Raw genomic sequence first — 144,179 nt, forward strand, 5'->3', positions numbered from 1 at the left:
ATTAATTAGCATTTTTTCTATTTTGTTCAATAAAATTTTTGAATATCTATCCCAAAACAAGATGTAAAAATAACACCATGATAATACAAGTTTTAGGAAGATTTGTACAATTTTAAACTATGCATATTTGTAATTTTTCTCTCTTTTATTCCCTTAAAAGTTGAGTGTTTAATATGATGTCATTTTGGCTTATTATTATTTAAAGAATCTTGGCCAAAGATATAATAGACTGAATTGAGTCTATACCTCAAATTATAAAGCATAGAACACTTAAAGACTGACAGACGAGGAACGGGCAGATAAATGTCAGCCCAGAATTGATATGCTTTTCACTTCCTTTACAACAGATAAATGGATATGTTAATTTCAGTCTAGGACAGTACTCTTTGCATGGTATAAACTCAAACATCTTTATGTTTTCAGTAACTTCCTTTCTGAGAGATAGGAATGCAGCAAACTTGTAGAGGAGGTCATTTCAAGCAGGGATGAACTGATGTGCATTTACTCCAGGTGGTTATAATTCCTTCAGTTCCTACTCCGATAGGAAACCAATTAGCCAATTTTAATTTTTTCCTCTTCTTTTCAGATGTTATCTAACTTCGAAGAAAACGTGAAAGGTACCTGAACAGTCATAAGTTCAGTCTCTAAACTGTCCCACTAACAATCCTAGAATAACTACTTAAGCATTTGCTATATAAAATGTGTAAAAATAAATATATTATTATGCATAAAATATATGAATTTATGTTTCTCATTTCACTTAGACGTTGACTCCTAAATAAATTTCCATTTCTATAGATTCCAGGTGCCTCACCTATATATGCTCCAGGATTGAGCTATTTCCATTTACTTTAGGAAATTATTTAAGAAGCCTCTTTAAATTAGTGTCCAAATTCAACTAGAGAGATTAAGAGATTTAGAGATATTGAAATTTTCAAGCCTGGCTTAATTTATAAAGCCAATTTTTTTTAACCTTACAACCTTATTTACACTTTCTTGTTATGCTGTGCTATCTAAGCACAGTTTGTTAATACACAGAGGTTTTCTTGCCTGTTACTTCGGCTTAATTTTTTTGTTCATGATGGCATAGGTGTATACCATCTAGTAAGAATCCTAGATATTGTGCTCAGAGTACTATTTATAGCTACTTTCCTAAAATTCCAGCAGATCCAGTTGGTTAAATCAATTTCTGGTGAAGAAAAGAAATGGTGTGAGTTACTGGTGCCCATCACCAGCACACATATGACCCATGTGCTAGCTGCTGATAACAGCGACTAACCAGGTGAAACAGTTTTTTTTTTTTTTTTTTTTTTTTAATCTTCAGGTCAGTGGTCACTAAAACAACCCTGAAGCAAAAGCAAGTGTGATTCCAGAGTATTAGCTCCAGACTACCATTAAACTAAACAGGTTCCCACACTGATTAATTTAATGTCATCTTTTCAAGATTAATGCTATGCACTTCTTTGTGAGTGTTCTTCTTAAAGATTTATTTATTTATTTATTCATAGAGAGAGAGAGAGAGAGAGAGAGAGGCAGAGACACAGGCAGAGGGAGAAGTAGGCTCCATGCAGGGAGCCTGACGTGGGACTTAATCCCAGGTCTCTGGGATCATACCCTGGGCTGAAGGCAGCGCTAAACTGCGGAGCCACTGGGGCTGCCCTGTGAGTGTTCTTCTAATCACTTATATGACCCTTACTAAAAGTAGAAGTTAAAATTAAATTTTATTACAGATCCTAATAATGCTCAGAGAAATCTAATCTACTATGTTGGTGAATGCTTCCTGGTATTTCAGTAAGTACATAATTTGTTTTTTTGGAAATTCTATAGCATATATCGAATACTCCAATACAAAATGCAAAACTCCATCTGGTGGCATAATATTCAAACCTAGGTTATAAAAGATTTATTCAAATTGTCTAATATAATTTAATGATGATGATGACACATTTGGAAGCCCCCCTACCTAAACATCACTATTTAATCCTGGACTCTGAAATATTAATACTTCTCACAAATATCATTGGCTTTTAAAAACCATGAAAATAAGACTGATCTTTAAAAGAATATTGTCTATGATAAAAGAATGCTATTAAGGTTAACAATTTGGAGAATCAGAACAGGCGTGTAGATGACTATATTTCACAACATGAAAAAATTAACCAGAGGAAGGTTTATGGGATTTTTATTATGCTTGTGCAGTTTTCAAGTTTTAGAGAAAGCAGTCAAAAAATATCTTATTGGCTTGGATTAAAATTAGCTCTGAATGTAAGTATTTTCACTCAAAGACACATCCTTCCTAACACCCAACCCCCTGATTAACTCTGAGTATGGTTAATTCAAATCCATCCAATAATGGATTTTAAGAAGTGACAATGTTAGAAATGTGCAAATTTCCAGATACCTCTGGCATAAGAAATATCATACACATGTTAGTTTACTAAAGTACCTATTAAGTTTGAACACTGGACACACTATTTTCACAGCGGCTGATAATTACTTTTTAGTGTCATACTAACTAGTAAAAAATGCTTTAGAATAGTACTGAGTTATTGAAATTGTTTACTCCACTTTTGACATGGTGTGCAATATCATTATACTGCTTTACAATCAGATAATAAATGAAAAGTGATCCTCTAAATTGATTTTCGAGACTGCATTCTCTATATTTGCTGTCAATCCTCATTATATGAGCAATTTTTCTGGTACACTGGCAAAATGACAAAAATGACGAAAATAATACTTCCTACCTGCTAATGACAACTTTCTTCCATCTCGAGGAAGAACAAATACATATAAACCAAAATTAGCATGTTAAAAGAAGATGCAGGATAATAAATGACAGTAAAATAAAAGGAGAAAGAAGTAAGAACAATGTGGATGGGAAAAGTGCGATTTAATATTATGCTCTAATACCTGACACATCAAATTGCAAACATGAAAACAAATATTAAAATGTCTTCACTCTAATATGAAATGACAAGACCCCGTCTTATGAAAAACAGCAATTTTAATCATTAAATCGAACTCATAATAGCTCTTCTAAATTCCTGTTATTTTTTTAAAAATGTTCAATGTAACAGTTATTACTAATAGAGCCAGGCTAAGGTATACTGATGCTAACCTGGGCAGCCTGGATGGCTCAGTGGTTTAGCGCTGCCTTCAGCCCAGGGCATGATCCTGGAGACCCGGGATCGAGTCCCACATTGGGCTCCCTGCATGGAACCTGCTTCTCTCTCTGCCTATGTCTCTGTCTCTGTCTCTCTCTCTCTCTCTCTCTGTCTCTCATGAATAAATAAAATCTTTTAAAAAATGCTAACCTGTTAGTTTCTACATATTAGGAAAAATTGAGGATATCTTTCGTAATTCTCCTGACAGATATTTTGGTTTTAAGCAATTATTGGTATTTTAGTATGTTTTCAATACATGTTTACATATTAATTTCTTTTATGAATTGTTCATTTACTTTGCATATCTATAGAGTATTTTACATACAAGTACTCATACTTCATTTTCGGACATGTTCTATAATTTTAGGATGGTAATTTTAATATTATTGAAAATTCTCATTTTTACTTTTCTTTTGACTTTTTTTCAAGTCACATAAAATATATTCTCTCTATGAATTAGTCAAGACTTGGTCAATTTGCTCCCTTACTGATTTCATGTTTTTATATGAAATTTTTATTTTAAAAACTAATTTAAATTAATCATGGGTGAAAAAAAGTAATAATTTATCACACTAAAAAATAGTTGGGCAAATATTTGACTTACAACCACCACTAGATCACTGAATAAACCTACCAGACAGAATCCTGAAAATTATTTAGTGTTTTGTTGTCAAACTGTTGCTTAGTGACATGAACTGTCACTTTCTAATCAATATCCTAAAGCTATGACAAAATGAATTTTGTGATCATGAAGCTACACTTACCTTAATTGTTTTTTACTACTCTGTTTCTAACTCTTACTTGAAAAAAAATTTCTCAAGGCCTGAATGCTTTAACAGCTTTTGAAATATATGTCCTAGAAGTTGAATCATTCTTCCCATATTTATATTTTGACACCCTAACTCCCAATATGGTGGTCAGAGATGGGTCTTTTGAGATCATGGGGTATAGATGAGGTCATGAGACCTTCCTGATGGGATTAGTGCCCTTCCAGGAAGGGGCATCAGAAAGCTTATTTTCGCTCTCTGTCTCCACCTGCATGCACTAAGAAAAGGTCATGTGAGAACACAAATGACTTCAACCCAAGGAAAGAGCCCTCAACAGACAATGATGCTGATGCCATCTTGATTTTGGCCTTTCAGTCTCCAGAACTGTGAGAAATAAATTTCTGTTTCTTCAGCTATCCAGCCTATGATATTTTGTTATGGCAGCATGAGCTGACCAATACAATATACATTTATTCTAAAATCGTGGAAGCACCATTCATATACTACTGCATCTATTATAAGGACATTTTTAAAAATGTCTCATTGAAGTTATCTCTTAACTAACAACTCTAGAACTAATGAGATATGCAGTAGTTTGAAAGATCTTATGGGAATTATGAGAATGGGTTGTAATTGTCAACTTATATAGCAACCAGTGAGAAAAACTATATTTATATAAATTCTGATCAAAGTTTCAATTCTTTTTACTCTATCTTCATTTGGAAGTCAAATAAGATAGATAATATACATATGAGTATGTACATACTCCCATGTGCATATACTCACTTTAGATTTTAATTCCACAGAAGTCATTATTTCTTGTAGATTTGTTTGGATTATTGATGCAATTATTCTACAGCTCTTAACAAAAGTTTTTTTTTTTTCTTTTTTCCTAGTTTTTATGTCAACCAGTCTTAGTTATTTTAACTCCTATTATAATCTCTATTTCATATAACTATTAGAAAATTGAGTAAAACAGATGAGAAATTATTGGCCAATATTCCCATATACCTGCATATTATTTAAAAAAAATACATGAGTTTGTGCTTACATCATAATCAGAACATATCCTTTATGTGTCCACCCTTGTGCTTACAACTGCAAAAGATACTACATAATGATAATGCTTAACTGCTACAGTTAAAGATCTTACAATTTATTTGAAAAAATAAGGCTACATAATAATTAAATTCTAAACTTCCATCTAACAAAAATTATAATAGTGACATAGGGAATGGAGAGTTATTAGATGCCTGGGCTATAGTAATTGGAAAAAATTTATGTGGAAGAGATATAACACTGAAAATGCAATGTTTGAGGAAGATAAAAGGCAGTATTTATGGTTTATAACCTCTCACACTTTTAGGGAAGCTGTGATCAATCAGATATTTAACAATCACATATCACAGGCACAAACAATAAAGAGTAGAAAAGGAATCTTGCTGTGCTAGGTTTTATTTCTTTGGTTCCTCAATCAATTACTTGATAATGTTAACAAATTTTATACAACTCTGGCTAATCTCAAGCAATGTACAAATTTGAACACATGTCCTGTGTCAAAACCAACATAAAATACTAATTTATTTCTTGTAACAATAGACATGGTTTGAATCATTGCTCATGGTTCCATAAAATTGATTGGATTGAATAGGTTAAGTCATATTTTATATGTAGGACTTGCCATTTCATTATCTATTTAAGAGCAAGAAAATTATATTTGATGGAATATTACTCAGCCATATAAAATAATGAGATCTTGCCATTCATGACAATATGGATAGATCTAGAGGGTATTATACTAAGTGAAATAACTCAGACTAAGAAAGACAAATAGCATATGATTTTAAAAAGTACAAATGAATAAAACAAACAAAAAGCAGAAATAGACTCATAAATACAGAGAACAAACTTATGGTTGCCAGAGGAAGAGGTGGAGAAGATGAGCAAAATAAGGGGAGCATGGAGATACTGGCTTCGAGTTATGGAATAATAAGTCATTGGGATAAAAGGGACATCATAGAGACTGTAGTCAAGATGGTATCATATCAGCATTGTATGGTAACAGATGAAAGCCACATTTGTACTGTGCATAGCATAATGCAGAGACTTGAATCAGTAAGCTGTACACCCAAAACTAATGTAACATCATGTGTCAACTATAGTTCAATTAAAAAAAAAACAAAAATAAATGAAAGCCATCGTTCAGAGATCAGGACAAAGTGCCACTAAATCAGTCACTAGTTTTATAAATTGGTCATTTTGCCAGGCATCATACATACTTTACCCTATTTTGTTCTCAACACAAACATCAAATTGGAAATTGTCATATCTGTTTAAAAATAGGGGAACAGTTTCAAAGTAAAGACCTTGACTTGTTAATATAGAGGCATGGTTTATATCCTATTTTCTGGACTCCAAAGTCATATACAATAAAGAAAAACAATACAATTTGATTAAGGGAACTTTCACTTTTTGTTATTCAGACCCATTTAACTTGGAATATCACCTTGGAAATACTTACATCACCTTGGAAATATTACATCACGTAATACATCTCTCATTGAAATTAACTGCTGTTCTCCCAGACTTGCTTATTCTGTCTTAAGACAGCATTTGATAATTCTACCTCCCACCAATGCCCAAGGAAAAACACTTGGTATCAAAATTGATATCTCTTTGTCCACCATTTTTTACTATGTTTGCTTAATTCTAACTCCTATCTTTCTCATCCTTAAAGTAAAAATAAACAGAGACCAACCTTGAAAGTTCCCTGAGCAGACAAAATCAGTTAAATTACATGAGCAAAACTTAATTTAACTATTTTGCAAGACTAACTTCACCCGGGTCATTTCTTGTTTATGCCTCTGGAAATCATAAGCAAAACTGAAACTGTTGCCCCAAAATAATATGAAGTAACCTCTAACTAATTCCCTATCATTTAAAGAAAACTTAACATTATAACCAATCGCTATGAAGAACAAACAGCCACTGCCTCCTCAATGTATAAACTGCCTGAGAACAACATACCCGGGAGCCTCACTCCATGTTCAAGTATTTCCTGTTCTCCCAGCTGTCTTTTTGGTGTGTGCACAATAAACTTTTACTAATTACTACTTCGGTGATTCACTGGTTTTACTTCTATTATTTCTGAACTTTTGACAGTTCAAATAAAGCATTTCTTAGTGATAGTCAATAGCTCTTTAAAAGCTCTTGTGCAGATGCTTGGAAATCAATTCCCTTTTCTGTTTTTCCAAATGTAGTACACCTGTACCAGGCTGATACACTTAGCTGACTAGAGAGATTCCAATTTGCAATTCTTTTATCTTTGTTCCTCTAACAGTCTATTACTTCTATCTAATATTATCACGTGGCTATAAAATTTCTATTCTAGTTTCTATATGAGTATCTACTGCAAAATATCATAAATAGTTCAACAGCAGAAACACAATATGAAATTTATTTCAATTTAGCCATAAATATTTATGCCCCAAATAGTAGAGAAAAATATGGAACTTACTTGTCACAGGTTGGTTTTCTTGAGAAGTAGACTCTGGGAAAGAGGAGCAGGAGATTTATTAATGGATTTTCCTGGGGTCAACAGCCTTGGATGAGGGGAAAGGAAGTTGAACCAGAGGAAGAAGTCAAGCTGCAAAACAGCTTCAATGAAATGGCTCAGCCATCTTTTCAAGGAATGCTGAAGACAGGAAGATTCATCAGAGACATCCAGATTCATCCAGACATCCAGAAATGAGATGAAAACAGGAAAGCAGGATATCTTTACCTATTGTTGAGCAATCACTGGATGTGAATCAATCAAGGATGAGGTGTCATGAGCTTTGGTGATGATTTGCAACTGAGGCAATCACACAACATCAAGAAAGTAATCCCTGATAAGGGCTGACAGCTGATGCTGGATGCCAGCAGCACTCATAGCAGCTGGGCTAGTAAAAACTTTATTTCTGGAGAGGAAGGAATAAAGGCATTACAGCTCAAGATTATCACACTGCTAAAAGAAGTATTTATTGCTCAAAATAACATGGTAATGTAAATAACACTTAATAAACTATTTCTAAATTAAATATATAAAGTCCACATACAGATATTTCTTTTGAAAATTCATCTGTCAACCTTATGATCACCTATTTGAAGATAGGATTGAGATTTCTCTGCTTTTCAATTTTTTTTCTTTTTTTTAGCAATTTACAAGAATTTTCCTAGGTGTTTTCTTTGCACTCATCATGTTTGAGTATTGTAGCTTCCTCTGAATCTTTGATTTTTTGTTTTTGTTTTTATTGTTTTTTCCTGCTTCACTCCACTTGGCGTTTTCTCCTAGTACTTTAATCAGGATAGTTGGCACTTTCATTTTTCTCCCAAATGTTTCTTATGCTCTTTTCTCCATTTTCCATCATTTTTCTTCCTGGCTGTGCTAACCTATCTTATAGTTTATTAATTCTCTCTTTTTGTGTTTCCGATTTGCTGTTAAAACCATTTATTGAGTTATTAATCACTGTATTTTCCTATTTCTAGATTATTCAATTTATTATTTTCCGTGTTCTGCTTCTCTAAAGAAAGTTTTCATCTTGTTCTGTACAGTGAGTTACAGCTATTTTAACATTTTTAATAACTCCCAAGTCTTGATCATATGTGGGTCTGTTTCTGTTGAATGTACTTTTGTTGGTTTTAGATAACTTAGTACTGCATTTAGATGTTTAGTAGTTTTTCATGTAGTGATGGTCACTGTATATAAATAATTTTATAGTTTCTGACTGTTGTATTCCTCTAGAAAGTGTTTAATTTTTATCTGACAATTGTAATAGTTAGCTAGAACCTGAAATTCAGACTTCATGAGTCTGGTCGATTTATGTTTCTTTACTAGTAGTACATAGTTTTTAGGGGGCTCAACTAGAGGCCCAGAATACAGATTAGAAGTACTCATACTGAGCATCTTCAGTACCTTTTAACCCCAAATTCTATAAGACAACCAAAGATTCTGCTTAATTCCCAAGGATCTTAGCTTTCACTTTGTCTGCCATCTTGGCCTTTTATTCCATGCAGATACAAAATATGAAAATGCCACAAAAGGATAAATGGAATTGAGTATTGAACTGTCCTTTCTGTTCTCTTTTCTTTAGAACCTTGGTCTTTAAGTTTCTACCTATTTTCGATGCCCTGGCATTCAATGTTTGTACCCCTATGATGGTACAAAAAGCTCTAGGCTTCTATTTCTTCTTGGTCTGCCAGCTCTCTGTTGTTTATAGATAAGCAAATTTGCCGGGGGGGGGGGCAGGGATTGACAGAAAATGTCTGGTGTATCTTAATGAACCTCCCACTAAAGAAAATAAATATTCACTTTTGAGCTCTTCATGAGATGAGCATGAGGGTTTGTGACCTATCTGGCTTTGAATCAGGAACAAGTAATACAAAACAGCAGTGAATACTGAAAGAGTGAGAGTTAGAGCAACAACCAAACTATAGAGCAAGATTATATCCATCAATTTTGGCAGCACTGTCATAATTCCAGCAGAGATGATGAGTGTCTAGTGCCTCTAATATTGGGTCAGCTGAATCTAGTGCTCAGAGTTCTGAGCAGTGATGTGCTCAATAGACTCATTCTATGACACATTTTGCTTGTGGTTCTGATGATGAGTAGCCTCCAAACTACTCTAAAAATTTCCAGCAATTTGGTGTGATATCCAGTAAACTCTCAATAAATTACTTTCTGCTATTTGTGCAGAATGAATTTTATTGCATTCAACTAACTTGTATACTCGCTAATAATATATGACTACTTCCCAATACTCTATTATTGGACATTTAGACTATTGTCCAATGAATAGGTGGAAGACTACATTATTGTGTTAATTTTTATCCAGTTAAAAATTGAAATGTGAGTTAACTCAATTGCATTTATGTATTTTATAAAAAGTCACCATTTATTGATTGCTTATTATGTGTAAGGAGTCAGTGAAATATTTTACATTAATCTTCCCATTTAACATTCATTAAAATCTTTTGATGCAGCATAATCTAACATCATCTCTGTTCTACAACTGAGAAAACAAATGTTTGGAAATATGAAGTGTTTTGCCCAGTATACTATAGCAAATGAGTGGGGAACTAGGATTTCAACCCAGGTAACCTGACTACATAGTTTAGGTACTAAGCTTCAGTGGTTCATTTAATATAAAATAACTTTATTTATTCTTTGTACTGATGGGTTATTTTTTATTTTATTGATTTATAATGATCATATTTTAAAAATAAGAACACATAATAAAGATAATTTTGTTTTATGATTATAATGGAGACAATAAAATTGAATTATTATTATAGAACCTTAAGTATATGATTAATGGATAACAATTATATAATATAAAAAAGTTCAAATTAATTAGAAAACTAAAGGAACATATAAATAAATACAATAATAGATAAATTTGGTCTAATATTTTAATATTAGAATATTTAATATTTAATATTTTTGGAGTGCCAAACTAGTAAAATGTATAAAACAAATAACATAACTGCTAAACACCAATGTTTTCTAAACCAATTTTTCTTTATATATATTTAGAAAATGTACTTGTGTATATATTCACCCAAATATATTTGATGTATGCATGCATATATGTATATTTATATGTATTTTGGCAAATCTTTTGAACTATAATCTTGTAATCATACAATTAGAGTATGTTTTTAAAACACTAGAAACAAAAAAACGAATGAATGAATGAATAAATAAAATTACCTTAGCCTGAAAGGATTTCTTGTGGACTAGGCTTGAAAGCAATGATCTACTCTGCTAGAGAAACAAATCACAACAGTAATTTTTTGGTAAATGAATCAAGACTATAGATCCTCTATGTCGGAACCAAATAAGAATATGTTCTCTGAAGATATCTCCAATCTCTAGTGAATTATAGATGCTATTCATCTGTATATGTTTTATGTATGCCCTAAAGCCATTTTGGGGTTACACTGATGCAATGTAACTCATTATTTTTTCTCAACTTAATGTTTGTCCATTGTTAAAATTCTGAGCATAACATCCAGAACAAGATCTCAGTCTTATCATTCCATTGTTTTCCTTTCCTTGAACATTTCTTATCACATTAAAACTTTATATTATGACAAGCACCAAAGCTATGTAATGTTTGCAAATGGCTTATTCTTTTGAAAATATGACCATTCTTATTGCCATGAACTATGTTCTTACTCAGACTGCTCCTTCATATCCACCATATGTGAAGAAACAAAATAACCTGCCAACTAGCAGCAAACTAGCCCTTCTTCTCAATTCATACATTACATCCATCTTTACTTTTTACCAGAATTCTACCAATGTTTTAGTTTTTAATGAAAAGAGAAAGTGGTGAGAAAACATGATTCTAACACACTACTGGATGTGGAAGGAAACATGTTTTCTATTTCTTTTGAGAATAACACATTTCTGTCTTCCTAAGAAAAGACTGATTGCTTTTGGCCATAGCAATAAGTAACAACCTGAGTCAGTTTTAAGCCCATCAAATTTGATCAATGATAACTTCCTTCAGTAGTACATTTCTTAGTAATCAGCCAAGCAGCAATAGCCTTTTTCCACAGTCCAGCCTTTTAAAGCGTCAGCCAATTAGAAAGACACTCCACTTGATAATATACTTTCATAGCTAGGGTTCGACCAATCCCTAAACATTCCCACTTCTCAAGGTCTGCCAATCTTTGAGAGCCTCACTTCCTTGAAGTCTATGTAAGATTAGCTCTTGGGTTTTCCTTTTCTTTCTAGGAAAGGAAACAAAATAATACAGCTTTTCTTTCAGGCAGTGAGTCTCTTCCCTTCTGTACTCTTCAATTAAATTGTAACTAAATATTCTCTACTTTCAATGTCATACTGTGCAAGAAAAGGTTATGGGTTCCTTGATTGAAGATATCCACTCCTATACCTAGATTTCTTCCTATATCGTTTGGCATAACTTATCGTACATTGTGGGCTGTAGGTAATTCAACTTGTTGAAAAATGTTTGAGTCTCAAGGTATCTTAGGTATCATATAATCCAGTGGTGTCCAAATTTTGGATTTTAGCAAAAGTTTTCTTAGAAGAAAATTTCATACCAAAGTAACTTCTAACTTAGAAGGCATAATGTCTCTAGGAGAACTATGGAAGAGGAAGCTAACCCTCTCCCATATGTTCTGTTATGTATTCCACCTCTGTGGGCTCTAAGAGACTTTGCTGAATAGAGTTTTAACCATTGATAGGTTTCTGTCCCCTCAATTTACAAATATAGAATTTCAGGCCTCAGTGACTTCCTCACAACCACATTAATTACATACAAATAAAAATATTTCTCTCTTGTGCCTGATAGAATATCCATTTCAGGCAACTCTTTTGATGATGCCTTTCTAAAATATGTGATCATTTTTATTCATATGGATTCATTGATGTATATGATGTTAGGTATATTTTGCTTAATGTTATCCTTTGAAACCATATTTTAAAAACCATAATAATCAAAACAGTATGGTAGTTGCATGAAGATAGATCAATAGAATAGAATGAAGATCACGGAAATAAACATAGACATATATGATCAACTAATATCTGACAAGGGAGTCAAGAATACTCAATGGATAAGAGATAGTTAAAAATATAGTGCTGAAAAAAAATATAGTGCTGAGAAAAGATAGTTAAATAAATAGTGTTGGGAAATGTTTACATAATAAGAAATAAAACTAGACTCCTACTTTACACCACTCATAAAAATTAACTCAAAATAGATTATAGAGTAAAAGGTAAGACCTGAAACTGTAAACCTCTTATAAGAAAACATATGGGGGAAAGCTCCTTGACATTGAATAAGGGCCAGGTGGCACTAGATAGGAAGAGCTAGACAGGTGGTTATTGATCAGGCTCGCAGAAATCCAAAAATGGAGAGATGTAAGGAAACCAGAGAAAGGAATAGACCACACCACCTGGCCCCATATGTTAGGGAGTATTTTCCTTTGGTGGCTACAGTGTAATCGCAGAAAATAACCAGACTACAAAGAAGTAAGTCATTATGGGTGTTATCAATAGTCCTTGCTCAAACTAAGATGACACAAGAATCTCAAGGCCACAAGCTCCCTGGTCAAGTTTTCAATAAAAGACCAGCCTAAAAAACCTTAAGTAGCAACCTTGTCAGGACCCCACTCACTTCTGAGAGGTTTCTCTCTATTCACTTAATAAACATCTACTGCTTTATTCACTTTCCTTAGTCCGTGAGATTCATTCTTTAACTCTGTGAGAAAAGAATGTGGCTCTTCTGATTCAACATTGGCCTTGACCTTTGTGGACATGACACCTAAAGCAGATACAACAAAATAAAAAATAAGAGAGAGACTATATTGAACTAAAAATCTTCTACAATGAAAAAGAAATAATCAACAAAATGAAAAGACAACTTAGGAAATGGAAGAAAAATTTTGCAAAGTACATATCTGACAAGATGTTAATATCCAAAATATGTAAAGAACTTAACAACTCAATCACAAAAAAAAACAAAAAGACAATTTAAAAATTGACAAAGGACCAAAGAGAAGCTTTCTCAAAGAAGATATATGAATGGTAAAACAGGTACATGAAAAGGTGCTTAATATCACTAATCATCAGAGAAATGAAAATATGAACCATCATGAGGTATTAGAATGGCTGTCATCAAAAAGACAAGAGAGAATTGTTGGCAAGGATGTAGAGGAAAGGAGATTCTTTTGCACTGTCAGTGAGTATGTAAATTGGCACAGCCACTGTGGAAAATAGTATGGTATTTCCTCAAAAAGTTAAAAATAGAACTACCATATGATCCAGCAATTCCACTTCTGGGAATATAGCCAAAAGAAATGAACACATTGGCTAATGTATATTATTATCCTACATATTACATATATATTATTACATATAATGGAATACTGTTCAACCATAAAAAAGAAGGAAATACTACCTGCTATTTGTGACAACATAGATGAATGCTGACGGCATTATGCTAAGTAAAATTAGTTAGAGAGAGAAAGACAAATACTGTATGATCTCACTTTTATGTGGAATCTAGAAAAAAATGAATCCATAGAAACAATAGATTGATGGTTTCCAGAGGCAAGGCCTGAGGTGTGAGGAAAATGAGTGAAAGTGGTCAAGAAGTACCAATTTCCACTGATAAGTAAGTTCTGAAGATGTAATGTATACTAAGAGACTGCAATCAACAACACTGCATTGCATATTTTAAATTGCTAAGGGAGTATATCTTAAAAGTTCTCATCACAAGAAACAAATTTCTAACTATGTGAGGTGATAGAGGTAACTAAAATTATTGTGGTGATCATTTCACAAAATATACATCTATCAAATCATATGGTCTACCCCTTAAATGCATACAATGTTATATGTTAATTATATCTCAATAAAACTGGAAAAAATGGAAAAATGGAATACATCCTAGAATATTTATTTACTTCCTCTATTTACTCACATATTTTTTTTTATTTTTTTTACTCACATATTTTAAGTAAGTTTATTGTGATTTTCAAATCTTCATTCATATTATCTAAAATTAAAATTGATAATAATTTTGCATTGTATCTCTGTTAAATCTCATTGTATTGAGGAAAACATCACAATATTAATAACAATGAAAGTTGAAAAAAATTGAATCACATTTTGTTTGTAATTCCAGTAAGAAGTATATCATTTGTTATATATATTTTCATTATTTTGAAAAAAATCTGTATTTTTCTCTTAGGAGATTTTATTAAGTACTAAATAAATTAATGAATAAATTTTAACTTATGTATTCAACAAATACATATTGACCATATCTCATGTACTAGGAACTGTTATAAGCACTTGAAACATGTCATTGAGCCAGACAGAGGAAACCAGTATGGCTGTGGAGAGTATACAAGGGGGAGAAAATAAGACGTGAGTTGGAAATGGTGAAATGAGGCCAGACTATGTAGCGCCAGTCCTATATGCAGGTTTTTAATCTGGGTAAAATGGTAAATGAGTGCAGGGTATAGGGCTCTGAGCTAAAGAGTGATCTGATATGCTCAAAACTATTAGGAAGTTATTAAACTAGTTGAAAGAGAAGAGATCATTGTAGTATGGATCAGAATGGTCAATAAGGTTTATACATGGGTTGGGTGTAGGGTGTGATGGGGAAACTGTCCAGAGAGACAGAGAGAGGTCAAAGATGGCTTGAGGTTTGTGGTTTGATGGAGTTACTAACATGTGAAGAGAAGGAATGTACAGGTGGATCAGGCTTATGGTGACAAGATTAGGAGACCAGCTAGATATGCTGAGTTAGAGGTATTAATTAGGCACACAAAAGGAGATGTTAGTTGACAAACCTGTGTTAATTTCAGGCTGGAGATAACATAAAATGTATGGACAATCAACAGTTAAATAGAATTTTTAGTGATAATAATAGACAACAGTAAAAGACCAAATGAATCCTAAGTAACTCTGACTCCAAGAGGTCTGTGACATCTGGAACTACTAAGGAGACTGAGAGGCAACCAGGGAAAGAAGAAAACCAGAGAGTGAGTGGGTCCAAGAAGCCAAGTGAGGGACTTTTTTTTTTTTTAAGTGAGTGACTGTATAAGGATTAGATGTCATAGAAGGGTATACTTGAGAAATATTCACTAAATCTAATAACTTGAAGGTCATTGATAATTTTGACAAAAAAAAAAAAGATTTGAGGGTCTCATTAGAGAGAATGGGCATACAAATGGTTCTTTCAAGGAGTTAAAGATGATAAGATACAAATGGAAAAATATTAATTTGTCAAGTGAGTTTGAGCAATGCTGTGTTAAATAATATTGAGCACATCTCTTTTGAATAATGCTAAACAGACTTTCCAATATATGAATGTTGTGAATTTCCCTGGAGCTTCTAGTAAACAGTTTTGGTGACACTTACTCAATGGCAAAATTTTTTTGGATTCCAAAACATATGTAGAAATAGCGTTCAATACATTTTGAAATCATAATCTTGTAGTCACTCATGTCTTTGGATTTTAAGAGAATCATATTAAATGAATGATTGGCAAAGCAAAGCCAGTTTAAATACTTACAGTTTTCTAATTATGTTCAATTGGCTATATAAATTATATGTTTTTAAATTACTTGCCAAGTCTTTCGTTCATACCATGGTGTAGGTTTAATTCACCTAATCAATTATACTTATGTCCGTAAATTTCTGAATTTAAATAATACCTCTAGGTATTGCTAAGTAACGGTACATAAGCAAAACAGCAACAACCTGGTTCCTCAGGTGGGAGGATAACTAATCAAATGTCTGACATAATGACATTCCAATGATCTCTTAATTCCATCAGTTCTTCACAAAATCCCTTAAGTTTCATGCTCTCAAGGTCATAGATTTTTTTCCATCTTGAATTAAATATACACAATGTATCACTTCTCATCAGATGTACTAGTTTTAAAATGGAAATTCTATTATTCAAGGCAGGAACTCATAATTGTGTTTCTAATAGCAACACTAGTCACTTTCTGATGTTGGCACTGATCTCTTTTCAGTTCATCTCCCACTCAGTATATGATGGAGCATTTACTATGCATTCTCCTGGGTGTACATAAGTATCAGACTACCTGTTCTCATAGATAATAATAAAACTATGCTCAAGTGAACTTTTGCAGCAAGGCAGCAATCTGTGTTTTCAAGTCACAGATGTTAAAGGGGAAAGTAAAGGATGTGAACAGGATTTCACATGTAGATAAATTTGCCTTTTAGTTATATTTAAGATCCTAGGGAGGGGTTATGCAAATAAAAGAAAATGCAAATTGAGAAAATGAATTCAGAAAACTACCATATACTTTGTTATGCCCAAATATCTCCAATAGAATCAAATTTTTCCAATTTAGGACAATGGAAGGGAAAGCCAGTCTCCATTAATAAAAGAAAGCAGAAATTCACATATTCATTTATCCACATATACATGCATTATGTATGTATGAATTCATCTACACATATAGATTGTCCTGAGGCATAGTAAAAAGCATACTAACTTATGTAATAATCACAATGGCCCTTTCAGGCAGACATTATTCTCACTTAAAATGAAGAAAGGGAATATTTAAATTGTGTAATATTCAACATCAATATTTCAACAGACATTGGTTGCTTAATCTGTAAATTCATGTCACCAAATTCCTTTTTTTAAAAAATACAACTCTAATTTTGATGAGTTATTGGAATATGTATGTTTCCTGGTCCCTCCCCAGACCAAGGGGTTAAATGTTACTGGAAACCAGTCTTGGTAATTCTATTCCTCTGATCATAGAGATGACATAGCCTAAACTAATGAGATAGAAAGGAGAGTTTTAGGAATATTTTCTTTGCTTTTATAAGCAACACAAAATAAAGGCTATCTTTTAGGCTTTGCACATATTTTTGTTCAGATATGATGTTGAGAGCTGGTATATCCAAGGAGCAACCATACAACACATGTCAAGAGAATTACATAGAAGTTGATCAGACTCTTGTATCATTAACTTACTTTATATTAATTGTATTAACTTATCCTATAACAGATTATCTCTGGACATCTGATTATTTGAGATTATAGGTATCTTTAATATATCATCAGAATTTCTTTTACTTTCCAGTAGAAGCACCTAACATAGACACTAAATGTTGGAAAAATAACTTAAAACAATGACTTGTGATTCAAATTAGTGGGTTCTTGACTTTGCAAAATGTTAACTTATTTTGACATTTAACATCTACATATATATTGAAATGGCATATTGATTAAAATAGGGTTTTTTTCTGATTTTCAGTTCATATACTACAATTAATGAATTTTGGTGCTTATAAAGAACATACATATGAATAACCCCAGGCACCTCTATTTAACTAAAAGAAAACTTATACCCAAATCTAGTTAGTTGAAAAGCCACTTCTTTTGTCCCTATGTCACTAAGTAAAACTTGGGTTTAAACCACAGTGCTTGAAAAAAATAACTATGGTTTATCAGGTAAAAAATACTTTTATCTTTTATCCATATCATTATTAAGTTCTAAGTGGGTTAAATAATATATTATTTGATGAGATTAAATGATATTACACATATAAAATTACTGGCACATATTAGCTGCCAATAAATATTATTTTTATATATACTCTTTTTTATGCAAAGAATGTTCTACAAAATTATAATTCCAAGAAATGGGCTTGAGGAATGGGTACTACGGTTAAATATATTTGCACTAGACAATGCATTGTAGGTCTTTCCTTTAGAATTAAAAATCAACATGTTAGGAGAACCTGGGTAGCTCAGTTGGTTAAGTGTCTAACTCTTGATCTCTGCTCAGGCCTTGATCTCAAGCTCTTGATCTCAAAGTCCTGAGTTCAAGTTTCCCATTGGGCTCCACATTGGGTGTAGAACCTCCTTAAAACAACAACACACCAATATTAAAGTCTCTGAGAAGTTTCAGAGTACCAGTATCTGTATTTATTATCTATTGCTGCATATTTTTGTTACTTCAAAACTTAGCATTGAAAAACAATAAACGTAATATCTCCCACAGGTTCTCTGGATCAGAAATCTGGGAACAGTTTGGTTAACTGGTTCTGGATCAGTCCCTGGTGAGATTGTCACCTGAAGGCTTGACTGAAGCTGGAGGATCTGATTTCAAGATCGTTCATTCACTCATCTGGCAAATCTGTGCAGATCATTGGCATAAGGACTCAGTTGTTACATGGATCTCTCCACAGAGTTGCTTAAGTTTTCACAACATTATAGTTAAATTCTTTGAAAGCAAGCAATCTATAGAGTGAAGCAAGGAGAGAGCTACAATGTCTTTTATAAACTAATCTGGGAATTTACACATTTTTGTCATATGCTATTCATTAGAAGCCAGTGAACTCAGTACAATCCATTTTGATGAAAGCGAGTTTTAGCCCCACCTCTTAAAGGGAATAATAGAAAAGGATTATGGAGATTAGATAGATAGATGATGATAGATAGATAGATAGATAGATAGATAGATAGATAGATAGATAGATTTACTGAGAGGAAAAACACATTAGTGGAGGGAGGGGCAGAGGGCTAGAGACTCTTAGCAGGCTCCACTCCCAGCATGGAGTCGCCTCTAGGGCTCCATTTCATGACCAATAGATCATGACTTGAGCCAAAATCGAGAGTCAGATGCTTAAACAACTGAGCCACCCAGGCACCTCTAGAACTCTATTTTATTTTTATTTTATTTTTTTTTTAGAACTCTATTTTAAAATGACATGGTTCTAAGAATTCCCTCTAGGTACTATTGACCTAACATAATTCTTTTTTTTTTTTTCACTTTTAAATTGTGTTTTACATTTTATTATTTTATTTATTTATTTATTTATTTATTTATTTATTTATTTATTTATTATTGGAGTTCAATTTGCCAACATATAGCATAACACCCAGTGCTCATCCCATCAAGTGCCCCCCTCAGTGCCCGTCACCCAGTCACCCCCACCCCCTGCCCACCTCCCTTTTCACCACCCCTTGTTCGTTTCCCAGAGTTAGGAGTCTCTCATGTTCTGTCTCCCTTTCTGATATTTCCCGCTCATTTTTTTTCCTTCCCCCTTTATTCCCGTGAACTATTTTCTATATTCCCCAAATGAATTGGACCATATAATGTTTGCCCTTCTATGATTGACTTATTTCACTCAGCATAATACCTGCCAGTTCCATCCACGTGGAAGCAAATGGTGGGTATTTGTCGTTTCTAATGGCTGAGTAATATTCCATTGTATACATAGACCACAGCTTCTTTATCCATTCATCTTTCGATGGACACCGAGGCTCCTTCCACAGTTTGGCTATTGTGGACATTGCTGCTAGAAACATCGGGGTGCAGGTGTCCCGGCGTTTCACTGCATCTGTATCTTTGGGGTAAATCCCCAGCAGTGCAATTGCTGGGTCATAGGACAGATCTATTTTTAACTCTGAGGAACCTCCACACAGTTTTCCAGAGTGGCTGGACCAGTGCACATTCCCACCAACAGTGCAAAACGGTCCCCTTTCTCCACATCCTCTCCAACATTTGTGGTTTCCTGCCTTGTTAATTTTCCCCATTCTCACTGGTGTGAGGTGGTATCTCATTGTGGTTTTGATTTGTATTTCCCTGATGGACAGTGATGTGGAGCATTTTCTCATGTGCTTGTTGGCCATGTCTATGTCTTCCTCTGTGAGATTTCTCTTCATGTCTTTTGCTCATTTCATGATTGGATTGTTTGTTTCTTTGCTGTTGAGTTTAATAAGTTCTTTATAGATCTTGGATACTAGCCCTTTATCTGATAGGTCATTTGCAAATATCTTCTCCCATTCTGTAGGTTGACTTTTAGTTTTGTTGACTGTTTCTTTTGCTGTGCAGAAGCTTTTATCTTGATGAAGTCCCAATAATTTTTGCTTTTGTTTTCCTTGCCTTCATAGCTGTATCTTATAAGAAGTTACTGTGGCCAAGTTCAAAAAGGGTGTTACCTGTGTTCTCCTCTAGGATTTTGATGGATTCTTGTCTCACATTTAGATCTTTCATCCATTTTGAGTTTATCCTTTGTGTGTGGTATAAGAGAATGGTCTAGTTTCATTCTTCTGCACATGGCTGTCCAATTTTCCCAGCACCATTTATTGAAGAGACTGTCCTTTTTCCATTGGATAGTCTTTCCTGCTTTGTCCAATATGAGTTGACCAGAGAGTTGATTCTCCATTCTGTTCTATTGATCTATGTGTCTGCTTTTGTGCCAGTACCACACTGTCTTGATGATCACAGCTTTTTAGTATAACCTGAAATCCGGCATTGTGATGCCCCCAGCTATGGTTTTCTTTTTTAATATTCCCCTGGCTATTTGGGGTCTTTTCTGATCCCACACAAATCTTAAAATAATTTGTTCCAACTCTCTGAAGAAAGTCCATGTTATTTTGATAGGGATTGCATTAAACGTGTAAATTGCCCTGGGTAGCATAGACATTTTCACAATATAAATTCTGCCAATCCATGAGCATGGAATATTTTTCCATCTCTTTGTGTCTTCCTCAATTTATTTCAGAAGTGTTCTATAGTTTTTAGGGTATAGATCCTTTACCTCTTTGGTTAGGTTTATTCTTAGGTCCCTTATGCTTTTGGGTGCAATTGTAAATGGGATTGATTCCTCAATTTCTCTTTCTTCAGTCTCATTGTTAGTGTATAGAAATGCCACCTATTTCTGGCATTGATTTTGTATCCTGCCTCACTATCGAATTGCTGTATGAGTTCTAGCAATCTTGGGGTGGAGGCTTTTTGGGTTTTCTATGTAGAGTATCATGTCATCTGCGAAGAGGGAGAGTCTGACTTCTTCTTTGCCAATTTGAATGCCTTTTATTTCTTTGTGTTGCCTGATTGTTGAGGCTAGGACTTCTAGTACTATGTTGAATAGTAGTGGTGAGAGTGGACATCCCTGTTGTGTTCCTGATCTTAGGGGAAAGGCTCCCAGTGTTTCCTCATTGAGAATATTTGCTGTGGTTTTTTGTAGATGGTTTTTAAGATGCTGAGGAATGTCCCCTCTATCCCTACACTCTGAAGAGTTTTGATCAGGAATGGATGCTGTATTTTGTCAAATGCTTTCTCTGCACCTATTGAGAGGATCATATGGTTCTTGTTTTTTCTCTTGCTGATATGATCAATCACATTGATTGCTTTACAAGTGTTGAACCAGCCTTGCATCCCAGGGATAAATCCCTCTTGGTCATGATGAATAATCTTCTTAATGTATTGTTGGATCCTATTGGCTAGTATCTTGTTAAGAAGTTTTGCATTCATATTCATCATGGATATTGGTCTATAATTCTCCTTTTTGGTGGGGTCTTTGTCTGGTTTTGGAATTAAGGTGATGCTGGCCTCATAGAATGAATTTGGAAGTATTCCATCTCTTTCTATCTTTCCAAACAGTTTTAGGAGAATAGGTATGGTTTCTTCTAAATGTTTGATAGAATTCCCCTGGGAAGCCATCTGGCCCTGGACTTTTGTGTCTTGGGAGGTTTTTTTTTTTTCTTCCAGTTTTATTGATATAATTAACATATAACATTGTAGAAGTTTAAGATGTACAACATAATGACCCTATATATATATATATATATATATATATTACCAAATTTTTACCACAATAAGTTAATATCCATCGCTTCACCTAGTTACAATTTTTCCCCTTGTCATAAGAACATTTAAGACCTACTCTCAGGATCCCTGGGTGGCGCAGCGGTTTAGCGCCTGCCTTTGGCCCAGGTCGCAATCCTGGAGACCCAGGATCAAATCCCACTTTGGGCTCCGGGAGACCCAGGATCGAATCCCACGTTGGGCTCCCAGTGCATGGAGCCTGCTTCTCCCTCTGCCTATGTCTCTGCCTCTCTCTCTCTCTCTGTGACTATCATAAATAAATAAATAAAAATTTTAAAAAATTATTAAAAAAAAAGACCTACTCTCTTAGCAACTTTCAAATATACAATACAATATTGTTAACCAGAGTCATCATGTTGTACATCTCCAGGACTTAATTTATCTTAAAACTGGAAGTTTGTAGCTTTTGTTTGCCTTCACCAAATTCTCGCCCCACACCCCACATCTGGCAACCACCAATCTGATCTGTTTCTATGAATTTGGGTTTCTTAAGATTCCATATGTAAGTGAGATCACACAGTATTTGTCTTTTTCTGTCTGACTCATCTCACTTAGCATAACACCCTCAAGGTCCATCCATGTTGTCACAAGTGGTAGGATTTCCTTGCTTTTGTGTGGCTGAATAATAGTCCATTGTATATGTATATATGTATACACACACACACACACACACACACCATATTTTCTTTATCCATTCATCTGTTGCTGGACACTTAGGTAGTTTCCATACTTTGGCTATTGTGAATGATACTGCAATGAACATGGGAGTGCAGGTAGTCCTATTTTTAATGTTCTAAGGAACCTCTATACTATTTTCCATAGTGTCTGCACTAAATTACATTTCTGCTAATAGTGTACAAGGATTTAGATTTGGATCATCTTAAAGGACAGAGGTTTAGAAGCATTTCATTGTTGTAGTAATCCAAACCCATGCCCCTCATTTCTTCATCAAAATCCCACTTACGGCTCTTGCCTGTCAATGAATATTGATGGTGGGGATGGGAGGTATCGGTAAAGAGAAAGGGGTCTTCCTGAGGTGAATGGAATGTGGTGGAAGCAGCTGCTAAAATCCACATGCAGTCTTTACGTTCTGTCTCCCTTTCTGAACTCTGGGAAATGAACTAGGGGTGGTGGAAGGGGAGAAGGGCAGGGAAGGGGAGTGAATGGGTGACGGGCACTGGGGGTTATTCTGTATGTTAGTAAATTGAACACCAATAAAAAATAAATTAAAAAAAATAAAATCCACATGTACCTTCTCTACCTAAAGCTCCCCCCCTGGATTTGGCCATAATGGACAATAGCTACTTTCAGCTGCAGGTGGTTCCACTGGAATCTGCTGGGTAAAGGGTTCTGAAGAGTTCCAGGAGGGGGAAAGTCATAAGGCCAGCTGGTCAGAGGAAAAGGATAATTGGGACAACAGTTGTCATTAAGAGAATTTCTCCCCAAAGCAGTGTTTTTATTCCACGTTTGCCAATCATCGTAGAGAAGACTCCAGAAACAGGATGAAGCAGGTCCCCACTCTTATAGATCCAACTACTGGATAGTTTGCATTTCTCATAGAGCTTAGTGGGGCCCAAGGTGGAAGTGGGGTCTGCCAAATGAGTGGTTCCCCCCAAACAATAAGTCTTGGAGAAGAATAAGCAATCATTCAGTGACTTCTGCTGGGGAGGCTTAGCTATTAAAGGTCCACTGTAACTACCAGGCAATTGGACGCCTTCCTGGAAAGACCAAGTTAAAGGTAAACTTCCCCAACTTTGAGTTTCACCTGAAAGAGACTTTGTCTCTGGGCGCCCCTTCAGCTTTAAGGAGACAGAGGAAGATGCTGTGTGTGCTTTCTTCGTTGTTCTTCTTGCCTCGGCTTCCAATTTAGTTTCTGGTTTTGGATGATCGTGCTCTCCTTTTGACTGGAAGAATATGAAGCATCCCTCGTGCCTCCAGAAGTTGGTGACCGGGAAGCCCCCATGGCCTCGGCAAGGAATCAGCTTCAGAGGCCCATCACAATTAGGGCAGCGTTTCCTCTGCTGCTTCTGCCGGGCTTTGTCACAGATGGCAGGTCTCAGGTACGTCTTGCGGCCCTCCTCGGCGGAGCAGTCGCGGCTGCACACCACCACACCCAGGCAGGACTTCTTGAGGACGCGGGAGTTGTGGTTGTTGGTGTTGCACATGGCCCAGCTGCTCAGATGCCGTTGTGCAGTCCTGTCCTCAGAGCTGTAGATGTGCTTCTCATAAGAATCTGGCCATTCCTGGAACCAGTCGGTCTTTTTGACATTCCACAGGTTTCCGTCTATTCAACCTCTGGCAGAAGTGGTGGAGAATTTTCCTTTCAAAGGTGTTTCATACAGTGGGATCAATCCACTCTTGAGTCGAGCAGCTTAGACCTGGAGACTGTATTCTGACATTGTTGCAGGGTGGGTAGGTGGGTGGGTGGGAGTTCTTCAAGTATTTTCTAAATTACTTTCATTTTAGGGATGCTTGGGTGGCTCAGTGGTTCAGAGTCTGCCTTTGGCTCAGGGCGTGATCCTGGGGTCCTGGTATTGAGTCCCACATCAGGTTCCCCGGCACGGAGCCTGCTTCTCCATCGGCCTTCTTTCTGTGTCTCTCATGAATAAATAAATAAAATTTTTGTCAGGTTTCAAGGTTTCCTTGATGAAGTTGTCCTTGAAGAGACTCGAGGTGAACTTGATGAGGCTTGCTTGGAGATTTGGGGCAAAGCAAAGTGCTGGAAAATAAAAATAAAAAAAAAAATAGGGAGGAAGGGAGATGGAAAAACTAGAGAAAAAAAGTGTTACTTAAATAATTTGGTCAGTTCACATTGCCTAGACCACAAGAGGCTGACGATCTCAGCGAACCTTTCTTTGTTTTAGAAAAATTATTTAGAGCATGTGCTGTCTCTTGCCTTCAGGAGAACCAAAGGCTGTAGTCTAGATCAAGTTATCTTACCTGGAAGGCCTGTCTTGGGAGGTTTTTGATGACTGCTTCAATTTCCTCCCAGATGTTTGGCACATTCATGTTTTCTATTTCTTCCTGTTCCAGTTTTGGTAGTTTGTGGTTTTCCAGAAATGCATCTATTTCTTCTAGATTGCCTAATTTATTGGCGTATATCTGCTCATAATAAGTTTTTAAAATTGTTTGTATTTCCTTGTGTTGGTGGTGATCTCTCCTTTTTCATTCATGATTTTATTAATTTGAGTCTTTTCTCTCCTTTTTAATAAGGCTGGCTAATGGTTTATCTATCTTATTAATTCTTTCAAAGAACCAACTCCTGGTTTTGTTAATCTGTTCCACAGTTCTTCTGGTCTCGATTTCATTGAGTTCTGCTAGAATCTTTATTAACTCTTCTTCTGCTGGGTGTAGGATCTATTTGCTGTTTTTTCTACAGCTCCTTTAGGTGCAAGGTTAGATTTGTATTTGAGTTCTTTCCAGTTTTTGGATGGATGCTTGTATTGCGATGTATTTCCCCCTCAGGACTGCTTTTGTTGTATCCCAAAGATTTTGAACAGTTGTATCTTCATTCTCATCAGTTTCCATGAATCTTTTTAGTTCTTCACTAATTTCCTGGTTTACCCTTTTATCTTTTAGCAGGATGGTCCTTAACATCCACATGTTTGAAATCTTTCCAAACTTCTTCTTGTGATTTAGTTGTAATTTCAAAGCATCTGGTCTTAAAATATTCAGGGGACGATCCCAATCTTTTGGTATAGGTTAAGACCTGATTTGTGACCCAGTAGGTGGTCTATTCTGGAGAAAGTTCCATGTGCACTTGAGAAGAATGTGTATTCAGTTGCATTTGGATGTAAAGTTCTGTAAATATCTGTGAAATCCATCTGGTCCAGTGTATCATTTAAAGCTCTTGTTTCTTTGGAAATGTTGTGCTTAGAAAACCTGTCGATTGTGGAAAGCGCTACATTCAAGTCACCAAGTATAAGTGAATTATTATCTAAGTATGTCTTAAATTTGGTTATTAATTGATTGATATACTTGGCAGTTCCCACATTCAGGGCATAAATATTGATGATTTTTAGGTCCTTTTGTTGGATAGATCCTTTAAGTATGATATAGTGTCCCTCTTCATCTCTTACTACAGTCTTCGGGAGAAACTTTAGTTTATCTGATATAAGGATGGCTACCCCTGCTTTCTTTTGAGGACCATTTGAATGGTACATGGTTCTCCAATTTTTTATTTTCAGGCTGTAGGTGTCCTTATGTCTAAGATGAGTCTCTTGTAGACAGCAAATGGATGGGTCTTGCTTTTTTATCCAGTCTGAAACCCTGTGCCTTTTGATGGAGTCATTAAGCCTATTCACGTTCAGAGTTACTATTGAAAGATATGAATATAGTGTCATCGTGATACCTATTCAGTCCCTGTTTTTGTGGATTGTTCCCTTGGACTTCCTCTTTCTATTACAGAAGCCCCCTTAGTATTTCTTGCAGAGCTGGCTTGGTGGTCACATATTCTTTCAGTTTCTGTCTATCTTGGAAGCTCTTTGTCTCTCCTTCTATTCTGAATGAGAGCCTTGCTGGATAAAGTATTCTTGGCTGCATGTTCTTCTCATTTAGGACCCTGAATATATCCTGCCAGCCCTTTCTGGCCTGCCAAGTCTCTGTGCAGAGGTCTGCTGTTAATCTAATATTTCTCCCCATAAAAGTTAGGGATCTCTTGTCTCTTGATGCTTTAAGGATCTTCTTTATCTTTGGAATTTGCAAGTGTCACTATTAAATGTCGAAGTGTTGAGTGGTTTTTATTGATTTTAGGGGGGGGATCTCTCTATTTCCTGGATCTGAATGCCTGTTTCCCTCCCCAAATTAGGGAAGTTCTCAGCTATGATTTTTTCAAATACATATTCTGGACCTCTATCCCTTTCGGCACTCTTGGGAACCCCAATTAAACATAGATTTTTCCTTCTGAGGCTGTCATTTATTTCCCTTAACCTATCCTCATGATCTTTTAATTGTTTTTCTCTTTTTTCTTGTTTCCCTCCTTGCCATCAACTTGTCTTCTACGTCACTCACTTGTTCTTCCACCTGGTTAACCCTTGTCATTAGGACCTCTAGTTTGGATTGCATCTCATTTCATTGATTTTTAATTTCAGCCTGATTCGATCTAAATTCTGCAGTCCTGAAGTCTCTTGAATCCTTTATGCTTTTTTCTAGAGCTACCAGTAGCTGTATAATAGTGCTTCTGAATTGGCTTTCTGACATTGAATTGTAATCCAAATTTTGTAACTCTGTGGGAGAGAGGACTGTTTCGGATTCTTTATTTTGACTTGAATTTTCCCTTCTAGTCATTTTGCTCAGTGCAGAGTGGCCAAAAACAAGTTGTACTGGGAAAAGGAGAAAAAGAAGAGAAAATATAAAAGAAAAAAAAAAAAAGAGAGAGAGAGAAAAGAAAAAAAAAGGACGGGGGGGGAGCAAATAAAAAAAAAAAAAAACAAGGGGGAGAATTGTCTGATTCTATATACTGTAAATCCCTCGACTTCCCCTGGAACCTTCCAGTGCTGCTTGGTCAATAACTTGTTTTTCCCCTGTCCTTCTAACTGGTCTTCTGGGGGAGGGGCCTGCTGTGCTGATTCTCAGTTGTGAGCACTTGGGGGAGCTGCTCAGCCCCTGCCTGGTGCAGGGCTCAGTGGGAGTTGCTTATCCTGTTTATCCTGTGAGGCCACTGTGAGGCTCAATGGGGTTATTTATCCTGTGAGGCCCCAGGAGGAACAGCAAAAGTAGGTGGCCAGCTCTCCAGCCCTGGAGTCAGCTCCCGCAGTAACTACCGCAGCTCGCAGGGGCCTGGATGCTCCGGGGGCGGGGGCGATCTGCACAGCTCCGGGCCGCCCAGCGGCAGGAGCGGTCCTGGGTCCCGGCCTCTGCCTGTCCCGCGGGGAGCACGGGATCCTGGGCTGTGTTCCCCGTGCCCTGAGCTCCCGGGCCTGCGCTGCTGGAATCGCACTCCCGGGCCACGCAGCCCCCTCCGCGCGGAGCTGCCGCCGGAGCCCCCTCGAGCAGCTCCTGGGTCCAGCCCTGCACGGGCTGCAGCCCTTTAGGGAGCTCGGCTGCGGGGTGTGGGGCGCTCTCCCCAGGCTCAGGTGTCTGTTAGTGCCCCCCAGGAGCCTGAGGGCATCCCCGCCCTCCTGGGTCCTGCTCCAACTCCCTGCGGGCCCCTTTCCTCCCGGGAAGGTTGGTGCAGCTCCTGCTCCTCCGGGACGGGGCTCTCCTGTCCTGGGGACACTCGCCCCGGCCTCAGCCCGGCTCCTCGTGGGGCCCCTCCCCCTTGGAGGCCTTTTGTTTCTTTATTCCTCCCACCTCCCAGTCTTCCTACCTTGATAGAAGCATGAACTCTTCTCTCTGTAGCATTCCAGCTGTTCTCTTTAAATCTCAGGCTGAATTCCTAGGTTTTCAGGATGATTTGAAGGTTATCTAGATAATTTGGTGGGGACAGGTGACTTGGGGACCCTACTCTTCCGCCATCTTGCCCCCTCCCCCACTCTTCTATTTGGTTTAATTAAAAGAAATAAATGAGGAAATTGGTCATGAGAAAATAAAGAGACTGAATATTTCTAAGTTATTTAAGCAGTTTGATTATTTGTTTTTAAATACTTCTTGCAATTATGTTTGTACTTCACTTGCTTCTACTAATTTGTAAGCATTATCATGATCTGAATTATCCATCATGATTTTGAACTATACAAATGGGCATAAAAAGACACATTTTGGGGGCCACTTTCTAACTACAATTTGGCATATATTGTTAATATTTTTAAGTTTTAAATGGTATTATTAAGAACACTGACTAGGGCCATTATTCTGGAATGTGATGGCATTATAGGAGGAGGAAATAAATAGTTATTATAGCAGAGTGATTTTGTTTTCTCATAAGCTATTAGATTAGTAAAATGTGATATTTGTTAATAAAATACACTCCTTACTGCAAGGCCAAGGAATACCCAGATTAACAGAATCCTAAAGATCCCTTACTCCTGTCTGTTACCTAGAATGTATAGCCTGAAGAGTTTCCTTGAAGACTTTATATGTCTACTTCCTGGTGGGGAAGTGCTTAGGAACTTAAATAAATGTTCCTGTCTTGAATAATGAGTTTCAAGCAGCTTGAGTTCCTCATATCTCTCTCTCTCTACAATGTACATATTGACAAAGTCATAGTCACTTGAGATCCAGGATCATTAGGAGATTTTTAATATCTGCTATCATCAGAGGATAATAACTAGAAAAACAGCAAGATGTATCACACAAACATAAACACACACAAACACAGGATGCACTCACAGGAATATAGGGAAAAAATAAAACACAGCTTCACATTCTCTGTTTTTTAGAGAAGACAGAACATAAGAAAACCAATTATTAGACTTTAACTATCCTGAGATTTCAGTTGCTTTCTTTATCTACTGTTTTCTTCCTTACTCAGGTTTTAGCTATTCTGTGCCCCATGTAGCCCCATCACCAAGAACTATACCTCTGGGAAATGACAATTTTCCACAAGAGCAATTTTTATGTCCAAAAGACGAGGGGAATATGAGAAGAATGGCTGTTGCTGTTAAAGTATGTCCTCAGGATTATAAACTGCATTATGCAGTCATGAACTTCAGTATTAATGTCATTTAACCTTTGGCAATATTAGTCTAGAGAGGATCTTGTGAAGGATGGTACATTAACTTTTAGAAGTGATGGGCTGTGATATTCCTGCTGTGATACTGAATGGCAAAGGCTGAACTTCAGCACAGCCTTCTAAAGACATAAGATATTTTCTCTCCACAGGGCAAAGCTTACATACAAGAGGGCAGAGCTGTGAATTCAGATAGTTCGACCTGTCTTTTGAACAGTAGGACATAATGGTGCCATTTTAAAATGGATTCTATAAAATATCCCACTTTCCTGGTTACTGGCCACCATATTTTTAACTCTTTCATCAATCAATTTTTTTATGAACCTGAGAACCCACAGTGTTTATATAAAATAAATATTATTACTGCAAAATTCTAGACATTTCCAAACTATTTAGAAAAAAAAAAAACACTAAGCAAACAGTTGAAACATAATGAGATTAAAGCTTTAGTAACAGTTTATACAAATTACTGAGAGAATAGAAAAAGTAATTATGTGGTTGGACCAAGGGGTGAAGAAAGCATTTCTTCTAGGGAGATTAATGACCAAACTGACCGGTAAGGCAAAGAACAAGGCAATGAATATGGACCCAGAGTCAGATCAAAATTAAATTACTGCTCTTCTATTTTCTGAATGACTTTTGACCTATTATTTAACCTCATGGAATTTCAGTCAACTCAGACTTCTAACAAATACTCCATTTCTTCGTTTTTATGTCCTGGCAGCAACTTAAAACAGAAATTCTATGTAATTCCAAGAACTGTAAAGTATGTGTCCTAAAATTTCTCTGCATATAATCTTTTTGTCTACATGACCTATAACTTAGGGCAGACTGTCAGCACCTCACATCTGAGTTAGCACAGATTTCTAACCAGGCAGTTTGATAAAAGCCCTCCTTCTGCCATGTAACATTCTCCACCACGTCTTTCACATGATTTTTCTGAGAAATCTGTCTCATTATATAAATTTTGCATAGAAACTATGAATGACTATTAGGTTTTTTTTCATGATTAAGTCAATACTAACATAGCAAACACAACCATTCCTACTTGATCCTAGTTTTACCTTTTCTCTCTTTTTAAAAGATTTAATAGCTATTATGGTTTAGTTTACTTTATACTTATATATCTGCCTTATTAATTATACGTTAGTCTTCTATTTTTGAAGGCATAATTAAAAAATAAAACACGGCATATATATATAATATACAATTTAATGAATTTGGACATATGCATACACTTGTGGTAACCATCACCACCCTCATCAAAGTAATAAACATATCCATCATCTCCAAAAGTTGCCTTGTGTCACTTTCCCTCCTCCTTTCAACCACTTCTTTAAACCATCTGCTACAAACATTCCTCACTGTACCAGCCATAATAATAAATTATACTACCATTTATTGTTTTCTCTATGTCAAGTACTCTACTAAATATTTTACCAATTTTTCATTCTTAAAAGGAGTTTTAGGTTAGTGAATATATTTATTCTAATTCCACTGATGAAACCAAAGTGTATCCTTAGCTGTACATCACTGTAAATACACTGATTTGAGGTCCTTTGAATGTCCTTATTTCCACATCCATATAAATTTCATGTGCTCTTCTTGATAAGTATTTACTCAATTCTACAAATATAAACACTTCATAATTGGGCTCAAGTGCCTTCTCTTCCAAAGAGGTTTTCTTTATTCCCTGATTGTGTCCACATTGAGATCTATGCAGATATCTATTGCAGGCTCCTTCATCAGCATGTAATTATCCTGAGGGTAGGGGTGCTAAAGCTTTATCTCTTTATTACATGGAAAAATATCTCTAAATATTTGCTGAATTAATTTAGTAAATGATTATAAAACTTTTATAGAATCATGTTAATTCGTCTGTCCCACATACTTCTTAACCATCTTCTCATGTGTTCTCCAACACCCTATTCAGTCCCTTTTCCATACATATGACTAGATGATCCTTATAAAGCATAAGTCAAATTAAATTTATATTTTTCTCTTGCTCAAAAATTTGCTATGGTTTACTGTTACATTTATAAAAAAAAAAAATCTACTCAGTCCTTCAAGAGTTAAAACATGCAGCCTCTACCACTCCCTGACCTACTCTTCCCAACTTTTACTCACCTATCTTGAAGACATTCCATTATCCTCAAGACATCCTATTCTCTCTCTGTTCTCTGAACATGCCAAAGTTATCGTTTTTCTGACAACTGCAAAATAAGTTGTAATGTGAGTACGAGATTATCCTTGAAGAATAACTGGAATAGGACAAGTGAGGATAACACACATGGAACATGTTAAAAGTGTGCAAATATAATGGTTAGAATTTAATCACCTATTGATATGGAGAAGGGAGTATTAATATCAATGATTTGTTTGCCTTGAATGACTAAATTAATAGCATTAATACTGAGTCTTACAGAATTTCAAGAAAAGAAGCATATTTAAGGGCTAGAGTTTCAGGGAGGATACTATTTTAGAACTATTGTGTTCCAAGTGTCTATGAAGCATCCTATTAAAGATAGACAATCTGGACTTGGCTACAGTTTCCTGGAACTAAGAAGATATGGTAAAAGGGAAATGTATCTGAAGCATTTGAAATGGATGTGATTATCCAAAATATTTTTAAAATAAGAACGAAGTTAACAGTAGACATGGGAGAAGTAATAGGAACAACAGAATGAGTGAGAGGTCCCTTTTGAGATATCTTCTGCAATGGTGATCATTCACTCCAAAAGGCAAGTACAAGCAGTGTTCAGAATGGGCAAGAGATAGAGATCAGGACAGATGCTGCCTATGAATGAATGCACACTACTGCTCCTTTGTGCCCAACTCTATGATTTTAAGTCTCAAAGAACAAAGGATCCTGGAATACAGGCAGGATATTGGAGAGCCACTTCTCTCCATCTACTATGCAGGATCCCTGTCTCCTTTCTCAATGTAATTTCATAAACACTTGAAAATTTTCCACATGCCAACCGCAGAACTACATAGTCATCTTTTGCCTTTGTGTAGGCATAGCTCTTATGGCTCCAATGTTCTTTCTCTGTGATAGTTGATTTTTACCATGTATTTTCCAAGTGCCATTGAACTCAAAAATATTTTGGCCCTGGGCAAATGTGTATAATATTGGGCATCTGCATATAGCCTCTCTTGAAGAAGCCACAGTTTGTAAAATGTTACCAATGAATTTTACTGTATTATTGTACAATTAGGGATGGGGATGACAGGATATATACAATATATATACAATCATGTGTGGGGTGTTTTTTTTGGCAAAGGATAAATTTAAAAGAGGTTAACAATTACTAGTACTATAAAATGCACAGGAAGCTCTAGCTTTGTGAGGTTTAAAAAATAAAAAATAAAGATCATCTTGAGAAGAAATATATTCTTTTACTTCTATGTGTTCAAATGTAATCCTCACTGCTTATGAACAACTTTTGCCAAAAAATAAAAAAATAAAATATCCATTGTCATTCCTAGCAATTGTTACAAATATGGTTTTAAGGTTTCTAAATTCAAGTTGAAAAAAAAATGAAAAATACTTTTATTAAAAAAGACAAAAATATTTTCAAGTAATTATTTGAAATGAAAGTAGAAATATGTATTATCTGGACAGTATCTGTAGTCCATTACAGAAGTGAAAGCCCAACTTGCTAAACTGCCTTGAATTATTTGAGAGGTTAATATTATTAACTAATTAATATTAACACTATCCTTGGGACCAAAGCTGATGTGCAATAGCTTAATTTGTGACTAACTGGTTCTATACCTTGAGAATAGTTGAACATTTAAAGGGACCAACCAATGCCTTCAGTAGGTAGTGTTTTTAAAGAGTTTCCTGGGACTCAGGGTTCTAAGGGTACAGGAATGTCCTGTCACTCATCCTTTGAATGCCACAGAAGATGAAAAGCCAATATTGACAATACAAATATCATTTAATTTTAAGTCATGCCTTCTTTAACAGATATTATATCTGATCTGTAATGAACCCAGCATTTTAGACTGAGTGGAATTGGACCTAGAGACGAAATTTCAAGCAAATATTTTGGATCATTTGCAGAAATACATAGGAAGTTCTGAAGTATACCCTCACTAATCACTTGATATAATACCTGGAATAGTGAAAAATGCGATTTATAGAAGTGAAGTTCAGTTATGTTAGAGCACTCCCAAATAAATGATATAAACCTTCAAGAAAAAAAAAATAAGTAAGGATAATGATAATACATTTTCAGTTTAAGCACTTCATTTTATGACACAACGAAAACTTATTAAATTTCAATGGAAACACCTTAAAAAGTTCCTATGTCCTTTTCCTTGTTATATTGAAAATATGAATTCAGACACACATGTTCAAAAACTAGGTGTACAAAAAATTTTTCATGGCAGTGAATGATTCACTAATTGGTTTTCTGTTAGAAACAACATGAAAATCAGCTTCCTTAAAGTTTAAGGTTCTTTTCCATAAGAAAATTTGACTCGTTCTTCTCCAATAATTTAAAAGCTGGAAAAAATCTTTCAAGACCTAAAGGAGACAGGTAGGGCAATAACATCAACTGCAACTGAAAAATAAAAGTGTCAGGTTGAGAATAGACTGTAAGAAAAAATGCATTATTCTTTGTAATGGAGATCAGCATTTCCTAAATCTAGATTCAACCCATATGAAATGCTCTGACAAAAAAGAGCAGTAAGGGGTTAGTTTAATGTAACCAAATAGTTTTAATAGTAAGAAGAAAAACTGTACTAATTTCCTAGACTATCAGTGATAGTGATCACTGAGTTAAGAAATCAGCTTTATTTTTTAAATTGTGAATTTCTAAGCTTATTTGACCACGGATCTCTCTTTTGTTCATATAACAACTGTATTACCACCCTAAAATTGTATTTGGCAGACATATGTGAGAAACATTAGGCCGCCACATTCAGAAATCATTGAATTCACGATGAAATTTGCTAATGGATTTCCATTTGGATAGAAGTATATTTCTAGCTTTTTGGACTTATTTCATCAACTCTTTCTGTGTCTTCACTTCATTACCTCCTGTGTCTATGCTTCCCTTTGTGTTTTCAGTATTATCATCTAAGCCTAGACTTGTATTTCCACAAATACAGAATTTTAGTAGGAGCTTAAATGGTCCTAGGTCCCCAAATTATTTCCTTCTCCATCTGTCTTAACCAAAGCTGAAATAGTTACACACACACACACAATCTTCATGGCAAACTCTTGCTCAAAAGACACCAATAGATAACTATTAGTAACATGGTCAAACTTGATCAGTTTCCATTTCAACCTCATCTCCCCATTCGTGCCCAAATAGATAGTGTTAGGAAGCCACAGCAGTCTACTCCTTACACTACGAATATGTCATAGTTAGTCTTCCTGAGAAGTTTTGATATACACTTCCTCCCTGTCTTGTATCACTCTTTCAGATCTTGGGGTCCTACTTGCTGAGCTTTTTTTCAAATCTAATTCTGACTCATAACAATGACTTCCTTCTTTGAATCCATCATACTTCTCTCTATGCCAGCTGTGCAGCATTTAAATAGGCTTTGCCTTGCTCTATGTAATTGTTTCTTTACAGTATTTCTTGAATTTTAAAGCACTATCTTTCACTAAATCTATTTCCTGGATTTTACCAATCCAGAGTTTACTTCTTTGTATTTATTCACTAAACAAACATTGAGGACATAATATATTCTAAAAGTCTGCCAAAAGTCCCCTGAAAATTCACACATAAAACCACCTTTTTCCTACTTTCCGAGAGCTCCTAGTCAAGTAGTGAAGATATAAAAAAACAGATAATTGTATTACATTGTATTCCCTTGTCACAGAGCCACACATAGATGAGGTAATCTATGACTTTATACAGAGAGTGACAAAAATGTATTAAGAAGTCCTTATTTTCAGGCACTGTATAAGGCATTTATAGATAAATAAAGTGATATGCTCAATTAATAAGCATAGTGCCAAGAACATAATGAACACTTCTAAAAGATCTATTTTAATTTGCATTTTAGTTAACATTAATGCTACTTTAGTTATTTCATTCAGCATACCTGTAAGATAGTAGGTGCTTGCATCTTTTAAGATAAGGAAATTTGGCACAGATCTATTTAAATAAAATTACTTAGCCTAAGATCATCCAGCTAGCATTTAACAGATGTAGAATTTAAACTCCTCAGCTTAACTTTAGAATCTGTATTTTTTTCCTGTAAGAACTTTGACAATTGACATTTCCCTCAGTGCCATTCTTAATGTGTTTGAGTAAACACCATCTAATGTTCATATGAGGTAAACTTCTTATAATTTTCTCGGTCTCTCATTTCTTTTTTCATGCTCTGAAAGAAATGTTTCAACCAAGAGGCAGAGAATGAAAATATTGGTATTAGAGTATGGCTACCTTTTTTTCCCCCTTAGAATTTAACCTAACTATAGGGTTCAATCATATAGAGATCCATTTAGTTTGCTCTGAAAATAGTAGGTATCATTTGAGGAAATTTAACAGAGAGGTAAAAGACAAGATTGATTTGAACAGTAAGAGTATCATCCACCTACAACATTTTAAATCAAAACCGTTTATTTGAAACTGGTAGTTTGGCTTTTTAAATGCTGAGATAATCAGCTAATTTTCTTCACATTTTAGAGAATATGTGGATCACATGACAACTAAGGAGATTCCTTGTCCACTTTTTAATAGTGCAACATTCAGAGTCTCTCCAATTAGACCTAAAATGGCAAAAAGCTTTTGCATCCCACATCCTAGCCAATCATTAGTTCCTTAAATATTCAGTATAATCCTCATCAACCACAAAATAAGTAAAATCTGTTTATTAGAGCCACCCAAAAGTGGGTACATATGTCTTTTTATAATTAATATTATCAAATATATATAATTATTATTTTTAAAAGATTCATTTATTTATTTAAGAGAGAGAGTGAGCAAAAGAGAGCAAGCATGAGTAAAGGAGAGCAGAGGGAGAGGGAGAAGCAGGCTCCCCACCAAGCAGGGAGCCCAAAGTGGGGCTCTATCTAGGGATTCCAGGATCATGACCCAAGCCGAAGGCAGACACTTAACTCACTGAGACACTCAGGTGCCCTTATTAATAACATTTACCAACGATGTACTTCATGTCATGCCATGCATTAAACTATATTAATAAGCACTAGAAACGTGGTCTCAATTTTATTAACTCTATGAGGTAGCGATTGTTATTTTTTGTCATTTTATATATACAGAAATTGAGCCTTCATTTAAGATACCTAACCTAATAAGGGCAGCACCTCTTTATGGGCCATGTGTGTTGATACCAGAACCTGAACTTTTATTTATTTATTTTAGATTTTTATTTATTTATTCATGAAAGACAGAGAGAGCGAGAGAGGCAGAGACACAGGCAGAAGGAGAAGCAGGCTCCAAGCAGGGACTCAATCCCAGGTCTACAAGATCAGGCCCTGGGGTGAAGACCGTGCTAAACTGCTGAGCCACCCGGGTTGCCAGAACCTGAACTTTTAACCAGTTGTACATACTACTTACATAGTTGAGAATGTAGGCAGAAAGAATACATAAAAGAGGTTGTTGAAGAAGAAAAACACCTTTTGAAAATGTAGTCTCAGCTAAAGTTTTAGTTCTTACTTATTCCATTATGTTTCTGAGTTACTCAACTGAAATCACCCAGGTAAGCTCGGCTTGCTTTCAGATCCACACTTCTCTTCAGAGCACTGATATACCAGTGAGTGCTAGAGAGCTTTTCCCTAGCTATCTGATCTTTAGGATTTCAGAATCTCTGGTGTGGAGTCAGCTGTAGTTTCATTAGAAATATGGGAAATTTAAGATTTGTTTTTTATCAAATCGGATCAAAGGTATTGAGAAGCATGTCATGTTATTATGTCTGCCTTATAAGATTTGAGTCATTGTATCCAGCAGGAAAAAAAGTACATTCATTCTCTAGCAAGATCTTTTGGGCTTTACACCACACAAATCCAAAACAAACTAAGAAATAAAGTTCTGACTTTTTTTTTTTTTATCCACCATTATGAGACTTAAACCTTTATCTTTAGAGAAAAGTACCAATATATATTTTTCACTTCTGATGCTTACTCATGATAGAAGTATGTGCCCAGGCTTTCCTCACAGCCAATCTTTAGTTCAAAATAGCTCTAAAGCAAAATGAGTTTCACATGGCACACTGAAAGAGTTGTAGTATTAATATTATTGGAAGTTTAAAATAGGCAAATGACATCTGATTTTTATGTATAAAAAATGAATAGTTACTTTTTCTAAACCACTCAATCTACAAGACTCTGATTTCTGTTAGCCCTATCCCCAACTAAAATATTAAACAATGGAACATGCTGTTCCCAGTGTTTTTATCCTAGTAAGAATTTAAAAAGCACTACCCTTAAATTCCACTCTTATGAAACATAAGTCTGGAAAACTTGGTTTGCTGAAAAAAATATGAATGCATACATTTTCATAGTTTCATGGTTATAAATTCTTTTTATCCCTTTTATATCATTTACTTCTCACAAAGGCTTGTGAGTCAGACAAACATGAATCAGAACCATTGTATAGTCATTACTTAGGCTCAGAGAAGCTAAGGGACTTCCCTAGTGTTTACTAGGTTATAAAAGCAAAGACTAGAATCTACCCTAGGTCTTCTCAGTGCACTTGTTCATCTATTATTCAATATTACTCTTCAAAAGAGTAAATTTTTTGTGTAATGAATCCGTAATACTTACATAATTTGAAATATCAAAATGTTTATTTTAAGCCAAAACTACCTCATAACTTTTGCATACAATCTATACAGAGTCAAAAGGGTAATTTTTTGTAGCTCTTTTTAAATTTGAGAAAAATAAGGTCTAGGGACATCTGGGTGATTCAGTGGTTGGGCATCTGCCTTCAGCTCAGGGCATGATCCTGGGGTCCTGGGATTGAGTCCTAGGTTGGGCTCTTGCAAGGAGCCTGTTTCTTCCTCTGCCTATGTGTCTGCCTCTCTGTCTGTGTCTGTCATGAATAAATAAATAAAATCTTAAAAAAAAGAAGGTCTATTTATTTATTTTTCATTATTATTATTTTTTTAAAGATTTTAATTTATTTATTCATGAAAGACAGAGAGAGGGAGAGAGAGAAAGAGAGAGAAGCAGAGACAGAGGCAGAGAGAGAAGCAGGCTCCATGCAGGGAGCCCGACATGGGACTCGACCCCGGGTCTCCAGGATCACGCCCTGGGCAGAAGGCAGGCGCTAAACCACTGAGCCACCCAGGGATCCCAAGAAGGTCTATTTAATACCATAGGGAGAGATAGAATTGGCTGGTTAATTTTTCTATGATGTGGTCACGAACCATGGTTTATTTATTTAAAAAATCATCTACTTATGTTCTACTCAGGAGAAATACATAGCTATTTTGAAGCTTCAGATCCATAATAAATGTACATATTCTTTTTTTAAAGATTTTATTTATTTATTTTAGAGAGAGAGAGAAAGAGAGCGTGTGCACAGTAAGGGGAGAGGCAGAGGGAGAGAGAGAAGCAGGCTCCCCACTCAGCAGGGAGTCTGATGCAGGGCTGGATCCCAGGCCCCAGAGATCCTGACCTGAGCCCAAGGCAGCCACTTAAACAACTGAGCCAGGCATCCCTATACATTTTCTGTATGCTAATTATGCCACAACTGTACCAGTACAACTCTTATATTTTTTTAGTTTTAGAATTTTCTTGATTACTAATGATACTGATTTTTTTTCACATATGGTTTATACAGAGTATTAGAAGTTTAAAGTAAAATAAAAATTAACCTATCATAATGGTTGTGTTATTTTTAAAATGAAGAGGATATGAGTAAAATAGTCATCCATGTAGGTTGCATTATTTTTTGAGTAATGACGGCTTCCTTGGTTATTTAAATCATATTTTCACTTCAAAATTATTTGTGACCATTGCCATATTCCTAAATAGACTGTATTTTGCAAAATCCATAAATCCATTGACTTGTTAGAAGAGTTTTGAGAGCAATATTGCTATATAAATGTCTTTAAAATACCTATGTATTAAGATATAAAAATATGCATGACATTAACATGATCTTATCTTTGCAGACCTCTTACATATTTTTCTCTTCTATCCACCTCAAAATGTCACATGATTGCTTTTTAGTAAAACTATATATATGATTTTTTCTACTTTCTATTAATTTCTTTTTTTTTTCATTTAGTCTCCGATCTTACATAATTCTGACTCTCCATCTTCTACAGTTATACTTGTATCATATATCCAAAAGCAGGTTATTGGGGTGCCTGGGTGGCTCAGATGGTTAAGTGTCTGACTGTTGGTTTCAGCTCAGGTCATGGCCGTGTGGTTTTGGGATTGAGCTCCATATCAGGCTCTGTGCTCAGTACAGAGTCTGCTTTAGATTCTCCTTCCCTCTCACTCACCTTCTTTTCTCTCTCTCCCAAATAAATGAAGTAAAACCTTTAAAAAATGGAATCATAAAAACAAAACAAAACAAAAGCAAGTTATTTATCTGATAATTAACCATTTAAACTCATTTGCTACACTCTTAAGTTGCAATTCTTCCAAAACTATCTTATCTCTATAATCCTCTGTACAGTGCCAACAGGATGCCAAACAACTGAGATCTGTCTCTTGAGAAAACAAAATATTGAGTAAATCTATAAATGTAGGAACTGAAAAATAAATCTTATTCAACTTAGAAGACTTGATATACAAATTTTAGTGAAAGTAGAATTCTCCCCCCAAATCTGATCAGTCTTCTCCTTGAATGTTCTTCAACTCCTTTACTTGTATAGACTTGCTATTTTCTTAAGAAAGTATAAATATCACTGGGGAAACATGAAAAAGTTGTATGTAAATTATAATAGTAAAGTTTTAAAAATCAGGAACAATTTAGGTTTATAATCCCAGTGTTAGACACAATGATATGGGGAAAAGGAAATTAATGTTTTATTCCCATATAATTTCCCCCTAACCTTTCATCATTAAAGCCCTTTGAACTAAATGTGGTGGACGAACTAAAGAAGCTGTATGGCTGTGAATTCTTCCAAGCTAGTGAAGAAAAGTAGAAAAAAAAGCCTGTGCCTATCTTTATGGAGTCATAACTATAGAGCTGAGTAATGGATATAGCATATGATTTTGGCACTCAGAAGATCTGCTCTTGAGTTTCACCTCTGACACTTTAGTCCCATATGGCCTTCAATAAGCCCTTACAATTCCCAACCTAAACTGACAGAGTTTAGGGACACATGGGTGACTCACTTGATTAAGCTTCTGTGTCTTGATTTTGGCTTAGGTCATGATCTCAGGGTCCTGAGATTGAGCTCTGTGTCAAGCTCTACTTCAGGCTCCACACTCAATGAGGAGTCTGCTTGAGGTTTCTCTTTCCCTTCCCTCCTCCTATCCCCCAACTTTCCCTCTCTTTCTCTCTCTCTCTCTCTCAAAAATGAATAAACAAATCATAAAAATACAAAATAAAATTATTGTCTAATATCAAGATTCGATAATATAACATTTTTAAAACATGTAGTTCTCTAACACACAGCAGGGATTCATGACAGTATTTTATTTGCTTTGGGATCAGAAAGACCTGAGTCCAAATTTTTGCCATTACATATTAGCTCAATAAAAGTTGATATAAACTACGTTAGCCATGGTTTCATCTGTAAATTGGAAGTAGCGGTAGTTCCTAATTCAACCAAATTCCTGTAAGAAATGAATACTATAGTGATAGAAAGCACTTAGCACAATAGAAGAGAGTATGTGCATCAAGCGCTAAATGAATCTTAAATTTTAGTGAAAGTAGAATTATAACTTTATAACTTTGTTATAACTTTACCTCTCATTAAAATGCAGAAAGTACAAAACAGTTCAGTTATTATTTTATAGGAAAAAATTAAGTGGATAGCATTTATTCCAGCGGAGTTGTTATAACTTTACCTCTCATTAAAATGCAGAAAGTACAAAACAGTTCAGTTATTATTTTATAGGAAAAAATTAAGTGGATAGCATTTATTCCAGTGGAGCCTTTTTAAAGAATGGATTCTCAACTCACTGATACTAGTCAACCTTTTTGGATCATAATTCCCCCTTTACCATTAAGATGGTTGGATTATAACAAGTAATTTTTAAGAGAAGTTGTCTAAAATACACCACTAAGACAAAGCCTATTATATCTCATAATATAGAGATATAACATCTCCTAATATAGATATAATAGGCTTTGAAAGGAAGGCTAAGCGTATTAATATTTACTTAGCAGACTAAAAAAACTTGAGTGGCTTTTTAAAAATCATAAATAGGGATCCCTGGGTGGTGCAGCGGTTTAGTGCCTGCCTTTGGCCCAGGGTGCGATCCTGGATACCCGGGATCGAGTCCCACGTCGGGCTCTCAGTGCATGGAGCCTGCTTCTCCCTCTGCCTGTGTCTCTGCCTCTCTCTCTCTCTCTCTCTCTCTCTCTGTGACTATCATAAATAAATAACAATTTTTAAAAAATCATAAATAATCAAGCAGAATTTTTAAATACATTGAAGATAAAATAATTTTGAGGAAGAGAAGAGACAAATTTGAAGAGACAATTATGAGTCTAGATAAGCAATCCTGACTGATCACCTTATATTATGTGGTACTGGAAATAGAGATATGGAGATGCATATCAATAATGTAGAGGGATTAGAACCAATAAAACTTACTATAAAAATAAAAGTATAATTCACAAGGGACAAAAAATACCTAATGAATTTCCAGATTCTTGCTTTTGGGGAGTTGAGTGGGGTAGGAAAAATGAAGTAGTATAATGGGCAATGAATAACAATAAGAAAAAAGTATTTCAAAAGTAAAATACAATTTTAGTTCAAGTCTTTGAGTTTTTAAGTGTTTAATTTTGGTTCAACTTGCAGGACATAGAACTTATGATAGATTGCAAGACTTGGAACATAATTTTGGATGTTGTCTATATAAGAGGCATGTACTCTTTTAACCACTGGTGAGAAAATTTTAAATTATGATAGAGAAGTTTAAATAAGAGCAAAAGATTTTAGAAATACTTCCCAAATCTACATTGCTCCTAAATTTTCAGGAATCACTTAGTGCAAAGTTAGCACTGTCAAATAAAACAACAGATATCATTATGAAAGAACTTCTGTCTAGTTTAAATATTATTAAAAATCAATACACAACTGGAAAGTATGGCTTAGGTATCTGTAAAAAAATAAGTCATCAGACTTGTCTTAAAAGATAAGTTTGATGAACATATGACATTGGCATATGAATAACTTTCAATGCAATCTATATTGCAAAATACCCAACTATTTCTGATATGGTGTGTGTACTTATTTCTCACATCTGGCCTATTTGTGTTTTCCTCTGAGAATCTGCGCAGTATAAATAGACACAACAGATACAATAAAGTACGATAGGGAATACTTAACAGCTCTAAGCATATGGGATTACAAAAAGCTATGTCAAGGGTAACAGGAACAAAAGCTATACCACATGTTACTTGGTCTTTTAAATTAATCTTTATGATGAACCGTTCTATAGGAAAGTTATTTTCTTCAAGATCATCCCTGGCTCTGATGAAACAAGAGGATAGACAATTAGAATTCCAAAAATTACGGGGTTTATCTTACCGAAACAGGTAATAGATATTTGTCAGTGGTCTACTATGCATGGAAAACTATTCAAGACTCTGTAGTCTTTTTTTTTTTTTAAGATTTTATTTATTTATTCATGAGAGACACACAGAGAGACAGAGACACACAGAGAGAGAGAGAGAGGCAGAGACACAGACAGAGGGAGAAGCAGACTCCATGCAAGGAGCCCGATGTGGGACTCAATCCTGGGACTCCAGGAGCATGCTCTGGGCTAAACGCAAGTGCTAAAATGCTGAACCACCCAGGGATCCCCAAGACTCTGTAGACTTAACGTTGAGCAAGATGTAATTGATCCCAATTCTCAAGATGCTTGCTTTGGGAGAACAAGGAAGTGCTCACATAAAAAGAAGTACAATTATTAGAAATCATTTTCTAAAGAAAACAAACTGCTATGGACTTAAAGTGTCTTACAGCTTTTAGGATGATATTTAAACTAAGAATTAAGATTAAATGTTGTAATCAATAAAGGAGTTTTAAACTTGAAGAATGAATTTTTGAGAGAACATGTACAATGGCATATTTGAAGACCACAGGTAGGACAATATATTAGAGCTGAATGAGTGAGAATAAAAAAAGGTTAAAAGGGCCAGGGGGAGAGCTAGGAGAGAAAAGCATAAGAAAAATCTCTCAGAACCATGGTAACAAGATTGAATTTTGTGCTAAGCACAATGGGAATTCACTGGTTGATTGTAAATGGACATGCCATGATATCATTTATGCTTTTAAGACACAAATCTGGGATTTCCTCTTACACCTATTATGTAGAAAGCTAGGCAGTGCATTGCTCCTGAAAAAAAACAAAACAAAACAAAAAGATGATTTACAAATTAGAATTTTCTAGAGCTCATCACAGAGTTTAGAACACTGGCTACTCAATTAGTCTGAAGCCCAAGGGCAATGTGATGGTTAATTTTATGTGTCCATTTGACCAGGACACAAAGCATCCCAATCTTTGTCCAAACATTATTTTTGGGTGTGTCTGAGAATATCCTCCTGGATGAGATTAGCATTTGAATCTGCAGGCTGAGTAAAGCAGATTGTCCTTCCTAAAGTGGGTGCGCATCATCTAATCTGTTGAGGGTGGAATAAACACAAAGAGTAAAGAAGTATTTGTTCTCTGACTGGATGAGCTAGGGCATTGGTCTTCTGCATTTAGACTGACATTTACGCCATCATCTCTCTTGGCTCGCAGGGATTGAACTCAAACTACCCAGCAGGTTTCCTGGACCTCCAGCTTTCAGATGGCAGATCATGAGATGTCAGCCTTTATAATTCATGAGGCAATTCCCTATATATTGAATGACATATCAAAAAATATATATCAAACTATATGACTATAACTGAATGTAACTATAACTGAATGGATGTATGAGTGGATTTGTAGATTTTAGAAAGCAAGGGAAACTGCACTATAATAAGGTAGTATATAATAAGGTAAAATATTAATGAACCCTTTGGGGTCACGTGTGGACTGATGTGTCACTTGGGGTAAGCAGGTATCCAAACACAAGAGGACTTTGCATGAATTCACAGTCTCTTTTCCACAGGCTGTCATTAGGTGATCATAAGAAAAATCTACAAGGAAGAATTAGAGAGTGCCTTTCTGTGGTTCAGGTATGAAAATGAATGGCTACCACTTTATAAAAAGCCTGTAAACCCAAACCATCACCTTAACTTCTCTGTCATGTGAAACACAAGCCTCAGTTAGTAGAGAAGTAGAAGGGAACCCTGTAGTTGCTACAACATTGTTGGAATCATTGTGGCTTAAAAAGGGAGGGGAAGAAAAACTTAATCCTGGGAAGAGGAGCAGAAAAGTCTCCTGGGCCAGTCAGAAATCTAATAACATTGGGAGAATAGTAGGAAGGCCCATGCCAGAAACAAACACAGACACAGGAATGGTTTGGCTGCTACTGGGAGATAGTCAGGAACAAAGTCCCATCCTGAGATCCAAGCACAAAGAACCTACTTAAGGCTGAGGCTCTGCTGGCAACACATAGCCCACTTCCATTGCTATAGCTGGAACCTAGCACCAGGTTACGAAGCAGTGGTGAGTGGCTTACCACGAGACATGGAGAGAGACCTACAGAAGGCACAGGCATGCAGAGACAGGTAAAGCCGATGCTGAAGAACTAACTTTATTTTATTTTTATTTTTAAAGATTTTATTTATTTATTCATGAAAGACACGGAGAGAGAGAGAGAGAGCAAAGACATAGGCAGAGGGAGAAGCAGGCTCCCTGTGGGGAGTTTGAAGGGAGACTCGATCCCAGGACCTGAGGATCATGCCCTGAACCAAAGGCAGATGCTCCACCACTGAGCCACCCAGACATCCCAAGAAGAACTAATTTTAAGTTAAATCCTTCAGCAAGCCAGCTCTACGATACATGCAAGAAAATGGTAGCATACTGCCATAAACATGTTAAGGCTATCAAATGTAACCATAAAAATGAAAAAAGTAAAAATCCGTTACTATTTAGTTGACTGAATTCTCCCTAACTACCTTAGAAAAAAGAATGAGGATCCTGAAAGTTGGGATGATGTGTGGGGAAGACGCTGGTGAAGCTGGGGCATTGAGCTCCTAAATTCTGATAAGTGTTTGCCAGTGAAAGAGGCCTCTCTACTCCCATCCAGTGAGGTACCCTCTCCACCCACAGTAGAAGTGGTCTCTCTGCTCCATTGAGGGGATAAATTCTGAAACCTAGCCATACCTCATCTCTTTGCTTCTACCTCTTACTAGACTGAAGTCCCAGCAGGCTCCTAAAAGTGGATACAAAGTATGACACATAAGGAGGTACACTATACTCCAAAAGAACTGCTTGAGTTTCTTAATTTACCAAAGTCATAACAGTACCCCATGTAGATGCTTATCAAAGAGTGACCTCAGCAGAGGAAGATTTTAATAATCAAATGAACAAGATGACCCACTCTGTGGATACCAGTCAGCCTCGGTCCCCAGCTACCTCTGTCATTGCCTAGTGGGTTCATGAAGTGGCCATGTTGGCAGATATGGAGATTAGGCATGCACTCAGTAACCTGGAAATCTACTCACCAAGGCAAATCTAATTATAAACACTAGTGGGTGCCCAACTGGCCAGCATAGTACCCTACACAATGACACCATTCCCCAGTGTGATCAGCTAGCTACCTGATGGCAAGTTGATTACATCAGGCCACTTCTATCATGGAAGGGGACAATGTTTTGCTTTGCTCTTACTGCAATAGATGTTTACTCTGGATACACATTTGTCTTCCTTGCACAAATGTCTCTGCCAAAACCATCAGTCACAGACTTACAAAATGCCTTATTCACCATTATGTTATTCCACATAGCACTGCTTCTGATCAAGGAACTCATCAATGTTTTATAAGTTTTATGAGTATTTTATATACAGATGGATTACATAAACTCATTTCATTCCTAATAAAGCTGCATGAAATGAGACCTTTTACTATTATAATATTACAATGAGGAAAAACTATGGCAGTAAGTGGTTAACTGATTTGCCCCAACTCACACTTAATATTAAGTATCAGCTGGGTTGGATGCAGAATCCATGCTCTTATAAACTACATCATACTTTTTAAGTAATGTGTTGGCTATATGAATCTTGCATTCCACAGATAAGACTGGAAAGATACTTTGAACCACTTCCATAAACTGGTATTTTGGTCCATAAGTATGAATGAGATATTGTCAGGCCAGAGTGTTTGTAGAAAGTATAAGGAAGCCAACCTCTAAGCTCTGGGCTTAAAATTTAGGTAGAAAAGTGGAGGTAGAAAAGAAGATTAAGAAACAATGGATCCTGACACAAGGGGAAATTGGAAAGTATAGTGTCATGAAATCAAATTAGAGGTATTTCAGGTAGAGGATATTCAACTGGGTCATAACATTGAAAGGCTAAAATAGGTGGTATTACAGCATTATACTAAGCCAGGGGACTAGCACAAAAAGACCCAATGAAAGATTGTTTTGTTGTTCTTGTTGCTTGTTTGGTTTTTTTTCCTGCTCTTATGTCCAACTCTGAGTATGAGTATCCTAAGTTTGCAAGCAGCCCTGTCATCACCCAGGGCACTGCATGGTTCATAAGGGCATTCCATTATGTTTAGGTTGTAGCCAATGGAAATGGGAGAAAGAATGAAGATGCCATACCAATAGCTTTGGGGCCTATATTCTACTTCCACTGGAGCTAAATTACTTATTTAGCTATTTGTAACTACAAGAAAAATACAAAAATAAAGCCTAATCATGTTGCCTTAGAAATAAGGGAGGAAAGATTGTGGTTAACAGATAATCTTAAGACATAGTAACCTGAGAGTGTAGTTTGGTAGAAATATTCAGATATCTAGTCATTAACTTAATCATTATTCACTCATTCATTTAATTGTATTAATAAACATTATCTTCCACCCATTATGTTTCAGGCACCTTAGCAATTTGATTATTTGAACAAATAATATTTGAGGCACTTTCTCCCAAACCCCTTTTTAAAATAAATTGAGATTTCAATAACTGTATTCCCACTTCTCTTCCCTCCAAAACCCCTAATCTATATATATATATATTTAGCAATTTTATATCATCAAAAGATAAATTAAAAATTGAAAAAACTACTTCTGTCTAAAATTACATGGGCAATAATATTTAAAGTATACCAGTTGTAACTGCATTTATGATAACATGAAATACCCATAGCAGAGTTCAGCATATCATAAAAAACACAGCAATGCAATTTTAAAGTAATTTATAATAAGCCAAAAAGATATTTATAAGAAAACTAATAAAGATTTCTGTAGGACATGGAGAATATATGAAGAAACAAATGATTATCTGGATGAGACAATTTAATTTTAAAGGCACCAGGTTGTTTTTTTTTTCCAAATTGTATGTATTCAATATAATCTCAGCCAATAGTAGTATAAACTTCACATATAATTTGGTGCTGCTACTATGTTTCCAGGAACCTATATAATAGAGATTCTTATAAAGAACATTTATGTGTGGTGTGTGATGTGTGTGCTTGTGTGTGTGTGTGTGTGTGTGTGTGTGTGTGTGTATCCTGTAGCAGTTTATATATTTATCACAGTGGCTTATTACAGAAACAGCCAAACTCATATCATTGCCACAGCATTGAATAACTTACAGCTATTTAAATAACTGAATATAAAATATGTACAATATTATACGTGTATATATAAATATAAAAAAAAGATGCATAGTAAAAAGTCATCAATTATATAAACGAAACTGGTAGGTGTTAGGTTGTCTCTGAAGAGGGCAGTAAAGTTGCCCAGAGCCACGTGAAGAGAAATTTAACTTTTAAATTCACATGGCTGGAATCTTTTAAACAACACATATTGCTCTTGAAAATTTTTTAAAAACAGATTTTCTGAAAAGAGACAGATAATGTCATTCTTCTTGTGCAGCTATTTGTGGAACTATTTTTTTAGCTTCTTCCAAACTAATGCTGTGGATAAGAAGTTATGACAGTTTAAAACATAAGATGACATATTTTATGACAACAAATATAAAGAATTAGATAACTTCTTTATTTGATCTATAGAACTTATTTGAGGAAGCTTATGGAAGATGAAAAAATATAACCCAGGGCAGTTCATGCCATTTTTTCACTTTGTCTCTTTGTTTATTATATGCTTAGTCAGCCAAGGATGAGAGCCTGTGATCTTATTTTATTTTATTTTTTGGTTTTTATTTGTTTATTCAAGAGACACAAAAAGAGAGGGAGAGACAGAAGCAAAGACAGAAGCAAAGACAGAAGCAGGTTCCCTGTGGGGAGCCCAATATGGGACTTGATCCCAGGACACTGGGATCACACCTGAGCCAAAGGCAGATGCTCAACCACTGAGCCACCCAAGTACCCTACGCCTGTGATCTTAAATTGCATCAATCCTATAGATCACTGGATCATGCACCAAAATTAAAAATCAAGAATAATCAAGAGGACCTGCCTTTATTGAGTAGTAAGGAGCTTTTTGTACTCTTCATAGACAACAGCTGGATTTCACAATAAGATTACAACCGAGCTTTATTTCAGAAGAAGCTTCTGCTTGCTCCCCAAAGGCTTCATTTCTACAGCCTCTGCAGCATTTCAGGCCTCTTGCAAAACTTCACTCTATCTATGTACTTCTATAACAAGCATTCTAAATGCAAATTGAGGCTGGAAAGGGAGAACAAATAATAATAAAATAAAATTATGGTGAAAGAAAAGAAACTTATCTACAAATAAAGGTCAAATAATTAAAATATTGTTAAATAGGCCAAACATGTAGCTTACAATATGGACTCAATATTATTAAAATAGTTGATACTAAAAGTTGTCAAACAAAATTATATTCTTCAGTGGATAGCTTTAATTTTAGATTCTGGAAGTATAATGCACTACATTTAAGTTTGTGGGCCAAGCAAAAGTACTCTCTCAGAAAGTCTGTTTTCTTCAAGATCTGTTGTCTTGTTAAGGTTATCATTATATAACCTCTTCAAGACCTGTTGTCTATGTTCAGGTTATCATTACAGGTAATTAAAACAATATTTTGCCGCCAATGTGATGATATCAGGAAGAAGCACGTGTGACAGACTCTTCTGGGTTTTGGAACTATAGAGGGAATTAGAAACTCAGCTTAGTAATTCAAATATTTTCCAATATAGGTGTTTGATGCACTAAGTTTTTAAGAATTGTTTTGTTTGTTGGCTGCATCCCAACTATTTTCATTTAGTTTGAAATGGTTTTTAACTTAACTTGAGACTTCATTGATCCATGTGTCATGTGACAGCGTGTTGCATAATTTCCAAATGTTTTGGAATTTTCCAGCTATCTTTCAGGTATCGATTCCTAGTTTAATTTCATTGCTGTCTGAGAACATACACTGTATGATTTCTATTCTTTTAAATTTATTAAGGTGTATTTTATGGCCTGGTAAATGGTCTCCCCTGGTGAATGACTGTTTTTTGTGAGAGCTTGAGAAGAACGTATATTCTTTTGTTGTTGAACGGTACATTCTATAAACGTCAATTAGATCACATTGATTGATATTGCTGTTCAGGTCAACTGTATACTTACTGATTTTCTGTCTGCTGGATATACCAGTTACTGATGGGGGACAGTTCTGAGGTCCTCAACCATGATTGGAGATTTATCTATTTCTTCTTATTAAACTGTGTTGCCTTACATATTTTGATGTTCTGCTGATTAGTGTGTTCCCATTTAAGATAGTTATGTCTTTGGAGAGAATTGACCCCTTGATCATTATATATTTCCTCTCTTTATTTTCAATAAATGTCCGTGTTATAAAGACTGTATTGTATGAATTATTATAGCTATTTTATTTTGTTTAGAAAGTTTTTGGATGGTGTATCTTCCTTCATCCTTTGAATTTTAGTTTTTCAGAATAGTATTTAAAGTGAGTTTTGTCTTAGGCAGCATATACTTGGAGATATTTTACATATATACATATATATTTGCACACACATATCCATTCTAATATATATCCATTCTAATAATCTCTTTCAATTAGTATACTTAAGTAACTCATATTTAAAGTAAGATTTAATATACTTCATATACCATATTTTTACCTGTTTCTTACTCATTCCCAGAGGTTTTCTGCCTTCTTTTGTTTTCATTGAGTATTTTATGATTCACTTTTATCTCTTCTCTAAGTGGATTAGTGATACTTCCTTTAAAAAAAAAATAGTGGCTGCCCTAGAGTTTACAGTATACAGTTTTAACTAATTTAAGTCTGTCTTCAATTAACACTATTTTGCTTCATGTGTAGTCCAGATACCAAATAACAAAATATTCCCAATTCATCTGTCCTGTCTTTTATGATGTTGACACCATTTATTTCAGGTATTCATACACTATAATCATTCAATAAATTGCCACTCTTATTAGTTTAAAAGAATCAATTGTGTTTTAAATCAATTAAAAATAAGAAGACTTGGGCAGCCCTGGTGGCCCAGCGGTTTAGCGCCACCTTCAGCCGGGGTGTGATCCTGGAGACCCAGGATTGAGTCCCACATTGGGCTCCCTGTGTGGAGCCTGCTTCTCCCTCTGCCTGTGTCTCTCTCTCTCTGTGTCTCTCATGAATAAATAAAATCTTAAAAAAAAAGAATAAGAAGACTCAAGTATTCTATTTCACCTTCGTTTATTCCTCCTGCAGTACTCTTTCTTTCTTTATGCAGAATCACATTTCTTTCTATCCAAAGAAACTTGTAACACTCCTTAAAAGGCAAGTGTTCTAGCAATGAGCTACCTTGTTTACTGTCTAAGTTTTTATTTCTCCTTCAATTTTTAAGGAGAATTTCACACATATTCTGGGCTGGTGTACTTTTTCTTCTTTTATCACTATCAGTATTTCACTCTTCTCTCTTGCTCTCAAAGTTTTTGATGTAATTTTGATGAAAAGTCTGATGTAATTCCTATTCTTGTTCCCCTATAGATAAGGTTTCCCCATCTACCTACCAATCCCAGCTCTTATCAAGGTTTCATTTTTATATTTCCTGCACTTTCTCTATGATATGACTTGGTGTAGTTAGTGTTGTATTTATTTTCTGAGCTTCCCAGATATGTGGTGTGGTGTCTGTCATTAATTTTGATAGTTCTCGGCCTAGAGAGTTCAAATATTTTTCTGTTCCATTTTTTCTTTCTCCTCCTTTGGGTATTCCAATGATATACATCACATATTTTGAAACTGATCTACAATTCTTAGATGTTCTCATCATTTTTGGAAGTTTCTATCTTCAAGCTCACTGCTTATTTCTTCAGTCATATTTCATGTTCTGATGAGCTCATCAAAGGCAGTCTACATTTCTGTTTCAGTGTTTTTGATTTCTAATGCTTCCTTTGATTATTTCCTAGAATTTCATTCTCTGATTATATATCCATTTATTCTTGCATGTCATCTATATTTTTCCAATTATAGCTCTTAACATATTAATCATATTTATTTTAAATTCCATGTTTGATGACTCCAACATGTATGTCATAACTAAGACTTGTCTTGATGCTTGCTGTATCTCTTTAGATTGTGTTTTGCTTGTTTTCAGCATGCCTTATAATGTTTTGTTGAAAGCTAGACTTACATTGGATAATAGGAACTGAGGTAAATAGGCCTCTAATGGGGAAATTTATGTTGATCTCACTGGAATTTAGACTGTGTTTAATATTTGCTGTAGCTGTAGATGATAGAGGCTTAAAATTCCTTTAGTGTCTTTGTTTTGGTCTCCTCTCCTTTGTGTGGGTTTCACCAAATACTCTTGCCCCCCCCACCCCCGCCCCAGTGTCTGCCCTGTAGCAATTTTAGATGTAACACACTTTCAATATATTAGAACCTTGTTGATGTGGTTGTCAGGTGAGAGTGAGGGGCCCTGGCTCTGGTCTGTGAACTTTACAAGAGTTTTTTTTCCATAGAGCTTTCTCTTCTCCTTCATTTAGTTCAGTCAGGAAGATGTGAGAGGACTGTAGGGAAAAGAGTGCTCTTCCCCTACCACTCTGGGACAAGATTCTGATCAAGTCTTTCTCCTAGAGTAGTAGGCTTTCTATTGGGGAAAAATGTGGGTATACTTCACTAGGGTTACTTTTTTTCCCTCTCACTGTCATAGCAGGGGTCTTTTCCAAATTTTCTCTTTAAGAACATGGTGGCATTCAAGGAGATAAAGTGTGACCTCCCCCACCTATGACTGCAGCCTCCAGGAGTTTCCCACTCTCTCACTAGTTCACACTAAGCCTCTAGCAATTTTTTCCAAATTTACTATTTAATTTTTCCACTAATTTATTTCTCTAGCAGTATTTACTGTAGGCAAATGGATCTTTGCTCTCTCTAGATTTGCCTGTTTCTCCAGATTTTGGGATACATTTTTGCGTTGCAAAATCAGTTCTTTGGTAGGCCCCCCAAATTACCCAATTTTTGGTTTGTCCTCCTTTTTCTTGTTTTAAGGATGAGAATGACAACTTTCAAACTCTATGTTTTAAAGCTCATTAAAAGTCTAATTTGCTTTTGATGTTAGGAAAGGCCTCGCTAAGTAGGTTCTATTTAATTTCAAACCTTTATGACAAAGCAATTCTAGTCTAGTGACAATAAAGGGGAGGAGTGTTCTATGCAAAGCAAACGTTATACCCAATGCCTATAAGAAGGAAGAGCTTAGCAAGTTCCAAGTCAGTGTGCCTTAGACACAACAAGTGAGTGGGAGAGTATCAGAAAAATAAGTTAATGATGTAGAAGGGGGCAAAAAGAGATAGGTTACTCTAGGTCATGATACAAAATAGATTCTCCTCTAAATATATTGGAAAATTACTGGAAGTTTTATGCAGGGGAATGACATAGTCTGGCTCATCTTTTAAAAAGTGGCTTTGGCTACTTTGTGGAATAATAAATGTTCTAGGGTAAGAGCAGGTGAAGGAAGACTAATTGAGAATCTTTTAGAATAACTTAATGAAGATGAGAATTGAATTAAAGCTATAGCAGTGAAAAAGGAAAGAAAGAGATACATTGAGAACTTTTTTAGAGATAGAAGGAGAATGACTTCCTGACATAACTGACTGGGGAAATTAGGGAGAGGGGGAAGCTAACTGATGAACATTATTTTATGAGAAAAGACCTGAGAGGGCTCCTAGATTAATTAACTCATTGCCACGTTAATCAAACAAATAAATAAAGTGGCCCAGAGAGATTATAAAAATTGCCCAAAGATACAAAGTTAGCATTATCACTGCTCAAAATTTGATGATCTTCGTAACAGTCAGGCCCTTCAGTCATCATTATACTTTGTTTCACTCTATTATTTCTGAGCATTTTTATTTATGCATGAAAATAAGATATTTCCACCTCAAGCTTATCTATATATAGCATTCCCTTTCCTCATCACTTTTAAAATGAGCTGCAAGCTAGACTCTAGTTTCTTTAGAAGTTTGCAAGTGTTAGATAATCCTTTCATAACTCATACAATAGCATTTTTGCAAAAATTAAACTGAAAATAAGACACTCAACCAGATATAACTTATTAAATGTGATGTCACTGTTATAATGACTCAGCAAGAAAGAGAAATTTTATACTGCACCAGGTAACTGTCTTAAACATACATCACAGTGAACCTTGCCAATTAGTTCATAAAGAACATATCCATAGATCAACGTAAATTCAAAGGCACCTACTAATTATAATTGAATCAATCAAATGCATATGCAAAAGTGAAGGTTTAAGATATAATTGGAATTTGTAATGCTTTGAAAAGTATCTGCCTTTAACTTCTTCTCAATCTTCACACTCAAAAAATAAAAATAAAAATAAAAATCTTCACACTCATTTTGTGGTTTGACCCTATCTATATTACAGTGTTTTAAATAATAAGGTACTAGAAAAAAAATACGTGAATAAATAAAGTCCTAGCATAGTTTTGCCAATGGTAAAGGTCTCCAAGAATAGTCTTTAGTTGTATAAAGAGATATATTTATTCTGTTGGATTGGTGAATAGGCTAGCATAATTTTGCCAATGGAAAAGCCTCTAGAAATATTCCTTAGTTGTATAAACAGAAATGTTGATTCAATAGGATTCTATAGGATAGGTATGCAAGTTACCTCATAACCTGTGAACCTCGTTATCTTAACTTTGAACATAACTGAAGTTTTTGAAGAGTAAGCATTAATATATCAGTTGTAAAAATAGCTATTATGTATTGTGTGCTATTGGCCAGGCATTCTCTTAGGCATTTTACATGAATTATTTAAATCTAACCTATAAGTGGAATTTCTTTTCCACCCTCAATTTATAAATGAAAAATCTGAGACACTAACAGATTATATTACTTATATAATATCACACTTCCAGTAATTTTAGAAGTCAGGATTGAAACCAAAATAATCTGACTCCAGAATCTGTGCTCTCAATCAACTGCCTGCCATACTGCCTTTCTGTTGCATCATACTGTCTTCTCGTTCTATACTGGATTTTCCTCACTTTGTCTTACTATTTTTCACAAAGGAATTGAAAAAAAAAAAGGAACTAATTTTTTGTTACAATTATTAAATAAGATCAGAACAAAGAAAATATATTTTCACTTATAATTAACCTGTTTCTTCTTTCAACTATTATCCAATCAAAATTTCTTGACTAGCTCTTAGGCATTGTGACAAGATAGGAAAACACCAAGAATAAAGAGAAAATCACTATATTCAAGTAGTTTAAAGTCCATGAGATGTCTACAGAAATTAGCATAATATTGGTCCTTGGACAAACAGTATTAATATCACCTGGAGGTTTGGTGGAAATGCACAATCTTGGGTTCCATCCCAGATCTACTGAATCAGAATTTGCATTTTAATAAGAGCCCTGGGTAATTTGCATGCCCACTAAAGTTTGAGAATAAGTGTCATAAAGATATGTACCCTGAATGTCTATGGTATCACAGACACACTTGCACATAATGCTCATTAAAGCTCCCTTTTGTATTCATCAAGAGATAAGTAATATCTCCTTGGGGACGCATGCGTCCCACTCATATTGGGAATAGCTGATATTGCTTGAGTGGAGAGTATTAGAGCCAGGATAATTTTTGCCACACATCTGTTCTGTTTATATTTGGCTTTAGTGGTCAGCATTTTCCATTATGCAAGATAAGAAGAAAGAAATTAAATGAAAGAGATGTCTACTTCTAAATAAGAAGGTATTTGGATTGTTCAGAAAGCCAGCAGAAGACTAATATTAACATTAACAGGGCGCAGAAAATTATACCCAATGATAAGTTAGGATAATAATGACAGATACATAATTAAAATGCAGACTCCAGCACCCCCGGAAATTCATCTCACTCCAAAATAATATGAAATGACTGAGCATGTGTGAAGTCATGCAATGAGCCATTTTAATTACTAGATCTGGTCATTACAGAGTATAGGTTGCTATCTGATGAAAGATAATAAGAATGGATTTTAATGTTGGAAAGGCTTAGATACACAAATTTCTGCAAAAGTTTGCTACTAATACTTTTAGATGTCTTTGGTTGATTTGTTACAAATAGCTATGCTATATGTGTGGTCAAAGTCAATACAACCGATTTTCCAAATTAATCTGGCCACTACTGAATGCTACAACCTTTAAACTAGGACAAAATCTTGAAAGGCAAAACCATCAAGCCTATTCAGGATATTTATTGACAAACTAAACTCTGGAGATATGAATAAACGAAAGTCCCCTCTATGACTCTCAGTCCCCAGATAAGCTTCCACTACTTCTCAGGTATTTCCATAAGATACCCTATCCTCTAACTATGCAAAATTTCTAGATATATATTGTAGATTTATTAGAGTTGAAAAGCCAGAAGCTAAGAGAGAGGGGGAATGAAGCACAGTCATGGACATGGGATTTGTTAGAAAATATTTACAGCATGCAGAATGTGACACAAAGTAGAGTTAACAAGAATTTATCTTTTTGTGTGAAATCTGATAATCAAAAACAAATAAAGCTTCACTGCCCCACTAAAGTAAATAAAATTATTTCTGTTAAAGCATTAATAACTTAAAATTCAAACATGTGGGCAGCCCAGGTGGCTCAGTGGTTTAGTGCTGTCTTCCACCTAGGGTGTGATCCTGGAGACCTGGGATCAAATCCCATGTCGGGCTCCCTGCATGGAGCCTTGCTTTCTCTCTCTGCCTGTGTCTGTGCCTCTCTCTCTCTCTCTCTCTCTCTCTCTCTGTGTGTGTGTGTGTGTCTCATGAATAAATAAATAAAATCTTTAAAAAAAATTCAAACATGTAGTAACATGTATTTACTTAGCATTTGTCATACCTTGCAGAATGTCTTTACATGCACCACAGATTATTAACTGGGAAGAATAAATCATTAGTTTGTTGTACTGTATTAGCAATTTACCTCAACTATGGAATTTATCAGTATTTTACCTGAAATTTAACTCCTCATTCTGCCATTTTCAGGGTGTGAGATCTTAATTAACTTAGTTTCCTCCTCTATTATCTAAGGTCATAATATCTACCTCTGAGAGTAGGTATTCAAAATATAAACCGCTTCAAAAAGGTTGAGAGACCAGTATATAATGTTCTCTCAGTTGCTCACTCTCACATGTCAATAAAATTATTCATATTCTGAGCTGCCATCTGAATTTTCTCTATCGATTACAATTGAATCCATCAGTTTATTTTCTAGTTTACCTCGGCATGCATGACTACTGCCCTTACTACTTCCTTTTTTTGTTTGTTTTTGTTTTGTTTTGTTTTGTTTTGTTTTTTTCTTCCTTTTGTTTCTTCCAAAATAGCAACTGTTTTTCTTCATCACGTAAGTGAACACTGACCTTTGGACCAAGGAAATAATGCTCACTAGAACAACAATTAGTCTGAGTAGCAGTTTCAAAGAATCCAAAGTATACCTATCTGTCTGCCACTAAGAAAGTGGATTACTGCAAGGATTCTTATTATTATGAGTCATGTCAGAAAGAGTTACTGATTTTTTGTAAACAGAAACAAACTCATGTTGACAGCACCTGGAAATCCATTTCATCATTCTTAAATATAACTTTTCCAAATGAAATGTGTAATTGATACAGACCTCACAAATCAGAGAGGTGATGTATGCATCCTAATTTGAGAAAAAACTGTCCTAAATGCTTTCATATTCACCAGTACCATGTTCCTTGCTTTGTAATGTTCTATCCCATGGATAAAATATAGTGACAAGGAGAACTTTTGGTTTAGCTATGACATGTGAATGTGTATACATACACATGCATACATACATATACACACATCAACAAATATACATATATGCATACACAGCCATATGTACATTATATTTATAAAACAAAAGTGTATTCATATATTCATTCTCTAATTATAGTATATTTTATAAAATTAGAACCACAAAGATTAAAACAGAAAAGAAATAAAAGAAATTTTATTACAAAAATATGGGCTCATCTTTTCTGTTCCCCCATCCGAAGAATAAGATCTAGCCTACATTGAGCTCCCTATTCTGCTATTTTGCTGCTACCATCCAAGTATATATGTTTGATTATAACGTAGTCTTTAGAATAATACATTGTATACCTGGCCCTGTGATTCGGGGAAAATAACATTGGTGAATATATATACATTCCCTCCATTTTAAGAATTTCAGAATTAACTGAATCTTTTTAAAGTAAATTAACTGAATCTCCTTAAAGAAAATGTCCTATATTGGTATATGTGTGTTCTTATTATTATTGCTAGTTTTCTATTCTAATTATTTTATGTTATCTCATTATTTCATGTTCCTAGAAAGTAATGTAACAATCCTTATAAATATATCTAAGATAAAAATTAATACAGAAGAACAGGTCAGATATATAATTAAGCTCAACTGAGAGTGGTAAATATTTGCTAATTACCTGGAATAAAGTAATCCCCCAAATCTGTTCACACTCCTTGTGGAGTCCTAAGAATTAAAAAAAAAAAACAATTTATGAGAAATTATTATTAAAAGCTCTATTTTGAAGAGCAAAAAGGTCAACCACAACATTAATAAAATCTTTAGCTACCTTCAAATTGTATCTGATGTACATAACACTCTTTGAAACTCTTTGTGCTATTTATCAAATTAGACAAAGCCCCTTCTCTCAAAGAGTACTGAAGTTTAAGCAAGTCCAAAGTATTTAAAATATTGCTAAGAATATTTTCATAATTCATAAATGAGTTTCTTCAACTTTGTGCTTGTTAGTCACAGTGGGTATTCCTAGAATGATCACACTAGCACAGCATGTCCTCTGGGTTTATCTAGCACTAATTACTTAAGTGACCTTCTAACTCACAAAGTCAAAATGTCACATTAACACTCGTACTTCCTTTGATGAGTTTGCCAGACTTGGAAATGCACAGTGTTATAAATTGTGCACAAACGTGCTGCTACGTACCCTCCTCCCAGTGGCAGAGTGGGGACAATTTTCTGACACATTTGCAAAATTAACTAATAAAAGCATTCACACAAGTCTTCCAGATGTAAGACAATGAAAGGAAATGAGAACAACACATTTTAAAACATCTCCTTTTCCTGAAGAACAGCTTTCCAGAGCATATACCAGAAATAATCTTAAACAGGAGTATGATAGCTAAGAAAATTGTTAAATCCTAACCTTAGGAAATAGGCATTGATTTCTGTATAGAGATTGAGACTATAGCTTGCAATGCAACCCCTTTTCCTTTCTGGGGGGCAAACATGGCTCGGAGCATGGTACCATTTTTAGTGCCAGTAGACATCTATATAGGACATTTTGCCAAAAGAACAAAAGATGTATTCTGCAGTTGGAGTGAATTTGCTATTTCACTCTAATTGTAAGGTGATGACTAAATATATCTCCCCCATTACAAGTCAGAATAGTTGAAGAATTCACAGGAAATTTCATTTCAAAGACTTCATGGAGGATGGGTAACAGTGAGGTGGGTGAGGAATTGTAGTCATCACGGCATTCAAAATGCGACAAGATCTCCCAGTGGGATTCTAAGACGTGATGGCTCTAATTTTACAGCAAGTCATTTTAAAGTTAAAGTCTTCATTATTCATTAGAACTTTGGAGTTTCAAAATGTGAACTTTGTGCTTCTAATCACCTATTTACCAGAAAAGTACTTGCAGATAGATTTTTTAAATTTAAATCTTTATTTTTTTTAAATTTAAATCTTTAGAGCTATAAAATAGATACCCCAAATGTTACCCCCAAATATACGCAGTTCATATTATATATATAGGATCCAAATATTAAGGCAGGATTTCTCTCTCTCTCTTTCTATAACAATGGAACAAACTATATTACCATCAGCTTTTAGAAAATCACTCCAATTACAGTTTATAAAAGAAAATTGTGGAAAGGTGGAAGAATCAAAGGTGAAAAGATTAATATTGAACCCCTCCCCCCTTTTTAAAGATTTTATTTACTTATTCATGAGAGACACACAAAGAGGCGGAGAGACAGGCAGAGACAGGAGAAGCAGGCTCAATGCAAGAAGCGCGATATGGCCTTGATCCCCGGACTGCGAGATCACGCCCTGAGCAGAAGGCAGATACTCAACCTCTGAGTCACCCCGGCATCCCTGAACCCCTTTTTTAAGTGGAACCTCCAGGCCTAACATTTTGCATTCAGAGGAAAGATCAGAGTAGGATGAAATAGTTTTGGGAATAGAACATGTGTCTTTTGGAATTTGGGGGACATATATGACCACAGAGACCGACACCTTCTTCTTGTGTAAAGATTTATGAAAATGAAAGACCGCCAAGCAGAGTACCTGACAGTAAAGCAAGCATCATGCATAGCATAGATGGCCTAGGTCCATGGCTGTTCCAATCTGCCTCATTCTTAGGCTCTAATGCTATTTCAGAAAATATGGATTTCTTTGGTAGTTCTTATAATTCCACGTGTAGTATCTTAGAAGAATGTGGGAGCATATGTAAGACTGGTCAGTTAACTGCTGATAGTATACATAGTAAGCTATCCACTGATTCATTTTTCTAAAAGTTCAAACAATAATATTACATGTGAATGCATATTTTTATAATAGAAGTATGAAATCACCAGCTCTATACATAATTCATCATAGCGATTGCCTCTAGGGAGAAAAAGAGAGCTCTGTGAAGAAAAAGGTAACATAAAGAACCTAACATTTATACCCAATGTTTTATTTTTTAATAAATAGTATCTGCATCAATTACAATACAATGATAACATTTATTTGGGGTGGTTGCAGAATGATTGTTTGCAAGTTTATTCTTGATACACATTGACTTATTAAAATATAAATGATAGGGTATGCTTTTGGTTCTGGAACAAAATGATAAAGACTCACAGTTCTTCCACTTTAAATACAAATTAATACTCTAGGACTAATCCAACAATCACAGAAAATAGAAAGGAAGAAGTAATCTAAAAGCTGGAAAGAAGACAGTGGACTGATTAGGAACATTGACACTTAAAGAATAATACTGTGGTGAGTTCCATAGGGTTTTAAAATCTTCCATATAGTACAGACTGAGCATCAGAGAGATCTGCAACCATGAATGGCCAGCAGGCATAGGAGAAAAAAAAAGAGGGAGAGAGATGGAGAGGGAGCAGGAAAGAGTGGGAAGGGGAGAGAAAGAGAGAGAAAAAAGAAGAAAGGAAGAGTAAAGGAAAGGAGGGAGGAAAGATGGAAGGAGGGGAAAGAAAGGAAAAAAATGAGAAGAAAAAGCCTTTACTCTCTAGCCAAAATAATAGGAAAGAGGAATTGAGGAGGTGCCTAATGGGAAGATCTATAGCTAGTATCAGCAGTACCCTGAATTTGCCAGAAGAACAAGGGCTAATATTTGTCCCAAGATGTTCCCACAATAGAACAACAGTGGAATTGGTCAGGCTGATTCAACCCATGCCTCACATCGATAGACAGAAGACAAGCTCTTCTTATAGAACTGGAGATGACAACAGGCCCAATACCTCCTGAACCTCTATCCGCTTGCCAAAAGCAACCTTACACTGGTGTCTGCCAATCCTCTATGTTAGAGTAGTAGTCAGACACGGTAATGTCTGCATTCTAGCAGAAGCAAATGATGATTCAGGTCAAGCACCACCAACACTCCACTCAATGGCAGAAGCAATTCCTTCCATAATCTCCTGAACTTCCACCCAGTAACAGAGAACCACCCAACTCCACAGCTCCTGGTCCTCCATCTGGTGTCAGGCTTTTCATGTGCATGCTTTCTTCCCTAGTACTACTGGTAAAGATAGAGTAGAAAGACCATCAGCGCTGGATGGCCAGGGAAAGGTCAAACACTCTCAGTCATGAATTTCTGCAATCTATCAGCACCTTCCTATAGCCTAAGGATGCTGTGGTTCAGGAAAATACCTTCTTTCCCACAGGATGCACCAGCAGAATCTCATCTGAGCTCCAGTGAAACTAGATGATAATAGCATTGTAAGGGCCCAATAAACTAAATTGCCATCAGAACTATAGCCCACAAATTAAGTCAAAACCAACATATTAAATAGGCAAATGCCTGCTAAAATTAAAGATTAAAATAGAACTAAGAATCTCCTAATATAATATATAAAATGTCTAAAGTATTTGAAAATCACTCATCAAACCGAGAACCAAGAAAATCACAGCATGAATGAGAAAATACAATCAACAAATGCCAATATTAAAATGAATCTGATACTGGAATTATCTAACTAAGACGATCAAAAAAAGTGCTTCAACAATAAATTACGTGTCCTTCTGAAACAAATGAAGGGGGGGAACCTCTCAAAAAATAAACAGAAGTTTTTAAGAGAGAAATAAATGAATACTGCAGGATTAAAAAACACTAATTAAATTGCCAAAATAAAAAATTTTTTGGATGGTTTAAATTCTAGAATGGAAATGACAGAAGACTCAAAAAAATGTATAATGATCAATATACTTACTTAATTTTAAGGAGAGAAAGAAGGTAAATTAAAAAGAAAATTAACAAAGGTTCAGGGTCTTACTGAATATAAGAACTAACATTTATACTTTGGTGTCCCAAAGGACAGGAGAGACATGAGACTGACAAAAAGGATGAAGAAACACGGCTAAAATCTTGATGAAGACAAATTGAAGACATAAAGACAGAGGCTCAGAAAGCTGGAAGAACTGCAAACAGGATAAATCCAAAGATATCTATGCCAATATACTCAATTAAACTTGTGGATTAAAGACAAAGAAAGAAATGTTAAAAGGAGCCAGAAAGAAATAACATATTACCTGAGGGAACATGCTAACTTAAATGACATCAGATTTCTCATCTGAAACCAAGCTGACCAGTAGGAAGTGAGACAATATTTTTCAACTGCTGAATAAAAACAACAGCCAAACGGAAATTATTTCTTTGACAAAAATATGCATTTAGAAGTAAAAGAGAAATAGAGACAATCTCAGAAGGGAAATTAAAATAATTTGTCACTAGCAGATCTTCCCTTAAAAATGTCTAAAAGAAGCTGCCTAGTCAGAGAGTTGGAATGGCAAAAAACAAAAAACAACAAACAAAACCCCAAACTAAAGCCAAACCAAACCAAAACAACAAAAAAAGCAAGCAGAAGATTAGGGACTAGAAGGATAAATATAATAGAATATTCTCTTCATGAATTTCTTAGGTCATATTTGATGGTTAGAGAAAATCATGACATATATTGTGGTGTTCAACGTATTTAAGAAAATATATTGAGACAACTGCATTTAAGAAATGGGGACAGGAAAGGAACCTAAGTGGACATAAGATCTCAACATTTACTAAAAGTTGGAAAATGTCAAGAAGAATAGGCTGTGATAAGTTATGTATTATATCCCTAGAGTAACCACTAAGGAAACTCAACACAGTGCTATATTTAGAAGCACCATAAATATAAAAAGATGGAATTCTACAAAAATTCCCAAATAACCCACATGAAAGCAGAAAAAAGGAAAACAAAGACATGAGAAATAATGAAACAAGCCAAACAGATAAAAACGTGAGACCTAAATCTAACATATCAATAATTACTTTAAATGTGAATGTTTTAAATACACCAACTAAAAGAAAAGAAATTGAAACAGTATATTCAATACTCCACTCAAAGTAACTGATGGAACTACTAGGCAAATAATTTACAATTCTGACACCACAAGAGATTATATTCTGGTTCATGAAACAAATTCCTTTAAAAAAAAAAGATTTTATTTATTTATTCATGAGAGACACACAGAGAGAGGCAGAGACATAAGCAGAGGGAGAAGCAGCCTCCCTGTGGTGAGCCCAATGCGGGACTCGATCCCAGGATCCCAGGATCATGCCCCGAGCCTAAGGCAGATGCTTAACTACTGAGCCACCAGGCATCTCAACAAAACATGTTCCAATGAGTATTTTTAAAAAAAATGAAATCATATAAGGCATGTTACCTAAGCATAATTAAATCAATCAGAGAAACAGGAAATTTTTTAAGCAATTGGAAATTAAACAACACATCTCTAAACAATCCGTGGATTAAGAGGAATTCTCAAAGATAATTTAAAAGATATATAGAACTAGGGACACCTGGGTGACTCAGTCAGTTAAGCATCTGTTTCTTGTTCAGGTCAGGATCCCAGGATCCTGGGACCAAGCTCCACTTCAGACTCCCTGCTTAGTTGGGAGTGTGCTTCTCCCTCTGCTCCTCCCACCCTGGCTTGTGTTCTCTCTCTCACTGAAATAAATAAATAAAATCTTAAAAGAAAAAGAGACACACAGAACTAAATATAAACAAAAATACAGAGAGAGTACACAGGTTGAGGAGACAGAGGGAGAGAGAGAATCCCAAGCAAACTCCCCAGCGGGTGCAGAGCCCAACACGGGGCTTGATCTCACAACCCTGAAATCACGACCTGAGCTGAAACCAAGAGGCAGAGGCTCAACTGACTGAGACACCCAGGCACCTCTCCCTTTTCTTTATCATCTAATCCATTACTAAATTAGCCATTTCTTCCTTTGAAAGATTTCCTAATTAGATTTATTCATTAAAGCTTCCCTTCTTTACTCCATTTCTCCTTAAAGCTCAGTTCTTGGTTTTATTACTTTATGTTTGCACTGAAAAAAGAAAAATACTAATTATCCTCATTGAATACTGCCTTGTGCTATACCCTAAAATAGTCATATAAGCAGCACACTAAACTTAAAATGCTACTCCTCTCCTGTCATTCTACTCAAATGTAAGTACAGAGTTCCTCCTCTCCTTGATAACTATATTATATCCAAGCCATCCCATCTCCTCTCATTCTATCACTTAGCATTATCTTATCACACAAAATAGACTTCCTCTGTTCTTTGTATCTGTTCCTCTTCTTGGTACCACGTAAGTATCATTACTCTCAACCGTTGTGCCCTCACATTGCAAATCATAACCAACATTCCCACGAAATTTTCTATTGTTTCTTTCATTTATAAAATTACACTTCATATATGAGATAGTAGCTGGCATGAAGCTCTTACTTCAGGTCCTTTAGCTACAAATATCATGCTCTTCCTTCAATTCAACTAGCTAATAAAACATAATAATAAGACTTGGTAACTAATTCCATTCTTTTAAACCTATAAGCTGTTGTATTACATACTCCTTTGTTCTATGTTAATGTTCTAATTAAAATCTAATTTGGAGGTGCCTGGGTGGCTCAGCCAGTTGAGCATTTGCCTTTGCCTCAGGTCATGATCCCTGAGTCCTGAGATCCACCTGAATCAGGCTCCCTGCTCAGCAGGGAGTCTGCTTTTCCCTCTCTCTCTGCCCCTCCCCCTGCTTATGCTTATACTCTCTCCCCCTCTCTTATCTCTCTCAAATAAATAAAATCTTTAAAAAAATCTATTTTTGAAAGCTTGTTGTTTCTATTAAAACTCTCTCCCTCTAGGTGTGACAGAAATACATTTCATAGGAATTCAGAGTCTCCTACCCTAAACCATTTACTTCTTTTAACTCTTAGCAAATAGATTAGACATCCATACAAAACGTGTTTTTAAATTGCAAAGCCAGCACACACGCGCGCACACACACACACACACACACACACACACACAGAAAACTGAATTTGGAAATGATAGATCTATTTTGCTTCTTCTAATTTGATAATTTGCTAGATATAAAGCACAAAGTGCTTAAGCATTTGATTCAAATATATAGTGCTTTATGGAATTTCAGCTTATCTAACTCTAAGCAATAATTTCTTTTATATACATCATAGTTTATTAAGAAGTTGCTTTTTAAATCAGTATTTCTTTTCCAAATCTAGTGGAGTGATAATTTAATCATTGGTCATTAAAAAAAATTTAGAACGAGATTCATAATGTATTTTATTTTATACATTTTGTATTGATTTCAGTTAAACTAGTTTTTTCCAATATATGATTCATTTTCATTTTACATAGATGATACTTTGTAATCTAGAATGGGTGTTATGTTGTCTTACACCTTAAAATACTTTTATGCAAGTATTTTTATACACTTATTTTATCTTATATGAGTTAAAATAAACAGACATAAAGCAGTTCCATATAACACAGTATTTTATAAATGCAATAATATATATAATGCTTATTCCATTTAGCACACCATTTTCAAGATCATTCTTCTTATAGGTCTTTATTGGCATGTTAAAAATTGCTTAGTTCAAAGATAGCATTAAAGCTCTGAAACGTTTTTTATGTTTATGCAAAATTAAAGAGCATTTCATAGTGATAGAGGTTGCCATTTGATTAGAATCCAGCAATTCTATGATCTGATCAAAACAAGAAATAAAATAAAAGTTGATGCTGCAAATCAAACTTAAAATCATACTGTAGATTGTATGCTAAGAACTGTGCTAAGGTGATTTTTTAAAAAAACTTTAAATATTATATCATATTAAGTTGAAAAGCTAGGTTTTTCTTTTAATGTGGATTTTCATGTCATTGCACAATGACTATAAAGAGCTCTAAACCATATTGGAGTGCTTTTATGCATTGATACTGTCTCCATTTACACACATCTATGATTATATCATGTTATAAAGTTAAAGAAATTATATAGAATTGGGTCATTGCAATGTCTTCTATTACTGAAAGCAAGAATTCTGTGTGTGTTTTTTTTTTTAAGATTTTATTTATTTGAGAGAGAGAGCACAGGCTGGGGTGGGGGTGGGGAGGAGAAGCAGACTCCCCACTGAGAAGGGAGTTCCATATGGGGCTTGATGCCAGCCAGGATCCTGAGGTCAGGACCTGAGCTGAAGGCAGATGCTTAACTGACTGAGCCACCCAGGTGCCCCAAGGATTCTTTTTTGTTTGTTTGTTTAATGCAGATCTCAGTATGGGTGTGACTAAAAATAAGTTTCAAGAACTCAGTTTTTTTTTTGTTTTTTTTTTAGTTTTAATTATTTTTTTTTATTGGAGTTCAATTTGCCAACATATAGCATATCACCCAGTGCTCATCCCGTCAAGTGCTCCGCTCAGTCACACAGTCACCCCAAACCCCCCGCCCATCTCCCCTTCTACTACCCCTTGTTCATTTCTCAGTTAGGTGTCTCTCACATTCTGTTATCCTCACTGATATTTCCCACTCATTTTCTCTCCTTTCCCCTTTATTCCCTTTCATTATTTTTTATATTCCCCAAATGTATGAGACCATATAATGTTTGTCCTTCTTCAATTAACTTACTTCGCTCAGCATAATACCCTCCAGTTCCATCCATGTCGAAGCAAATGGTGGGTATTTGTCCTGTTTAATGGCTGAGTAATATTCCATTGTATACATAGACCACATCTTCTTTATCCATTCATCTTTCTATGGGCACCAAGGCTCCTTCCACAGTTTGGCTATTGTGGTATTGCTGCTATAAACATTGGGGTGCAGGTGTTCCAGTGTTTCATTGCATCTGTATCTTTGGGGTAAATCCCCAGCAGTCTAATTGCTGGGTCGTAGGGCAGGTCTATTTTTAATTCTTTGAGGAACCTCCACACCGTTTTCCAGAGTGGCTGCACCAGTTCACATTCCTACCAACAGAGCAAGAAGGTTCCCCTTTCTCCACATCCTCTCCAACATTTGTTGCTTCCTGTCTTGTTAATTTTCATCTTTCTTACTGGTGTGAGGTGGTATCTCATTGTGGTTTTGATTTGTATTTCCCTGATGGCAAGTGATGCGGAGCATTTTCTCATGTGCGTGTTGGCCATGTCTATGTCTTCCTCTGTGAAATGTCTGTTCATGTCTTTTGCCCATTTCATGATTGGATTGTTTGTTTCTTTGCTGTTGAGTTTAATAAGTTTTTTATAGATCTTGGATACTAGCACTTTATCTGATAGGTCATTTGCAAATATCTTTCCCCATTCTGTAGGTTGTCTTTTAGTTTTGTTGACTGTTTCTTTTGCTGTGCAGAAGCTTCTTATCTTGATGAAGTCCCAATATTCATTTTTGCTTTTGTTTCCCTTGCCTTTATGGATGTATCTTGGAAGAAGTTGCTGTGGCCGGGATCCCTGGGTGGCTCAGCGGTTTAGTGCCTGCCTTTGGCCCAGGGCGCGATCCTGGAGTCCCGGGATCGAGTCCCACGTCGGGCTCCTGGCATGGAGCCTGCTTCTCCCTCTGCCTGTGTCTCTGCCTCTCTCTCTCTCTCTCCATCTATGTCTATCAGAAATAAATAAATAAATAATAAATCTTAAAAAAAATAAAAAAAAAATAAGAAGTTGCTGTGGCCAAGTTCAAAAAGGGTGTTGCCTGTGGTCTTCTCTAGGACTTTGATGGGTTCTTGTCTCACATTTAGATCTTTCATTCATTTTGAGTTTCTCTTTATGTATGGTGTAAGAAAACAGTCTCTTCAATAAATGGTGCTGGGAAAATTGGACAGCCACGTGCAGAAGAATGAAACAAGAACTCAGTTTTCAAAATATACTTGTTTTGTGGATGTATATATCCATATAATTTTATCTTTAAAAATCTATTCCATTACTTTGGTTTCCTATTTTGTAAAAGTAGGTGATTAAGCTCATTTTGTTCCTTTGTGATTTTATGATTTTATGGTTGTCTACTTTCATTGATTTACAGGGAAAAACACAAAACAGTTTTCTAAAACTCAAAGAATGGACTTGATTAAGGAGTATTCAGATATGTTGCAGGCTCATGAGCATATTCCAAAACTGGAGGTCCATACACAAGCAGATTTAATTCATAACAGTGAGGTTGGACTCTAGGTTTCTGTTTTTTCAGCCTATCTTACTCTATTTCTCTCATGCAACTCCCATTCTTGGAAACTTCTGATTTACAAATGTATACTATCCAATATCTATGTGCCATGATTGTCTTGACAGAATTATTTTGTGATGGATTTATATGAGATCAAATTTTAGAAATGCTGTAATAACATAGCCTTATAGTTCTGAAACTGCCTCTTTTACTAATATCAGTTTAGCTGGGAGTAAATGTCCATCATTTACATTGATGGTATAATTCGGAATAGACTAAAAGATTCATCTAAGGACTTGCTTGATATCCATTGTCTTAAATATGTTCTTACAGCAGACTATGCTCTTGTACTTAGAGAACAAAATGATGCCTCTAAAGCTGGTAAATGCGGAATACGAAAACACGAGGAAAAGCTAATCTTTCATAATACCTGTAATAAGAGGTCAAAATTTAACTGTTGAAAGCATTTCCAAGACTGGACATTTCCAATTGCTTCAAAGTAAATAAGAAGTTGTAAGTGGTTAAGTCTGTGAAAATGACTTTGTGTGTTCTAAATAAAGTAGATTTAGAAGTTACAGTTAAAGTATATGTTTCAGAAGATGAGCCCTCAACATCCTGGAAGTAAAGAAGCATTCAATAGAGAAATGAATACAAACAAGCACACTTTCTGACCTTAAACATCTAAAATGTTTACGTAAATTTAGTGTAAAGTTTGTACCAAGTTTGAGAGTTTGCAAAATAGTAAAATCATTATTTAATATTTTATCATGCTAATAAATTATACATCAAAATGAAACTCAGGTTGATAAACTATGTAACAAAAAGAAATGAAGTCCTAACTATTCTGCTTCTTATCTTGCCTGTTACAGTTTTCATTGACTATTTTTCGTTTTTTGTTTTGTTTTTTGGACCTGGAATCACATTGTTCCTGTTTCTTCACTCGTCTAGTAATTTTTCATATATACAACATATGGTGGGCTGTAGACAGTCCAGATACTGCTATTATCCTCTGTAAATCTTTTATTTCCATTTTAATGGGTGGTTACCTTGGCTGGATCTAAATTCCTAATTCTGGGTCTTCTGCTCAGTATTTTCCACCTTTGGACTATAACTTTCTGTGATACTTCTTATAGTTTTCTTCACTCATGAACAGTATAAGGGTCAGCCAAAGTTCTGTACTTAGTTCATATAAAGATTCTGGGGATATTTCCTCTGTAATATCCCTTCCTAAAGTACCTCCTCCCTACCCACCCTTACTTTCCAGATACAGTTTTGTACTCTGTTTTCTGACTCCCTAGGTAGACTGAAGCTTTTCATTTGAGTTTCAGGTATCCCATACCAAAGATTTTTTTTCATACTTCACTAACTTCAAATAGTTGGGTGTTGTTTTCCTGGTTTTTGTTTTGTGTATATTTTGTCCAGTGTTATAACTAGTATGTGAAGGAGAGTTAATGCATTTCATAATCTGACTTCCCTTACTTTCATTGTTAGCTATTTCAATAATCTGGAATTCTGGACTGACATTTACTTTTCTGTCATCATTTGAAAAATATGATACCATTCTCTTCTGACCTCCCTTGTTTTTTAATAAGAAGATAATGATACTCATCATGGTGTCTTGGTATATCATATTTTCCCCACTCTGCTTTTAATATCATTTTCTTTATTAGTTTAAGAATTTTGACTATGATACGTTTAGGTACATTTGAAAAAGATTTCTGTCTCTAAGAATCCAGCTTCTTGAGTTGGTAGCCTTAATAAATTTGAAAAATTACTGTCATGGGCTAAATTGTATGCCCACAAAAGGCATATTTTATGGTCTAATTCCTAGTACATCAGAGGTTACTATATTTGGATACAGTCATTAGAGTGTGCCCTAATACAAGATGACTGGTGCCCCTATAAGAAAAAGACATCAGGACACAGACGCAGAGGAAAAGGCGTGCAGAGACACAGGGAAAAGATAGCCATATAAAAACCAAAGAGAGGGGCAGCCCCGGTGGCACAGCGATTTAGTGCTGCTTACAGCCTGGGGTGTGATCCTGAAGATCTGGGATGGAGTCCCATGTCAGGTTCCCTGCATGGAGCCTGCTTCTCCCTCTGCCTGTGTCCCAGCCATTCTCTCTAAATAAATAAATAAATAAATAAATAAATAAATAAATAAATAACATTAAAAAAAAAAAAAAACAAAGAGAGAAGCCTCAGAAGAAACCAACCCTGCTAAAACTTTGATTTTGGACTTCTAGCATCCAGAATTATGATAAAATAAATGTATATTGTGTAAGCAACCCACTCTGTAGTACTTTGTTAAAGCAACCCAGAAAACTAATATAATTACTTTCAAATATCTGTTAAAAATTTTTAGGTCTATTCTCTTTTCTCTCCTCTGGGGCATGAATTACATAGTGTGGTTTAATTCCTACTGATAACGCATTTACTAAGACTTTCTTCTCTGGGCCAGATCTGATCTTTTCCTTCTTTCGTTCCTTCCTTTTCCTTTTTAAAAGCTTGATTAGATATAATCTACAAACCATAGAATTGATTGGATAAACATGTACATTTTAATGTTTTTTTTAGTATATTCAGAGTTGTAAAACCATAATAATCAAAAATTTTTAAATCGACCTCCTAAGAAACAATGTACTCATTGTCAGCTACCCCCCATTACCCTTCTACCTCACAACCATAGGCATCCACTACTCTTATTCTTTCTCTGTATATATGTTTATTCTGAACATTTTATATAAATGGATTCATAAGATATGTGGTCTTTTGTGGCTGGCTTCTTTCAATTAGCTTGATGTTTTCAAGGTTCATCCATGTTGTAGCATTTATTAGCACTTCATTCTTTAAAAAATTTTTAAAAACGTTTCATGACTGGGGGGCCTGGGTGCCTCAGTCAGTTAAGTGTCTGACCCTTGATTTTGGGTCAGGTCATGATCTCAGGGTTGTGAAACTGAGCCCTGAGTCGGGTTCTGATAATCCATTGTAGCAATACCTCTTTATTTTGTATCTATATTGCATTGTTCCACTTTCTATTATAAATAATGCTCCTAAGAACTTTCATAGATGAGTTTTTATATGGACATGTTTTCATTTTTCTTGGGAGGATAATTAAGTGTTGATATGCTGACTGCATGAAATCCAATGTTTAACCTTTTGAGTAACTGCCAAAGATTTTTCTAAAATGGATGCACCATTTAATTCCTAGCAGCAGTGTATAGGATTTCTATTTTTTCTTAACTCTATTTATTATCTTTCTTAGTACAGCCATCAAAGAAGTTGTAAAGTTGCATGTCATTATGGTTTTTATTTTTATTTTCCCAATAGCTAAAGATATTAAGCATCTTTTTATATGGTTACTAAAAACCTGTATATCTTCTTTGAAGAAATGTCTAACATTTTGCAAATGTTTTAATTTTGTTTAATTTTTTTTATTTAAATGCAATTTACTTAGCATACAGTGTATTATTATTTTCAGGGGTAGAATTTAGTGATCCGTCAGTGCTCATTACATTAAGTGTCCTCCGTAATGCCCATCACCCAATTACCCCATGTCCCTGTTCACCTCCTGTCCAGGAACCCTTAGTTTGTTTCCTATAGTTAAGAGTCTCTTGGGGCACACATGGCTCTGCATCTACATTTGGCTCAAGTCCTTGAGCCCCTTGTCCTGCTCCCTGCTCAGTGGGGAGTCTGCTTCTCCTTCTGTCTCTCCCCCAGTCATGCTCTCTCTCTCTCTTTCCTCTCTCTCAAATTAATAAATAAAAAATCTTTTTAAAAAAGAGTCTTTCATGGTTTGCCTCCCTCTCTGTTTTCATCCTATTTTATTTTTCCTTCCTTTCCCCTATGTTTATCTGTTTTGTTTCTTAAATTCCACCTATGAGTGAAATCATATGGCCTTTCTCTGACTGACTTATTTCACTTAGCATGTTTTCTTTTTATAACTGAATTCTAAGAGTACTTTTTATGTTTTGGATACAAGTCTTTTATCAGATATCAGATTCATGAATTTTTTTCCCAATTCTGTGAGTTGTTATGATTTTATTGTTAGTATCTTTGCAGCACAAAATATTTTAATTTTGATGAAGTCCACTTTATCTTTATCTTTTTTTTTCCTTTGTTGCTTATCTTTTTGTGTTGTATTTAGAAATGCTTTGCTTAATCTCAAGTCATAAAAATGTACTCATTGGCTTTTGTTTAAGTGTTTTATAACTTTATAAACATGATAAACTTTAATAACTTTATAACTGTCCCATTTTTGTTTTTTATTATTATTATTTATTATTATATGGTGTGGAGGTTCCAACCTCATTCTTTTACATCTGCTTATCCAGTTGTTCCAACACCATTTTTATAAATAGAATAAAAAGAAAAACAACTATCCTTTCCCATTGAATTCCTTGGCATGGGGTTTATTCCTTTTATTACGGATTTCACTTTCTGGAATTTTCATTTGTATTCTCATTTACATTTGTGCCAATTCCCCTCCCCCCCATATATTCATGCATGATATTCTCCTTTTCCAAATAATCCTATGATAGATTTATAATAGTTATTTTAAAGTCTCTATCTGCTAATATTAACATCTCAGCTATCTCTGTATCTGTTCTTACTGTTTGTTTCCTTTGTTAACCATGTGCTAGATATTCTTGCTTCTTCACATGTCTCATTATTTTTTATTTATGCTAATAAAGTAAGTAAGTGAACAGCTGAGATCAAAGTAAGTAATATTTATCTCCAGAAAGTGACATTCTGTCTTTTGTCAGCCTTCTAGTATGGGTGAACAATTACTTTCATTAGTATTTTTCTTACTTTGTGTTTTTCTTCATCTTCAGATGGACTTATTTTTATATTGGCTTTAGACATGTAGCAAGATTATACATCACTATCCTTTCAGATGTGTTTGGGATCTGAATATCAACAAGACTCTAGAAATCAGTGTTTCTCCTCTCAGTCTCTGCTTTTTGCATTTTTTAAAACCCAGTTTTCAGCTCTTTGGATCACAGATGAATTTTCTTCACTATCTAATCTTATTCCAGCTTTTTGACCACAGAATATCTTATCATCTCTTGCTGTTTTGTCCCCAGCTATCAGAAACTGTTAATTTATGCTTGGTTAGGGACAAAGTTGCATTGATGGGATTTCTGAGACCTTTACTGCTTTGCATACAGCCATTATTAGGCCACTGTTTTGCACTTAAGCAAGTTCCTACAAGTTTCCAATGTTTTTTGTTTTTTGTTTGTTTGTTTTTAGCTCTTCTGTGCAGAAACTTTCAGAATATACTAAGTCAATGAATGGGGGAAGAGTTAGCAGATAGGTGCAGGTTTGCTCTGTGATTTGTTGCCTTAGTAAGTCAAAAAAAAAAAAAAAAAAAAAAGAACTACAATACTGTAGCTTGTCCAGATTCTTTATATGGTAAGAGGTAAAGTCTCTTGCAACATTATACATTCCTAATTAAAGTAGAAGTCTAAATCATTTAAATGTTTGAAAGCAATGGAAAACTTGTTTTCTATTATACCTTTCAATAAATATGCATCTCTTTTCATTTTGGTTGTATTTTTAATAAGAATAACTTGTATATCTTCAGCATAGGTATTAAAATATCCACCAGTTCACAAGTAAGGATAATTGGGATCCAAGGATTCTGAGAATATACTTCACTCTTAATATAGAATTTTTTTTAAAAAAAAGATAGTTTAGAAAATTTAGTTTTTGTCAAAGCTTTGAGATGACTAAAAAAAGAGAAGCAAGCCTTGAGAAGTGGAGACATTTGGAAATATATTTTAAATCATGATGCAGTGACTCAAAGTGATAAATCATAATAATGAAATTGACTGCAATTGGGTACTTTTCTGAATATTACAGATAAATTGAATGGCAGATCATATAGAATCTACATTTTTACTTCTATAATAGAAACTCATGTTAGCTTACACACAAATTTTGTTCATTCTAAGTTATAGATATAATTCTAATGCGAATTCAAGGCTAATACTAAGGAATCCTATTCTACAACCCACTGGATGGTTCAGACCATGGGGTTGACATAATTGTGGTCATCGTCCTAATCAAGGCCCAATTTAATCTAAAATAGAAATGGACTTAACTTGGTTATTTATATTTTTATTGAACTCATTTGACTATTAGAAGACATTAATTGTAGTAGCTACTAGCATATTATCTTCTTGTCCATAGCCAATATGTGTAAAAAAATGGAGAAAAGCAATTTGAGGAAAATGAGATGTTTTAAAGAACAATTTAACTGAAACATAATAGAAAATATAACCTATTTTTCCACTTTTCTACCTTATTATCAAAAAGTTGAGAGCAATATGGTTAAGCATTTGTTTAACTATGTAAGCATTATATTTGTACCTATTTTTCAGAAATGTTTAGATGATTTTTTTCTTATTTCTAATTTTTCCTGTCTTCCATTTTAAAAGACTTTATATAAAAAAATAAAAAAATAAAAGACTTTATAAATTTGATACATGGTCAGTTTTTCTCAATCACAAGTTCACAATATTTTAAGCATGTATTTTGTGTATTTACCATTATTCATTAATGTAAAGGTAAAGTCACTTATTTTATGTTAATGAACATTTGACTTTCTAAATATTTTTTCATAAATTCATCTAATAATAAGTAAAAGTAAAAAGGTAGGTAATACTTCTTTATAAAACTTAAATAGTTTCAAAATTCAAATGCTTTCCATTTATATGACCCAAAATAATCAGCAGTGAAAAAAAAATAAATAGTGATTAGTTCAACCAAACAGGCAACTCATTATTTAAATCATAAACTATGTTGTTACTTCCATTCTATCCACAAAGAAATTTTTAAAGTTGGTGTGTAGTATATACTGACTAAAAATGAAAACGAGGAGAGAAAAAAAAAAGAATATACAACCAGAGACTCCAACTGGGATACACTTTCCCAGAAAACATGAATTCTATTTTAATTACAGAAAGTTTGTGGATTAAAGGATTATCATTATTAAGCACTATTAATTAACAAGCCTAACAAAATATAGTGGTAAGAACAGATCTTTGGAAGGGTTTTCCGTCACAAAACTATCTGTGTTTTTCACTGATGCTGAATTGAAAGAAATATTCATCTTGAGAAAGCCTACCTAGTATTTCTGTCTTATGATTACCGTTTGAGTTCTCAAGAAGGCCCAGTTCTAAAAAATCTTACGAATAATTTGAATACCAAGAGCAGTTTAGGAGAAAATTATAGGATAAATTCTCCACTCTAACATTCACATGCAGGTTTCCAAACACTTTAAAGAGATAAAAGAAGAAATAAAGAAAAATGTCTTTCACATTGTGTATCATTACAAAGAATTTCCATCAAAGTTATTTTTTGTTGTAAATACATGAGTTGTTTTAACCAATGTTTCTAGATCATAATTTTGTCTAACTACAAGGCAGATAAGTAAAATGCATCAATTTTAAATAGACAGTCTCATTTTTCACCTATTTTCTATATTCAGCACAAATAAAGTTTTACTAGAAGTATAAAAAATAGACAAATATGTTCTTGCAAAGTGCATCTTGCAAAGTTCATAAATCTTAAATTAGTGCACAGCTTTCAAAAAGCTGTAAAATAGGCACCTAAGTTTTAAAGTGCTGTTATCATCAATGAATTGATTATAAAAGCCTGCCTCACAAAATCTTCATCGCCACATTTGTTGAGAAAGTAACTGACAATAATAATTGCATAACTCTTTACTCATTTACTGGTAAAACTGGATTCTTCTTAAATACCTGGGATTGCATACTCACCTTAGAGTCAACATTTGTTCCTTTGGCTTCAGCCAAATTGAAAGCATTGGAAATTCAAAGTAATATGAAAGCAAGATATATCACCTATATTGTATTTAAATGTAGTCTCTAATTATAGTTAGCCCAAACTAAAAAACAAAAACAGTAACAAACAAGTGAAATCTAGATGAATAGAGCAAATGGGTTGGGAAAAATTTAAAAAAAAATGTACTGAAGCTATAGAATGAACTACGACCACGTATAGTAAATAAAATGTTGAGTACATGAAAAGTAGGTCAGGCAGCCAGCTACATTTCAGAATCTCCTATCATCCAGATTTATGGAGATACTCTAACTGTATCCAGGCCAGCTTCATGAACACATGACCTATGCAGGCTCTTGGCTCAGAAATGTCTCACACTGTGTTTCATGCTCTGCTTTCACTATCTTTAAATTCTTAACAACTTAATCTTTGAACTGTGTGTTTGTCAGTGAAGTCTATTGGGACAGTGAAACAAGAGCATGAGCAGAGGAGATATGTACAGTAACTGTGTCTGCCACAGTAAACATAACTTGTAGTTACTTCCTTTTCTATTCTGTCCTTCTTTATTCACCAGTGTGCTGAAGGTAGAGAGTGTTGGTAGAATTTACATGAATCACATAGTGAAATATAAACTGTTGCGTTAGTTTTGTGCAGCATTTCCAATATACTTGTATGCATGAGCTACCAAACACAAATTGTGTAATTTGGTTATTCCACATTATAAGCAAAATGCTCTTATATTTGCATTTAAAATTGGAATTCCACAATATAAGGATGAACAGTAAAATTCATGCTAATTATTTACAATTTTAATTTTCCATTACTTTGAATGATTTTAAACAGCAAGTAAAAAGCAGCACAACAATTTGAAAGATAGAGATCACTGAAGAAAGGGAAAAAAGCTTTATTTTGTAGTATTGTTAACAATATTTTTCTTGGATTTTAAAATAAGGGGCCCAAATTTTTATTTTGGACTGAGTCCTGCAAATTGCATAACCAGCTCCCAAACTTATGGCTTGTGTTGAGAGTTTGGCTAAACTCCATAGTATTACTGTCTCAGTATTCATTTTGTTTGGCCAAAAGGCCTGCAGGGACCTTACACTGACACCAGCCCTCTCACTCAAGAGCATGCCCTGCAGAGGAGACTGCAAAGTCACAAGCAAATGTAAGATCATGATATGACTTCCCCAACAGCCCTTGTGATCAAGTCTCTCCTGCCTCCCAGTGTCTTCCTCTTTTGCACCTTTTATCTCTGCTCTCTTTGGTTTGAGTTGACCAATCCAGTCAGCCCAGGAACCCAAAAGCACTCCACCCAACCACAGACCTCAATAAAGGTATGTGCCTCAGATCCTATCTCTCTCTGCCTGCAACCTGCCTTGACCTCCTGGAATGGTTCCTCAAAAGGTGCTGTGTACTTCCTCCAGGACCTGTGCCTAATAAACTTGTCCATTTCACTTTCTCTAGCTGTCTGTTGTTGAACTGCATTTTCTCATCCAGCACCTCATGCTCCATGTAATTAATGCTAATTCAAAAAAGTTATAACAACTTGTTTTATGGTTTGTAATCCCCCTCTGTTTATTTATTCATTCAATTTCCAAGGTAAAACATGTCCCCATTCTTCATTTCCATCCTAATGTTAGTGTTTCTTTAAGGACAATTTCAAGTTTATGGGTATTTCTGGACAAGTTTCATTTTACTTTTTTTCTGACTTTTTTCATGGACCCTGTTCTACTGCCTGACACTCAAAAATGTTTCTTTCACTATCCTGGCCTTGTGCTTTTCTATTTTTCTAAATAACCACACAGATTTATTTTCCACTCCCATGACCTCAACTGTATCTTGTTCCTCCACGTATGCTTATCAAACTTATCCTTATTTCAAACTTCTATGCCCTATTTAACACTCATAGCTTTTGATTTACATTTTACTCTTCCAGAATCATTATTGCTAATATTTGTCTATCTCTTTATTTATCTTATGTAAAAAAAAAAGTCTTTTGCATAACGGTATGGGTAACAAAATATTAGTAGTTAAATACCCTTCCCTCAATAATATATAGATTTAATGCAATCCTTGTCAAAGTACCAGTGCATATTTTCTGTGAAGGTGATTTCAAAATTTATATGGAAACAAAATGGTCTAAAAATAGCTAAAACAATATTTAAAATGGAGACTAAATCTGAAAACTTTAGATTACCATATATCAAGATTTATTGTAAAGTTAGCATAATTAAGATAATGTGATATAAAGATAATCAAGGTAGACCAAATTAGGAAAATTTTTATTTTTTATTTTATTTCATTTATGATAAAAAAAATAGGACTGTAGTGCTAGTGTCTTTTTCAAATGGAAAACATGAATTTTTTTTTTTTTTTTAAAGACTTGACTTATTTATTCATGAGAGACAGAGACAGAGAGAGAGAGAGAGAGAGGCAGAGACACAGGCAGAGGGAGAAGCAGGCTCCATGCAGAGAGCCTGACATGGGACTTGCTCCCAGGTCTCCAGGATCACACCCTGGGCCAAAGGCGATGCTAAACTGCTGAGGCACCCAGGCTGCCCGAAAACTTGAATTTTGACCATGAACCTTACTTCATGCATCACCAATTCCGAACTGATATTAGATCCAAATGAAAACATGATAAGTTTTCTAAAAGGAAACATTAGAAGACTACCTTCCTACTCTTAATTTTCTTACACAAGTGAAACAAGACAATAACCACAAAGTGAAAGATAACATTCCATTAAAATTTAAAACTTTCAGTAAAAGATACCACGAAGAGAGTGAAAATGAGTCTCAATATGTATAAGTATATTTGCAATAGAATAAACAACAGAGGACCCATATACTAAAATATAAACAACTGATACTGATGAAAGAGAGAAATAATTTTTCTGTAACACATGGTGGATTATTCTCTTGTTCTACCTCTCACCAACCTGTCTTAAGTAATCAAAGAATTAAAACTGACACTGATTTAAAAGGAGAGTGGACAAGGTAATCACTGGAAATAAATAGATTTATAGTGAGAGAGAATTGTAGATAGGTAAATACAGAAAAACGTAGACAGATTATAAATTGTTAATAATTAGCTATTAATAAAATTGGTAATTATTAATACATGAAATTATTAATAGTTTAAGGCCATTACTTATTCTTATGTCATCAGTAAGACTTTAATATAAAGTAAGATTATTAATAATCTTAAGGTAATTACTTATTCATGTGCATTGCTGAAGATATATATTTTTTTAAGATTTTTATTTATTTATCTGAGAGAGAAAGAGAGAGGGAGCATGAGCAATTGGAGGGGCTGAGGGAGAGGGACAAACAGGATTCCTCCCTGAATAGAAAGCCCAACTAGGGGCTCGATGCAGGGCTCCACAGGGGCTTGATTCAAGGACCTCTGGATCATTACCTGAGCCAAAGGCAGATGCTCAACTGACTGAACCACCCAGGTGCCCCTGACATATATTTTCTAAGAATCAAAAGCTTGAATCTAATTTCTACATATCAAAGAAGTCATTATTGTCTTTCTAGTTTCCACCTTGTACCTGTGTTATTGAATTAGTGGTACTTGATTTTGGATGGTAGAATGTTGAATATTTATGAGTAAAAACACGTGCATTACTTTTCCCCTTAACCTAAATTTGAGACTGTCAGTATATGAACTATTTTGAAATATTCTTCTCAGTGCTCCCCATGTGTATTGGAAGTTACACACACACACACAAACATTTTTGAAGAGAAAATTCATCCAATGAATAAAAAGGATTAAATATTACATGCAACTCAGTATCTGTGTATGTTCCCTAATATTCTCCATTTTCCAACATTTTCTACTTTCTGCTTCTTTGGCATTTTAATGTATGATGATTTGATCCTTCTTATTCCACTCCGTGAGTACATATTGGTGGATACCAGTGCACACAACTGTCAACTGAAAATCTTACTGTACCTTTGTGCCTACACTCCGAAGACTAACTGCTTTCATATTATGCAAAAGTCCCTCAAACAACCATGTTTATTTAGGAAGTACTGTGTGCAGAGCCCTTCACTATGCACTATTAAAATCTACATTTAACTAAGGCTAACCTGGGAGATAATTCATGTGAGTTCACAAATAATACAAAATACAATTCATCAACTATTTAATGTTAAGATCTTTTCCAGCTGATGTCATCCATTTCAAATTCCATAGTTTTATTTATTTCAGGGAGGAATACTGTTTTTTAAATAATAAATTTATTTTTTATTGGTGTTCAATTTGCCAACATACAGAATAACACCCAGTGCTCATCCCGTCAAGTGCCCCCCTCAGTGCCCGTCACCCATTCACCCCCACCCCCCACCCACCTCCCCTTCCACCACCCCTAGTTCAGGAGGAATACTTTAATCTTTTAAAATATAACTCCATAGTAATATTCTTTTTGGTCTGTTTTCAAGTCGAGACATGACTTTAGACTCAGCAAAATTCTTTCTTTTTTTTCAACTTTTCCTTTCATATATTTTTCAAAAGTTCTTTGGAATATGATTTTAAAAATTGAAATATAATTGACATCTACCATTGTATTAGTTTCAGGTGTACAACAGAATGATTTGATATTTGTGTGTATTCCAAATGATCACCACAGTAAGTCTAGTCAACATTCATCACCACAGACAGATTCGATTTTGTTTTTCCTTCTGATAAGAACTTTTAAGATCTCTCTTAGAAATTTTCAGACATATAATGTAGTATTAGTAACTATAGTCACCATGTTGTTCATTATATCCTGGAACTTATTTATCTTATAACTGGAAGTTTTTACCTTTTGACCCCCTTCACCCATTGCACCCACCACTCATCCTCTCCTCTGGCAACCACCAATTTGTTCAGTTTATCTATGAATTCCTTTTTTGTTTCTATCTGTTTAGGTGAACTAAGAAAATATATATTTTTATTGACACTGTTAATGACCATTCAAAGTATAAGGAACATCCAAGTTCACAAGAGCGACCTATTGCAGAGTTTTGTTAGGGGTGTAGATAAAACTATAAGGGTGAACATCCAGTACAAATAAGAATATAATATTTGGGGCACGATGTCTTATACCTAAATTTCAGTGTCTTAAGGTTCTCAGGAGGGAACCCACATGTTCCCATGTGCTGGTTATATGCAAATGTTCACTTTGTAAAATAAATCACATATAGGTGAGATCAAACAACATTTGCCTTTCTCTCTCTGACTTATTTCACTTAGCTTATCTTCAAGGTATATCCATGCTGTCACCTGGCAAGATTTCCTTCATTTTATGGCTGAATAATATTCCACTGTAGATATATACCACACTCTCTCTACCCATTCCTCCAGTGATGAACATTTAGGTTGCTTCCGTGTCTTGGATATTGTAAATAATGCTGCAATAAACATGGGGGTCCAGATATCTTTAACATATGAAATACTTTCTTAGGTTTGTCTATGTTTTACCTACCATCCTGTTCCTTCTGGTTTTTTTTTTAGATGATCTTATATTTATAGAATTATTAAGAATTAAAAATTTTTTAAAGGAATAAAAATACACAATGTCTTTTAAGTTCATAAAGAGCATCTTACATGTTATACTTCATTTAATAATCCAGCAGTTACTCAAGTGGAAAACCACTCATCAGAAAATTTTATTTGTCCTTAACAATTAATATAAAAAATAATGTTTATGGAAAAATGGTCAATTATTTTATTCCTTCTGTGTATTGACTAATCTTTCTGATATTTTATATTATATACAATTTTGTTTTGGTGTAGCTGACAAAAAAGTTCAGGAGCTTTATAAATCTTCTTAAATTGGAAAAACAAAGGTTATTATGCATATTTATCTATGCAGTATTTTTTATCTTAACACATATGCATTAACATTTATTTAAATCTAATACTTAAAACTCATATAAGCTAAGAATCTACTATATGTTTTAATACTTAATATCTCTTATAATTTAATTTCATCTAAAAAGTTAGTCTAGAGGTATCTTTAAAGAAAAAGTTTTTAATGTTTCATTTTGTTGCTAACCTATCTCTTTTGTTCTGCCATCTGCAACATATCCCTGGACTATAATGGCATTCAATTCTTTAAATTACAAATATTTATTTACCTGTCATTCTGGACTTCTCTCTGAGCCTCTTGAGAGCAGGAAAATGAATGTTAGTTGGGTTTTCTTAACTCACACAATCTTGCATAGTCTTCTGCTAAGTTTTGATTAATGAATGAAAGAATGCATGAATGGGAATCAATATCTGTCCTCGCCTATGGGTTTGCATAGTATTTTTATGTATATTAAATTGAACTAAAATTGTCATAGGAAATTTAAAGAATTATCTTTTTGGTACACTCTATGAAAGTGTACCAGATATAATGTCATATTTATCCAAATATATAGCATTCCAGGAACGCTAAACTGATTTTGTATCTTTTAATTCTACCAAATGTATTCTTGCTGTTTTTTTTTAACTTAAAATTCGATTTCTTTTTTATATACACAAAAGTAACTCAGGCTATTGGCACTCAATATAGTGGTTATGGGAAGTTGGAGGAAAAGAGTAGCATGAATTGGATGACATACAAAGCCATGGTCTGGGATGCTGCTAATACTTTGGATGCTGGTTACATGCAAATGTTCACTTTGTAAAATAAATCATCATGTAGAATATACTTATAAATTGGGGGCTTTTCTGTAAATATAGTTTAATAAAAATTATAACAAAAAAGTGTGGCCTTATGTCTTTAAAAAATACAAGTCATTAGATGTTGATTTTTTAAAAATGTTCTCATAATGTTGCTTAGACATAGAGCAAATGCTGTTATGCAGAGAATAAACATTAGTAAATTAACTAATTGGGAATAATTACTACAATTCCAATTTCTACCAGAAAAATTTTCTTCCTCAAACTGATGGCTACTCAGCTTATTGCTGACAGCTTTTTAAAAATAATGCAATTTCATTTCTCAAATGTTCACTTATACTACCTGCTTTTTAATCTACAATCAATATCTTAAAATAATTTTTGTTTATTGACAAAAGCTTTTGGGTTTCTTTTTTTTAAAGATTTCATTCATTTATTCATGAAACACACACACACACACACACACACACACACACACAGAGGCAGAGACATAGGCAAAGGGAGAAGCAGGCTCCATGCAGGGAGCCTGATGTGGGACTCGATCCCCAGACTCCAGGATCACGCCTTGGCCCAAAGGTAGGCGCTAAAACCACTGAGCCACCCAGGCGTCCCAAAGTTTTTGTTTTTGTTTTAAATTTTTATTTTATATTGGTAAGAACACATAATCTTTCACCAAAGATCTACCCTCTTAACTATTTTCTAAATGTACAATACATTATTGTTGACTATGGGTACAATGTTGTGCAGCAGATCTCAAGAGCTTATCCATCTTAAGCAAAACGTTGCAGTCACTGTGAAAAACAATACTGAAGTACCTCAAAGAATTAAAAACATAACTGCACCATATGACCCAACAATCCCACTTCTGGTTATTTATCCAAAAGAACTGAAATCAGAATCTCAAAGAGATATAAATGCTGCCATGTTCATTGTAGCACTAATTGTAGTATCCAAGATGTGAAAGGAACCTAAATGTCCATCGACAGATAATGGATAGAGCAAATGTGATATTTACTCACAGTGGAAAACTTTGCAGCCTTAGAAAAAAGGAAAGACAAATATTTTACTTTATGCCACAACATGGATGAACCTTGAAGATGTTTCACTAAGTGAAATATGCTAGTCTAAGAAAGACTACACAATTCCACTTACAAGAGGTATCTAAAGGGGCACCTATGTGCCTCAGTCAGTGTTGATCTCAACTCAGATCTTGAGCTCAAGGTAATGACTTTAAGCCCCATGTTGGGAGCCCACTTAAAAAGAAAGGGGTACCTAAAATAGTCAAATTCATAGAATTAAGAGTGCTGTGGTGGTTCCCAGAGGCTAGGCAGAAAGGAAAGTTGGATAGTTACTAAGCTATCAGTTTTTAAAACTCTTGACATATTTTACTGTTCTTGTGCTCTTTATAATTAGTACTAGAATAAATCAATTTGTTCCTGTTTACTCCCTTTTTAGAAACAATCTAATTATCAATTTTCTTGTACATTTCATCATCTTATAAGTAAATGAGAAATAAATACAATTCTAGTTCTAGTCCTATGCTTATGTTATTTCAATGATAAATACATCAGTGTTACTAATTTTAAATGTTCATTCTGGCACAAAACAAGGATAATGCAAACCCAGAGACTATCACTTGTGAAATGAATGTTATTAACACAGGTTTCTTTGCATAACTACTAACATATAATTGAGAGTATAATTTTACCTGCGAAAATTGCTTTCTACTACTTGTCATAGTTTTACACATATACAGGATAATTACATCATTTCTTTCCAATGAAAGGAAATTGTAAAAATGCAGGAATGAGTTCACTTTGGAAGTTACAATCACTTAGAACAATTTAATCCAAATTATACGGATAAATTTATGCATTAAATGTTCTATTATATGTGAATAAAATGTTTCTTTTGACAGTTCTGGGTACAGAGATTGTCCATAAACATAACTTCAAACACACACATACACATGCAAACAAAGAAGCATAAAGTAAATTGTTTAATAATAGAAAATATATCTAATATTCTATCTTAATTTTTTTCACATCTCTTTGTACATTCGTTTACCATACTTATCCAAAATGACCTTTGACAGCTACAAATTTTCCTCACAGAAGTAACTCCTACCTCTCATTTTCTCAGAATAATCATATATTTTTCTGCTTTGCTACTGTACCTCACACACACTTCTATGATTGTGCAGAAATACAATAATGACATATCAAGTGGAATTCATGTATAAGATACACCCTTGATATTGGAAGCACTACTAGGAGGTGATAAATCTCTTCTTATTTATATTCCTAGCTCTAAGGACAAAGCTTGGCATACCTGTTCAGTATGTATTTATTGACTAAATACAGGTTCACTCTAAATAAAATAAATAACTTTCAAAAGTCAATTCTATCAAAAATCAAATTCATATCACTTTATCAAAATTATGGTATAGTATAAATACATACACATTAGAGTAATACAAACCCAAGGCACACATGCTACATATCCTAAGTACATATACAAATTTAATCAAATATGCAAAATGGGGCCTTCCACTCTGTTATCACTGATCCTATCAGTACTGGGAAAGGTCAAAATAGCACAACAGGAGAATTTACTCATCTGAAATTAATTTATAAGGTAAGACTCTAAGTGCTTGTTATGAAAGCAAAGTGTTTATTTTCTTTAAATGAAAATAACTGATTCGTTGATTCACCATCTCATTTTTGTACTCTTTTTTAAAGTAAAAGTAATATATAAGTAATATATACCCACTGATAAGAAATGTACACAATATAAAAAAGAGTAAAGAACCAATTTTAAAAATCAACTGTACTCCTACAAACATAGGGATATACATTCCAGTGTAAAAAAATATTGGTGTATTTCAATTCAAACATTTGTGAATAGGTATATGTCTGTTTATGTGTATTCACAAAAAGTGCTGGTATAATGTGAACCATATGGAAGATAAAGATTTTAGTCTGTTCACTGTGTCTTATTATCAAGTCTTTATTTAAAAGTAAAAATAAAAAATAATATAAACATAAAGCTAAATGTGAAATTTTAAAGTATTTTAAAATTCTGTGATTATTATATTTTAATACCTGTATTATAACTTATTACATGCATGAACCATAGGTTAGTTAACTGACTCCTTTAATTGGATTTAGAGCATACTTTTAAACTATATTTGTTTATAAATTATTCTGTTAATAATCTTTGCATTAATCTATGCTGAAATTTCTAAGATAATCTTTTATGATATTCAGATTTAAAGCTATCTACATTTTTAAGGATAAGATTTAAGGATATCTACTTCTGCAGTTATAAGATTCAATGTTTTCACCACATAGATTAGTGAAATTCATTACTTGACTAAGCATGTGTTATGATGTATCAGAATTCTGCAATGAAACCTGAGTCCAAAAATTAATGAAAATGTTTTACTGATGTTCGATATATTTCTAATTGTAGACTAAATTAAATAAATAGTATGTTTTGCAGAGTCAAAGTTTGGAAGTCATAAGAAATGCTGGGTATGGGAATCAATATATCAGCCTTCTTTTATCACTCAAATATAATGCAGTTCATTATAAGAAAACCTATTCATTTTTATTTCCTGAAAGCTTAATGTACATAGTATGAATCATTCTAACAGCAAAATACATAATAGGAAGTAACAAAAAATACATTAAGTATACAAGAATAGGGCACTGTGTGAGACACATAATGTTAGTGGGTTTTCTTGTTTGATTTTCTTTTATTTCAGTTTTAGTGCCTCTTTTCTTAGATTTTAGAAACTGTTTCGAATAGCAGGAAATTGTAAAAACAGAATCTTTATTTGAAACCTCTCAATACATAATGACATGAAAAGCACCCTCATTTTGTGATTTCGTGTTAGAGAGATTAAGTTGTTTTTTTTTTTTTAATTTTCTTAAATCCCAAACTGGAATATAATAAAAGAATGAGAAAAAGATTTTTGAGGGACTGGTGAGAACTACACAGCTTTTATTAAATAAACAGATTGATAATTGCATAATTCAATTGCTGTTTTAACAGAAGAACAATACAGATTATCTATTACTTTGTTCTAAGTAGTTTTCATAAGAGATTATAGAACAGAATTTATCTCAGAGACTTGTCTTTCTAAACTACATGCTCACTACATCTATTTCTTAATACATATAGAAGATATGAATGATGGAGCCCTGAGTAACTAAGCACATTATGTGAAAATACAATTGAGTTAAAAATGCATTTTTCTTCCAGTTTTAAAATTACTTCTAATGTTAAACTATTGGGAAGCAAGGCAAGCAATCCATGTCCAATTGCACAGCTCTTTAACGTCGTGGAAAATAAGTATTAAAATTAGATCCAAGCTAAACAAGGACAGGTCACTGGAGTGGAGTGAGCATTTTGATGCAAATGGAAAGAGAAAGACTTTCTGTAATAGTGAAAGAAGCAATGAACCCGAGCAAAGAATGACCGTCTATGAGAATCCTGTACTCACATATAGAATACACAGCTCCTATCTCCTCTTAGGCTCTGTTCAAACTCATTAGAAAGCTAATTGCAACTGTCTGTTCAAATACTGGAGAACAGCAATTGCTTTTTTCCCCCCTTTCTTCCCTATTCCATTCACAGGTAATCTCTGTACTATGTCTGCTTATGATAAGCGAAGAACATGCAAACCTTGAATTCCCTGTAACCACTGGACTATTCACTGCTAGAATGAAATAGAATCTATTATATTTAAAGTAGATTTAATTTTTTAAGGCACTGTAATTCTTGGTGGGAGTTAGGGTATATTAATGGTAAAACTTTTAGGAGAGGATTACTTTTCTGTCTGAGAAGCCAAATCAATGCAAGTCATTTCTAAATAGTCTGGGCATTCACAGAGTTAACCCTTTAACATGCTCCATTGCAAAAATTTGTTTCTACCTTAGATATTTAAGGGCATATTCTTCACAGATATTATGACTGTAACTCAACTGTCATCATCATGACAACTGTAGTTTTATTATTAACTTTCTAATACAATTGTCAGCATTATCCTAAGTTAATTTTATGTATCCTAAATATGTGATATGCTTAGCATATTAAACTAACATGTAAATCTAACCTAAAGGTATGTTCCTTAATACAAATTAAAGTTGATAGGAGAGAATACGCACAGTTTTGAAGTTAGAGTCCTAGCTCTGATACCTTCTATGTGATAGTTCATCACCTTTCAAATGAAAAGAAAATACCAACAACACAGAATTACTTCAAATAATAATAATATAATAAATAAGGCATTTCCAACAATGTAAGACACAGAGCGATTTCCTATGATATATATTTTTATATTTTTACAAACATGAAGCCCTTTCTCAAACTTCTGTTTCATGTCTCAAATTTTGGTTCTTTTCCTCCTAGATTACCATGTATATTTATGTTCTTTAGGCAGTTGAAAACATTTTTTGAAGATTTCAAATGCCATCACCCTTAGTCAAAGGACTTTTTTCCTACATTAGATTCCATAGCTTATGGTAAACCAGATAGAAAAAATGCTTATTTTCCCCATAATCTGATGGGCATCTTTTAAATAATTTTATCCCCCCAAACAACCATAGATTACTTATCATCATAGCATATTGTATAACCACCAAAGTTGAAATCAAAGGAAACATTAACATAACTGTAAATATGATCTTCAAGGCTTTAATTCACTGATTACTTTATAACTTATTCAGGATAATAAATAACTTTTATTATTTAATCTACATTTTCATGTACAACTCAAAGGTCATTTGCAAGTTTCAAGACTATTATTATTTACCTTCAACTAATTTGTCCATATATTGCTTTCTTGTTTAACTAACCCACAATTATATCAAATAGCAGAGGATAAACCAGCTTTCAAAGTACCTGTTGCAGTCTTTTTTGTTGTTGCTGTTACAGTCATTTTAAAATATCAAATGCAATATTGTTTTGCCTTGCACAAAAGTACAACTATTTTTAGAAGATTCCTGATCCTAATTTTAAGTCATTATTTATCAGGCTTCAGTAGAAGATCAAAAATAAAAAATAAGACAAAATTAAAAAACAAAAATATACTTGCTGATTCTTGTGATATTCATAGATATTAATGCTATTGTGAAATACTTGGATTATTTATGAAGCCCAATTTGAGCCCTAATCCAATAGAAAACAGTTAGTAAACATTTATCAATGATGTAAGGCTCATTTTTATACAGTGTCACTAAGAGCTTTGACAATTGTATCATGTTGTAAATATTTTCAGGTATAATCAATAAACTTCAATATGTTGTAAAATTGTAGAGCAATATTTAACAGTGCCATGTGTTTAAACTTCTCATTTGGTGGATTTTTTTTTCTTGTTTAAGTAAATTTTATTCTGCTGTAAGCGAAAAATGTGGTACTTAAACCCCAAATTCCCTTTGCAAAGATGATTCTTTTTTTTTATTTATTTATTTTTTTTGAGAGAGAGAAGGGGAGTGAGCACAAGCTGGGGGTGGGGGGAGGGAAAGGGAGAAGCAGAATCCTCTGCTGAGCAGAGAACCCAATGAAGGGTCTATCCCAAGACCTTGAGATCATGATCCAAGCCAAAGGCAGATGCTTAACTTACTGAGCCTCCCAGGTGCCCCTGCAGTAATGATTCTTAGAAAAATAAACAAATACAGACATGTAATATGCTTACATGTGTATGTCACACTTGTCTTCACCATTTAACTTCCTCATCTATGAAAGATAGACTATCCATACATCTGTAGCAATGAAATGTTAAAGATATTTCTTACAGTATTTGCAGCCTCTTTATAAAAGAAATTTCCAGTCAGACACATTAAATGGAAATTCATTTTGATACACACTTAAGTAAATTGTAAGGATTTATATTTTATGAAAATTAATAATTACTTAAGAGATTCTTTTACATAATTCATAGGTTTATTTCTATTATATTTTTGGCCCTTGTGATTAATAGATAATTTAACAGTTTAATGAATCCCTCAAAAATCACATTTCTTATTTAATAAAACATAGAAACTTGCAGATAGTGATATCTGTGATGGTACTTCTTTTGATAGGATATTTTACTTACCAAAATTATTAACTATGTAGACTATTACCATTTTTATATTGGAGATATCCAAGGCAATATAAGTTGTAATTCACAGAAATCATGTTTCCTCTAATTTGTACCTACGTCCAGAAGGATAAGAATATTCACCACTAGTGATAATAAACAAACACATGACAGAGACATGAAATCAGTAAGAAAATCTGTGATAATAATTAAGTCCCTGAAAACTCATGTCCTATGGTGACTTAACATGCCTCTCCTGACGCTTATCTTGTTTTGGTTAAATACAATCTATTCTTTTAGCCATTTTTATTTGAGTTGGTACCTATCACAATCTGTGTCAGATGTTTTATATCATCTATATGAGTACTGTCCAATATGGAACAGTCCAGGTCTATGAAAATGGAAATGTTCAAGATATACTCTTTCCATTATGACAGTCACTGGTGACATGTGGTTGTGGAGCACTTGAGATGTGGCAAATGTGACTGAAGAACTGAATTTTCTAAATTTTACTTAATTTAATAACTATATTTAAATAGTTATATGTGTCTTATTTCTCCTGCACTGGAGAGCTTAGATAGAGGGTTCTTCCTAAAACCAATCACAAAAGTCTAGATGTGATATGAATAGTCCTTATGCTAGACATATCTCTACATTACTGTGTTATAAGTCAGTTCTCTGTAAGCAGACACTGAGAAGTTTGGCATGCTGGATATTCATTGGGAATTAATAACTGCAGAAGGAAGGGGGAATAAGGTTTAGGTAGATAGAGTAGCCAGCATGTGACGTCTGCTGGAGAAATAAGTCCTAAGCCAAACCACCGAGGAGTTCTGGAGAGACCATTTCTCTTTCTATTATTCAGATGCACTTTTTCATACACAATCAAGGAAAAGGATCTACAACATTCTAGTTTCCTTGCTCCCTGTGGGAAACTAAGAAAGCTGGTGAGAAAAACCACAACCCCATCACTGACACTAGTCTTGAGGTGTCAACTTATATTATTTTCCATTCATTCTAGATCCCTTTCATTATCAGCTAACATTTTTATTGGTATTTGTGACCCAACCAGTGGCACAACCTAGACCCTCCAAGCCAAACAGTCTGTGCTCCTAGTCATCATGCCTATTTAACACCAGGGCTGCTGCACTTGCTCATTCATACTGAAAACTGGGCAATGATCACTTGAATATCACGCATATTCTTGTGACACGGGTTTGGCTGCACTGTCATTTGGTGGACTGTGGTCTTCTAACGGGCTCAAAAGCAAGCAAGGGTACTTTTAAAAATGAATATAGTTTTGAAATCATCCTAAACATCCCAGAAATTGATCTGAAGGCTGACAGAACAAACTCAACAACTAAAGGGAGAGAAGAGGCCACGTCAAGGAAGATAGGAAGTATAGAGATGTAGTTTAGGGGAAAAGTGGATTGCTTTTGCTGTGGTGGGGAGGGAGCTGTGATCATGGAAAAGGATGAGAGAGAGGAGCACACAAGGAAACTCATAAGGAGAACACTTCCCTAAAGTCATTGGCTTAGAAAAAGAGAGGGGCTGAATTTCATGAGTTCTTGCAACCAGCAGGGTTTAAAGCCTGGAGTTTTAAAGGTCAGTGGGATTAGCTGGGATAGAGTCTAGAGGGCACTGCACAAGGGAGAGGGCACTCTCCCTTGCTCTCTGCCCCTCCATCATTTGTTCTCTCTCTCTCTCTCTCTGTCTCCCTCTCTCTAAAATAAACAAATAAATCCTTAAAAATAAATAAATAAAATAAGTGTCTTTCAGGCAGCGTATAAATGGGTTGTTTTTTGTTTTTTGTTTTTGTTTTTGTTTTTTTTTTTTAATTCACTCTGACACTATCTTTTGACTGGAGCATTCAGTCCATTTACATCCAAAGTAATTATTGACAGATTATGTATTTAGTTCCATTTTATTTGTTTTGTCATTTTTTCTGGAGAGTTCTCTGATTCTTTCCTGTCTGTGTCACTTTTGGTATCTCTTTTGCACTCTAAGAGTCCCCTTTTATATTTCCTACAGGGCTGGTTTTGTGGTCACAGACTCCTTTAGTTTGCTTTTGTTTTTGTTCTGTATTTTTTATTTATTTATTTATTTATTTATTTATTTATTTATTTATTTATTTTCTAGGAAACTCTTTATATCTCCCATTCGGCACTTTGAATATATCATGTCACTCTTTTCTGACTTGCTATTGAGAAACTTTGATGGATGTTCTCTGTGGCTTCTGAATCTGGATATCTGTTTCCTTCCCCAGATTAAGGAAGCTTTCTGTTATTATTTCTTAAAATAAATTTTCTGCCCTATTTTCTCTCTTTTCTTCTCCTAGCACTCCTATAATATAAATGTTATTACAGGTGATGGAGTCACTGAATTCCCTAAGTCTGTTCTCATGTTGCATAATTCTTCTTTCTTTTGTTCAGCTTCATTATTTTCCATTATTTTGTCTTCTAGGTCACTAATTTGTTCCTCTGCTTCTTCCAGCCTATTGTTCATTGTCTAGCCTATTGTTCATTGCATCAAGCTTGTTTCCAATCTTTATCTTTCATTGATTCTTTTTTGTTATGAGCCCCACCCAAGCAATAGTCTTTCATGTGACCCAGTATATGTGTTGAAATAGTATTTCAATATATGGGATATGCTGCCTCCAGAATATTAAAAGCCTTATTGGGTATTATATTTACTATACTCTGTCTTCATGGAAGGAAATTCAAGGTATAATAAATTAACTCATACTTTGAAAGGGATGTTCCAGTTCATATCTGATCATTGGACCCTTAAAAATTTTATCGATGCTGCAGGTTACTGATTTTTCATAAGGATTATCTTTCATTTCTGAAATATATATGTCTTATCTAGTTCTCCACTTTTTGTTCATCTAACCTAATAAGCATAATACCATGAAAGAGGCTGAGCAATATAATGTTCTACAGAATATTCAGAAAGTTCAGATCTCTTCAGACTCTATTATGACATATAGCTGGATAATTAACATACTTCTGGGATAAAATCATACTTCTGGGATAAAACTCCATGTGATTGCAAAATTTCTCATCTCTTTTTCTGACCTGAATAAAAAAATAATGCATTTTTCAAATCAGTGGCCACATGTTATGTGCCTGAGGCATTTTAAATCTAGCAGAGTGGCTTCAACTGTGGAGGAGATGTGGTAAGGGCTTATTTCATTGAGTTTGTAGGCTGCTGTCATACTCCAGTATTCATCTGATTTTGAAGGACCAGAGTTGTTAATAAAATGAGGATATAATGAGGATAACCACCATACATCATTAGATCTTTAAAGGTGACCCTCATTTCCAGAATCTCCTGAAGGTACGTTATTAATTTTTACTTACTATAATGACCAGAGATAGCAGTTTCAGAGGCTTTCACATGCTCTCTTCAAACCCTTACTTTGAAGGCCATGAACCCAATGGGTGGATTGTGTCAACTACCAAGTATGTGCATTCCGGAAATGAGTATGTAATCATATGTGAACCAGACCCTGTCTAGAACTCCAGATATTATCCTGCTCTAATTTGTCCCAAATTTGAGAAGGGCCATCAGTAGTATCAATGTCAAATCAGACTTATGTTTCATAATCCTCAAAACCTTTGGGTACTTTATATTGCCCTTGTACAGTTACCTGAGTAAATGTTTTAACATCTCTTTAGGAAGGACTGGGAGATAATTCTAGCATATACCTCTTATGATGTTATAAGGTCCTTCTTCCTAGGACTCAGTTTCTTTTTAGTCAAATGGGTTTTGGAATTGAAAACTGACTCAGAACTAGAAATTGGGCAATGGAGCAGCACTTCTTATTTTGGTGACTGTTCCAAGGCTCTTGGTTATGCATCCTTGTATCTTCTGATGACAAAGTTGAGTTATAACTCTTTGGAGATCACTATATATTTGGTCCTAGGGATTTTATGTTCTCTTAACCATGTCCTTATGCTTTGCAGTTCTTTGTTTTTAATTTTTTAAAATTTATTTATTCATAGAGACAGAGATAGATAGATAGATAGATAGATAGATAGATAGATAGATAGAGAGAGGCAGAGACACAGGCAGAGGGAGAAGAAGGCCCCATGCAGGGAGCCTGACATGGGGCTCGATCCTGGGTCTCCAGTATCAGGGCCTGGATTGAAGGTGGCGCTAAACCACTGAGCCACTCGGGCTGCCCTGCTTTGCAGTTCTTGATTATTTGGTTATCACTCCAACTATGTCATTTATAACAATTAAACAATTATATCCATCTGACTTCTTAGGTTAACAACATGGCCTCTGTAATGTTAGGGTTTTATCATTGTCATTGCTTTCAGTGACTCTTGTTTTGTAATAGTCTCTTCTACCTATAATCTTGCCACAGAGAAAAGAGCCACCACTAATTATTTTTTACCAACAAACACCTTATATACTTTGTAAATAAGGAATCCTCTGTGCAGTCTGGTGTGTCTTCTAGACTTATATAGTTTATCTGTTTTATAATGGCCACTTCTTGGACATTTTAAGTTTCTTCCTCTACCATCTTCCATTGTGATCCTGTTATTTCAACTTTTCTGACAATATGCCATCATCACTTTTTTCATCTTCTAGGATCTAGAGTGATATTATCTCTTAAATACTGATATATTCTTTCAATTCTGTCTCTTCAGAGAATTATCTCCCCTATTTTATATTTGGGCTTCCTTCATTAAGCAATTTTAGGTTTTGCTACACATGCACCCTCCTGCTTCTTCAAATTATGATGCCCAGGCTTTTATACTCCCTTTGAGTATAGTTCCTTTCTTCTGCTATTAGATCCAACACATTAAAAGCTAGGTTTTCCCCAAATGATCACTAATTATAGCCTAGTGAATATGATGGGAAGTAATAACAATATACTATATTATTACTTACAAGTAATAAATACTATGAAGGATTGAAGAATAATTTTAAAGAAATTTAAAAAAATCTATTCTTGATCTTGTTCCTTTCAACAGTAGCACAACTAATTTGGCAGAGAATTCATTCTAAAAATATTTGTGAGTGAGAAATGAAAAAGGAAAAAAGCAAATGCACTAAAAATAGATTGGCTTGCTAAAATAGAAACATTTTTCAAGTTTAGTAAAACTGAAGTTAACAGCCTTCTCATAGCAAAGGAAAAAGACAACCTATGTCAGAGGAAAAAATAATATTTGCAGACCATGTATCTGATAACAGGTTACAAAACAAAAAGTAAAAAAAAAAACACACACAAAAACTAGTTACACAATTAAAAACGGGCTGAAGGACATATCTTCAACAGATATATGAAAAAATAGCACCAGTAATCATCAGGGAAATGCAAATCAAACTACAATGAGAGATCCCCTCCTATCTGACTGGATGTCTACTATCCAAAAAAAAAAAAAAAGTAAGCATCGGTGAGGATGTGAAGAAGTTGGAAACCTTGCACATTGTTGACAGAAATAATAATAATAAAAAAAACAGTGCATCTCCTACAGAAAACAGTATGAGGAGATCTCTCAAAAAAATTAAAAATACAACTACCATATGATCCAGCAATCCCACCTCTATATATTAGTCCAAAAGAATATTTTTTTAAGATTTTTAATTTTTATATTCATGAGAGAAACAGAGAGGGAGAGAGGCAGAGACATAGGCAGAGGAAGAAGCAGGCTCCATGCAGGGAGCCCGATATGGGACTTGATCCCGGGACTCCAGGGTCATGCCCTTAGTTGAAGGCAGATGCTCAACCACTGAGCCACCCAGGCATTCCAATCCAAAAGAATTTCAAATTAGAATCTTGAAGAAATATTACCATACCGATGCTCATGGTAGAAGCATTCACAATAGCTAAGGTGTGGAAACAAATGTTCATTGGCAGAGGAATAAATAAGGAAAATGTGGTATGTACATACAATGAAATAGTATACAGCCTCAGAAAAGAAGAAAATTCTGCTATATGTCACAACATAGATGAATCTCGAGGACATTATTAAGTGAAATAAGCACATCAAGGAAAGAAAAATACTACATGATTCCACTTATGTGAGGTATTAAAATGGTCACATTCATGTAATCGGGGGTGGAATGGTCATTTCTAGGTAGTAGGGGGAAGTGAGAAATGACAAGTTATTAATCAATGAGCATAAAGTTTCAGTTGAGTGAGATCAATAGCTCTAGAGATAGGCTGTACAACACTGTACCTATGGTCAACTATAATGCATTTTACATTTTAAAAAAATTAAGAGGATAAATCCCACACTATGTCCTTTCCAACATAAAATAATAAAAGGAAAGTTAATAGGAAAAAGTATTACATACAAAAATTGAATACCCAGAACAGTAAATATGCAAGTGAAATATGGAGGCACACGACTATGAAATACAGTCAAAATCATACTATTGTTTCCCTATAGAGATTCCTATACATCTGTTATACAGAAGAACTTCTTTATCCCTCTTCAGTGAATAAGATAGGTAGATGCATGATGCTGAAAATGTTGATAAGTCCTCTTCCTTTTAAATTCTGAATCTTACCTACTATATAGGGATTGTATCTAATATCCTTAAAGGCCTAAAATATCAGCTATAAATTGTCACACAATTATAGCTTCCTGTTCCTGTATAAACTAGATTATCTTCATTCAAATGACTTGCAACTGAGGAAGGCTATAATATTTCATAACTTATTTATGGAAATAACTATTGTCTTAGTCTGCTCTGCTACTTTAAGAAAATACCTTATATTGGGTTACTTAAACAACAGGCATTTGTTTTTCACAACTCTGGAGCCTGGGAAGTACAAAGTAAAGATTTCACCACTTGTGAGGGCCCTCTTTCTGATTCGTAGATGGACACTGTCTTACTGCCCTCACATGGAACAGAGAATGAGCTCTGGTGTCTTGGTTTTCTTATAGGGACATAAATACCATCATAAGCCCCATCCTCACAATCTCCTCTAAACCTTATTATCTCTAAGTCCCCACTTCTAAATATCAGCATACTGGGAATTAAGGCTTCAGCATATAAATTTTGGGGGAACACAGACAACCACGGATTAAATAACTAATACTTAAAAAAATAATGATGAGGAATGACATCAGCCTCATGGCCAAATAAGGCAATCCCTTGGACATGACCCTCATCTTAGCTACAAAAAAGTGACAAACATCCATGGACAAAAGTGCCCATGTGAGATCTGTGGGATCCAGCATCATATGCCAAAATATCAGGAGAAGTCTTGCCTAGCTGTGTGTCAGGTAGTAAGCATATATATCTCAGTCCCGGCACAGGACTGTGCAGTGGTCCACAAACTGACTTTGTTTACACTGGAGAGGGCCAAGAGGAATAGTTTGACTTTACTCACATCACCACCATCCAAAGGTATCAAAGCTCAGGGCTAAGGACCTTCTTGGCCAGTAAATCTCCCTTTGAAGGAAAGAGAATGTGTAAGTGAGCATCAGACTTACTCAACAATGTGAAATGCTGCCAAAGGAGCTCATTTCTTTCTCACTCCATCAAAATTACTGAATCACTGGCTTCCAAGACTGAAGAGCAGTAACATTGACTGTCAGATAAGATTCTCAAAAGGTATGAAAGGGAAAAAAAAGTATGAAAGGGACACAGAACCTATGAACTATGTCATAGATTCTATCAGGAAGCATTAGTTAAGTCTATACCTATCAATATTTATTCTAAATGTAAATAGATTGAATTCTCTATTCAAATGGCATAGAGTAGCTGGATGTATTAAAAACAGAACAACAACCACCACAATAAATAACACCCAACTATCTACTGCCTAAAACAGACTCATATCAGCTTTAAGGACACACATAGGCTCAAAGCTAAGACATGGAAAAAGATATCCTAAGCAAGTGGAAAACAAAAAAAGAACAGGAGTAGATAAACTTAGATCAGAAAAAAATAGTCTTTATTTTAAAGATTTTATTTATTTATTTATTTATTTATTTATTTATTTATTTATTTATTTAAGAGAAAGCACATACAGGGAAGGGCAGAGGGAGAAAGAGAGAGGGGATCTCAAGCAGATTCTGTGCTGAGCACAGAGCCTACCCGGAGGCCTGATCTCACCACCCTGAGATCATGACCTGAACAAAAATCAAGAGTCAGATGCTCAACTGACTAATGTACTCAGGTGCTCCTCAGGAAAAATAGTCTTTAAGCCAAAAACTGTAGCAAGATACTAAGACATTTTTTATATAAAGATAAAGGGATCAATCCATTTAAGAATATATAACAATCTAAATATATAAGTAACATCAAAGCACTCAATTATATTAAGCAATACCAAGAGATCTGAGTGGAGAGATACACAACAATCTAATAATATTGGGGACATCAATAGTGCACTTTCAAAAAGAGATAGATCATCTAGACAGAAAATCAATAAGGGAATGTTGGACTCAAGCCATATGTCAAACCAAATAGACCTAACAGACATATACAGACCATTCTATCCAACAGCAATGGAACACATTCTTCTCAAGTGCTTATGGAACATCCCCCAGGACAGGTTTCTAATATGTCACAAACGAAGTCTTAGCAAATTTAAGAAGATTGAAATCATATCAAGTATCTCTTCTCACCACAATGATGTTAAACTAAATATAATGTAGAAAAAAGCTGAAAAATTTCAAATGTGAAAATTGAACAAAGTACTCCTGAATCACCAATGTATTAAAAAAATCAATCAAAAGAAAAAATATATTGAAACAAAAATTGAAACATAATATACCAAATTCTATGAAATGTAATAAAAGCAGTTCTAAGAGGGAAATTTACAGTGATAATTGCCTATTTTAAGAAAAAAAAAGAAATATCTCAAATAAACTAACATTATGTTTCCACAAACTAGAAAAAGAACAATCTAATCCCAAATTTAACAGAAGGAAGGGAATAACAAAATAAAAGCATAAATGAATGTAGTTGAGACCAGAGAAACAATAGAAAAGACCAATAAAACTAAGAGCTGTTTTTGTAAGATAAAATTGACAAACTTTTAACTAGACTAAGAAAAACAAAAAGAAGAATCAAATGAGTATCATTAGAAATAAAAGAGGAGATATTACAACACAAAAATATAAAGAATCATAAATGATTACTATAAACAATAATAGGTTAACAAACTGGATAATCTTAAAAGAAATTATTAAATTGCTATAAGCATACAACCTACTAAGGCTATTCAAGAAATAGAAGATCTGAACAGACCAATAATGAGGAAGGAGATTACTCAATAACGCAATAATCCGAAATCTCCCAACAAAGTAAAATCAAGGACTAGATTTTTTCTCTGGTGAATCCAACCAAAGACTTAAAGAATTTACACCAATCCTTCTCAAACTTTCCCAAAGAAATGAGGAGGAGTGAACACTTCAAATTCATTTTAGGCAAGTAATTACCCTGATATCAAAACCAGGTAAGGACACTATGAGAAATAAGGGTATAGGCCAATATTTCTGATAAATATAGATGCAAATATTAGCAAACCAAATTCAACAGCACATTTAAAGGATCATACGCCATGATTAAGTGGGATTTATCCCTGAGATACAAAGATAATTCAGCACAAAACTGAGAAATGTCAAATATCATAATAAAAGAATGAAAGATAAAAACCATATGATTCAACTTATTCAGAAAAAAAGAAACATTTGAGAAAAGTCACCATTTTTTCAACAACTTGAACATAAAAGAAATGTATCTCAACATAATAATGACCATATGTGATAAGCCCACAGCTAATATCATACAAAGTGGTGAAAGGTTAAAAGCTTTTCCTCCAAATCAGGGTAAGGGTGCCCACTCAACACAGTATGTAAGTCTTAGCCAGAGCAATCAGGTAACACAAAATAAATAAATAAAAGGCATTCCAAACAGGAAAAAAAAAAAAAGAAGTAAAACTGTCTTTGTTTGGAAATGATATGATAAGTATATAAAATCCTAATAAACCCTCCATCCAAAAACCGCTAGAACTAATAAAAAAATTTCAGGAAAGTTGTGGGTTACAAAATCAACATACAGAAATCAATTGCATTCCAACACATAAAAATTAAATATATGAAAAAGAAATAAAGAAAAACAATCCCATTTACAATAGCACACACACAAAAAAAACCCTAGAGATAAATTTAGGCTAGGAGGTAAAAGTTCTGTACATTGAAAACTATAATACCTGGCTTAAAGAAACTGGAGAAACAAATACATGGAAAGATATTCCATGGATTGGAAGAACTAACCTTTTTAAAATGTCCAAGCTACCTAAACTCATCTATAGATTCAATGCAATCCCTATAAAAAATCCCCATAGCATTTTTCACAAAAATAGAACATACAGTCTTAAAATTTGTATGGAACAAAAGACTCATTGCAAAGACAATGATTTAAAACCTGGGCAGAGGAAGTAAATAGATATTTTTTCAAAGAAGGTATACAAATGGCCAACATTTATGTGAAGTGATATTCAAGATCGCTAATCGTCAGGGAAATGCAAATCAAAACCACAATGAGTTATCATTTTACACCAGGTAGAATGGCCATCAAAAAAGAAAAAAAATGATAAGGGACAAGTTTTGGCTGGACATGGAGAAAAGAGAAGTCTTGTGCAGTGTTGGTGGGAATGTGAATTGGTGTAGCAACTATGGAAAACAGTATGGAGTTTCCTCAAAATAAAAACAGAACTACCATATGATCTAGCAGTCCTACTTTTGGGCATTTATCCAAAGGAAATACAATCACTATCTCAAAGAGATATCATATTCCCATGTTTATTGCAGCATTATTCACAATAGCCAAGCTGTGGAAACAACTTTAGTATTCTACAGATGAAAGGATAAAGAAAACTGATATATATAGAAGATATAGATAGATTATAAATATAGATATAGATGATATAGATATAGATACAGATATAGATATATATAGATCTCATTCAGCCATAAGAAGAAGAAAATCTTACCATTTGCAACATGGATAGACTTTGAGCACATTATGCTAAATAAATCAGACAAAGGACTAATATGGTATGATCTCACATATATGTGGAATTTTAAAAAGCAGAACTCAGAATGAGAAAGTGGGATGGGGCTTGCTGGGGTTGGGAGTGGGGAAAATGTTGGTCAAAGGGTGTAAACTTCAAGTTATGAGACAAATAGGTTCTGGGAGCTAATATACAGCATGGGGATTATACTTTACAATATTATATTCTTGAAACTTGCTAAGAGAAGAGATCTTAAATGTTATAACCATAAAAAAGAAGTGGTAATTGTTATTATTATTATTTTTAAAGATTTTATTTTTTCATTCATGAGAGACACAAAGAGAGAGGCAGAGACACAGGCTGAGGGAGAAGCAGGCTCTCTGCACGGGGTCTGATGCAGGACTCGATCCCAGGACCCTGGGATCACCACCTGAGGCAGATGCTCAACTACTGAGCCACTCAGGTGCCCCAAGAAATGGTAATGATATGAGGTCATGGAAATATTAGCAAATGTTACTCTAGTAATCATTTCAGAATATCAAATCAAAATGTTAGACAACTTTAACACAATATTATATGTGAATTAGATCTCAATAAATCTCAAAAACATTAATGATACATTGAAATATTAATAATGCAAATAACATCTGATGACTAGAGACAATTTAATCATAGTAACATCCCTCCAGATATGATATATTGAGGTCCTATGATATTTTTAATGTAAAATTTGCACATTACCACACTGAGGGCACTAGAGTATTCGAAATGCACTCTGTATCTAATGCGTTATTGGGATCTTATTCTTCCATCCCAATTTGCCACAATCTTATATTCACTTCAAATTATAGGAAGAATGAAATATAACACATAAAGAGGGCATGTATACACAAGGAATTTTGCACAAACTGACAATGTGTACATCTAATTATCTCTTTAAAATGGTCAAGTCAAAAAATAAAAAGAAAAAAAAAGAAAAAAAAAAAGAAAATGGTCAAGTCAGATTAAAAAAAAAAAAGTAACAAAATGTCAGTACTAAAAGATGCCCTAGGCTGTGTTTCAAACGGGAGGATAAAAATAGTGATAGGTCCAGATTCCTGCTGAAAGATTTGTTATTTTCCTCTGTTGAAACATAAACAATCTGCTCATAAATAATTGTGCAGGCAAGCTATAAAACTTTATTCTTCAGTCTTTTTTTTTTTAAGCAGGGCTTTAAAGAAATGATTTATACTCACATTGTACCTATCACTATGTCAAGACAGTTTACCAGGAATCTCCATTATTAACTGGTTATTTTAATACAACACTGAAAAGGCTGATATGTATTTTATATATGCCTTAAAAGTGCCTATTGAAGAACTAAAACTTCTAATATCATCTACTTCTTTACTGTTGTAATTTTATTATATAAAATAATGTAAAATACAAATGTAGTTCTAATGCTATATTGGAAGATGAATCCTTTTTTTTTTTTTTTTTGGTGTAGGGTTTACTTCCCTCATGTTATTCAATTAAAATAATGCACATTATTTTATCTGTTATCTGCTACATTACATTTTAGAACTCCAAAGATGGTTTTAATAGTCTCTTGTGCACATCTGCTGTCCCTGATATTTTGACATTCATACGCAGTGCATTTACTCACATGTTTTTGCTTTGCTGCTCAAAAAATTACTTTTATACTTTAGAGTTTTGCATCATGACTCTCAAGTGGCCTTGGACAAGCCTGGGTAAATCACTGCATTGGCACCATCATAAAGATAAGTGTTTTCTACCCTCAGAGTGAAAGATCCTATCAAAACAATTACCTACCTGTGTTCTGAAAGAGAGAAAGAAACATGATGATGGAATCTGAGCAGCAGCTGCCATGTTAATCCCTGTCAATTTTCCTATGGGAGGAATAGTGGTGAGATGCTTATGCCATTTTTCTTTTTGTCAGACTGTCTCTTCATGCACATTTCAGCTTCATTACTTATTAACTGTCCTTCTGTAAGTTAATCAATATCCTTGAGTATCTGGTTTTCAATAAAAGTACTCTATCACTCCTTTCATCTCATGTTATCTGACCAAAAAAATACATACACATATTACTAAATTAATAACAAAAAATTGAGAAATTACAAATATCTAATCTCTCTGTGCTTATTTACACTAGGACAGTTTTGAACTAATGGGTGAAATTGCATATCATAATGTTCATGACCATTAACCTAGCTTGCCTATAAATTCTACTATGCTTTTTTTGGCTTATGAATTAAAAACTGCAATGGCTATTACACTCTTAGCTGCTTTTCTTCAAATCCCCATGTATGCATCTCGATCTCCACCCTATGTCTCATATTGGCACAGGATTGTCTAACATTGTACTCTCTATAGAAATCTGGAGCTGTTTGATGCAAATCCTCTCAACCATCAGACATGTAAGTATAGTGATATCTATACTCAAACTATCCTATTTGTTTAAACACACGAATGCTCATCAGTTGAATAAAGGTTTGTAAATTTTACTAGTATTTTTCTTAGTAACTTTGTCTTGTTAATATATGTACAGTGTTTCTATTTTCTATTTCATTATGTTTTGTTTTCATTTTATTATTTCCTTTTGATTTATTGTGGTTGTTTGCTTTTATTTTTCAAGTTTCTTAACATGGTCTTTTAGGTTTTTTGTTTCTTTCCTTTTTAAGTTGAAAGGTAATTAACATATAATATCCTATTAGTTTCAGGTGTACATTATGGTGATTGAATATTATTACACATTATGAAATGATCCCCATGATAATTCTAGTTGCCATCTGTCATCAAAGTTATTACAATATTATTAGCTATATTCCCCATGCATTATATCACCATCATTTATTTCATAACTGAAAGTTCATAGTTCTTAATCCCCTTCATACATTTTGCCTACCCTCCCAAACTCTCCACCCCTGGTAACCAAAAGTTTGTATTCTGTGTTTCTAAGTCTGTTTCTGTTTTGTTTTGTTTTGGCTTCCATATATAAATGAAATCATATGGTATTTGTCTTTCTCTGATTTATTTCACTTACCATAATACCTTCTAGATATATCTATGTCATAAGTGACAAGATTTCATTATTTTTAATAATGGAGTAACATTCCATTGTTTATATATACCACATCTTCTTTATCTATTCCTCTATCAATAGACATTAGATTGCTTCCATATCTTGGCTATCGTATTATAATGCTGCATGAACATAGGGGTGTCTCTGCGTTTTGGTGTTTTGTTTTTTGTGTGGGTTTTTTTTTTGATGTAAATACTCAGACATGGAATTACTGGACTATATAGTAGTTCTATTTTTAATTTTTCTGAGGAACTTCCTTAATGTATTCCATAGTGTCTGAACCCATTCAATTAGCAATTTGAAATTTCTCTTTTCTTTAATATAGCTAGTTTAGATAAGTATCCCTATTAGGATTGCTTTAGCTGCATTCCATAAAGTTTTAGTATGCTGTGTTTTGTTTTCATTAATGACAAGTAAGTTATCTCCTAATTTCTGTTCTGGTTCTCTCTTTAAACTGTTGATTTTGTTTTGTTTTATGATTGTTGTCTTCAACATCCACAAAACTGCGATTTTTTCAAATTTCTTTCTGTTATTTTCTAATTCTCTTGCACTGATGCCTAAAAACATACTTTGCATGACTTCAAACTTTTTAGACTTGAAATGTTTTTATGTCGTCATATATAGTCTATCCTGAAAGAAGTTCTGTGTACATTTGACAAGAATATATATCCTGCAAATGTTGTGAGGGTATTCTATATGTGTCTGTTCTCTCTAATTGTGTGATAATATTGTGTTATTCCAGTCTTCTACTTTGTTTTTATCTATTTATTCTATTAGTTATCAAGTGTGATGTGTTTAATTCTCTTATATTGTCTGTTTTCAATTCTGAAGTTCTGCTCCATATATTTTAGGACAGCTGGTGTTAACTGTATTTATATAGTTTACAGTTGGTATATCTTCTTGGTTGACATCTTTCTCATTTGAAACATCCTCTCAGGGCACCTGAGTGGCTCAGTTGGTTAAGCAGCCATTTCTTGATTTTGACTGAGGGTTGTGAGATCAAGCCCCACATCAGGCTATGTACTCAGCAGGCCATCTGCTTAAGATTCTCTCCCTCTTCCTGTGCCCGTCCCCCTGCTGTGTGCTCTCTCTTTCTAAAATAAACAAGTAAGTCTTTAAAAACAACCTCTGAGTATATAGTAACAACTTTTAAGTCTATTTACCTAATATTAGCATCATTACTCCTGCTCTTTGTTTTGCCTAATTACTGTTTGCAGGGTATGTCTTTTATCACTTTAATTTTCAAACTATTCATCCTTGAATCTAAGTTTGTCTCTTATAGACAACATATACTTGCATCATTTCTTAAATCTATTCTTTCAACCTCTGCTTTACTAGCATTCAATATGTTTTAATTTAAGGTGGATTACAGATAAGGTAGTGTTATGACACTATGCTGTTCATTTTCTTCCTATTTCCTCTTCTTTTTACATTATTCCACAGTCTTCTTTATCATTAAAGATATATTCTACAATGTACCCATTTAATTCATTTTTTACAATAGTTTTCAGTTATTGTCTTAGCAATATACCTGAACTTAATCTTTTAACTTATAGCAATATAATTCAGATATATACCAACTTAATTTCAATGATATACAAACATTTTGCTCCTGTATAAGTTCCTTTCCCTATTCTCTCCTTTGTAGAGTTACAGTGAAGTAAATTACATCTTTACACTATGTATGTATAGTAACACATACTCATAATCACTGCTTTATGCACTTCTCCTTTCACATACATAGGAGGGAATAAAACAGGGGAATATATACAAAAAATATATTTGTGTTGTCTTTTATATTTACCTATATAGTTGCCTTTAACTGTGCTCTGTATTTCTTTACATAGTTTTGAGTTATGGCCCAGTGTTGTGTTTGTTTCAGTCTGAAAAACTCCCATTAGTATTTCCTGTAAAATAGATTTGCTACTAATAGTTACAGTTCTTGTTTTTCTTTTCCTTTTTTTTAAGATTTTATTTATTCATGAGACACACACACACAGAGAAAAAGAGAGAGAGAGAGAGAGAGAGAAAGGCAGAGCCACAGGCAGAGGGAGAAACAGGTTTCCATGCAAGGAGTCCAACATGGGACTCCATCCTGGGTCTCCAGGATCATGCCATGAGCTAAAGGCAGCACTAAACCGCTGAGCCACCCGGGCTGCCCACTTCCTGATTTTCTTGGAATGTCTCAACTTATCTTGCAATTTTGCAAGTTTGTTTTGGTGGATATAGAATTCTTGGTTGATGGTTTTTTATCATAGCACTTTGAATATACCATCCCACTGCCTTCTGGCCTCTATGGTTTCTGATGAGAAATTCACTGTTAATCTCAAAGATTCCATTTACATGATGAGTTGCTACCCTCTGGCTGATTTCAATATTTTCTTCCTTTTCTTCTTAGTGTTTGAAGTTATACATATTTATGTATTTCTTTAATTTTATTTTTTTAAAATTTTGATTCCAGTATAGCTAACATACTGTGTTATATTTTTTTGAGGTATATACTATAGTGACATACCAATTATATATGTTACTCAGTGCTCATCAAGTAAGTGTACTTTTTAAAAAATATATTTATTCATGAGAGACACAGAAAAAGAGAGGCAGAGACACAGGCAAAGGGAGAAGCAGGCTCCATGCAGGGATCCAAATGTGGGACTTGATCCCAGGACTCCAGGATCACCCTGAGCAAAAGGCAACCACACTTAACTGCTGAGCCACCCAGGCATCCCAAGATAAGTGTACTTTTAATCCTTTTATCTTATTTCACCCATCTCCTACCTTCCTCCCTCTGGTAATCATCTATTTGTTTTCTATAGTTAAGAGTTTGTTTCTGGGCAGCCGGGTGGCTCAGTGGTTTATGGCCACCTTCAGCCCAGGGCGTGATCCTGGAGTTGGGATCGAGTCCCACGTCAGGCTCCCTGCATGGAGCCGGCTTCTTCCTCTGCTGGTGTCTCTGCCTCTCTCTTTCTCTCTCTGTGTGTCTCCCATGAATAAATAATTTTTTAAAAAAATATGAGTGAGATCATATGGTATTTATTGTTCTCTGATTCACTTTCCTCAGCAGTATACTATTAGCTCTATCCATGTTGCTGCAAATAGCAAGATTTCATTCTTTTTTTATGACTGAATAAGATTCCATTGTGTGTGTGTGTGTGTGTGTGTATATACATATCTCATATCTTTATGTATTCAATCTATAGACACTGGGCTGCTTCCATATCTAGGCTATTGTAAAAAATGCTGCAATAAACATAGGGTTGCATGTATTCCTTTGAATTACTGTTTTTATATTTTTGGGGTAAATACTCAGTATTTACCTAGTGATTACTGGATCACAGAGTAGTTCTATTTTTAATTTTTTGAGGAACTTTCACACTGTTTTCCACAGGGGCTGTACCAGTTTGCACCAACAGTGCACAAGGGTTCCTTTTTCTCCACATCCTTGCCAATGATTGTTGTTTCCTATGTTTTTGATTTTGGCCATATTGACAGGTGTAAGGTGATATCTCACTGTAGTTTTGATTTTCATTTCCCTATGATGAGTAATGTAGAGTATCCTTTCATGTGTAAGTTATCTGTATATCTTCTCTAAAGAAATGCCTGTTCATGTCTTCTGCTCATTTTTAAATTGGATTATTTGTGTTGAATTGTATAAGTTCTTTATATATTTGACATACTAACCTTTTAATGGATATGTCATTTGCAAAATCTCCCATTCAGTAGGTTGCCTTTAGCTTTGTTGATAGTTTTTGTTGTTGCTGTTGTTGTTGTTGTTTGCTGTGCAGAAGTGTTTATTTTGATGTAGTCCCAATAGTTTAATTTTGCTTTTGTTTCCCTTTCCTCAGGAGACATCTCAGAAAAAATATTTCAACGTCCAATCAGAGAAATTACTGCTACTGCCTCTACTCTCTTCTAGGATTTTTATGCTTTCAGGTCTCACATTTAAGTCCTTAATCCATTTTGAGACTATTTTTGTTTATGGTGTAGGAAAGTGGTCCAGTTTCATCCTTTGCATGTAGCTGTCTAGTTTTCCCAACACCATTTGTTGGAGAGACTGTTTCTTTTTTCCATTGCATATTCTTGTCTCCTTTGTTAAAGATTAATTGAGTATATAATTGTGGATTTATTTCTGGGCTGTCTATTCTGTTACCTTGATCTATGTGTCTATTTTTGTACCAGTAGCATATGTTTTGATAACTATGTTACTCTATATTACTATATTACTCTTTATAATATAACTTGAAATCTGAGATTGTGATGTCTCCAGTTTTGCTTTCTTTTTCAAGATTGCTTTGCATATTCAGGGTCTTTTGTGGTTCCATACAAATTTTAGGATTGTTTGTTCTAATTCTGTGAAAATTCTGTTGGTATTTTGATGTAAGTTGCATAAAATATGTATATTGCTTTGGGTGGTATAGATATTTTACCAATATTTGTTCTTCCAATCAATGACAATGAAATATCTTTCCATTTGTTTGTGTTGTCTTCCAATTCTTTCATCAATGTTTTATAGCTTTCAGAGTACAGGTCTTTCAGTTCCTGGGTAGGTTCATCAGTCTTTGGTTTTGAGAGTTTGATTATGGCATCTCTATGGTATGATTCTTTGAATTTATTCTACTTGGGTTTTATCGAGTTTCTTGGTTATGTAGATTAATGATTTTCATCAAATTTGGGACTTTTTAAGCCATTATTTCTTTAATTTTTTTTCAGTTACTTTCTCTCTCATTCTTCTGAGACTCCTTCATGCCTTTGTTTGTATGCTAGCTAGTGCCAGTTAGGTCTCTGAAGTGTTGTCTTTTTTTTCTTTTTTCTTTTCTCATTTTTCTCTCTCAGTTTCTGAGACTGAAAAATATATACTGAAATATATTCAAGGTCACCAATTCTTTCTTCTGTTAGCTCAAATCTGTTGAGTACTCAATGAATCTTTTCATTTTAGTTACTGTACTTTCCAACTTGATAATTTCTATTTAGTTCTTTTTTATAATTTCTGTATCTTTATAACATTTTATTTGTTGAGATATCATTCTCATATTTTCCAATAGCTCTTTAGAAATGGTTTCCATGTTCTTAAACATATTTAAAACAGGCAACTTAATCTTGTTTTTGTTTTTGTTTTGTTTTGTTTAAATTAAGTCCAATATTTGGACTGACTTTAGAATAGTTTCTGTTGACTGCTTCTATTCTCTGTGTATGGGCCATAATTTGTTTCTTCATATATCTAATATCTTTTTTATTGAAAATTTGCAATTTTAAATAATATAGTGTGACAACCCTGGAAGTCAGATCTCTCTTCTCTATACGGTTTGTTGTTATTGTTGTTTATTTAATTATTTCCTTTCCCAAACTAATTCTGTACAGTCTATATCCTTTGTTAGCAGTAGCTACTGAAGTTGTAATTCAATTAGTCTAGTGGTCAGATTATGAGTGGATAGAGATTACCTTAAATGCCTCAAATAAATAAGTCTTCTAGCATTTGCCAAGGGACTCTGTTAGCACTTTAAGGCATATTTTCATTGCTTAGGAATGCAGTTTATGGCTTTGGTTAGATTTCATTTTTGACTCCACAGAGACTCAAAGTCAGCTATAGTCACAAGGGCCTTCTTAGCTTTCCTTAGGATACACACATCTCTGGACAGGCACAATCTTACACATGCATGTAGTTTTCTAGATTCCCAGGAATATGTTGGAGCTTTTCAAAGTCTCCTATGGACATCCATCTTACCTGTGTTTTTTTTTTTTTTTTCACTTTTTAAATAAGTGTCAGTCTGACATTTTCCCCAACTTTTATTACTGTCTGAGGCAGCTGCAATGTTAACCAATTGCTGCTGATTGTTGCTGAGACAGCACTTAGGGTAAAAGCTATTTGTTAGCTCAGGAATGTCTCTGAGAGAGATCAAATAAAGACAAGTCCAGTAAGTAAAGTTTTCCAAAGAAGTTCCATACAGGTCTACTAATGATCACTCTCTGGATGAGGCATCAGAGGAGATTAAATCTGTTTATTATCGCCTAGGCTTCTAGGCTGCTGGTTTACAGAATAATTTCTGGCTGTTGGTTTTTAAAGCTATCCCAGAACTGAATTAAAAAAAGGATTAAAGTAGAAAAAGTTACAGTGCCACAAAGCTCACTGTTCTTACTGAGATTTAACCTAAATGCTCCCAGGATTGCTGCAAGTTTTGATTGACTTCGTAAGTTCTGAAAATGTTGGTTATGACAATTTTTGCCAATGAATTGCTTTTTTTGAGAAGAGTTTAGAGATACTTGCTCTACCATTTCCACTAATGCCTGTATCTCCATCTTTTATATCTTTACATGTAATATATAAGTGTTAGTTTACATTTTTTGTTTTTTGTTTTTAGTTCAGGAACATAAGTTTTATACTTATTTTATATTGTAGTTCTCCACATCTATTATCTATACTACAATTATTATATGTCTCTTCTTTCCCATTTAAAGTCTTATAATTTTCTGACTGTATTTGTGGTCAGTTTGGTTTTTTATTTCTAATTTCCCATTTAACTCTTTTTAGAATTTAAATTTTAAATAAATATTTATATTTTCACCTTCACTTTTTTAATCCCTCTTTTCTCAGAATCTGTTTTTGAGGTCATATACTCTTCGAAAAAAAAAATTAACCTGGAATTTCTTTGAAATTTTAGAAATATTTCTCCTGAACTCTACTCTTGTTTCACTGAAAACAATCTTGGGAAAAATATTTTTATCTGCCATTTGCAATTGTTTGTTCCTGCCTTTTGTCCAATATCAATATATAAGTTTCTAGAAATTGTTTTATCATTATTACTCATCTTTTGAATGGGGTTTGTTTTCCTGAAAACTATTATGATGAAGACTGAAAGAAAAAATGTTTCAATTCACACTTGTACTCAACTACATCTCACCAAATATGATTTCCTTTGCTCTCTAAGTTCACCTTCATTCAGTTTTAGCATTTAATATTCACTGCTGTTTTGGAAAAGCTTCTTATAACCTCAAGCACTTGATGTTATCTGGCCTTTGCTACCTCATCTCTTCTTTTTTCACTTTGAGAAAGTCTGGAAGTCTGACCCACAGACTATTAAACATGGCATTATCTCCCATCCACAATCACATATTCATGTAAATCTAGGTCTCTGAATTGGGGTTTGTCTATGCCCCTTGATCTCACTGTTTTAAACAATAATTTTTGGATACATATTTCTGTTTTTTTCTTTTCTTTCTTTTTTTTAGAGGGCGGGGGAGGAGCAGAGGGAGAGAGAGAGAATCTTAAGCAGACTCCCTGTCCAGCACACTCAACATGGGGCTCTATCTCACAATCCTGAGATCATGATCTAAGCTGAAATTCAGAGTTGGATGCTTAACCAAATGAGCTATTCAAATGCTCCTTGATATATATTTCTGTTTGGTGACATTTAATTGTATAATGATTGGCTTTAGGGGTGCTTAGGTAGTTCAGTCAGTTAAGAATCTGCCTTCAGCTCAGGTCATGATTCTAGGGTCCTAGGAGAGCTCTGCATTGGACCCTCTGCTCAATAGAGCCTGCTTCTCCTTCTTCCTTTGCACCTCCCCTTTGTTCATGCACTCTCTCTCTCTTTCTCTCAAATGAATACTAAAAAAATAATTGGCTTTACTGTTTAATATCTGAGAAAGTATTGTTCTATCTCAATATTTCCTTCATTTTGACCCATCTATTCCAGTATATGGCACACACAAGTAACACTTTGTGATTATGGATGACAGCTCTTTTCCTATTTATTAAAACATGAAAATTGTTACTCATTCCCTTTCTTCCTCTTTTATGGTTTCCCTCTTTCCTTCCTTCTTTCTTTATTTCTTCATTTATTTGTTGCCACAAGTAAATTCCAAAAAAAAGAGGCTTAAGGAAATGATATCAATATCAAATTATCTTCAACTTACCTTTATCAAGAAGTTTTCTTTAATAACAATGAAAAATATTAAAGAAAAGGAAAAAAATAACTTTCCATACATCAGTTATCTTTACCAAACTCATTTTCAGCCTTTTATTAAGACTTCTATTAAGACTTCTACTTCTGATACTTCTCATCTTCTCACTCTTCATAACACCCCACATTCAATATCATCCCACTGAAATATATCTCCTTAATTTTGACTGTTTTCTACATAATTATAACATATAGATTACCATAGTTATATATATATAATATATATAATTATATATATAATTTCACCTGACAATTTAGCAGCATTAAAAAATGTTTGACTTTTCCTTTCTCTTGAAATGTTACCCTTATTAGATTTCAAGAGATTAAAATTTATAGGTTATTTTTTTCTATTTTAGTAACTTTCTTTTTAGTGTTTTTATCAAGTCATATTTCTCTTACTTTTTGCCATCTTAATAATTCAGATCAAGGTCCTCCTTTCTCTTATTCTGAGCACTTTTGTTAAACGGTTTAAAACCACATCCATTTTTTAGGCGAATCATTTATATAATCACACAGACCAAATTTATATCCTCATTTCAAGCTTTTCTGAGTCTTACTTCTCTAATATGTTTACTACATACTTTTCCACAGATACTTCAGGTTTAATATGACCCAACAAACTCAGTATTTGTCTAAAGAAGAAAAATTTATTGGTCCTCCTGATATATTCTGAGTGAGTAGTACATCTGTGAACATAATTTCACAAGTGAGAAACCAAGGATAAAAACAAAGCCTCATATGTGGTATTTTTGTGTATCTCATTAGACATCCACCCATTGGTATCATTTATCCATAATTCCTATATATGTTTGAATTTCTTTTTTTTAAGATTTTATTTTTATTATTTATTCATGAGAGACAGAGAGAGAGAGAGAGAGAGAGAGAGGCAGAGGGCAAAGAGGGCTCTTTATAGGGAGCCTGATGTGGAACCCAGGATCACACCCTGGGCTGAAGGCGGCTCTAAACCACTGAGCCAACCAGGCTTCCCTATTTTTGAATTCCTAAAACTAATGGCAAATATTCAGAAAAGTACATAAGTTTATGTGGCTGGGTTAATATTCCCAAATCGACTAAATTGTTCATGAATTTTGTCAGATGTTTTTGTCGACGTCTATTGAAATGTCCATAAATTATTTTAATCTCTTCCTATAATGAAAAACAATTCATTTATGAATATTGATTGCATCTGGCATTCCTAGAGTAATCCTGACTTTATCATTATATGTAATCCTTCTTATAAATTTCTCGAATTGATTTACTATTACTTCATTAATGATATTTATATTTATGTTCATAAGGGATATCAGTCTACTGTTTTCTTTGATTATATTTTTGTCTAGTTTTAGTATCAAGATAAAGGAAACTTATGCAATGATTCAAGGAGGTGTTCTTTTTGATTTTCTAGAAATTTTTGTGTAGAATTTTTTTTTTTTTTCAAATGTTTGGTAGAATTCAACACTGAAACAATCTGGGCAGTGATTTTCTTTATGAGAATGTCTTAAGTTATGTTTTTAAATTAAAGTAAATATATAGTAGTAAATAAAGGGGTTATCAGTTTTTTTTCTTCAATGAGAGGGGTAGAGTCTTTCTAGGGATTTTCCCATTTATCAAATTTATTGGTATAAAGCCATTCATAATATTATTTTGTTTTTTAATATATCTAGGATCAATAGCTGTAAGTCATATTTATTTCTTGATAATGGAAACTCTTCTTTATTTAATAAATTAATTGTAAACAGCTCCAAGATTTTAAATATAGCTTTTCATAATCTTCTTATGTTTTCATCAGTTTGTTAATTAATTTTTGTTACTGTTCTGGTATTGAAATGATTTGAAATTTATTTCTGTAAGTGCAATGATTTACAGTTATTCCTCCACCATCCCTAATAACATAGATAGCTAATTGCTAGGAAACAATATATATGGGCAACACGGGTGGCTCAGCAGTTTAGTGCCAACTTCAGCTGAGGGCGTTATCCTGGAGACCCAGGATTGAGTCCCACATCGGGCTCCCTGCATGGAGCCGGCTTCTTCCTCTGCTGGTGTCTCTGCCTCTATTTTTCTCTCTGTGTGTGTCTCTCATGAATAAATAATTAAAAAAAAAAACATAATATATTTTTTCAGACTTTATCTTCTCTTCATTGATTTGAGTAGCTTACTCATCATATACCATATTTGTACACATGCAAGTGTCTGTTTCAAGATATATGAAGCTAGTGCATTGACATAATGACCCATTGTATTTCATTACCACATGAATTTGTTCATTATATCTGAATATATTTTTCTTATAGATCATCCTTCCTTTTTTATTTTTTCAAATTGTCTTGACATTTTTTTAATCTTTTCTTTTGCTTCCTAAATTATTTCTAGAATTAGATTGTCAATTTTACACATGGGAAAAATTCCTGTTATGATTCTAACTAGGTTTGAACTGATAAAACAGATTAGTTGAGAATTATTGATATTAATTCAATGTTTTATTATTTTAGTTTATTTTTCATATTTTTTAAAGATTGTACTTATTTATTTGAGAGAGAGAGAAAGAGAGAGAGAGACAGTGAGAGAGAGCACAAGTATGGGGGAGAGGGAGGAGCAGGCTCCCCGCTGAGCAGGGAGCCCATTGAGGCTCAATCCCAGCACCCTGAGATCATGACCTAAGCTGAATGCTTAACTGACTGAGCCACCAAGGAGCCCCAAATGATTTTTCCATTTAAACCACTTGGAGGGATGTCTGGGTAGCTCAGCAGTTGAGTGTTTGCCTTTGGCTTGGGGCGTGATCCTGAGATCCGGGATTATGTCTTACACCGGGCTCCCTGTGAAGAGCCTGCTTCTCCCTCTGCCTGTGTCTCTGCCTCTCTCTCTGTGTGTCTTTCATGAATAAATAAATAAAATATTAAAAATAAATAAATTAAAAAAATAAACCATTAGGATATGTTTAAGGCATAGCTAGTTTTTCTGTATTAGGGGCAGTGAGTTCTCTCTCATATTCTATTACAGCTTATATTGCTTTGTATTGACTGGTCCTAATACACTTACTAGGAATACATCAGTGTATATTTTAATATTAGCAGTTATACTGGTTGTAATTTTCATAATTTTGCTGAATAGTTTGATTTTGGATTTGATTTTGGATCCATGCTTTTAACAATACTGGTTGCTGTATACAATGTTGGGAGGGCAAAACGAATCAGTTCTTAAATTACCACATGTTGTTGCAAGAAGTGAATTTTATCCTGTAGGACTGAATCATCAGGTACAGTAGCCAGTAACTATATTTGTCCTTTGAGCAATTAAAGTATAGACACTGTGATGGAGGAACAGAATTATTAACTTTAGCTTACTTAAAATACATTTAAAAACTGAAGAAATGTAATTTTAAGATTTTATTTATTTATTCATGAGAGACACAGAAAGAGATAAATGCCTAACAGCGGGAAAATATTGAGATTTTACCAAATATATAGCAAATATTATAAAAGATTCCTTTCAGCAAACAAAAAGCATTGACAAACTTATCTAAAATCAAAATTAAATATTCAACAAAAAATTTATTTTTTGTTTCTTTTTTTTTTAAGACTTTATTTATTCATGAGACACACAGAGAGAGAGAGAGAGAGAGAGAGAGGCACAGGCACAAGGAGAGGGAGAAGCAGGCTCCATGACAGGGAGCCCAATGTGGGACTCGATCCCAGGTCTCCAGGATGATGCCCGGGGCTGAAGGCAGCGCTAAACCGCTGTGCCACTGGGGCTGCCCTCAACAAACAATTAAAAAATAATGGTTAATCTGATCTACTCTTATAACTTTTGACAGCTATAACATAGTTTGAATTCTTTCATAAAAATGAAAACATTATTCGATGGTGTATCAGTCACGGTTCAACTAGGTAAAGATTAGACGATGTGTGTGTGTCTGTGTGTGTGTGTGTGTGTGTGTGTGTGTAGACAGATACATATGTCATTACAGAGAAAGAGAATAGGAATAGGAGACTGACTGATGATTTAAAAAGGCAAAATAATTTCCTTATGTAACTGTGAGAGCTGGCTAAACAAGTCCAAATCCAAAGGTAGGCCAGTCAAGAGGGAAACATCAGCAGACTGGAACTTAACAACTACCAGTACAGGTAAAAACTGCTGTCTACAGGTAGAATTTCTTTGTCTCTTTTTCTGTTCTTTTCTGTCTCTCTTAGGGAAACTTCAGACATGTTTTAAGGTTTTCTAACTGATTGACTCAGGCTCAGCAAGATTAACCAGGCTAACTTCCTTTAAAGTCAACTGATCAGTGACATTAATTATATGACATCTGCAAAATACCTCCACAGCAGCTACCAGATTGTTTGTTTGAAAGCTGGGGACTTAGCTTACCTAACCTGTCACATATAAAAAGACCATCATCTTTACAAATATAGAGATAGTAAAAGAAAAATGCTATTTCAGTTACAAAAATTTTGTTAGAAAATTCTGCAGACTTTTTAAAAGTAGAATATCTTCAATAAGCCGCCAAACTATTTTTCACAGATTATGAGTTTTCTAATAGTTTCAAAATCCAACAAATTCCCAGTATGAAAAAGAGTAATTTTTTTCACTTCGAATTTAAATGAGTTAGGATATGACAGACGTTGCTCCATTAATCCTTTGGATATACATGGTCTTAAGGAACTTACAAATTTATTAAAAAATGTCATGGATTTATAACCTAAATAATTGAATGGATGTCAGAGATATGTTTTAATTTTTTACAACTGTCAAAAATAATTGTAACTTTGTGAAAAAAATCTATCACAATGGCCAGTGTTTTAGCTACAGTAGGTAGAAAATCTGAATAAATTTTTAAGCAAGAGACTAATGCTTCCATTATTGCTATTTTATACCATTTGGTATATTTTGAAAACCAAACATATTTGTACTTATTTTTTGAATTAGACTGTGAAAAGTGACATGGATACAGATGTTTAAATTGTTCATAATAAATAAATAAATAAATAAATAAATAAATAAATAAATAAATAAATAAAATTTTAAAAGTAAAATAACAAAAAAAATAAATTGTTCAATATGTACATGCAAATGCAAGAAATAATGTCCAGTTAATGAAACTGTAGAAATAAAGAAAAGCTTAAAATATCTTAATAAGCTGTGAGTTTTGTAAAACTGTTACTGCACTGTTTACTCCAATTTAAGATTTTCTTGAAATCAAAAAATGCATGTGAAATATTAATCAAATGAAAGAGGTTAATGGTAATGTAGTTTGTATTTTTCACTACTACCACACTGCTTATGAATAAGCTAAATCTGAATTTCCAAGGAAAGGAATGGCTTGTTTGTGATTCTAAGTTAGAAAAGTACAGAGATAGCAGCAATGTCCACAATAGCCAAACTGTGGAAGGAGCCTCGGTGTCCATCAGATGAATGGATAAAGAAAATGTGGTATATGTATACAATGAAATATTACTCAGCCATTAGAAATGAGAAATTCCCACTATTTGCTTCGACATGGAGGGACTTGGAGGGTATTGTGCTGAGTGAAATAAGTCCATCAGAAAAGGACAAACATTATATGGTCTCATTCATCTCTGGAATATAAAAATTACTGAAAGGGAATAAAAGGAAAGGAGAAAAAATGAGTGAAAATATTAGTGAGGATGACAAAACATGAGAGACACGTAACTCTGGGAAATGAACAAGGGGTAGTGGAAGGGGAAGTGGGTGGGGGGTTGGAGTGACGGGGTGATGGGCACTGAGGGGGGCACTTGGCAGGATGAGAACTGGGTGTTATGCTATATGTTGGCAAATTGAACTCCAATAAAAAAATAAAGAAAAATAAAATACAATGGGTAGATTCAGCAAAAAAAAAAAAAAAAAAAGAAAGAACAGAGATTTACGTTGACATTAATTTTTTTATAATATAAATCAACAATAAAGTTCTTATAGGTTATTCAGAAGATCAAACTACAGACAATTTCATTGTACTAAATGGAATTTAAAAAAATTGACTACATGCCTAAAGGAAAAAAAAATAAGAATGTTTTGTTGATAGTAATAAACTTAAGTTTTTCAATTCATATTTGTCTAGGTTTAATGTTAATAATATTTTGAATTGAAACAAGAGTTAGTGAATTTACATATAAAGGTATAGTTTTGAAAGTGGTATGATTTTGTTTCAAAGGTATAGTTTTGAAAGTGGTATGATTCTGCTTCAAAGTTCAATCTACTCTTCTAAAACTGATAGGCTACTTTTACGAAAGTGGAGCAAATATCAAAGAATAATCTTATATACTCAATCCAGTTATTAGGAAATATGTATCTTTCTGAAACAACTTAGGAATGTAACTGGTTTTTCAAATGTAAATTTTTAAAAAAATATTTTATTTATTTGTTTGAGAGAGACAGAGAGAGAGAGCAAGTGGAGAAGGAGAGAGGGACAGAGGGAAAGACACTGAGCACAGAGCTAGATGCATGGTATTCAGTCCTACAACCCTGATATCAAGACTTGAGGCAAACCAAAAGTCTCATATTTAACCAACTGAACCATGTAGGCCCTCTACTATTTTTTCAAATGTAAATTTTATGAAATCCAAATACAGATACACTATTTCTATTGAGTGTTTAATGTTTAAATTAAAATGTGTTGTAAGTATACAATACACATGTCATAGATTTAGTATGAAATATAATGTAAAATAATTCAGTTGCTTTTATATGGATTATATATTGAAATTAAAATATTTGGATATATTGGAGTAAATAAAATCTACTATTAAAAATAACTGGACCTGGGGATCCCTGGGTGGCACAGCGGTTTGGCGCCTGCCTTTGGCCCAGGGAGCAATCTTGGAGACCCGGGATTGAATCCCACATCGGGCTCCCGGTGCATGGAGCCTGCTTCTCCCTCTGCCTATGTCTCTGCCTCTCTCTCTGTGTCTCTTATGAATAAATAAATAAAATCTTTAAAAAAAAAATAAAAAAAAAATAACTGGACCTGTTATTTTTAACATTTTTAATATGTCTACTAGCAAACTTAAAATTATATATGTAGCTTGTATTTGTACTGGGCAATACTGCTCTAGGCAATTGTGATCTGCAAAGAAATTTCAATTCTCTGTGCTTGAAAAGTAAAGAATTCTTGTGAGCAGAAGACCAAGAGAGGCTCCTGAATGTCCCTTTGCATTTTTATTCAATTTTGTCCCTAAAGATATTTAACTTCATTTTAAATTCAAACATCATTCTAAGCCCCTGCAGTTATCAAAGTATTGTGTTATAAAAGTGGAAAGAAACCCAAAAGCAAAAAAAGACAAATGAAAAAATACACATCCCCACACTGAAGAACGTTGTAATCTTGCAAAAAGAGGTACAGAATGAAACACAGACACACAGACACATTTAAAAACAACTAAAACTTCTGTCTCCCGACAATGAAATACTCTTTGAAAACTAGTAACTAAAAGAAAATCTGATACCTCACAAATACGCTTTTGTTTTTAAAGCTCAGACTTTTTAAGAGGTTGGTCTGTTCTCTCAAGAACAGTTGGGAGCGTGGTTACAAAATAAACAGCCTAATTAAGCCCTCACTGTATGTATGCTTTACTTATGTGGTACCATTTCATAAAAGCAGATGTCTTTCTGAGGAAAGAAAACACAATTAAGGACAGACCTTCTAACTGAAAGGCGTAAAACTATGGAGACAATATTGTACTTGCAAAACCAAAATTGTACTTGTAAATACACATAGGGCTATAAAATGAGGTTTAACACAGTGGGGATTAAGTAGGAGCACAGTATGAATTGGCACTCCCCTTGTTTGCTTCTAAAAATGCCTGCTATTGCGTCAAAATGTCATTAGACATGAAGTTTCACGGGGTTGCATTCTTGCAAATGACTCCAAAGATTAGATATAACTCCTCCTTTTAAAACATTTTACATATTTTAGGGAAAAAATACATTATATATATATGAAGGTTGTATAAAGCCAATGAAGAGTTTTAAACAATATACTAAAAGTGAAAATTCATTAATAAAAACATTCCTTTAATACTCCAAGTAACTTCCCTACTCCCTAGGTGTGACTACTATTGCACGTCATTTGATAATTTCCTCCTTAGTTTTCTTTTTACCTAAATGGTTTGTGAATGTTTCTCTACATCACATTGTGTAATTTGCTTTGTTCTGAACATTTTATGAGCCAAATCATACCATTCATATTCTTTTTACTTTTGACTCTTTTACTCAAATTTATGTTCATGAGATTCGTTTAATGTTCTTGTAGGTAGCTGTTATTTCATTCAGTCTCTTTACTTGTAGTATTCCATTGTACAAACACATCATGATTTATTAATTTTGTCATTATTGAACATTTATATTTGCTGATAATTTCACTGGCATACCTTGCAACTTCAGTTTAAGTATGATGTTTTAATGGTTTTATCCAACTTATTTTTGTTTTCTCTGTATTCCCAGCTATAATTAATAAGGTTATTTTCTCAGACTCATACATTTTTTGTAAATTAATAGATAATTTTATTATGTGATAATTATAAAAAGGGAGATTTTCAAAATAGAATATACCTAGTAGCTCCCAGTCAGTAACTCATAACTTCTCACTAAAAAAACAGCTTATAATAATGCTGAAATCTATATTCGCAAATTAATAGCAAAACCTAGGGGAAACTGAAATTACTTTTAAGAGAGATGGAGAACATTCTATGAATATTCAATTTTTTAAATATCCTAAATTTGATTCATGAATAAGGTGATCTAAAATAAGAAGAAAATTCATTTTAAAATGAATTTAAAAAATTTTAAAAATTCTTTCCATCTTAGAGAGAAAGAACAAGTGACTGTATCCATTCAATAATGGAGTGGCCAATACTTGTATCTATGCAAACCTGACCTGTGAAGTGGCTGAAGTAATACTTGGCTCTCTTGTTTTGTACACATAGATACTCACATAAAAATTCCATTAAAGAATTCCATTAAGCATAAATTGCAAAACAGTATTAATTAGCAAAGAAATTAGTGAATTTCTTATAATTAATTCTCTCCAAAGATATTTATAGATTATATATGAGAGATTTCTTGTCTTTCAAGGAATACTAATAACAATCTCCCCAAGGAATGCATAACCTATCACAGAATTAAAAATCTTATAACAGCACCAACAATTAAAATATCAGGTGATGGAGGATCCATGTATTCAAATTCTAGTGAAATAGATATAACTGGCAAAAATTAATTGAAAAAAATGAAGTCTCTTGGAAATTATCTTAGAAGCACAAGACAAATGAATAACATTTATTAAAGATAATCTAGTAAATCTTATTAAGAACTGTGAGGTCTGTGGCACTAGGGCTATGAGTTGCCCCCCTTCACCCACCCCTACCAGCCAGTGGAACAGAAGCTCCATTCCCAGCAAAGGTTGCCAAGAAGATAGGCCTACAGTCTCCCCACATCCAATCCATGGCTATGGGTAGCTTCCTGGGATGGACAAGCTATCAGCATTTCTCATTATCCTTTGGTCTGGGAAAATCAAAGGCTACTACTTTCACCAGCATCCTGATTATCAAGTAAAGATGTTAGTATGAGAGAAGGAAACTACCATTGACATACCCAATCCAGAGCAGTGACTAAGAGATTTGGCCCAGGGAGAGAATAAGTACAACAGAGTGCAGGAAACTGAAGCCTAAGAGTGCCTCAGAAACAATGGAGATGTTGATGCTAAGTAATTATTAGGATGCTGTTAGCTTGATGAAAGCAAGGAGCTAAACTAGGCTATTAGCTTACCAGAGAAACTGGCCAAATAGCCAAAAAGAGATACAGAAAAAAAAAAATATATATGAGTACACATACATACATATGTGCGTGTTTGTATATATGTATATATGTATACATATAGTATTTTAATTCTTAGAAATAAAGAATAGAAGATGGTTGCCAGAGGCTGGGGATTAGGGAAATAGGGAGATGCTGGTTAAATGGTACAAAATTCTAACTACAAGATGAATAGATTCTGGTCATCTAATGTATAGCATAGTGACTTTAATTAATAGTACTGTATTATATATTTGAAAGATGTTAAGAGTAGATCTTAAAACTACACACACACACACACACACACACAAATGGTAATTATGTGAGGTGACTAACCTTATTGTGATAATCATGTCACAGTATATATGTGTAGAAAATCAGCACAATGTACAGCACAATGTACAGCACAATGTACACCTTAAGCTTACATACATTACATATTAATAATATCTCATAAAAATGAGAGAGAAAAAAGAGCCATCTTGAAATCAAACACTGGACTCAAAATCTGCAAAACCGTCTGAATTAATTGGATAAGGCTGTTAAAAAAATAGAGTGATCAGCTGAAAATCAGAAGAATCAAATAGCTAAGTACCATGCCAACAGAGGCAGTTTTTAACAGAAAGATAAAGAAAACATACATCAAAACTGATAAAACCACTGGAATCCCAGGTGACTATATGTAGGCCAGGCTCGATCTTCTAAAGACAGACATCAAAAGCTTCAAAATACCAGAGATGTGGATTTAACATAAAAATATCCGCCAAGTCACCAGGCAAATAAACAACAGCAAAAGAACAACAACAACAAAACACCAGGGTGTGCGTTTCAGTATCCACAGTTGCTACAATATATAAACTTAAATGTTCAATTTTCAGAAAAGAAAAATATGACGTATGTAAAGGAGCAGGAAAGCATGATCTATAGGAAGAAACAAAACAAAGCAGAAGCAGAAACTGCCTGCAAAAAGACACTAATGCAGGATCCCTGGGTGGCGCAGTGGTTTGGCGCCTGCCTTTGGCCCAGGGCGCGATCCTGGAGACTTGGGATCGAATCCCACGTCGGGCTCCCGGTGCATGGAGCCTGCTTCTCCCTCTGCCTATGTCTCTGCCTCTCTCTCTCTCTCTCTCTCTCTGTGACTATCATAAATAAATAAAATTTTTTTTAAAAAAGACACTAATGCTATATTTAATAGAAAAATACTCTGGTCAACTATTATAAATATGTTAAAAATTATGGAAAACCATGCTTAAAGGAGTAAATAAAGATACAATGACAATATCTCATAAAAGAGTAAATAGAGACAGACATGATTTTTTAAATGGAAATTAGAAGGAGATAAAAGGTAAATTTAAACTGGCAAATGGGGGGATCCCTGGGTGGCACAGCGGTTTAGCGCCTGCCTTTGGCCCTGGGTGCAGTCCTGGAGACCCGGGATCGAGTCCCATGTCGGGCTCTCGGTGCATGGAGCCTGTTTCTCCCTCTGCCTCTGTCTCTGCCTCTCTCTCTCTCTCTGCGACTATCATAAATAAAAAATAAAAAAAATAAACTGGCAAATGAGCAATCAACAAACCTGAAGCCAGAACAATAGAGATTATCCAATGTAAAGAAAGAAAAAAAAACAGAGAAAGAATGAATAAAAATGAACAGTGCTCCCAGAGAAATGTGTGACACTGTTAAATATACCTACATATATATGTAATGGAAATACCAAAAAGGGAGGAGAGTAGGATACAAAAGAAAAATTTGCAAAAATAATGGCTGAGGGGCACCTGGGTAGCATAGTTGGTTAAGCGTCTGACTCTTAGTTTCAGCTCAGGTAGTGATCTCAGGGTCATGAGACTTAGTTTCAGCTCACGTAGTCATTTCAGGGTCATGAGATCAAGCCCTGCATTGGGCTCCATGCTGAGTACAGAGTCTGCTTGGGATTCTCTCTCTCTGTTTCTGCCCCTCTTGCTCATGTGTGCATGTGCTCTCTCTCTCTCTCAAATAAATAAATAAATCTTTAAAACAAATAGACTGAAAAAAATCCTTAACAAAGTTAAATGTTACACTAGAAAATATTTCGTTAATGGAAAAGGAAGAAGTAAAGGAGAAACAGAAAGACATGTGGAAAACAAAATGGCAGACATCAATCTAATATCTGTAGGATTATTAAATGTGCATGGTTTATTTTAATTTTTTATTTTATTTTTTTAAAGATTTTATTTATTTATTCATGAGAGACACACAGAGAGAGAAGCAGAGACACAATTAGAGGGAGAAGCAGGCTCCATGCAGGGAGCCCAACGTGGGACTCCATCCCAGGTCTCCAGGATCACACCCTGGGCTGAAGGCGGCGCCAAACTACTGAGCCACCAGGCTGCCCAAATGTGCATGGTTTAAACAATCCAATAAAAATGCAAAGTCTGTTAGAGAGGATTAAAAACAAGACTCAACTCTACTTTGTAGGAGACACATATTAAATGCAATACTATAAATTCTAAAGAATGGCAAAAGATAGCATGCAAACAGCACACACAAGAAAAGATCAAATAGTTCTAATATCAGACAGAACAGACTTTAAGACCAAAAATGCTAATAGCGATATAGAGTTGTTTTCAAATGGTAAAATAGTCAATCTATAAGAAAGATACATTATAAACATATATTTTCCCAACAACTGAATTTCAAAATGCACAAGGCACAAACTGATAGCACTAAAAGGAGAAATACGCAATTCAATCACAGTGGCTGAAGATTCCAATAATCTTCTTTAAATAATGGGTAAAACAACTAGTCTTTATATCAAAAAGGAAACAGAGGACTTAAAACACATCGCCAGACAAGAAGACCTAAAAAACATCACACAGCAATCTGCCTGACACAGTATTCTCTTTTATTTTTAAAGATTTTTATTTATTTATTCATAGAGACACACAGAGAGAGAGAGGCAGAGACACAGGCAGGGGGAGAAGCAGGCTCCATGCAGGAAGCCTGACGTGTGACTCGATCCCGGGTCTCCAGGATCACACCCCAGACTGCAGGCGGCGCTAAACCGCTGCACCACAGGGGCTGCCCTGACACAGTATTCTTTTTTCATGTACATAAGGGAACTTTCTACAGTATATGCCATATGTTAGGCCATAAAATAGTCTTCAATTAATTTGAAATTATTAAAATCTGCAGTTATTTTCTGTGAACATTAATTAAATTTAGAAAACAATAACAAAGAAATTTTGGAATTCACAAATATGTAGAAATTAAATAATACACTCTAATCATAAAATAAATTATGTTGAGATAAAAATAAAAACAGAAAAAAATAAAAAAATAAAAACATAGGATGCAACTAAGGATGAATGCAGTGCTTTATAGATATAAATGTTTATGCTAAAAAAATGAAATATCTCAGGTCAATAACTTAAGTTTCCAAATTAAGAAATCGGAAAGAGAAAAGTAAATTATATCTAAAACAAGCAGATGAAGTTAATCATAAATATTAACGTGGAAATTAAGGAATTGGAGATTAGGAAAAGAATACAGAAGATCAAGAAAACTAAAAGTTAGTTATTTATAATATCAACAAAATTAACAAAACTTTAGCTAAATTAATCAAGGAAAAAGAGAGACAATATTCAAATTACTTGGGACGCCTGGGTGGCTCAGCGGTTGAGCACGTCCCTTCAGCCCAGGGTGTGATTCTGGAGTCCTGTAATCAAATCCCACATCGGGCTCCCTGCATAGAGCCTGCTTCTTCCTCTGCCTGTGTCTCTGCCTCTTTCTCTGTATGTTTCGTGAAAAAATAAATATCTTTTAAAAAATATTCAAATTACTATAATCAAGACATTGTTGATTTTAGATATACAAATGACTATATAAGACTACTTTGAACAACTGTATGTTAATAACTTGGATGAATTAGATAAGTTCTTAGAGAACACAAACTACAAAAATTAACTCAACAAGAAATAAAAAATGTGAATAGACCTCTATCAGGTACAGAGACTGGAGTAGTAGTAAAATTATTCACACATGAAAAGCCCATGTCCAGTCAGCTCAATGGCAAACTCTACCAAATATTTGAAGAATAATCAATAGTTTTCCATACATTGTTCCATAAAAATTATAAGAGGAACAACAACACTTTCCAACTCATTCTGTGAGGCCAGTGTTAGCCAGGTAATAAGCCAGAGAAATATATCTCAAGAAAAGTACAAAGTTCCCATATTAATGCTTCACAAAAATCCTCAGTAAGATTCCAGCAAACAAACCCAATGACATATAAAAAACAATATATACCACAATCGAGTGGCATTTATCAAAAATAAAAGGCTAACTTAACCTCTAAATATCAGTTCACATAATATACTATATGACTAGAATAAAGGATAAAAATCACATGATCATCTCTATATTTGTGGCTCAAAATTGTTCTCAAGCTGAAAGATAGTAGCTAGAGCTTCATCACACCAAGTTTCAAAGAGCAGGAGGTAGCAGTCAGCATATGGCCCTTCTTTTAAGAATGTTACATGAAATATACATATTATCACTCTGCTTATCCAGTTTTCCTAACTAATTGCAGAACGTGAGAATATTTCAATAAGTTTAAAGAACTGAGTCTTATCTGGGACAGCAAATTTGGGAGACAATTAACAGTGAAAACCACAGATAATTAAGGTTCCTTCAGAAAAGAACATGATTATTCACAAAAAAAGTAAATAAACTAAAAAGAGAAATGAGACTCTAGGGAGAAAGAAAACTGATATTAAAGATAAAAGCAGATTTGCAAGAAAGAAAATCTCAGAGACATAATCAAGAAGCTGCAGTCACACTAATTAGACTATTGAGGTTGAACACCAATAATCAATCAGAGTTCTAATATTAGAATAAAATGAGAAGATAACTCAGAAATTTTCAAAGTAAGCCCAGATGAATTTCAATTACCTTACTCTGCATAATGGCTTCCTTGTTTCCTTCTGTCCCAGAAAATTGATATAAATATTAAGCAAATATAATTATAAATGTGTAGGCATTTACAGCCCTGCCACAAAGAAGTTCTTAGAATTAAAAGATGGGGAAAGAATGTGATCTCTATCTCTATATCTGCCTCTCTCTTTCTCTCTCTTAGAGAATCTTCTAAGAGAGAGAAAGAGAGAGGTATATATGTATATAGAGAGAGTCTCTCTTTAGTGAACTGGGATCAGATCGTGGTCTATTTGAAGTATCAAAACACACACCAAAATCCAAAAGTTACTAATTGTGAGGTAATTTTTCCTGCCTCCCATAGACTGAACAGTAAACAAACTAAATAGTATCTATGCCAGCTTGCACTCCCCAGCAACTCTAAAGGTCATCGATATAGAAGAATGGAGCCAGAACATGTATTTAGTTCAAAAGATCAAACAGCTTTGCATATACTAACTGATCCTTCACCTATCAGATTAGAACAAATATTATCTCATTATGTAGCTCAGGCAATTGAAGAACAAAGAAATCAAGTAAATTTCCTAAAATCTTACATTCCTGCTTGGAAATGATGGAGTCAGGACCCAACCTTCTTTGAGTGGCTCCAGAGCCTTCCTTCAAATATTTTCCTAATAGCCTACCCGGGTATTCTGAACACTTAGGGAAATCAGGCCTTTTTTTTGTTATGGAAGCCAAGGAAAAGAATCATTTGAGGAAAGGAATGATTTACAGTTTAAAATATTACAGAAAGATACAAGATTGAAATATTTCTATGTAAGTGGCAACAAGGCCACATAAATAAGCTGGATAAATTTATATCACATATAGATAGCAATTAATTATGTGAAGGAAGACATTTTGATTTCAGTCAATCTTCCTGAAAATGAGAGGAGAGACAAAGACAGAGGCTGATAGACAAAGCTCAAGAGCACCAGTGGGGTACCGATGTAGGACTAAGCAAAGTCTTTTTTAACATGGTTGAAATGTCATCCTTTTAAAATACTGATGATATGAAGCTTTCAATGGATGAGAGAGGGTGAAATTATTGGTAAGAAATCTGGGGTGCACAATATTATAGTCTTAAATCCAGTTAAATCACTGTTATGCTAATTATGCCTATTTAAATAGTTTACTGCTGAGTTAAGTGGGATATATACCTATATACTTATTCAGTATATGAATTGTATAATTCAGTGTAAGTATTGAATATGTATACTCTCTCTATATATGTACATAATATATATAACATATATATATATTAGATACACATATGTATTTCCCAAAACACAAGCATGTGTGTTATATACCATTTTTAATCTGGATATTTTTCTCTTGAAAACCTTTACTATTGTAATCTGGACATTAGTAAATTTAGGACTACCTTCACCTTTTTCTGTGTTGGATCTAGTCTGTCACAGACCTGATGACTACATACTTTCTTATATTCCCCTTACTTTACTAAATTAAATCTCTAAGAAATGGTTGAGTGGAAGGACATTTTTGAACTCATGTGTCAGAAACTATCCTTATTTTACCCTGAAATTGGATAAAGTTTGGAGATTGGAGTAGGAATTCTAGAGTAAAGATAATTTTCCTTAGAACTTAAAAGGCATAATCCAAATCATCAACCATCAAAAACTGCTACTTAGAGAATAGACATGGTTGTAATTCAGTTCCATTGCATGTGATTATGTTTAACCCTCCAGGATATTGTAGACTCTTTTCTTCTGTATTCCTAAAAATTATAAGGAATCTCAAAACTTTTTTTCAGGAAGACAATCAACCCTTTTAAAAAATTCTTGAAAGAGTATGTGTATGCATGAAAAAGAGAAGCAGAGCGGGGGGAGTGGAGAGAAGCAGATTCTGGGCTGAACGCAGACCCTGACATGGGGCTTGAGCTCACAACCCTCAGATCATGACCTGAGCTGAAATCAAGAGTTGGAGCACTTAAATGACTGAGCCACCCAGGTGCTCCTTAAGATTAGTATATCTTCTTTCAATGTTTTAATTTTTCTTCATAGGGAATTTTTTTTAAATTAAAACTTTAATGATTATGAATTACCTATACTTTTTATTTCTTCTTCTATCAGTTTTGGTAAGTTGTTTCTTCAAAAATATATATCTATTTTGACTGGATTTTTGTATGTGTTGACATAAATTTATCTAATTTAATTCTCTCATTTTTTGAGTGTGGGAAGGGCTTGAAACTGTATTATTCTTGGTTTTGGAATTTATATTTTCACATTTTTAAATCAACATGACTGAAGATTTATCAATGTGTTGTTCTTTTTAAAAAAAAACTTCTGGTTGCTGATTTTATCAATCTTGTGTTTGTTCCCTATTTTATTTTAACTTATATTTTTAAAATTTGCTTCTGCTTCCTTTGGTTTTAATAGCTATAGATATTCTACCTTATTGACACAACAGCTTAAAAACGGTATTTATATATTTTTTCTAATATACACAATTAAAATTATGAATTTCTCTCAAGTCATTAATTTAGCTGTACCCCACACTTTTTTAGGGATATATTTTTAGAGCAGTTTTAGGTTCACCTCAAAACTGAGGGGAAAATACAAATATTTTCCATATACTCCCTGCCCTCCACATGTGCATAGACTCCCCACTTATCAACATCGCTGACCACTGTGGTACATTTGTTATAACTGATGAACATCATAATCACTAAAGTCCACAGTTTACATTATGGATCAATCTTGATGCTCTACATTCTGTGGGTTTGCATAAACATATAATAAAATGTATGATCATTATAATACCATACAGATTATCCCACTGCTCCAAAAATCCTCTGTGCTCTGCCTATTAATCCCCGTCCTTTCCAATTGCTGATCTTTTTTTTCTGTCTCCAATTTTTTGCCTATACCTGAATGTCTTATAGTTAGAATCATGCAGTATATAACTTTTTCAGATTGGTTTCTTTTACTTAATAATACTTATCTAAGTTTCCTCCATGACTTTTCTTTTAGTGCTACATAATTTCCATTTTCTGGATATACCACAGTTTATTTATCCATTCTCTTTATAGTAGACATTGTGGTGGCTTCCAAGTCTAGCAATAATGAACAAAGCATCTATAAATATGTGTGTGCAATTTTTTGTGTAGGCATAAGTTTTTAACTCCTTTAGGTAATAGCAAAAAGCATGATTGCTGGATTGTATGGTAAGAGTATATGGTTCTGTAAGAAACTGCCAAACTCTCTTCCAAAGTGGCAACATCATTTTACATTTCCATGAGCAATGAATGAAAGGTCTTATGAAGCATTTGGTGCTATCAGCATGTTAGATTTTGGCCATTCTAATAGGTGTACAGTGGTATCTTTTTGTTTTAATTTGCATTTCTTGAGGACATACATTGTGGAATGACTTTTTATATGCTTATTTGCCATTTGTATATTATCTTGGGTGAGAGGTCTGCTCAAGTCTTTGGCTCATTGTTTAATCAAATTGTTTTCTTATTGTTGAGTTAAGAATTCTTTGTATATATTAAATGACAGTGTTTTACTGGATGTGTCTTTCAGAAATATTTTCTCCTAGGGCAGCCCAGATGGCTCAGGGGTTTAGCGCTGCCTTCAGCCCAGGGCCTGATCCTAGAGACTTGGGATCGAGTCCCACGTCGGGCTCCCTGCAAGGAGCCTGCTTCTCCCTCTGCCTGTGTCTCTGCCTCTCTCTTTCTCTCTCTCTCTCTCTCTCTGTGTCTCCCATGAATAAATAAATAAAATTAAAGAAAAAAGAAAAGAAAAATTTTCTCCTAGCCTGTGGCTTGTCTTCTAATTCTTTTGACATTATCTTTTGCAGAGCAGAAAATCTGAATTTTAATGAAGACAATCTTATCCATTATTTCATTGATTTTGCCTTTGGTGTTATACCTAAAAAGTCATAATCATACCCAAGGTCATCTAGGTTTTCTATTATGTAATTTTCTATGAGTATTATAGTCTCATGTTTTTACACTGAGGTATGTAATATATTTTTAAAAAAATCTTCTTGATTTTTTGGTTTGTAATCTATTTTGAGCTATGTGTAGGATGTAAGGTCTGTGTCATGATTTATTTATTTATTTTTGCATACAGTTGTTTCAGTACCCTACACAATTTGGTATGTTCTATATTCATATTTGATTCCAAAGACTTCCTAATATCCTTCATGTTTTATTTAAACTTTAACTCATGGGCTATAAAAATACATATTATATATTAAAACACATATATATTTATATGTATATATTCACATAATATATTTATATGTAAATATATACTTATATATTATAAAAATATAGTAGATTGGAAGCTAATGTTTTTAATTCTTTTTCTTCCAAGTTTCTTTTTTTTAGCTTTATTTTTTTTAATTTATTTTTTATTGGTGTTCAATTTGCCAACATACAGAATAACCCCCAGTGCCCGTCACCCATTCACTCCCACCCCCCGCCCTCCTCCCCTTCTACCACCCCTAGTTCGTTTCCCAGAGTTAGCAGTCTTTACGTTCTGTCTCCCTTTCTGATATTTCCCACACATTTCTTCTCCCTTCCCTTATATTCCCTTCCATTATCATTTATATTCCCCAAATGAATGAGAACATATTAGCATAGGGTACCTGGAATGGCTCAGTGGCTGAGTGTCTGCCTTTACCTCAGGTCATGATCCCAGAGTTCTGGGACTGAGTCCTGCTTCAGGCTTTCTGCGAGGGGCCTGCTTCTCCCTCTGCCTACGTCTTTGCCTCTCTCTGTGTCTCTCATGAATAAATAAATAAAATATTTTTTAAAAAGTTAGCACATAGTGTAGTACTGGTTTCAAGAGTAGAATTTAGTGATCCATCACTTACATATAACACCCAGTGCTCATAACAAGAATCCTCCTTAATGCCTATCACCCATTTAAAACATTCCCCATCCACCCCCTCACCAGCAACCCTCAGTTGTTTTTTTTTTTATTTTCTATATTTAAGGGTCTCATGGCTTGCCTCTCTCTGTTTTTCCTTTTTCATTCCCTTCTCCTATGTTCACCTGTTTTGTTTCTTAAATTCCACATATGAGTGAAATCATATCGTATCTATCTTTCCCTGACCTATTTTGCTTAGCATAATGCACTCTAGTTCTATCCATGTTATTGCAGATGGCAAAATTTCATTCTTTTTGATGGATGAGTAATATTCCGTGTGTGTGTGTGTGTGTGTGTGTGTGTGTGTGTGTGACATCTTCTTTATCCAATCATCAGTTGATGGAGACTTGGGCTCTTTTCATAGTTTGTCTATTGTTGATAATACTGCTATAAACATTGGAGTGCATGTCCCCCTCCAAACCTGTATTTTTGTATCTTTAGGATAATATCTTGTGTTGAAATTGCTGGGTCATAAAGTATATTTTTAATATTTTCCAAATGTAATGCCTGGAAGTTCTTGTCTACTACTAGTTCATGTATACTTCAAAAGTACAGCTATAGAGGGTTCAGTAAGATTTTAGAAAACACATTTAGGAAAAATTTTTTTAGATGAGGGATAACTACAGGGTTTTCTACTAAATACACCAAAAGATGAAAAAATGGCAGAGACTTGTGATCTAGTAAGACATACCAGTCATAGTAGAATAATTGCCATCAAGATCTGTGTTTAGGGGTTACTCACATTGAAGGACATAGATATCTACCAGAGAGTTATCATCTAAAAAGCAGAATATTCTTTAGTGTGAAAGTATGTGCTCAGAGGAAATACTGGGATATTTCTCTACAAAAATTTAAAGATTATCAATGAAGAGTTTCCATGTTCAAGAATGGGACCTTTATTTTTCTATTGGATTAATGCTGTCAAAATTTTTGTTGTGATTCTCTATTCTGTTCCATTGATCTGTGTGTCTGGTTTTGTGCCAGTACCACACTGTCTTGATGACCACAGCTTTGTAGTACAACCTGAAATCTGGCATTGTGATGCCCCCAGCTATGGTTTTCTTTTTTAATATTCCCCTGGGTATTCGGGGTCTTTTCTGCCTCCACACAAATCTTAAGATGATTTGTTCCAACTCCCTGAAGAAAGTCCATGGTATTTTGATAGGAATTGCATTAAATGTGTAAATTGCCCTGGGTAACATTGACATTTTCACAATATTAATTCTTCTAATCCATGAGCATGGTATATTTTTCCATTTCTTTGTGTCTTCCTCTATTTCTTTCAGAAGTGTTCTGTAGTTTTTTGGGTATAGATCCTTTACCTCTTTGGTAAGGTTTATTCTTAGGTATCTTAGGCTTTTGGGTGCAATAGTAAATGGGAAGTGGACCCTCAACTTTATGTTCAACTAATATTCGACAAAACAGGAAAGACTATCCACTGGAAAAAAGACAGTCTCTTCAATAAATGGTGCTGGGAAAATTGGACATCCACATGCAGAAGAATGAAGCTAGACCACTCTTTTACACTATACACAAAGATAAAAAAATGGATGAAAGATAAGTGTGAGACAAGATTCTATCAAAATCCTAGAGGAGAACACGGGCAACACCCTTTTTGAACTTGGCCACAGTAACTTCTTGCGAGGTACATCTATGAAGGCAAGAGAAACAAAAGCAAAAATGAACTATTGGGACTTCATCAAGATAAGAAGCTTCTGCACAGCAAAAGAATCAGTCAATAAAACGTAAAATACAACCTACAGAATGGGAGAAGATATTTGCAAATGACCTATCAGATAAAGGGCTAGTATCCAAGATCTATAAAGAACTTATTAAACTCAACAGCAAAGAAACAAACAATCCAATCATGAAATGGGCAAAAGACATGAACAAAAATCTCACAGAGGAAGACATAGACATGACCAACAAACACATAAGAAAATGTTCCCCATCACTGACCATCAGGGAAATACAAATCAAAACCACAATGAGATACCACCTCACACCAGTGAGAATGGGGAAATTTAACAAGGCAGGAAACCACAAATGTTGGAGAGGATGTGGAGAAAGGGGAAACCCTCTTGCACTGTTGGGTGGGAATGTGAACTGGTGCAGCCACTCTGGAAAACTGTGTGGAGGTTCCTCAAAGAGTTAAAAATAGACCTGCCCTACAACCCAGCAATTGCACTGCTGGGGATTTACCCCAAAGATACAGATGCAGTGAAACGCCGGGACACCTGCATCCCGATGTTTATAGCAGCAATGTCCACAATAGCCAAACTGTGGAAGGAGCCTCAGTGTCCATCGAAAGATGAATGGATAAAGAAGATGTGGTCTATGTATACAATGGAATATTCCTCAGCCTTTAGAAATGACACATACCCACCATTTGCTTCGATGTGGATGGAACTGGAGGGTATTATGCTGAGTGAAATAAGTCAATCAGGAAAGGACAAACATTATATGGTCTCATTCATCTCTGGAATATAAAAATTATTGAAAGGGAATAAAGGGAAAGGAGAGAAAATGAGTGAAAATATTAGTGAGGGTGACAAAACATGAGAGACACCTAACTCTAGGAAATGAACACGGGGTAGTGGAAGGGGAGGTGGGTGGGGGGTTGGGGTGACTGAGTGATGGGCAGTGAGGGGGGCACTTGATGGGATGAGCACTGGGTGTTATGCTATATGTTGGCAAGTTGAACTCCAATACAAAAAATGTTAAAAAAATTTTGCTGTGAAAACTTCCCTTGAAACAAAATTCTTCATTGAAATATGGTTTTAGATACTGGATAGAAGCTGGAGAGGATTTGTACAAGAGTTCGAGATCTGATAAAAAAACTGCTGTATTCCTCTATCTTTTTTTTTTCTTTTAGGGTGTCTAGTTTTAAAAAAATAAAGGGAGAAGAAAAGAGTGACATGCAACAGTATCTCTGGCAATATAATAAAGCACCTACAAAATCCTGAAAAATAAGGATCATGTAAGTATTCAGGAAAAACTTGCATCATAACCTTAAACAGTTCCCATTCTCAATTAATACTTTGAGATCAAGAAGAGAGAAAATAAGCAACTAATTGAAAATGAGTCATTAAAGTGAAATGTAAATAAAGCTGCCTATTTACTTAATTTCACTGCATGTGGGATGCATAATACAGATGTATTCTTCTTGATGACTGATTTCAATGACATAATTGATGTATTATGACATAATATATAACTGATGACATAATACAGATGTATTCTTCTTGATGACTGATTTCAATGAAATTATAGACTTGACCATCAGGCAACTGCTCCCCTCCAAAAAAATTATAAAATACAGGAGGATACAAAATGTAATCCTCCACGTCTATTGTGATTTAGGGAAAAAAGGACAGACATATAGAGGCACACATTATAGTTACAAAATTCACAGGGATGAGCCTGATATTTTACAGATTATATGGGTAATACAATTTATAGCCTATTTATTTATTTATGTATTTATTTATGATAGTCACAGAGAGAGAGAGAGAGGCAGAGACACAGGCAGTGGGAGAAGCAGGCTCCATGCACCGGGAGCCCGACGTGGGATTCGATCCCGGGTCTCCAGGATCGCGTCCTGGGCCAAAGGCAGGCGCCAAACCGCTGCACCACCCAGGGATCCCCAATTTATAGGCTATTTAAAGAAATCTTGGTGAGTTTTTATTCTATTGAAATGAATGCCAAAAAAAGAGAATTGAAATGTTTCAACATGATCCTTTTACTTTTATCAGAATTAGTAATATAAATGGATACTATTTATGAGTGCAAGGGGACACACTGAAATATAAATAACAATTATATTTCAGAATATATTATGTTATCACAAATGCAAAATGTGTGGTTACACACAAGCATTAGCAAAGATTGGAAAGGAAAACATTTTTGTAACAGAAGACTAAATATTACAATATTTAATATTAGTTGAAAGTGTTATTAGCTATGGATTTAGCATACTTTTTGCGTTTATATTTAGGTTAAATAAAAAACACATAAAAATAGTTTTAAATACCTTCCAAATATTCCTCTCTAGTAAGTATATAAATATTGAAGATGTATAATTTTTAACACAACTTGGTTAATATTTTAACAGAGAAATAAAAGATGCTGATTTAAAGTTACTTCAAATTTCCTATATTTTTCTTAACATATTTTATTGACTGCAACATTAATGTTAAGGATGTCTATGAATAAGACATAAATTGTTTGAAAATAGTTAAACTGAATCACTCACCTCTAGATAATTTATTTGAATAAAGTAAAATATGCTTCTGTAGCCAACAAAATTTTATATACTTATACAAAGTAGAGAACTATATTTAATTATAATTTTTCACAGTATGTCAGAATATTGTCAGTTTTAATTTTTTCTAGTTATACTTTTCCCTAAAATTAAAAATGTATATGTAAGAAGTCTCTCCAAATATAATACATGATACTTAAGTATGCTACATCAAATTTAAAAGAATGAAAAATGCTCTTTCTTCTTCTTTCAGTTTGGAAATACTAAAAAATTGCTAAAATCATATGTTGCAAGTGTATTACAAAAGGGTAGGGCATGGCACAAACAAAGCAAAATACATAGGAGAGTAAACAAACGCATTTTCTCTTGGTCATGTGCCAAATCTTGGTTACTGACTGGCACTTTTCTATGTTGTGATTTATGGAACTATGCCACTTTATGTGTAGGACCTAATGCCCATCTAAATCTACATCAAGTCACCAGAAAGGAAAATGAGAAAATGGAGGAGATATACTTGTTTATTAAAAGTCCTATTCCCCCCCAAAATTAAAAAAAAAAGTCCTATCCCTAATTGATAAGCCTTCCATATATTCATGCTGTCTTCTGCACATCCACAGAGGGGAGACTAGAGAGAGAATCTCAAGTAGGCACAGCACACGGCCCAATGTGGGGCTCAATCTCATGACCCTGAGATCATGACCTAAGCCATAATCAAGAGTCAGACTCTTAACCAACTGAGCCACCCAGGTGCTCCTAGATGCTTACATTTGTCAAAACTCATCAACCAATATAGTTTAAATATTTATTTAATTTGAGATATTATTTAGTAGTTGATGTAAGAATTTTCAAAGTCAAGGATAAAATATTTATGGCATTTTAAAAAGTTAAAGACTTTATTCAAAGTAGGAAAGACCAGTAATAAAATGGAAAATTGTACAAAGAAATAAAAGAGAAAAATGTTTAAACCTATAAAAATACATTTAACCTTTTTTTACTCATAAGTTTAGCAAAGAACAAATGATCTGTAACATCATTGAAGAGAGACTATGATGCTCACTTTTGCATTTATAGTATGAGAAAAACTGCCTCAACCACTAAGTGGGGGAGGTTGGCAATATTTATTGAAATAGAAAATGCATATGCTCTTCATTTCCCAAAGAACAGTTAAAATTCACACATTCAAACCTCTTACTTAAAAATGGAGATGCAGCTAAGAGAGAAAAGTTGTATATATAAAATACGTATTATAAATACTCATATATATTTTCATATAACTATAACATATACAGTTACATGAAGAATTAAAAAGCAAGATAAGAGAGCTAAGAATTCTGGGGAATGGGGCTGCTGCTTGAGAACAAATGGTGAAATATGTCTTTTCCGAGGAGAAGACTTTAAAGTAGTGATATAAATGAAGTCAGGAATTAGTTTCTAGGTTGATAGGAATAGAATTTAATAAGGATTGAATGAAGTTAACTTATTCAAGAATTGAAAGGAGGAATTGACAAAGGGTTCAGTGTGTTGGACACCATAAATCAAGACATAAATGGGTAGGGGATATTAGACATATTATTTGTGGATTAGGCCATGTTGGGACTAATAGAACCTGGAAAGGATTACATTTTTGATATGACAAATACATTATGGAGGATTTTGAGTGAGATAGTGATTTTAAGTGGATCTCTCTAGCTTGTGGAGAGAATATTAAAGGAATCCCAGAGTGGATGCAAGAAGATGGGTTAGAAGGTTATTGCATTATTCTAAGTAAACAAATATTTTGGTTTAGGATGGAATATTACCAGTAGAAGAGGTGAAATGTGGTTGAATTGAGAATATATTATAAATGTACTACAGACTTGATACAGTGATAGATTGGATATGGTTTATGAAGTTTAAGAGAAGAGTTTAAAATATTATCCATAACTTTTCTAGAAGAGCTTGTAGTTCTGCTTACTGAGTAGGCTTTTAGGGGGAAACAAGAGTTCAGTCTTATGCATGGTAACTTATGCATGGTTATTATAGGTTCAAATGGTGATATATAATACATGGCTTCATATATGAGTGGTTAATTCAGGGGAGTGGCAGAGCTAGATGGGAACATCTAATGAAGATGTACACCTGAGAGGAGAAACATTTCATTGGCAAAAGGCTGGGACACTCTGACAACCAGAAGGTAAAGAAGTAAAATAATAGAAGTCAGCAAAAGAGACTGAAAAGTAGTGGCCAAAATTTGATAAAAACACATGAGAATATGATATCCTGGTAGCTGAGATTGTATTTTATTTATTTATTTATTTATTTATTTATTTATTACTTATTTGCTTACTTATTTATTCATGAGAGATACACAGGGAGAGGCAGAGACACAGGCAGAGGGAGAAGCAGGTTCCCTCTGGGGAGCCCAATGCAGGACTCGATTCCAGGACCCTGGGATTATGCCCTGAGCCAAAGGCAGATGCTCAACCACTGAGCCACCCAGGTGCCCTGGTAGCTGAGATTTTAAAAAGTAAAAAAAAAAGACCAAGATCAGACCATTGGTATTTCACAATGTGAAGGTTATTGTTGACTTGCCATAAGCTATTTCAGTCTAGTAATAAAGATAAATTCCTGATTGAGAAAATGAGAGCTGAAAAGTTAGAATTCGCAAATATAGATTAGTCTTCAATGAGTTGAGCTTTCAGTAATAGCAAACAATAGCAGAGAAATGGCTGAGGGGCCAAAGAGTGATTTGATGTTGATAAATGCTTTTCCAAATTTGTAATCTGGTTAGAATGACCCAGTAGAGAGGGAAAATTGTTGGTGCAGGAAGAGAATAGAAATATTCCGGGAGAAGAACTGAGTCACTGAATGGACAAAAGTGGATAAGATTTATTAGACAAGGAAGGAGGTAATCTATTAGCTTGGACTGCCATAACAAAACATCATAAGCTAGGTGGCTTAAAAAACAAATTTATTTTCTCATAGTTCTTTCAGCTGGAGAACAGGATGGTATATGGTATGTTTCTGGTGGGAGTTTTTTGTTTCGTGTTTTTCTAGCTTACAGATAGTCACCTTCTTACTGTGCTCTTATGTGACTCGAGAGAGAAAAGGGGAGGGAGAGAGAGAAATAAAAGGAAGGAAGAAAGGAGAAGAAGAGAAAAGGAGGTTGATCTCTGGTGTCTCATCTTATAAGGATACTAATTCCACCATGAGTGAGGGCCCCACCCTCATGATCCCATCTAAACCATATTGCCTTCCAAAGCCCCATCCTTAAATACTATTACAGTGGAGGTTAGAATTTCCACATATGAATTTTGGGGCAACACAATTTAGTCCAAAGCATCACTGATAGAAGCATAGGATTATTGTTTGAGTATATACACCCTTAGATTGGCAGCTTTAGTAAAATGTTTTCTTCTTCTTATAAATGTGGTTATGTATTTTTATTTTGATGTTTTTTCAAGTGATTTTTTTCTGTCCCTTTGGCCAGAAAACTAAAGGTGTGTATAATATATATAAAAGGATACTTATATTTATCCTCTTATTAACAAAGAATACTGCTGAAATAAGAAAAATCCATTAACGGCAGATGCATTGCATCTATTTCCTTATTATCTGCCTTACTTATAATTATGTGAATTCTAAAAGTTCATTAACATATATTCTTATATAGGCGTATTATACGTACACACATTACATATATTGTAGAGCAACACAAAGTAGAAAAACGTGGAAGAAAGAAACAGAGATCAAAGCTTCTGTCATGCTTCCTAACACAATAATCCTTGGTATATAGTATGCATTCATAAATGTTTCTAAAAGTCAAAAATAATGTCTAAATAAAAGCGAGACTGGGATCCCTGGGTGGCGCAGCGGTTTGGCGCCTGCCTTTGGCCCAGGGCGCGATCCTGCAGACCTGGGATCGAATCCCACATCGGGCTCCCGGTGCATGGAGCCTGCTTCTCCCTCTGCCTGTGTCTCTGCGCCTCTCTCTCTCTCTGTGACTATCATAAATAAAAAAATAAAAATTAAAAAAAATAAATAAATAAAAGCGAGATTGAAAATAGTATGCTATTTTGGAAGCACTTTTCAGAACGTTGAATGTGAAGTATTAATCTATTCTACATTTCTTCAAAACAAACCCAGAACTCAAGTTTAATGTATTTAAAGCTCATATATTTGTAGTATAGAACGTCAATTTGAAGTGCAAACCTTTAACAAAATACCCTTTTTCCACTTTACATACTATGGCATGCTTCACCCACTAGATCTTACTTCCCAAATCTTTTGGCATTGAATTAAAAGAAGGAAAAGAGAAGAAAAAATAGACTACTAATCAGAAAAAGCAGGACCATGGCAACCACCTTGTTAGTGTCAAATTTTAATTTTCTCATTTGCAAGGAGTTTCAACTGCGTCAGTAGATGGGCTCTTCATGCACATGCCTCTTCTGCTTTGAAATGCTGTTCCAAGGGGCTCACAAAATAATCAGCCCCTCTGAAATCATTTGGCTAGAGCTAAATAAGTCCTAGTTCCAATTATATTAATGAAGCAGTAAAGGGAACTGCTCATTTGAGAGCTGCACTCAAGCGTTCAATTGTTGCTTGTACAGCAGACTGCAAGATACCCATGTCAGGATCTTAGAATTCTATAGATAAAACAATTCATCTTGGTTAGTCTTAATATGTAATAATATGCCTAGGGTTAATAAATCTGTATGATTTTATTTATTAGCTTATCAGTGAAATTCAATTTTATGTATTTAATGATTCTCCAAAACCCATCAAAATAGAGAGTTATGCATTATAACGTGTATCCTTTTTTGAACTGCGAAGTTTTATAAGTCTAATAACATTCATAGTGGTGATGTGAATTAGCTGTGTGTTGTACATCTGTAATCCACCACATCCTCCCTTTATTCTTCTATATATCATCTATCATCAGATCTTTTGGCCATTGGGTTGGTCTTATATGAAAGAGAGGGATTAATTCTTTCAGTGGAAGATTTTATTACTATTCTGATTTTAAAGATGCAATTAAATAGAGGGATATTAGTTATTTTTCACGAACTATGCAAAAGCTGAACACTCCATTGCATCTCTCTAGGCCTAGTGGTCAGAGTTAATCTCATTCTTGCTCACATTCATATTTCACAACATTTTCTCTAGTTTGTTATTTCAATATTATGGGAGGAATTTTTGTGTGTGTGTGAGTTGTTAGTGAAATGCTGTCTTCATTAAATTGATCTGCAGGGGCACTAAAGACTACGTTTCACTTCAATTAACCATTCAACTCGGTGTCTCCATTGTTCTCCATAGGACATATCTTGATAGCTCTGACTGGTCACTATACAACAGTATATTACTGAAGTCTCTATGGAGGAGGTAGAACTAGTACTTACACTGCTCCACTATATCTAACAAGTATAGGTCTTATATTTTCTGTATTATACGACCCTAACAATTCATTTAATGCTTGACTCTTTCTGATTAAAAATCAATTTTTTCAGCCATTTATATATAAATATATAAATATGTTATATATATTATTTTATCAGCCAATTATAAATATATAAATATATTTTATATATTATTTTATCTATGTATTCTAAGATATTGACATGGTATCTTGCAGGTTGCCAGATATATACATATACAAAGTGTTGATCAATTATTATCTGTGAATTCCTGCCTTCCCTTTGTTCATTTACTTCCTTTGTAAGAACATTGCAATAAAAGAAGGAAGCAGAACAAATCTGGGTGACTTTAGACTACAAAGATTAATATGTTATAGACAGTCATATATGTTACAGAAGTAATGGAACATGGATCTAAAGATAAATGATCTATTGTTAGGTCTGTGTAAATCAAAAAGAAAAATATAAGAATATTTAAGTTAAATAATAATTTAAGTAATAATTTTCTCAGAAATAGATATTTAAAATGTATTACCTTTTATATTGATGTGGTGGGAATTATGCCTTCAATACACCTGAATTAATTATATATATACATATATATTTTGTATATATACACAATACATACACATATCTATACACACATACATACACCTACATTAATTATATATATATAAACATGCTCAATTTAGGAACTTCATAAAATCCTGGAATGTTTAACACTCACTCAAAATAACCATAATAAGACTCATAACGATACTACCACAGACAACATCATTAACAAATTCGAGGTGTTTTTGAAATTTTTGCAGATTTGATTCTCTGTACATGGTGCTGAGCATGACCTTTGGATTTGGTCAGCTCTTATACTTACTGATTGTGTTATATTGAGTGAATCATCTAACCACTAAATATTTAAGACAGAATTCTTATTGGAAAAATGGAGAAGGTAAATGTGGCAATATGTGCTAATCTATGAGGCAATATGTGTGAAACTTAGATGTTGTAGCTATCATACTGAAGATGGGGATGATAGCACAGATGATAATGATGATGAATTCTGTTCCAAAGTAGGGAAAAAAATCTCATAAACAAACAAAATTATTCCTGTATAATAACTATTTTATTCAGATGAAGTCTTTGGAAATGAGTTAGAATAAGTTAAAATATACCAGCAAGTGGGGCTAAGCAAAAATAAATAAATAAATAAAATAAAATAAATAAAATAAAATAAAATAAAATAAAATAAAATAAAATAAAATAATAAAATAAAATAAAATAAAATAAAATAAAATAAAATAAATGCTGGAAATAATTTCTAGGATTGCTCTTCTGAAAGCTCAAGACGTTTGGATATGAAATTCACCTTGGACTTCGCCGCTCCTGTTCTGTTCTTATAAGTTCACTGGATTCCCTCTTCACTAGGAAAAACCTGTTACAGGATTTAATTGTATATATTGCTTGGCCAGAAATACTTTAAGGTCTATAGTTAGTATGGGTGGCAGAATAACCAAGTCCAAGTCAGTGTTGTTGGTCAAAGAAAGAGAAATCAAGGAAGAAGGGAAGAAGGAAGAGACGGTAAAGAAAATGGGTTTCGAGGAAGGAGGGAAGAGAAGATAGAGAGCATGTGGGGAAGGGAAGGGTAAGAAATAATAATAAAAAGGCAGTAATAATTTTGTGTATGAAAGAGTTTTACATCTTCAATTAATTTTCAATTAATATTTCATTAACAAAATTCTATTTCTTACAAAAATTCTTTTATACATGTGGATTTAAAAAAAAAAAGATTTTACTTATTTACTTGTGAGAGACACACAGAGAGAGGCAGAGACATAGGCAGAGGGAGAAGCAGGCTCCCTGCGGGGAACTCGATGTGGGACTCAATCCCAGGACCCCAGGATCACGACCTGAGCCGAAGGGAGATGCCCAACCATTAAGCCACTCAGGTGCCCCTAAACATGTGGATATTTATGTCAGTTGTACAACAGGACTTAAAGCAGCACCATGGAGTGCAGGGATTCTCACGCTGTATTCCATAAAATTCTATCACTGCAGATGTGCAACATGACTTCACAAGGTGGGTTTGTGGTATGCTATGAAAATCTGAATGAGCAGTACATTCTTTATTACAGCCCTAGGGTGCAGAAGTTTCTTAATTCTTTTGTATATATTCAACTTAAAAAAAAAACAG

At 34.3% G+C, this 144,179-nt stretch overlaps 1 pseudogene; it reads right to left on the minus strand.

Moving 5' to 3' along the window:
* Positions 1-22,998: 22,998 nt before the first annotated feature.
* LOC140641037 (chorion-specific transcription factor GCMa pseudogene) lies at positions 22,999-93,485 on the minus strand (annotated as a pseudogene).
* Between the last annotated feature and the right edge of the window lie 50,694 nt (positions 93,486-144,179).

This window comes from Canis lupus, chromosome 10 (assembly GCF_048164855.1).
Source record: "Canis lupus baileyi chromosome 10, mCanLup2.hap1, whole genome shotgun sequence".
NCBI lineage: Eukaryota > Metazoa > Chordata > Mammalia > Carnivora > Canidae > Canis > Canis lupus.